The sequence below is a fragment of the Arvicola amphibius genome, chromosome 4 (genome assembly GCF_903992535.2).
Source record: "Arvicola amphibius chromosome 4, mArvAmp1.2, whole genome shotgun sequence".
Taxonomy (NCBI): Eukaryota; Metazoa; Chordata; class Mammalia; order Rodentia; family Cricetidae; genus Arvicola; species Arvicola amphibius.
In genome coordinates this window covers 48,793,869-48,936,556 of record NC_052050.1, presented here as the reverse complement: position 1 = coordinate 48,936,556, position 142,688 = coordinate 48,793,869, and the positions used below count along the sequence as shown (strand labels likewise).

General features: G+C 49.9%; 3 protein-coding genes and 1 non-coding gene across 4 annotated transcripts; 2 read left to right on the top strand and 2 right to left on the bottom strand.

Annotated features, from left to right (window-relative positions):
• The first annotated feature begins 16,903 nt into the window (after positions 1–16,903).
• Positions 16,904–17,028, top strand: LOC119813868. Its single transcript, XR_005285311.1, has one exon. It is a non-coding gene; the product is annotated as a U6atac minor spliceosomal RNA (small nuclear RNA).
• A 12,508-nt stretch (positions 17,029–29,536) lies between these two features.
• Aipl1 (aryl hydrocarbon receptor interacting protein like 1) lies at positions 29,537–39,073 on the bottom strand. The gene is made up of 6 exons (XM_038328581.1): positions 38,978–39,073; positions 38,219–38,398; positions 31,864–32,052; positions 30,871–31,047; positions 30,649–30,790; positions 29,537–29,739 (listed from the first exon to the last, which is right to left on the bottom strand). The coding sequence occupies exons 1-6, from the start codon at positions 39,071–39,073 to the stop codon at positions 29,537–29,539; spliced, it is 987 nt and encodes a 328-aa protein (XP_038184509.1).
• Positions 39,074–44,720: 5,647 nt separating this feature from the next.
• On the top strand, positions 44,721–48,786 carry Pimreg (PICALM interacting mitotic regulator). The gene is made up of 5 exons (XM_038328946.1): positions 44,721–45,002; positions 46,614–46,891; positions 47,315–47,410; positions 47,977–48,030; positions 48,346–48,786. Exons 1-4 carry the CDS (start codon positions 44,733–44,735, stop codon positions 48,008–48,010), a joined length of 678 nt encoding a protein of 225 aa, XP_038184874.1. The 5' UTR covers positions 44,721–44,732; the 3' UTR covers positions 48,011–48,030; positions 48,346–48,786.
• A 4,305-nt stretch (positions 48,787–53,091) lies between these two features.
• On the bottom strand, positions 53,092–120,484 carry Pitpnm3 (PITPNM family member 3). The gene is made up of 20 exons (XM_042054879.1): positions 120,406–120,484; positions 119,766–119,861; positions 111,926–112,033; positions 94,297–94,344; positions 76,542–76,618; positions 75,955–76,190; positions 72,962–73,151; positions 72,445–72,567; positions 71,899–72,080; positions 68,472–68,644; positions 66,760–66,930; positions 65,326–65,520; positions 64,388–64,536; positions 62,825–62,941; positions 61,066–61,182; positions 60,625–60,773; positions 60,263–60,412; positions 58,361–58,544; positions 53,912–54,040; positions 53,092–53,397 (listed from the first exon to the last, which is right to left on the bottom strand). The coding sequence occupies exons 1-20, from the start codon at positions 120,482–120,484 to the stop codon at positions 53,092–53,094; spliced, it is 2,979 nt and encodes a 992-aa protein (XP_041910813.1).
• Between the last annotated feature and the right edge of the window lie 22,204 nt (positions 120,485–142,688).

The window sequence follows — 142,688 nt, the reverse complement described above, 5'->3', positions numbered from 1 at the left end:
GTTCTCACCTGGCCATGGTGGCAGCTGAGAGCAGGCCTCTGTGTCCCAGCTGCTACCCTCCCCAGGCCAGCTTCTGACTGCTCCTGAACCACTGGGAGGCTACAGTGAGCTTCTCCTCTAGCGGGTAACTCAGTCCTTGCTGTCAGGGCCTCCCTAACCTCACCGACTCCTCCGACTTTCCCCACCTCAGCCAAACCCTCTTATTCCTCAGATTGTGTTTGTGTGGGGCCGTGACGACTCCGCATTCACCCACAGCTGTGCATCTCTGGAAGGAAATCAATACATAATTAGGTGTTCCGTCTGTTGCACCGCTCAGAGCCAAGCAGATCAGGAATTAGCAAGAGCGGCAAGTGATCAGAGTGGTCAGGGCCGGCCCAGCAGGTGCACTCCAACTTAAGGGAGGAAGCTGGGGACAAGGGCCAACTGCAGGTCGCCTCTGTCTCAACTGCACTTCACACAGCCCTGTCCTCAAATGAGTTCAGACCGTGCCGCTGGCTGTCTGGCCTCCCCTCACCAGAATTCACAGATGAAGCTGAAGCGGCCTCCCTCCTCACCTGCCTCCAGGCTCCAATCTCTACCAAACTCAGACGCCCCTCACCCAAATCATCTTCCCAAAGTGCTAATCGGATTGTGTCACCACCCACTGAGGTCATTCCCATTGGCAGCTTGAGGCTTGAAGCGCCTTGCATGAAGTCACAAAGGCCCAGATTTGACGTGTCTGGGCCAGTAAGATGCTTGTCTGGTCAGTGGACCCTCTGTGAAGTGGAAAACATAAGAATCCTGACTTCCAACACTGTGAGGCTTCTGGGAGATAACGTGGACCAAGCACTTCCTCCCAGGCTGGCGCACTGCAGGCACGGTGTAGCCAGCAGTTACCTCTTCAGCTTTCGCCACTGTCACTCTTAGCAGCTCCCGAAGCCAGCGCCTCCTCCTTCTCCACGGACCTCCTTCACGCATTTTCCAGAACAGCACTTAGAATGCGGGGACCCTCCAGCATCTTCTCCCCACCTGCAGAGGCTCCAAGGTTTATGGACCCAGAACCAGGATGCAAGACACATCTTGGGGTGGGGGAGCCGTTTCACTTTGGGGACATGATGATGGAAGGTGCATGGGAGCACGTGTAGACAGAGGTGGCTGCCGCTAGCTCATGGCTCAGATGATGCAAAGCTCCATCCAAGTCTGGCGTTTGGCCCGAGCCTGGAACTCGGTCCATGTCTGAGAAGTATCATTAGCAGAATCACAACCTGCAACCAGAATCACAGCCCATGCTGGGGCCAGTGTAACTCTTGACCCAAGAATAGGGAACAGTGATTCCTGACATTAGGCTTCTTGGGTTCTGATATTGGTCTTCTTTGGTTGAAAGACTTCTGTGAACACAGGCCCTGGCCAAGGCTCTGTGGACTTGCAGTGATAGCTGGGCTACAGCTAAAATGCAATGTTTCCCTGAATGACATCACTGCATCTTCTAGCCCCCGTGCAACAGGAATGCAATTTTAAAAGCAGATGGCTGATAACTGGTCATGTGTCTCTCACAAAGAACGTGTATTCATTCTGTCACTGCCAAAAAGAGAAAAGGCACCCTCAATAGATTTCCGTTCTCTTTGGTCAAGATGGACGGAAGGAACACAAAAGTCTTCCCTTGAGTATGTCCAATGAAGCAGGGGTTGGGGCCCTCTGAATGGAATATCCCACCCAAGTGAGAAGGGGAGCCCCACATGGCTCAGTTGGTAAAGCAGTTGGACCCTGAGTTTAACCCAAGACCCATATTTAAGAAGCCAGGCATAGTGGCATGCTCCTGTAATCCCAGCACAAGTGGGATGACTAGCAGGCAGATCTCTTGGACTTTCAGGCCAGCCAGCCCCGCCTCTTGGTGAGCTCTAGACCAATGAGAGACCTGTTTTTAAAAAAGTGAATAGTTCCTGGGTAATGACACTGGACGTTGTCCTTTGACCTACATGTGTACATGTACACACATGCATACATGAACACACACAGAGACAAGGGGTTACTATCTATAACTGGAGGAATATCCAGATTGTATGATTCTCAGGAATACCAGAATACAGTTGAACATAAACCACAGAGTAGAGGAAAAAAGCCTGCGAGGTAGCCAGGAGGTAGTGGCGCACGCCTTTAATCCCAGCACTCAGGAGGCAGAGGCAGGCGGATCTCTGAGTTCGAGGCCAGCCTGGTCTACAAGAGCTAGTTCCAGGACAGGCTCTAGAAACTACAGGGAAACCCTGTCTCGAAAAACCAAAAAAAAAAAAAAAAAAAAAAGCCTGCGAGGTGACCCAAAGGGATTCACAAGTGTGGTCAGCATTATCTTCCTCTTGAGATGAGATGTTGAGATGGAAGGACTAAAGACCAGGCAGGAGCAGATTACTGCACCACTACCCACCTCCACGCAAGCAACTCCAGATTCTACCCAGTCCCACTTAGCCCGATGTCCCCTTTCCCCCGAGGGTGTCTAGACATCCCCAGCATATCCATTTTGCTTTTTTGTTTTGTTTTGCTTTGTTTTTGACAGGGTTTCACTGCGTAGAGCGATCTGCCCTGGAACTCACTTTGTAGACCAGGCTGGCCACAAATTCCCAGAGATCTTCTGCCTCTGTCTCTGGAGTGCTAGCATTAAACATGTGCACCACCATGCCAAACTTTTTATCCACTTCTCTCTTCCAGACTTTGATATCTCCAGCACCCTGTAGGCTGAGTCTCTATTTCATCTGCAGATTACTTTTACAAAGATGGTTCCAGAAGGCAAATTTTTCCACAGCATTAAAAAATAATTTATAGAAATAATGTTCCTTTAATAAAAGCCACACAGAATTATACAATTTTTATAGTGCATGACAGAATAAGAAAGGTCCAAGCTCTTGTAGAGAAAAACGAAGGTCTCCAGCTGCAGTGTTCTTTGAGTGCAGCTACCTCCTCGGGCTAGTATAATGTACCCATTGGAAGGCCGACCACTCATCCTGCTGCCCAAACCTCATCCAAAGACAGTTCCTCTCAGCCTGGCTCTTAGTATGGGAGCAGGAAGAACGAACTCACTCTGGCTGCATCTTCTGTTTCTGCTTTTTTAAAATATATAATTAAACAGTTAGTGGCTAAATTGCATTGTAATTGATTGCAAAATTGCTTTTTTAATGAGATTTAGACACTAGAAAATAGCTTCCCCCCCCCCCTTCACTGTGCCCAAAGTGAACTTGGTCATTTTAACAACAAACTGTCTCCCTGGTTGTCTTCTAGACCCATATAACTCTGAGGTTAGTAGAGAGGAGGGGGCTCGGCTGCCTCCGGAAGAGAGGGTCAGGGCCAGGAGTCCCTCCCCTACCCCAGCAGGTTTGGCACCTTTGAGATACCTTCTTCCCAAAACTCTCAGAGCAACCCATCCCACCCCACCCCAAGTTCCCTGAACTGTCAGAATGAGGGGCAGTCCCCAAATCATACCATCAGGGCTTTCGTTTCCCAGCTCTGGTTGCTGAAGTGTCTCCTCTACCTCAGTTCATCTTGCCCTGTGCCTGTCCACCTCAGGGAGACATGAGGCACTAGGCACACATGTAACCCACCATGAGCGTGTGTGGCAGACTAACACCCTCACACACGGCTGTAGAATCTCAGGCTTTCCGGAATCTCATGCAGAAATTCTCACATGCAGTTGCTGAAAACATACATGCTCCTTATGTGCTCCTGATTTTCCAGAGCTGAGACTCTGAAGGTTTTAACAGTTCCCAGAGTTATAACAATTCCACTATGCACCTAGCCAGGCATTGATTTGTCAATGTTCTACAGAATCCTTGGAATCTGGGGGCATTGAGAAGGGGCTGACAAAGGGAAAGGGTAGACAAAACTTCCAAACCACACACACACACACACACACACACACACACACATACACACACGGTTCTCTCTGTTTAAAAATTGGGCTTCCACTCAAGAGATTGTGGGAAAGGTTCTAGTGGGGTGAGGATGTGACTTGATGATTGAACACTTAGATAACAAAAAGGGTTTTGGCTAGAAGATCGAATACTTAGCATAAGGGGTGTGGCTTACAATAGAGTACTTAGCTAGCATGTGGGACACCCTAAGTTTGACCCTCCAGAACTACCCAAAAAAAGGCAAGATCCTTATAAACATAGCCCAGGAGAAGCTCTGGTGTCTGTGTTTTGCCACGGATGCTCAGATGGTCAGGAGGCAGGGACAGCAGAGCAAAGGTTGAGCAGAAGAGTAGCAGTGGGTTCAGCCCCATCCGGGCCCTGGAGGAACTGAGCTCTGCAGTGTGGATGACAGCCAGAGTCAGCCCCACCAAGATATAAAACAGGGTATCTTAGATCCCAGCTGTAGCCCTGCTGTGTGGGGGCAGCACAGCTGCCAGGCAAGATGGCTACTTTTGGCAAGGGAGGACCCTCAGGCCAGAAGTTTCCTGTAAATGACCAGACATTTCCAGGCTGTGCTGTGTGGACCACACAGCCCCCGCTTCAGTGATTCACTATTGTTCTGCAAATTTAGCTACAGAAAAGACAGAGATAAGTGGAAGTCGCTGTGCCCTAGCAATTCTTTATTTACCAGAATGCTGTTTATGTATATAAAGAACATCTAGACACAGTGGTCCTCTCCTGGGGGCCCAGCATTCAGAAGGGAAATATGGGAGAATAGCTTGAACACAGGAGTTAAAGACTAACCTATTTAAATACCCCACTTAAAAAAAATAAAAAAGCAAGCTGAGCATGGTAGGGGTACACCTTACACCTTTAATCCCAGCATGCCAGAGACAGACACAGGTGGACCTCTGTGAGTTCAAGGCCAGCCTGGGTTACATAGTGAATTCCAGGCTGATTATAGATACATAGTGAGACTTAGCTGATGGAGGAGGAGGGGGAAAGGGAGTGGGCGTGGGGAGGAAGAAGGGAGATGTGGAAGAGGAAGGGAGGATGAGAGGATGGGAGGGAGGGAGGAAAGGAGGGAGGGAGGGAGGAAAGGAGTAGGAGGCCCTTCTTTTCTACGCAAGAACAGGTACAGTAGGCGCAGTTCGGTTTTGGGGTTGCTTTCGTCCTACTTCGGGCGTGCTAGAGATGGGCGAAAGGAAGAAAAGAAAAACAAACAAAAACCCAGGCTGCTCTAAAGGAGGAAAGTATAGAACAGTCAGAGAGGGCAGACTTTTGGCCATCAAAGGAAGATGTTTACTCTGCCAGTGAGGGCTCTGAGGCAGTGAGGCATCAACTGGTCTGTACCTGGAAGGGATATCCCCCTGGATTTTGCTAGGATCTGATTCACTCTATGTGATATTCAAATATCAAGAGAGGATTGAAACTTTGGTCCATCAGGTAGACTCCAGATCTGCCTGGGGAACTCTAGTCCCCTTGAGAGCTGAGAGACCTAACTCTAAGACCTGTGGCAACAGCCACAGGGTAATTGCATGTGATTCTTCTTTTCTTGCCGGGTATGTCTGTGGTCATAAACTCAGATGAGCTCATAACCCCTCATAGATGACACAAGGTAGACCAGGCTAGTCCTCCGTGCCACTGCTTCCATGTGGCTGGGACCACGATGCCTGACAGAGATGATGAAATGACTTTGGATTCACGGTTTCAAAGTTCATCCTGAAGGCAAAAGCATGGTGAAATTAGTGGCGGAGGGCGGGGGCTGTGCAGTCTAGTTCTGTCAGCTTGACGTAAGCACAAGCTACATCCGTCTGGGAAGGAGGAACTTCACTTGAGAAAATACCCCCACTAGCTTGGCCTGTGGGCAAGCCTATGCTGCATTTTCTTAATTGATGATTGATGTGGGTGGGCCCAGCTCACTGACAGGATGCCACCCCTAGGCAGAGGTCCTGGGCAAGTTTGTAAACAGTGTCCCTCCATGGCCTTTGCATCAGTCCCTGCCTCCAGGTTCCTTCCTGGAGTTCCTGCCTTGACTTTACTGGATGACGGACTATGAGCTGGAGGATGTAATAAACCCTTTCCTTCCCAAGCTACTTTTGGTCATTTTTTTTAAAATGAAATACAGAGTAGACATCCTAGCTAAGCTGGGGACAGAGACTCCTCACATATAAGCCAGGAAGCAGAGCATGCAGAGGGCACCAGAGGCGAATGTGGTCTCCAAAGACCTGTCCCTAGAGGTCTGCTTCCACCAGGTAGCCCCTCACATCCCAAAGATTCCACAACAGCGACACCATCAGGGGAACTAGTGCCTGCACATGTGAGCCTGTGGGGACCCTTCACATTCAAACCAAGGCACTAGCTCTTTTCATACTGCGGAACCAGACTGCAGACCTGAGAGGTGAAGTGACCCCTCAAGACCATACAACCAGAAGATGCTTGGACCAGACCTAGAGATCGGAGCTCATTTTGATATCAGGAAGAGTTCGGCTTTCTCCCAGCCTGTGGTTCTAACTTGAGGACATTGCAGTCATTCGGTATGCATCTACTGATATTTAGCGCACGTTGGGCCAGCTTGTATCTTCTCTAAAGAAACATGATATGAGGTGTGTATGTATTGCAAATAAAAAAGTAGCTTCAATTTTTCAAGGTTTATGAAATGAAGCAGCCTGAGGCATGTCTTGCAATGAGGTCAGATTTACACAAAACAAGCTGCCGGAGCCAGGCGATGCTCTCTTATCCCCTGACCTCTGGCAAGTCCCTTCCTCACCCAACAGTTTATTCTCAGCTGTTACACACCAGAGTGGGATCAATGCTCACTGGAGTCTCTCTCTACTCGAAGAAAAATGCTTTAATCAATTAGGTCTGGGCATTAGGCCAACATTTTCACATTCTCACCATAAACCATTCTGTAAGCTGAAAGAGGAGACAGAGGTATTTGGGGTTCGCTGAAGGGAGGCTGAGGTGATCTCCCTTTAGGCCATGGAGCCTCTAGATTTCAAGGCCAGCAGGAGGCAAATGATGGGCAGGCCACTTCTTTAACTTTTCAGGTAGCCAAAAGCCCCCTCAAACACATAGATACACACACATACACACACACACACACACACATTTCTCAGATCTACAGTCTAGGGACTACTGATCCCAACCCACCATTTCCCAAGGGCACTGGCCCTTGACAGCATCTCTCTTCCTTATCTTCAGGAAGAGATCACAACTGAGATGATGAGCAGCTAATACAACTTCCATGAGCAGCTGGGGAGATGACTTCATGGGTGAAGCACAAGTATGAAGACCTGGGTTTGAATCCCCAGAATCCACATCAACTCTGGGAGTGGTAGGTCACATCTATAATCCCAGCACTCCTACAATGAGATGGGAGTGGAGACAGTTGTACCCTCAGAAGCTGGAGGACCAGCTAGCCTGGAACACGCAGCAGGGAAGAGCAAAAGAGAAACCCGGTCTCAAACAAGATAGAAAGCAAAGACCCAGACCCGAGGTTATCCTCCAGCCTCCACACATGTGCTGTGGCAAACATGCACCTGTAGCTTTTGAAAAATAAGAAATAAAAATCTTGACTTCTGCACGCCCCTCATTACTATTCAGAACGAACCAGGGAATTCCATCAAATGCTTGCTTCCCCGCACATGCTCTGAAATTCCCACAAGCCCCAATTCTGACCTACTTTCTCCCCGCCCCCCTTCAGCCTGGTGACTCCATCATGCACTCACATGGGTATGTGCACCCACAAACACACAAAGTAAATAAATAAATAAATAAATAAGATAAAAATGAAAAACTGTGAGCTGGAGGAGCCAGAGCAACCCCATGCATATCCATCACTCCTTGAAGGACGCTCAGCAGCCAGTCCCTCACCAGCACTGGGTCCCCAGCTCACCCAGCATCCATCCTGCCTGGTGATGCTCTGAGTTGGAATGAAAGCAGGTCAGAAATGGGGCTGGTGGGAATTTCAGAGCATGTGCGGGGAAGCAAGCATTTGATGGAACTTCCTGGTTCGTTCTGAATAGTAATGAGTGGCATGCAGAAGTCAAGATTTTATTTCTTGTTTTTCAAAAGCCACATTGATGGGAGCAGGCTCACAATACAAACAGTGGTGATTGCAATCACTTGCTGTTCCCATGGCAACAGACAAGATTAAAAGGGCAAACAACGGAGCTGGAACTCTCTTCAGATTAAACTCTCCCAATTTTAATTGCCAGGCAGCACACTGACACATGAAATCCCAGACTCTGTTTAACAAAATCAAAACCTCCCCTTCACTACCGACGGGACTAATTCAGACTGACCAGCCTAGTCCTCACTCTCCCCATTCAGGACTTGAAGCATCACAAAAAGTCAAACCTGGAAGCCCTCTGTCCCTGGAGCATTCATTGCCTGCAGCAGAGATTACCCCAAGCTGCATCCATTGCTAGTCTCCATTCAGAACCTCCCGCTCTCACAGACACCAGCACTAAGCACAAATCTTGTGCATCCTGTTTTGCAGGGCTGCAGCTTGGAGAGAGGAGAGAGGAGAGTTAAAGTCGTGCTAGAAGAACCGAATATGACACTCAGTACCATCCCTTCTGTTCCCAGAACCCAGGTACCTTGCCAGCCCTCTGCCCCTGGAGGGAAGGATGGACAAGCGTGGAGATGGTTGGCTTACAGGAGTGGCAGAAGAATAGGCGGGCTGGGGACCCCTAGGCAGTTGACACCTGGTCCTGACCAAAATGTGCTCTGCTATTCCTGTCCCTCCATCCCTCCCCAGAGAAGCTGCAGTTCTGAGTGAGGGCTCAGCTCTACCTCGGGGCCACACAGCAGGGTGGCGTTGCTGCTGTAGTATTCTTGGGTTTTCTTCATTCCAGGGGAACCTGCTTTCCCTGGCTCGAGCTTCTTCCTCCCCTGAGTGGTGAGCTTCTGCCTCACGCAGCTGCTCCGAGTTTGATCAGCCTGGTTCAAAGCTACGTGCGGAAGCCTAGGGAGGAGCAGCCCTTCAGAAAAGCAGCACTGAAATAAAATAACAAAGAATTCACTGGGAAATAATGATTGGCCAAGCCACGCGGGGCATCTGGTCTCCAGCCCCAGAAAAACAAACTATCTCGAACCCACGCAGCTAGACATTAGTGGTCCCACAACTTCTTACTGGGCACCTACTGTACTCAAAAGAAAACTGCTACATCATTCAGTGCAGGGGCATGCAGCCAGGTGCTGCCGCCAGCAACCGCAGAGCAAGATACAGAGCAGCACACGATGCTAGACCACTGGTGCTGAGACAAAATCCTGGAATGTGCAGGAAAGGAGCCTTCCCATCACCCGCTCAGAGCCGCAACTCAGTGCCCACAGTCGCTGCGAGTGCGGGATGATTCCTACAGCCTGGAGAAAACAGTGAAAGATGAAACACACCCCATGCCTCCCCCGGATTCCCTGATGGGGCAAGAGGAAGGGGAATAAAGCACAGAAACTGATCTTGGGAATAATGCCTGGGTTGAGATGGGAGGAAGGAGTTAGGAGAGAGAGTTACTGAGGCTGAGGGAGTCTCCCTTGAAAACAAATGACCCAAGCCAGGCAAGGCAACCAGTTGGAGTAGACTAAAATACTGCCCTGTAAGAAAGCTCTGACTCCTTACCCCTGTGGGCTACGTGGCCTATGCATCCCGGCTCACAGGCTTGGTTAGTTGGCCGGACCCTGGGAGAAGGTGAGGAACTTAGACTTGACGAAGAGTGCATTATTGGAGATAGGATGGTGTGTGTGTCAATCACACAGCCACAGCAATGCTTGGCATGCTGTTCAGCTAAATGCACACAGAGATGATGCTTCTTCCATGGCCTGAAATCTCCACTGTGCCCACAGTGAAGCAATTAAATTGGAATTAATGTTTGAGTATCTGTTTATAGAGCTGCTTCAGGTTTAAACACACCTTTTCTTTTATTACAGGCTAATTGCCAGGTAGGATACTTTAGAAAGAAATACAGGCTTTTTTTCCTGCAGTTCTGCATTTTTTCAAGAACAAACGCTTCTTTTGACTCTCTGACTCTCTCTCTCTCTCTCTCTCTCTCTCTCTCTCTCTTTCTCTGTGTGTGTGTGTGAGAGAGAGAGAGAGGAGAGAGAGAGAGAGAGAGAGAGAGAGAGAGAGAGAGAGAGAGAGAGCATTTGTGCACACGAATTTGCGGTCAGCTATGGGTGTTTCCCTCTATTGGTTCCCATTTGAAGAAGGGTCTCTCGCTGAACCTGGAACTTAATGCAGTTAGACGGGCTGGTCAAAAACCCTCAGCAATCCTCCTGTCTCCACCTGCCCAACACTGGGGTTACAGACACATGCTGTCACTCATGGCTGATAAGTGGGTTCCGAGGCTTGAACTTAGGTCCTCATGCTTACACAGAGAGTACTTTACCTGCTGAGCCATTCCCTAAGCCCCTAAATCTATAAACAGTTTTAATAAACAAACGTTGTAACTACCTCATACAAAAGTGGTGTTATGACTCAGATCCTCATTCAGACTAGGAGCCCTGTGTGGCTTCAGGTTCAAGCATCCTAAAGCGTGCATTGCAGGAGACACAGACCTGTGATCTCCCGAGCTGTAATGAATACCAGGTAGCCAGATTCCTTCCCCCTGTTCCCAGCCTCACACCTCTCTAAATGGTTTGTGCTACACTTAGTCATTTTAGTTTTTCTTCACACAAAACACACAAATCTACATTCCTTCCCGAGTGGATTTTCAACATAGCTGCGGCAAACTGAGAGGGGGAAAGAAAAGAAACACTGTTAGCGGATGTTCCCTCGCAGTGAGACTGAAGCCAAAATTGAAAATCAAGGAGTGATCTTTGTGTACCTTTCAAATGGATGTGTTTTTAAATTGACAGTATGAAAAATAAAATCAGTTTGAGCAATACAGTGCAAAGGGGGAACAGGCTGGGGCGTCGTTATAAATCTAATTAATGCTTCCTCCCCCTCTATTCAGATTTACTTACAGAACAACCCTGGTTTTAATGGGAAGATGCCCTTGCTTCTTCTCTAGATTCTCTTCCTGCTGAGCCATCCCTCCAGCCCCCAAAGCTACAACCAGTCTTAATAAACAAACTTTAAAACTACCCAAGGCGAAAATGCTGTTGTGGCTCTGACCTTCACTTAAACAGGGGACTGCCATTACTGCTGTGGAATTTTGCTCACCTTGGGGTGGACCGCAAGGCCCTGGAGAGCACGAACTCAGAGGGGCCAAGACAGGGTCACTGTCTCTTGCTACTAAGCAGAGCTGCTGACCCAACTCAGCAGAATTCCCTGAGAAACACAATGGCTGTTCTTCTGTTTCTCTATTTCAAACGTCCTGAGTGCTCCAAAGACAAATGGGAATTAAGGTTTTACGCTATCGAGGTTCCCTGAAAGAACATGGGGGGTGGACAGTGCCACAGTAGCTGGTCTTCTGTGGCTAGTGTAATTCTCCATAACCAGTGGCTTAAAACAAGACATATTTATAATCTTACAGTTGTAGGGGTCAGAAGTCCAAGATGGGACCCACTGGGCTGGACTGGCAGATCTGGGTTCCTGCTGGTAGCCGGGTGTGCCCGAGTGAGTGCACTCTACCCTTGGTTGAGCAGCATCTGGAGCCTGGCTACACCCCTTCTCCATCTTCAAAGCCAAGTCCTTCCATGCCACCCTGTGACCATCTCTCCCTTCCCTCTTCCATTTTAAAGACTCTCCATGCATATAGGGTGCAGACAGAAGACTCAGGGTAATATTCCTATTTTTAAATCAGTTCATTAGCAACCCAATACCCTTTTTTATGAATATTCATTTCACAGGTATTAGGATGTGAACAATGGCTGGGTCTTATTTGTGCTCATCTTAGAGAGTGCCTTAGTTAGGGTTTCTATTGCTGCAAAGAGACACCATGGCCACGACAACCCTTATAAAGGAAAACATTTAATTGGGGCTGGCTTACAGTTCAGAGGTTTAGTCCATTGTCATGATGGTGGGAAGCATGGTAGCGCACAGACAGACTTGGTGCTAGAGAAGGAGCCAAGATGTTCTATATGTGGATCGGCAGGCAGCAGGAAGAGAGAGTGACACTGGCTTGGCTTGAACATTTGAAACCTCAAACCCTACCTCCAGTGACACACTTCCTCCAACAAAACCACAGCCCTCGAAGGGGGAGGAGGAGGGGAGGAGATGGAAATTTTTAAATATAAAAAAATAAACCATGGGAAAAAAAAAAACCACAGCCCTCTAACAAGGCCACACCTCCTAATAGTGTCCCTCCCTGTGAGCCTAAGGGGGCCATTTTCATTCAAAGCACCATAGTGAGCTTCACTATTCCTAAATTTTGGGGTCTGAACCCCCAAAGAAGTGGCCGAGCCAGATACTAAGAGAGGAGGGTTTCCAGCAGCAGATACTAGAGGTGCTTCTAGTATGGAGGGCATGACGAAGGGACTAACCACTGCACGAGGAGAGGAGCATCTCAGAAAGTCAGCCCAGGGCAAGCAAGGCAGCTCAGTGGGTTAAAGCACTGGCCAACCCTGTCTGACAACTCAGAACCCACAGAAAATGTAAGCATGGGAGCACACGTTGTAACCTCTCCATTCATATGGTACAATGGGAAGTAGAAATAGGAGAATCACCCAGAAGCTCACGGGTGAGCAGCTGTTTCACAGTCAGTAGGTCCCTTTCATCAATGACTAGTGATCAGATCACTTGGGTGTGCTCTGCCCCATCCTTTTGTCCTTCCCCCATTCCCCTGCCTCCCTTTCCTCCCCAACAACCAAATTTACCGCTCAAAGTAGCTAGCTTCCCTAAGAGCTACCCTTCCCCCACGGACAGGTATGCTCACACCCAGCCTCTGCTTCCCCCGTTCCCATGCTTATCAGCATCTGTCTTCAAAATGCTCTGTCATTCCGACATTGCTACAGATCACTCGCACGCCCTGTCCAGGGGACTCTGATGGCCGTTGCAGTCCCTGGCTTCTTTATGAGTTCTGATTTTGGTTTTGCCATGTCTCCCAGGCTGACTTCAAGCTTCCAGTCACCTTAGCCTTATCCTCTGATGGCTGAGAAACCTGGCTGGCTGTCTCACTAACTTTTCCATATGTTTGGCTTCATATAAAGCCACCTTCCCCTCCAAGTGGGATGTTCACCCGGGCTGATGGCCTGTACAACGGGACCAGCTCCCCCCTGGGACCAAGAGACAGTCCCACTCCTTCTTACCTGGTACACTGAAGGCCTCAGCACCTAGACCATAGCAGGCTCTAAATATTACATTACATAGGGGCTGCATACATAATTCAGGGGGTACAGAGCTTACCAAACATGCAAAAAGCCCTGGGCTCAATTCTGCACTGCATTTGACTACGTAGCACATTTGAGGCCAGTGTGAGCTACACAAACCAGGTGCTTAAAAAAAAAAGACCCAACAATGCATCCTTCCATAAATCCAGCCCTCCCCATTGTGGCTTGTCTCTGGAGCCCCACTGAGATCCCTTTGGGAGAATATGCTGCTAGTGAGAAATCGAGAAATCACTACACTCTGGGGAAGAGGACAGGTCCATCAAGTCCTCTAGGCCCAAGCTTTTCTTCTGAAAGCCTCACAATGTGGGAGGAGGTTGGAAAATCTCAAACTCTGGGACAAATAGCCGAGAAGCCTATTTAACATATCAAAGCAGACCTGGCTGCCAGGTTCTCCCAGCATCCCTCAGTTCCTACCTGTTAGAGGAGGGCTGCTGTACTCAGCCCTCTACTCCCTCCCTCTCCAGCCCTGGGGCTGGGCTTCCCTTCCCCCAGAGGCTCTTCCCTAATCCTCACATTTTGGTTACCAGCCCTCTTGAATGCTGCACCTGGTTACCCTCTCTCCCGTCTCCCTTTCCCTCCCCTTCTCCCCACGCAGCCCAGCTCAGTCAAGGTCATGTCCACTCTGGGCTCTCCCAGATGTCCCTGTCTCTGCCTATGCTCTCCCTTTTATCTGCAATAAACTTTCTCTTCCACTATACCTAGGAGCAGTCATGTCCTTCCCTTCTTATATCTTTTATTCAGTCAGAGGTCACTGTGGAAAAGGGGGCTTAAAGCATCAGGACACACTCTTGGCCCCCAAAGAGGTATCACATGAACCTGGAAAGGCCCCTCCCCACAAGGACTCAGTCTCCAGCCCATTTGGCTCTGTGGTTTTCCTCATAGAGTGGGTATAAGTTTGTCATGAGAAACCTCATCTCACCACAGACCCTGATGCCCTGATGAAAGATCCAGGAGAGTGTCCTGAGTCCTCCTCACACTGGAGGAGGACCTGGTTTCCAACTTCATCCATCGTGTTCCCTTCTGAGGACTAATAAAGAGAAGGCCTCCCAGCCCTGGGTCCCAACGAGTGAGTTTGGATGTTATAAACCGTGTTGAGATGGTGGCACTCCACCCTCTGACTCAGTCCCTCCACCAGTTAAGTCTGCATCTAATTTTAACCCAAATTACTCAAGAACATCACATCCTTCTATGATGGGGACTCCTGCTTCCCTCCAGGCCCCAGTTATTTTGGTGTGAATTCACATGAGGAAGCGTAGTTGACGTGGTGGCGGGTGTGGAGTCTGCAGGACTCTGATTCCAACTGCACAGAGTTGTGAGGTGTTTGTCTGACTCTGAGGGGGCCCCCTTGCATCTGTACAAACTCACTGCGCCTGAAGTGGTTGGATGCACCCCTTCAGAATCCAGGCAGTGACACTGAATGGCAATATGATAGCCCTCAGAGGCAGGACCCTCCACAGGTAAGAGGATCCTGACAGTGGGACTCTCCAGGCTGGAATCAGATGTCCCTATAGAAGAGCTTGACAAGAAATCATCCCTTTAGTCCCTGTATGAGGACAGTGTTCCCTCTGGAGGACACAATGCTCAAGCCACTATTTTCAAAGAGGAGACAGGATCCTCACTAGACAGCCAATGCTCTGACTTTAGACCTTCCAGCCTCCAGAATGGAGAAAGAAAATTTTCCACCCCTTCATAAGTCACCCAGTCTGCAGTATTTATTATAGCAGCATAGACAGATGTGCTGGCTAGTTTCGTGTCAACTTAACGCAGGCTAGACTCATCTGAGAGGTGGGAACCTCGACTGAGAAAATGCCTCCATAAGATCCAGCTGCAGGCAAGCCTGGAGGGCGTTTTCTTAATTAGTGATTGATGGAGAAGGTCCAGTCCATTGTGGGTGGTGCCATTCCTGGGCTGGTGGTCCTGGGTGCTGTAAGAAAGAAAGTTGAGCAAGCCATGAAGCGCAAGACAGTAAGCAGCACCCTTCCATGACCTCTGCATCAGCTCCTGCCTCCAGGTTCCTGCCCTGTGTGAGTTGTTGCCCTTGTTGCTTGAGATGATGAAGTGTTATACGGAACTGTGAGTGAAATAAACCCTCTCCCCCTGCATTGCTTTTGTTCATGGTGTTTCAGCACAGCAATAGAAACCCTAACTAAGAAAACATGCTGAAATCACCAGGATGTCCTCAAATAAAAGACGTGAAGGGGATCAGAACTGCTGGGACAAGGGCATCACTGCCTTACACCTAATCATGTGACTGCATGTCACCTTTCAGTCCTGGTTCCCTGTGCACCAGGAACCCCATCTCCACAGGCTGCCTCTTCTGTGAGCAGAGAGGAAGGAGAAGCTCAAGGGTTCTCTGGGCCAAGGCTGGAAGTGGTCTGGACTCCTCCACCCTGTTCCATCAGCTGGGATGAAGGCCACGAAGGTAGAAGCACAGGGCAGATGCCAGGGGTCAGGGGAACAGCCAGGGCAGATGCCAGGGGTCAGGGGAACAGCCTTGGGAAAGCCATCCACTCAGCTTGCCATGGGTTTCTCCCCTTCAGAGTCCTAGGTTCCCAATTTGCTTTTGACTCTCCCAGAATCCCAAGTTCATCTACTCGTCCTTGATAATGGAGGGCTCTCACCAAGGGAAGAAAATGCCTTTGCAACACAGACTACGGATTCCCTACCTTCCCGTACCATCTACCTCATAGTCAGACTCAGTTTCCCTCTGAGGGCAAGGCTGGGTGGGATGGAAGAAGCAACTGTAGGGACCGCTGCAGCTTCAATGGATTTGAGGGAAAATCCTCGCGGCTGCCGCCACCCTCCTCCACCAAGCCTCCTACTGTTGCAGGGCAAAATGATGTCTTTCATGATCTTCCCTCTGAACTTGGGCCATTTGCACATCCCAGGACAGCAGCCTGGGAGCTCGTGTGAAGTCAGGAAGGGTCAGCCAGAGCTACGACTTCCCAGAAGCTCTCCCGAAACAGTGGCATTCCTCAGAGACAGATGTGAAGTTACTAACGGGATGAATACCAAGCTAGGAGTCCAAGTCGCTTGTCACGCTTTCAGTTCCCCAAAGCGGATCCTTAAAAGAAGCTGCGCAAGAGCTGAAGACTCTGTGGCGGCCCCTGGGAATATTCATCCCCGAAACGGGACAATAATGAAAAGCTGCACACTGACAGAGGAGGCAGCAGCGGCTTCTGGGGCCACCATGTGACAGAGTTGGCAGGGGCTTCCGAGGCCATGACGCCAGATGCCCCTCTCTCTGGAGCTGGCAGAGCAGGGAAGCTGCGATATTCACTCTCACTTGAGTCTAGGGAACCTGAGAAGACAGAAGACTAGGGATGGAGGGGTGAGCTCACAGGTGAGCCCAGGTGTTGTGCATAAAAGTCACTGTAACAAGCCGAGTGGTGGTGGCGCACGCCTTTAATCCCAGCACTCGGGAGGCAGAGATAGGTGGATCTCTGTGAGTTTGAGGTCAGCCTGGTCTACAGAATGAGCTCCAGGACAGGCTCCAAAGCTACAGAGAAACCCTGTCTTGAAAAACAAAACAAACCAAAAAAAAAAACAACAAAAACCCCCCAAAAGGTCACTGTAACAGAAGCAGATGCTGCGTACCACAATGGTCAGCCTATCAAGGTGGACCCCCATGTACAGATGAAGAAACAGAAGCTCAGAGACGCCAAACAAATTGTATAAAATCACACAGCTGATTGTAATGTAAATTTGTGTAACCATTATGGAAGTCAATATGGAAGTTTCGGGGGGACTAATGTGTGTTGTTTGAAAGGAGAGAAGATCAGCACGCCCCTTGACAAGGATGGAAGATGCCCTTGGCCTGGTAATATGCATATGGTTAAGGCCTTGCCAACTGCTCCGCGCCAGGTAACCATTGTCCTTTGGAAGGAGAGAAGCAACTCCTGCAAGTTGTCCTGACCTCCATCCACATGCACTGTGGCAAATCCCCTCTCCCATGATTTTTTTTTAAAAAAAATAGAACTACCGTATGGCCCAGCTATGCCACTGGGTAAACGCATACCACAACACACCATTCGTGTTCAGTGCTGCTCTGTTCAAAACATGGAACCGGTTAGGGTTAGGGTTAGGGTTAGGGAAAAAAAAAAAAAAACATGGAACCGACCCAGATGTGCCCCTGCAGATGACTGGGGAAAGATAAGGTGGCCTGTGCACATGGTGGAATTTTATTCAGCTGCTAAGAAAAATGAAATCATGACATTTTCAAGAAAATGGATGGAACTAGAGATCATTATTTAAGCAAAAGAAGTCAGACAAACATCACCTGTTATGTCCTTTTATCTGCAAAATCTAGATTTAAGATTATGTGTGTGTGGTTGTGTATGTGTGTGGCTGTGTATGTGTGTGTGGTTGTGTATGTGTGTTTCTATGTGTGTGTATGTATTGTGTGTGTGTGTGGTTGTGTATGTGAACCATGCAGCTAGGAGATGCTCAGACCTGGTTAGAAGCCCCGTTTTGTTTGACTATCCCTTGGTCTTAGCCTCCATCCTATCCCGGTCCCAGATGTGGAGACAGGACACGAATCTCTGAGAGGGTCTCTGAGGGAACCCCTGCCTGTCATTATCACTAGTCAGTGTAACACAGACTGGCAACAGTGACCCTGTGTCAGAGGAAAGGGACGAGACAGCCATGGAAACAAAAGAGGAACCAGTACTCAGAGTTTTGTCTTTTGTTTGTTTGTTTGTTTTGTTTTTTAAGTCACCACACAGAGGGGAAATGTTTGGGAGGGGAATCAATCCCACAGGTCAAGCTGTGAGAGGCCGGAGCACCAGGAATGGCAGCCAGGTCTGGAGCCAGAGAACCCATCTGCTGTAAACCCTAGCTCTGGACATGTTACCCTCAAATTCTCTAACCATAAGGTGGGAGATACGTTGTTAAAAAAATGTTTAAGCCGGGCTGTGGTGGTGCACACCTTTAATCCCAGCACTCGGGAGGCAGAGGCAGGCAGATCTCTGTGAGTTCGAGACCAGCCTGGTCTACAAGAACTAGTTCCAGGACAGGCTCCAAAGCTACAGAGGAACCCTGTCTCAAAAAACAAAATAAATAAATAAATAAATAAAATAAAAAAATAAAAAAATGCTTAAAAGATTAAATCAACTGAGCAGTGACAATCCAGGCTTTGTAGAGGTCCAAAACTCCAACACGCAATAGTGCCCTCTGCGGGCAATTTGAAGAATGTCAGGGGCGGGGCTCAGCAAAAAGTTAATCTCTGAAACACAATCATCCCATCAGCAAACAAGCTGACGAAAAGAATACCTCTTCCTCAAAAAGGAGACCTGAGCGACCCATAACTACTGAAAATGTGTTTAGCGTCCTCGGCCATTAGGAAAATAATAACTAAAACTGCCTTGAGAATCCTTCTTGCCCCAGACAGGATGACTGTCAACAAGAAATCAATGATGACAAAAGCTGGAAAGGATGAGGAGAAAGGGGAGCCCTTACTCACTGTTGGTGGGAATTTAAGCCTGTGCCCACACTACAGAAATCAGCATCAAGGTCCATAAAATCAATCTAGAAGGAAAACTTTCATAAGACTTGTAGTAAGGAGCAGCAGGCCACGTTCCCACCGTCCTGCTCCCGGCCGCCTGGCTCCCACACAGCTAGCTTAAAACCCGAAATAACAACACACAAACTGTATTCATTTAAACACTGCCTAGCCCATTAGTTCCAGCCTCTTACTCACATCTTGATTAACCCATATCTAATAATCTGTGTAGCACCACAAAGTGGTGCCTTACCAGGAAGATTCTAGCGTATGTCCATCTTGGGCCGGAGCTTCATCACGTCTGTCTCAGAGAGAAGAGGCATGGCATCTGCCCCAGCGAGGCGAGGCATGGCGATTGCCCGAGGCATCTGCCTCACTTCCCTCTTCCCAGCATTCTGTTCTGTCTACTCCACCCACCTAAGGGCTGGCCAATCAAATGAGCCAGGCAGCTTCTTTTATTAACCAATGAAATCAACTCAAACAGAAGACCCTCCCACATCAAAGACTCAGCTCTGGCACTCCTGGCCATATTCCCAAGGACTCTAAGTAACACACCACAGAGATGCTTGCCTATCCTTAGTCATTGCTGCACTGTTCATAATAACTAGAAAACGGAGCCAGCCTATACGTTCATCAAGTATAGATAAAGACAGTGCTTAAGATAGGTAGACGCATAGATGATGATCGATAGATGATAGATAGATAGGTAGATAGATAGATAGATAGATAGATAGATAGATAGATAGATGATAGATAGATAGATAAAGAAATTTTATTAAATCATGACATTTTCAGGAAAGTAGATGAATCCATAAATCATTATATTAAGCAAAATAAGACTGACTTAGAAAGACGAAGCAGCACACACTCTCCCTCACACGCAGAACTTGGAATAAATGTGCATGTATGTGATTGACATGAAAGTAGAAAGGGAGCCATGAGAGGGAAGAAAGAGATCACAAGAGAGGGTACTAGAACACATGGGGCGTGAAGGAAGAAAATGGAGGGGGGGCGTGGGACACATGTGAGAATGTGGCATAAGGAAACCCATGCTAACTCAAAAAAATAATTAAAAACTAAAATTCAGAAGAAGATACGCTCGAGTGGCGAGGGCGGGATGCGAGAGGTCACAGGAAACAGGTGAGCACGCTGAGACTAACAACAGCCGGGGGCCATTGACAACCCAGGAAGGAGGGGAGAGACGTTTCCCAGACAACATCTGTGCACCGCAGCACGTGGTAAAGAGACTTACTATTGCCACTAAGTCAGGAATCTTAAGATGGAGGATTTGGCCCTGGATTCTCCAGATAGACCAGAGTCGTGCTAAGTGTCCCTCCAAGACAGGGACACGGAGAGAAGAGAAAGATGGGTGGTAACGAAAACGAAGGTTGGAGGTGACCGTGAGCCAAGGAATTAGGGTGACCTATAGGAGTCAGGAAGTTTCCCTATGAGCCTCCGAGGGAACGAGGTCCTGCCCAGCCTTCAGCAGCTGCCCACAAAACCCCTTTGCAGACTTCTGAACTCAAGACAGCTCATTAGTAAAGCCAACAACAGAGTGTTGGTGCCTTGTTACAGCAGCGGTGAGAAGCCACCCCAGCTCCAGCTGCACGAATAGGGCCTTGCAGGTGCAAGCAAGGGATTGCCCTCCCCTGCCAGAAAGCATGCTGACCTTAGCTTCCCCACTAGGGCACAGGTTGGAGAAACGAACTGGAAGCCAGGGAGAGGCGTGAAGTATGCGCATGGCAGAGCCAGTTCAGAAAGAGCAGAGGGTTGATTAAGAGGCAGGCAGGGGCAGTCAGCACGTGGGTAACTGGGCCAGACTCTGTAGACTCGGGCGTTCCATTAGAGTGCAGGACTAGGAGCTGTGATGAATACCTTGAGGCTCAGGAGTTCAAGTCCAGCCTCTGCTACACAACGGGAAATGAGACTGACTCAGAGAGACACATGACAGAGAAGCAGGAAGCCTGTGCTCCTGTTGAGAGGTTAGACTCAGCTTCGCCTTCAAGACAGAACCCCAGGAAGCCTTGACAGCATTCGTCTGTCTAAAACACCAAGAACTAAAATCCCTCCAAATAGTTAGGGTGGCCAGCCCAGAGGACACTGCCCTCATTCTACCTTAACCAGGAACTCCTAACCCCAGGCCCACGATGATTGGCTGGAGAGAAAGGCACGGGGTCCCAGCATCAGCTAGCTGTCACGTCCAGTTTGGGATCGGCCTCCTGGTGCTGTCTAGAGTCAAAGCTGGACTTCTTCAGGCCCTGCCCTTCAAAACTAAAATCCATGGGCCAACTGAGCGGATTCTGACCTAACCAGTATGGGAACTGGGCAAATGAGACTGAGAAGCCTTCTTCAATCTCTCTCCTGCCATCTACTGGAAACTGGCAAGCACTGCACATAACTAAGGTAGATGCAAGGAGGTTAAGGGTAGGGAGGCTGGAATTCTGCAGGATACGGTATCCACAACCACAATAGCTCTTTCCTAACCTCTCTACCATCTTAGCTGCACCCACAGCACCAGTGTCTTCCAGAGGTCCCTCCTCTTCTCCAACTCTGTTTCTTGCCTAAACTACTGCAGGACTCTCCAAGCTGGCATCCCGTTTCAATACAACCTCCAACTTGCCACAGGAAGATCTTTCTAGAAAGCTAATTTGATCCTGCCCCCTTCCTGTGGGTGCTCCTTAGAGACACCTCACTAGCTTTCAAGATTCTTGAATATGTCTGATCCCCTCTTTCCCTAGGCTTTTTTCCTAAGATATCCTGATCTATATAGGTTCCCCCAATCCTCACCAAACAGCCCATAGACCGGTCTCATGTCCAATCTTATCTGCCCCGTCCTGTACCAGGCAGAATAAAAAGCAGTGCCTAGTCTGGTGACAATAATGCCCTCCCGAGTGAGGGGCTGAGAATGCCATGAAAAGGAAGTGTGGAGACAGAGATATCGCTACAACCCAAGGCAACTGGGGAGAGGAAGCAAACAATGGCTGTCTGGAGACAGGCTGGGACAGATAAGCCTCAGAAGGAACCACCCACTGACATCTTGATATGTAGCATCTGCCCTCCAGAACTGACAGGTGACATTCTTGTATTAAGTTAAGTGGGTCTTCAGCACTTTGGTGGCCATTATCCCTGGCATGCACGTGAGGACATGTGGGATGGTTGGGCATTTGAATCAGCCAACTGAGTGCAGCAGGTTGTCTTCCTCCTGCGAGAGGGTCACAGCCAATCAGCCGAAGGTCTACCTAGACCAAGAAAGCTCACTTTCCCCCTTGCAGAAGGTCCTCCTGCCTGGCTGCCTCGGGTGTAGAGCACAGAACTTACATATCAGCCATCCTGGCTACCAGAAATGTAAACTTGGAACAGACCTACACAATTGGCTCTCCTGAGCCCCAAGTTTGCCCACTTCATCAAGAAGAGGGCCCTGGAACATCACCAAGACAACTCTCTCTTCTTTGGTGACAAAAAAAAAATGGGGAGAGGATACACTCAACATAGACGGTCAGAAAAAGAGGCATAGCCACAGCCTCCGCCTCAGGCTGTCTGCAAGCTAGCCTATGATAACCCATGGTAAAGGACACCTCCAACCCTACAGCTCAGAACCCAGCTTAACACAGATCAAAGCACAGTAAGCAGGGCTCCTGGCTGTCTGATCCTGGTACCTGCATCCTCCTGAGGATGGAGAGACATTTAAGTCCACACCATTTTTTTTCCTAATGAACATGAACACATCTGTGAAGAGCAACATCTCACAGGCAGGCTGAGCAGATGCAGAAAATGTATTTACAGACATCTGCGGCTAGAGGGTGCTAGCAGGTTACTTCCACCACCAAGTGTTGGGTATCTCAATTACCCAAACCTCTGCCTTCCCTCCCTAGAGGCTGGACAGAGTCTGCATGCCTCTTCAGTTACACGAGAAGAAGCTGACAGGTCTGGGGTCATAACTCCAGCCAGGTAGAAGCTGTGTCTCCTTTCCCTTCCCAAGGGAGGCTGGTAACTGGGGAGCTGACTGCCAAGCAACCTGTCCTGGAAGGTTACAACCCAGAGGCTCGTAAGAAATGAGAAGAAGGGGATGGAGAGGCTCAGCAGTTAGGTGCGCTGACTGCTCTTGTAGAGGATATAAGTTCAGTTCCCAGTACCCACATGGCAACTGACAACCATCTGTAACTCCAGTTCCAGGTGACCCAATGCTTTCTTCTGGCCTCTGTGAGTACCAGGCACAAATATGGTACACAGACACATACAAAGGCACAAATGCACAAATATGGTACATAGACATATACATAGGCAAGCATCTATATGTTGTAAGAGGCTGCTTGTTTGTTCCCAGCTGCTCAGCAGCTCCGAAATAATCACACAGAAACCATATTATTTGCAGTACTGTTTGGCCAATAGCTTAAGTGTGTTTCTGGTTAACTTATATCTTAAATTAACCCATTTCCATTAATATGTGTATCGCCACAAGGTTATGGCTTACCCAGTAAGGTTACAGCATCTGTCTCTGGCGGGGCTACATGGCTTCTCACTGACTCCACCTTCTTCCTCCCAGCATTCAGTTTAGTTTTCCATGCCTAGCTCTACTCTGCCCTATCACAGGCCAAACCAGTTTCTTTATTCATTAACCAATAAAAGCAACACATAGACAGAAGGACTTCCCACACCATCTATACACATAAAATAAAAGTATTTTTAAAAAAAAAAAGAAAAAGAAATGAGAGGAAAGGAGAGAATAGGGGTGATGGTTTTAAGAGAAGAAGAAATTAAGACAAAATAAAGTTTAAAAGGGGAGCTTGAGAGATAGCTCAGCAGTCAGGATCATATACTGCTCTTCTTGGGGACCCAAGTTTGGTCCCCAGAACCCATGTCAAGAAGCTCGCAATTGCCTGTAACTCCAACTCCAGGGGGTCTGATGCCTCTGGCCTTAAGAGTACCTGCACTCATGTGCACATACCCCCATGTAGACAACACATAATTAAAAGTAAAATAATTTTTAAAAAGAAAGAGAAAGTTCAGGCCAGCAAGATGGCTCGGTATGAAAAGGCCCCTGACACCAACCCTGACAACCTGAGTTCGATTCTCCAGGCCCCACATGGTAGAAGGAGAGAACCAACTCCCACGAGTTGTCCTCTGACCTCCACACATAGTATCACAGGCATACACAAATAACAACAACAACAATAATAATAATAATAATAGGAGAACGTTCTCTGATGAGACCACAGTGGGGGTGGGGTGAGGGCTGCAAGAGAGAGAAGATGGCAAGGCTATGGCCAACAGTGGAACGGTCACCTAGTGTGCCCAAGGGCCTGGATTTCATCCCCAATACTGCTAGAACAAAACAAGGACAACATTCACAGCCTAAATAAAATGTTGTCATCAGAAAAAAAAATGTTTAAAAGAAAGAGAGAGGGAAAGGGGGGAGGGAGAAATGAAGGGAGGAAGGGAGACAGAGAGAGAGAGACAGAGAGAGAAAGAAAGCTAGCTCACAGGTGGGTTGACAGAGTGACAGTGCCAGACCAGAAGCCTGTAAATGCCCCAGGCTGTCCTGCTGGACTTTCTGCTTCCACCTGAACCTTGACTCCTGTTGCCTGGCTTCCATATGCCTCTCTGCACAGCACGATGTCGCACTAGTAAGTTTCTAAGAATCTTTGGAGTAGGCAGCAGCGTGGACATGAGTTTTTCAAGGGAGCTCATGGCTCTCACCAGGAGGAGATATTTCAGTCACCTCTGTCCTGAAGAAGCCCTGCCAGAGGGGTCACCAGCTTCGACACTGTGAGGAAACACAAGCACGCAGGCTCATCCTCAGATGATGTTTTTATTGGTGGTGAGAGGGAAGGTGAGATCCCTTGTTCATCATAGTCTCTCACTTATGAGAACAACGGAGGGAATGGAACAGACAAAATTAGGCCAGGAGCTGTGCAGGCTCAGGGCATGGGAAGCAAGTGTGAGGGCTTGCCTTCAAGGATGAGGTGGGAGGGGGAAAGCAGAACTCCAAATGGCCCCTCTGCCAAGCAGGATGATGCCGCCACTCACAGACCAGTGGATCAAGGTGAAGTTCAACATGGCACCTCCAGCTATAAAGCCTGGCAAGTCCAGGGAGGGAGAGTCCAGATGCTGGCTGTCAGAGAAAGTAATGCTGGACACCAGCCTCCTGAAGACTGTCATGAGCTGGGTGATGCCAGGATTCTCTGACTTAGTACTGGAAGGATCTAGTGCTCAGAGGAAAGTCCAAGCATGCCACATGTGCTCTGTGTGTGTGTGCATGCATACACATGTGTGCACAAGTGTGTGTGTGTGTGTGTGTGTGTGTGTGTGATGGCTTCCCCCAAGTTGTATGGGACCAATGCCATCTTGAATCAGAATTGTGACCTTCACAAGATTGGAATTGCAAACAAGCACTAGGCATGAACACGTCCAGTTGCCAAGTCCCACCTGCAATGACATGGACCCTGAGACTGTGCTCTTGGCAAACAGTTCTTCACTTGAAGCTATCAGATGATGTCAACTAAGTGAAGTCCTTGTGAGGGCTGATGTGGGACAATGGTCTTACACCTTCTAAAGTTTTGTAAGTTGTACTGTTTTAATAAAATGCTGATTGGCCAGTAGCCAGGCAGGAAGTATAGGCAGGGTGACCAAAAGAGGAGAATTCTGGGAAGACAAAAGGCTCAGTCTGCAGTCATCACCCAGACACAGAGGAAGCAAGATGAGAATGCTTCGCTGATAAAAGGTCCCAAGCCACGTGGCTAACACAGACAAGAATTATGGGCTAATGTAAGTTGTAAGAGTTAATAAGAAGCCTGAATTAATAGGCCAATTAGTTTATGATTAACATAGACCTCCTTGTGTTTCTTTGGGACTGATCAGCTGTGGGACCAGGTGGGACAGAAACCTCAGTCAACAGGGTGAGGATAGGATAAGACAGGAAAATGTCACCTCCGGTCCCCTTTGTGACTTCTGGGGCTGAACTCCAACCCTGGCTCTGCCCTGCCTGGCTATGCCACCTGAGTGTGTTGCTGGCTCACTCCCAGCCCTGCCACTGCCTCCAGCCCAAGGGACAGTGACAGAAGATGGTGGCCATTTGAAGGACATGTGAGTGCCCAATGGAAGGAAAGAAGAAAAGTTGGTGGAAACACAGAATGGTGAACACCAGGAGCCTGGAGAGGGGGATCCATGACCACATGAAAGCCTGCAGGGCATGTTACTGCCATTCTAGGGACATCAAGAGCTAAGGCCAGCAGCCCTTGGGAACACAGGTCAAATATCACAACAGCTGCCCAGCTATGCCCAGCAAGGAGGAACTTGGAGGAACAAGTGTCCACAAATCTCTCTTCCACCTGAGGTTCCTGGGACGACCTGTTGACCAAATCAAGTGGAGAACAAGGTGAAGGAGCCATGGTGGCTACATCTACAGGACACAGCATGGCAGATAGTGACAATGGGGACTAACTGACTGTGGTGAGATGAGGGAAGTCCCCCAGTGATGCCCTCGACCCCATCTCCAGGGCCCACATATGGCTTGCATGGTACCACAAAGACTGTGCAGGTATGGTCAAGGCAAGAGTCCCAAGGTGGAATCCCAAGGTGGAAACAGTCTTCTGAGCTATCCACGTAGACCCAGAATCATCCCAAGGGTTCCATAAAAGGGAGACAGGAAGGTCAAAGGCACAGAAATGGTGACACACTAGGGGGATACAGAGACAAGAAGATGCTCCCCTACTGACTTGGAAGGATGGAGGGGGCCAGGAGCTGAGGAACACGAAGTCTCTAGAAGCTAGAAAATGCAAGACAGATTCTCCCAGGAGAGTCTGGAGAGAGGACCACAGGCTGGCCCATACCAGAAGATCGGCCCTCAGACCCAGAAGGGGTGCTGTGTCAATTTCAGCCACTGTTTGTAGTACCCTGCTGTAGGAGCCATAGGGCTAACACACCTGCAAAGGATGGGAGACACACACATGGTTCCCAGGATTGCTCTCTGGTACCTGGATCTAGGTCTACTCCAGTTCAGACACAGTTCAAACAGCGGCTCACACCTGGCCCAAACGCCTTGTCTAACCTGTACTGACTCTAAGAGGGAGGGAGCGTGGCTGAGGAACCCACACAGGCCCTGTCTCGGCCTCTCTAACTGCTTCCATGCAAAGGCTACTAGAAGGCAGGCTTGCTTCATTATGTGAGCTTTATGTTTTTCTCCTTTTCTTTTTCATGCATCATTCCCAGCATGGATCAGCTGCTGAGCTGCCCAGAGTAACCACAAAATCCCAGCCAAAAGTCTGAAGCCTGAGTGCTCATCTAGGATCCACCTTCCGTTTGATTCTGGCCACTCTCTGAGCCTCGGGTTCCCAGACTGTACAAAGAGTCCCTCGTCTCCCAGTGATCTCGTTCTAAGTGTCTCCTTGGCTGTGACCACTCTGCAGGCATTAGGGGTGGTCAAGGGAGGTGGGGAATGGCAGCAGACCTCCAGGGACTTCAGGCTGCTTGTTGTCTGCTGCCCCCTGCTGGCTAGATTCTGGGAAAGTAGTCCTCTGAAGGCTACCTGTGAGATATGCCCTTCCCTCAAATCCCTCAGCCAGGACATCATAGGAGATTGCTTCCAGAGCACAGAAGGAAACCCAGGCATGCACCAGAGCCCTGGATGGATAGTTGGCTGCATCTCTGCCACTTTCGCATCACACCCTCTTCACGAGTGAGCTAGATATAAGGTACAGTGGCTTCTGAACAGGACTTCCATGCCCCTTTGGGTACCAGAAGCAATAGGACTCTCTCTCCAGTGTGCCTCCTACCATAGTTCACAGGCGTCCTGAGCCACAGCTTTCTTGCCTCTTGGCCTTGCAAATTTCCTAGGGCATCAGAGGAGACAATCCCCACCTAGAAGGGCCCGACAGGACCAATCAGGGCCCATAGATGCCTTGAGGTGTTAGTCATGTGGGGGAGGCTGTGGGCTGTATATTGACAAGTAAGGTGAGTTCCTCTCTAACTGCAGAAGGAAAGGCAATGGAGGGGACACCGCACACAGAAGGGATAGCATGCCCAGCAATCCCTGCACTTGGAAGCAGGAGGATTGCAAAGTTCCAGACCAGCCTGAGCTGCACAGTGAGACCCTGTCTCAAAGACAACACCGGGAAGCCCGAAGAAGGGCTAGAAGAAAGGGGGAATAAAAGAAAGGAGAGAAAGGGGGAGAAATGTGAGCGGAGGGGAGGAATGAGAAGTCTGGGCTGTCATTCCTGGCCCTTCAATAAGGCTCCTTGCCAGAGTCCTCCTCTGCTCCGAGCCACACAGGTGCTTTGGTGTGTGCACCAGGGTCCCCTGGGCAGCACTGCTGGATTAGACGGTGAAGGTCCTTTTGTCCTCCCTCCCTGCTCCACAACTCAGGACTCCGTGGCCTCAGCAGGTCACGATGTCCCTTCTTTTGTCCTCTCCTGCCTCCTGCTCCCTCCTCACCATGGACACAGGTGGTCTAGTAGACTCAGACCCGACTTAATTAAAAATGAGCCACCTTTTCTCCTAGGCTAGGAGGGCTAACACGGAAACCCCTGGATGCCAGGAGCGTCCTTGTTCTGGTGACCTGGGGACTAAAGAATCAGGAGAGCTGCAGCGATGGCCCAGCAGGGAACGCATAGCACAGCCACCATCATGTCAAAGTTGTTTATTGATTTTCAGATTTTCCAGTCAACCTGAGTACAGACTTCATTTGTTTGCTAAGCTCGGGGTGGATGTTAACTGCAGGCAATGATGGAAAAGGAAGTCACCCCACCCTTGCGGAGAGAGTAGAGCAGTGGATGCTGGCACTATCCGTCTTCCAGGAGTCCCCAGAGACACCAAGGTCAGTCAGTGACAGTCTGAGGGGTTCTATGTCTAGTGACTATAAAGTAATTAAAAAAAGAACCAAGAGAATCAGAGACCCAAAATACAGCTACCCAAACTCAGGAAAAGGTGGGGGGAGCCCTTTTTGTAATCAGCACTGATACAAGATACAGCAAGAGGCTGCAGTGGGCACTAACATGGGGACAGGGTGGGAGGAACTACTAGAAAAATAAAACCGGACATAACGGAAATCGACAAAAACTACTTTTGCTTGAAAACACCATAATGAAAACCAGTTCTGTGGGTGCTGATTAAAAACATTTTTTTTCCTATTGGGACTGGAGAGAAGGCCCAGCAGTTAAGAGCACTCACTGCTCTTCCAGAGGACCTGAGTTTGGTTCCCAGCTCACAACCACCTGTAACTCTAGCTTTATAGAATTGCAAGCCCTCTTCTGGCCTCCTTGGATACCCGTGTGCATGTGGTATATACACACAGAGACACATATATACATACAAATTAAAATTAATAAATTGTTTTTAAATATTTTAATTTAAAGTAAGGTTGATTACTGCACCTGAGCTAAGGAATGGGAGCTAGCCTATTCCATTCGTTAATTTGGGGTTTTTTTTCGGGGTGGGGAGGCGCTTTCAGTTTTCATGGGCACCTATGACTTTGAACCCACACAATACATGCATTTATGTGTGTATCTATTTATCTATACTAGAGATCAAACTCAAGGCTCCAGAATTGCTAAACAAGCTCACTACCACTGTGCTATATCCACAGCCCTCAGGAATTAGTCATAATATAATTTAAGATGAGTATATGCTAAAAAGCAGCAACATCGAAGTCCTTGTTAATTGAACCAGGGATGCTCTGGTTATGCTTGCTGAATGTGGCCCACAGGCTGTGCGACCAACCGCAGAGGAGTCACTGACAGTCTCATGGCAACCAAGTACACTGGGGCACCCTGCAGAGCAAGTGGGGCAGTGTGAGCTCAGTGCCCAGTCCACTACCCTAGTCCTCAGTCCAGCGTTTTAGACAGCAGCTCCTACCCAGGCCAGCCCCACCCCCGACCCCTAGCCCAGCCCGTGCCTAGCCCAGCATATTTCGGCAGCGCTGCCGCTCCTCCTCCTGCTTGTCTGACAGACGACTCTCCAGCTGCCTCAGTTCCCTGAGCACCGCCTTGCGCATGGAAGGCTCCAGCTCCAGTACTTTCTCGAGGTCCGCCTTGGCCTCCTCAGCGTTCCACACCTCTGCATGAGCGCGTGCGCGCACATAGTAGGCCTTCACGATCCCTGTGGAGAGGAGCGAGCTGCACCCAACCAACCAGCCCCAGAGAGCCCTGGCCACAGACCTCCTGACCTCGATTTCTTCCAAGTGCTGTTACCAATTTCACTGTCAGAATTTTTGTATTGTTACCTCCGAGGACCCAAGCTTTGTCACCATCGGACCCTGTTATTGTGCCTGACCAGTCGGGGTGACAGTGAGGCTCAGTGCAATAATAAAGGTGGAGTACTTAGCGCCTGCAGCAAATGTTGTGCTATCCTGCTTAGCGTTAGTTGTCAAACTCCTTCTCAAATACTACCGAAGTCAATTTCATATTTTTCTTTCAATGTCGATTCCATATTTTTCTCTCGATTGCTGGCCTCCTTTCAAAGCCTGGTTACTACTCCCAAACTAATGGAATAGCAGCCACATGCACATTTGAAAAGCATAAAAATAAATAAGATTTTAAAAACCACCTCCCTAAACCCAATGGTGGTGCACGCCTGTAAAACCCAGAGCTCTAAAGGCTAAGGCAGGAGGATCACAAGTTCCCAGTGAGCCTGGGCTGGATGGCCAGCCTCAGTTTGAAACAATCAGCTCCCACAATAAATATCACCCACCCAGAAGCACCGACAATGCAGTTGCAGGCTTGGGGAAGTCAACAAGGTGAAGACAAGCTTCCGTGCCTCACACCGCGGGAAAGGGCCACGTGAGGCCAGTGCCAGTGACCGTGACCTGGCTGCCTGTATCTCCCGCACCCCCACCTCCATCTCCACCACCCCTACTCCTCTACCCTCACCCCCCACTCCTCCACCCTCACTCCTACTCCCCCACTCCCACCCTCCTCTACCCTCACCCCCCACTCCTCCACCCTCACTCCTACTCCCTCACTCCCACTGCTCCCCCACCCCCACCCCCTCACCCCTGCGGGGTTGCACCTGGGTGATGGCGTAGGATGTCGCTGGTATGCTCTAACACCTCGTAGTACTCCTCCTTCTTCAGCAGGCACTGGCAGTAGTTGAGGATCAGGGTGTTGATCATCTTCTCCAACTTCAGCCACTCCACCTCCCAGGGCTTCTCCTGCGAGGCAGAAGCTCAGCCACCAGCTAGGGGCTGGGTAAGGCTCATTCCAGCCCACCCAGCCGGCAGTCGCTCCCAACCTTAGTCTGAAGATTCCTCAGGCACACGATGGCCTCCTGGTACTTGGTGGCAGCCTGATCGTAGCGCCCCAGCTTGTAGAGCCTGTTGCCTTCCCCGTGCAGGAGAGGCACAGCCTGCATCCTTTCTTCATTGTTCAGATTCCACGTCTCCCTCTGGTACTCGCTCGGGGCCTCCACCTAGCCCAGGAGCTACACGTTAGCCAGGACAGGACCAGCAAGATGACCCCAGCATCCTTCTGAAGTGGTTTGTCGTGTCCCACAGTGAGGCACCACACCAAGAGTCGGGTGTGCTGGTCAAGACTTTGAGAACAGAGCAAGGAGGCAACAAGATCCAGCCCTGCCCTAAGCAAGTCAGTGCCTTTGGGGAAATTATGAAAAGGCTCCTTTCTTAAGGAAAGTTTACTTCCAATAGTTGGAAGATTGTCATGAGTGCTCGCTGTGTTAGAACAAGACACTTTTATTGCCATCTGGAGAGAATTTGTCATCATAATAACACAAACGTGTAATGTCTACAAAGAGCGCTTTTGAAGGGATGTTCCTGCACAGTGCACAAACCACACAACTGTTCTTTTTTAGTTTTCCTTACCCATACAGCCTTCAGGTTGAGCTTCAGCCTTGGTCATAAGCTGAGTCCTGACCTGGCTTCGACTTTGAGCCTGGCTCTTCTAGCCCCATGCAGGCTCTCTTATTATGCCAGACCCAAGTCCAAACCCACAAGTTACAGGAGCCAAGAGGCTGCAACTCTAAATCTTGCAGAAATGGAAGCAGATGACCAAATAAATAAAGAGGATTCAAAAATGAAATTAAATCCCAATTTTCAAACACTGCTTCCAAACGAGCGTTTTCCTTTGGAGGGGGTTTGTAACTTTCAATTCTGCTGGGGTCCCTGACCAGCTTCTTGTTTTCTAGAGAAGCAAGTGAAGTGGGCGTGGGGTCAGGAGGCCGCAGGATCCCTCCCGACCTGGGCCAGCCCCTCCCACACCTGGCTCCCACCTGCAGCAGCTCAATCAGGAAGATGAGCGGCTGCGGCTCTTTCTGCAGTTCATCCAGGTCCTCGTAGCCCAGAGTATGGTATGCGAACATGTTGGCCAACCCGCAAGTATGCACATGCCAGCTGGTGGGGTCCTTGCCCTCTGCCACCTGCCGTAGACTGCGAGACAACATAGGGTAGACTCCCGTGTGCTGTAGGAGAGATGAAGGAGCTTTGTCTCAGCTGCCTGTTCAGAGCTAGCCAGACCACACCCAGCCCGGCTGCACCCTTCTCAACAGTACTGCCAGCCCAGGACACCCACCAGAACAACTGTATTTCACAGTGTGCCCAACCGCTCTAAACCTGTTGGCACCTCTAATCCTTATGACCACTCAGCAAAAGAGTCACTGTGAATATCCCTGTGCTCCAGCTGAAGAAAAGAAGCCCAGAGGGGTTAGACCTCAAAGCTACACAGTCAGGCATGACACAGACAGGATTTGAACCTGCCTCTCCAAGCTGTGCCTTTAGCCACATGTTGCTCCTTTATAGCCCTGTGGTCAGCATAATACATTTCTTCCCCCAAGGAACCCTTGAGCCCCACAAACCCAGGGCTTCCAGGATGTAGCAATGAAGGGAGCGGAGTCTCAAATCTGAGAGAGCCATTGAATGTGCCAGTGCAAATGTATGTCTGGTCTGATCCAGCTGCATCCAGAGTTGGCCCTTGGGGTTCAGCAAGGCCTGCTCCATACTAGGCCTCAACTCTTTGGTAGAGCCTCAGAGCCCAACTCCACAGAGGTCAAGTTCAGATCTCTACAAAGCCATTCCTGTCCCTCCGCTGGTGGAAAGGACAGATGCTGAAGGCTGAAAGTCATTCTCCCCACCCCCACTGGCCTGGATTAGCCCAAATGCCCTGGGCTGACTTCTGAGAGGCACAGCCAGATGGCAGCCGTCTGAAGGATTAAGGCTAGAATAAGGGAGGAGGCATCCTCCTCCCACCAGCTTGCTTTGGGGAGGAGTCCATTGGGGCCATTTAAGCAGGACCTCAGACAAAGGCTGCATCCTACTAGATACCTGCCAACCTGGCAGGTCTGGTGCCCCAGCCCATGCCCGGGGTTATGGAGTGACATCGTCCGGGGTTATGGAGGAGTGACATCAGGAGCAAGATAGAACCTAGAAGAAGGAGCCAAGTTTGGGGACATTTTCCTAGCACCAACTTTGTGAAAGGGAGGGATCCTGGAGCCCTCCTACCAGGTTACAGGCTACAGGGACAGTCATTGTCACCCATGGGCTCTAGACATTTGAGAACTCAACCAATCAGGAAGCCCATCATCATGGTTCCCTCTTGGCTCTGGGGTCAGAGCCTGGCTCAGGCCAAGGCCCTGTCTGGACCGGAGGCTGCCACCTGCAGTATTACAGACATCCACTGACTCTCAATGTGTTGGGCTTGGTTGGGGCGAGGGCGTCTAGTTTTTAAATTTATTGCCGGTGTTTAAGCACAAAGTATTAACAGACTATTGCAGACCCGTGATGGAATCCAGAGCCCAAGTATCCTGCTGCTGCTGCTAGCCCATTCCCTCCGTGAACTTGAAACAGCTGCCCCTACCCACTGGGCAACTGGGGACCCAGATCCTGTGGAATCAGAATTTATTTCTCTGGCCTCACAAAACTGAGCACCAAGAACAAGTCCTAGGTGGAGACAGGCCCTTGGAGGCAGACAGAGGGCCAGGAACTCTCACCCACCCTGCCCCTCTGTACTGGGGGAGAGAAGGAAGGGGAGAGAGGGAGGCAGCCCCTGTTCCTGCAAAGATATAACTCCAAGCTGACCAAACAAGGACAGTCCAGGCAGAGTGCAGGACAGGGAGTGACACCCAACAACTACTTAGTCAGGTCTTCTTGGGCCTGCCCTACTGGTGACTGAATCTATCTAGAGCTCTGGTTCCTAAGTAGAGGCTGCCCACAGAGAAGGGGCTGACTAAACGTAGTTACATATACTCTTTCTAGGGCAGGTATTTTAGTTAGGTTTCTATTGCTATGATAAAACACCATGACCAAAAGCAACCTGAGGCAGACAGGATTTATTTCAGCTTACAGGTCCACCTCCCAATCCATCATCAAAGGCAGAGACCTGGAGGCAGGAGCTGATGCAGAAGCCATGGGAGGGGTGCCGCTTACTGGTTTGCTCCTCATGGCCTCCTCAGCCTGCTTTCTTACAGACTCAGGACCACCAGCCACCGTGGTCTGGGTCCTTCCACAGCCATCACCCGTCATGGACATGCCCCGCCCCCACAGGCTTGCTCACAGGGCAATCTCGCGGGAGCATTTTCACAATTGAGATTCCCTTTTCTAACATGACTCCAGCTTGTCGTGTTGACGTAAAACCAGTCCGCACTCCATGTGAACTCTTACTCATCCTTCAAGACTCAGCTCAATGTCACCTTCTTGAAGAAGCTCCCCCTCCAGACTCTAAAGCAGTTAGCTTTCCCCTTTGTGGCCCTGGAGCACTCTTCCCTTGTTCTCCATGCCATGCCCTGGCTGCCTGGCACCCTATAAAGGGCTGAGTCTCTGCTCCTCCTGAATTCAGTTCCTCCAGGGTTGGAGACCACCTGTATCATTCCTAACACAGAAAACGTGCCAAACAGATGCCCATCAAAGGTTTGGTGATATGAGGAAGAGAGAGGAAGAAGGAAGAAGAATAGGAGGATAGGAGGAGATAAGGTAAGATATACATATGCTATAGATGTGGTGCTGAAAACTGGGTTATGGGTACCAGGGAGATGGTACATTGGGGAAAGTGCTTGTATGGGTGTGAGGACCTAAGTTCAGATGTCTGGAATCCACATAAAGCAGGTGTGGTGGGTGGCGCATCTACAGTCCTGGTGACATAAAGCAGGTGTGGTAGGTGGTGCATCTACAGTCCTGGTGACATAAAGCAGGTGTGGTGGGTGGTGCATCTATAATCCTGGTGACATAAAGCAGGTGTGGTAGGTGGTGCATCTACAGTCCTGGTGACATAAAGCAGGTGTGATAGGTGATATGTCTACAGTCCTGGTGACATAAGGCAGGTGTGGTAGGTGGTGCATCTACAGTCCTGGTGACATAAGGCAGGTCTGGTGGGAGGTGCATCTACAGTCCTGGTGGTCCTCCAGGCAGATGAGAAACAGAGACAGAAGAATCCCTGGAAGTTCGCAGGCCAGTTAGCCTGGTATACTCAACAGTGAGCAACAAGAAACTCTTTGTCTCAAATGAAGAGGAAGGTGAGGGTGACCATCTAGGACTGATCACGGTCTCTGACCTCTACACATGCAAAGACACACATACAGAAACAAAAACAAAAAGGCTGATTGTTAATGATCTTTGATTGAACTGAAACCTGGGTAGGAGAACTGGTGGTGGATGGATGCATGCACGCATGGTTGGGCAGACGGTTGAGTAGATGGATAAATTCATGGAGATCTGCGAGGATTAATGATGAAAGACTGGATTGTGACCGAGCACTGGCTGAAGAGAAGTGGAATAAACCAGTGCCCTGGTTGGCGGGTGCGTGAACGGCCATATGGAGGGATAGAGTGTGGCTGTATAGGCCAACAGGTTACTCACATCCACGTTCACAAAAAGCCACGAGCAGTGGGAAAACCAACAGTCAGTACGCTCTAAAACTTACCAACCTATGAGCTGGACATCATATGACTGCTGAGGTGGCCAAAAGACCACAGAGTCCCCGGGAACAGCTCCTGGAGTGAGCAGCAGCTTGTGGCTTTGCACAACAAATCAATCAACGAATCAAGATTGTATTGACAGTCTTCTGTGCATGCAGCCCACCATGTTAGCAAATATGCACCCTGAGGAGGTGAGGAGGCTCTTGCTGATGACAAAGGCTTGTAGATATAAAGCCTAAAGTAGATGCTTAGGGGTCTTACAAGTTCAGGGATGCCTCATTGAGAGCAAAGGCAGAGGGGGTGGTTCTAAACTCACATCACAGAATAAACCAACTGAATGAAGTCCTGAACTGACAGAAATACATTGTTTAAGTTAAAGGAAATTAAGCTTAAAATAATAACAAGACTAGCCGGGCGGTGGTGGCTCACGCCTTTAATCCCAGCACTCAGGAGGCAGAGGCAGGCAGATCTCTGAGTTTGAGGCCAGCCTGATCTACAAGAGCTAGTTCCAGGACAGGCTCTAGAAACTACAGGGAAACCCTGTCTCGAAAAACCAAAAATAAATAAATAAATAAATAAATAAATACAAACAAGACTGTTGCAAAGAAGAGATGCTGGGCTTCAGTATGCTGAGGACCACAGGGAAGTCAGGTATTGCATGGCATCCCCTAGTGATAGACGGTGGTACTGCCGTCTGGCTCTGTTAAAAGGTGCATGTACTCAACAAAAAAAGCTAAGGATCCCACTTGGATTTTGCCCCTCAGCTTTTTTGAACCAGAGCAGATTACTTCCTCTCTCAGAATTACATTCAGAGTAAGGCTCCTCAGTAAAACAGAGGAGTTAATCTAAACTCCTTCTCGCTCTAAATAATAGCTTCTACCTTTTAATCGCCTTATGCACACCATGACTTCCGCTCATTTATATCATATCCTGAGATTCCCAAAAAAGCCCCGAAACGCCATTTGTTCATTTACAGATGAGGAGACAGAGTGGCAAGAGGAGAAAAATCTCCCCAGGTCACTCCACACTAATAAAACACGTCTCAAATGCAATCTGTCTCTCTACCAAACTGCTCTTTCAAAAAGGTCATTAGCTCCCCATGAAATAAAGAGTATCTAACCACCATCCACTGTGAAGATCCAGGGGGAGCCTTGTGATAGACAGCTCAGCTTGTCAACGCCTGAACTCACCCATCAATCTCAATCTTGCCTGTGATAGGCAGGTACAGTGCGGCCCTCAGTGAGACATTCACAGAGCTCTCTGTGACTTAAAACAAAGACTGGGGTGGGAAGTATTTGCCTGCCCTGCTCAAATCCCCAATCCCTAGTACTATGTAAACCAGATGTGGTGGTACACACCTGAAATCCTCACACCTGGGTCGTAGAGGCAAGAGGATCAAAAGTTCAAGGTCATCCTCAGCTACAGAGGGATTTTGAAGCTAGCCTGGGCTACATGAAACCCTGGACAAAAACAAATCAGTGAGAAGGAAAGAAAGAAGAAGAAAGAATGAAAGACTTTTCAAGTTTTTAGACAAAAAGCTCATTTGTCAGAAATACAAGAAATAAAGGAATATAGCAGACAATTACATTCAGAAGCAACCAGCAGAATCCAAATGTGCTTATCTCTAGGACTGCTAACTCCGTGACCCGAAAGGACCAGGAGACCCAGGGAGACAGAAACAGAGCCTGACACACTGGTTCTGTTTGGATCCTGCCTGCACACACAAATGCCACTCATTTCTAAAGAATAAATGAGCGAGCTGGAGGGATAACTCAACAGGTAAGAGCATTTGCTGTTCTTTCAGAGGAATAGAGCACAGTTCCCAGTACCCATGCCAGGCAGCTCACAACCATCCACAACTCCAGCTCCGGAGGATCCAACACCCTCTTCTGTACCCCGTGGACACCTGCACTCACGTGAACGGATCCACATAGATACACAGGTGCATAGACACACTTAAAAATAACAATTAAATCTTGTAAAGGGACTAAATGAGATGGTCAGAGAATCCTGTGTCAGGCAATTAGAGAGCGTGCAGGGGGTGTTTGGGTTCTCTGGAGATTTAATAACGGTGCTATGGCTGTGTTTTTCAAATGTCCAGTAGCTTCAGAGTCACTAAACCTAGTGTTCCCAGATGAATGGCCACAATGTCTGGAATCTGCCCATGCGGTGTGGGATGAGGAAGGGAAGTGCCCTGGAGGCAAGAGGCCTCAAGCAGGGTGGTGGGCTGATTGTGCCAGCCTAGGGGGTAGGCGCTTGATAGGTTTCTCCTGACTTTTGCAAGTTCGCAAGTTTTTCTAAGAAGTGCCTGTCTCTCCAAATCACAGAACAAGATGTCGTAAAGATGACTTATGAGTGACATAAATATGAACTGAGTCATAGAACTGGAAGGAATAGGGGGAGGGCAAAAAGAGCCCAGTGACCACAGACTCCAAGTCTTGCTTTACTGAGCAGAAAGAAAAGGGCGGGGGGAGACCCTCTCCTACCTCTCCTACCCTGTGGCCCTCTCCTGCCACATGGTCCCAAAGCCCCCCAGCCAACCATACATTCTATGTCACTTTAAGGCCTGCTTTGCCTGAAGAGTACCACGTTTGTAATGGCAGAGAATGGGGATTCAGGCTACAATCCAGAGGCTTGTTTTGCCCTAACTTTCCTGAACCTTGACACTTCTGGAAAGAGTGTAGGGGGACCAAATGGGGAGAGAGCCATGCGGCCTACTTACGATGGTGTCACACCAGAACTCGGCCACTTCCCCGAGCCGCATGGACGTCAGCAGCGTCTCCCACACCTCCAGCTTGAACATGTTGCCGAGGATGATGCTCATGGGCTGGCCCACCTGCCTGCTGTCATCTATCACGGTGTGCTCCTCGTCACACTTCATGGTTCGGAAATGAAATGTCACCTAGTACCCAGAACAGAGGGGTCTGGTGTAGACATACCTCCCGAATTCCAGCGGCAGCCACCCAACCACCACAGATTCCTAGGGCTCTCCTTAGAGTCAGCTCATCCACGCCTGATAAGCTAAGATACGTCAGACACACCCTGTAAGTGCCCACAAGGAACCCATTCCTTTTCAGCATAGCCTGTGCCCGTCTCTCACGACCAAGAGTCAAGAATCCTTCTCCAATAAGCTCAAATATCCAGGATTGTGTCCATTCACCCTGGGAGACCCACCAAACACAAGGGGACAAACGCCACAACTCCTGAGATTCCTTCCTATTCACTTGACATTTGGAACTCTGGAAAATCCCCCAACCCCAACCCCTTAGTCCACACTAAAGCTACCCCAAAAACTACCCCCCAAAAAATAGCCTGTTTATAAACTCCAAAGCAGGGCAGCCTAGGTGCATAGGGCGGGCAATTCCAGAAAAGGCCTGCCTGGCTGGATTACGGCTGAACCGAAAGCTATTTGCAATGCCCAGGGCACAGCCGGAACTCAGAAAGGGACCATGGGGGCCCCAGCTGGGGGAAGGATACTCACCCGGGAGCCAGAGATGAAGTTAGGGAGTTCTCCCACTCCCCCGTGCAGAATGGTCTTCTTAACACCCTCCACATTGAGGAGTAGAGAGACATCCATGCTGCAGGTATGGGAGAGGTCTGTGCTGACTTAGATAATCCTACCAAAGCAGGGACAGTCATGTGACTGACACTCAGTTAGAGACCTGTGCAGGCCTAGATAATCCCCCCACAGGAAAGGACAGTTAAGTAGTTGACACCTGGAGCATTGCCTGGCAGGGAGGGGAGAAGGAAGGTAGGACATCTGGCCACTACAAACTCCTGTCTGACACCCACAGACTTTGCTTTCTTTCAACCTCAGCAAAAGAGGTCAGCTGATGTTTCTGTGAGGAGGGAGTGGAGAAGGAAGGCAGCAGGAGAGGCATGGGACTACCCAAGGGGAAGAGGAGTGGAGGCCCAAAGCCACCACCATCCATCCCTCCTGTGCCTGCAGTGCCAACCTTCCCAGTCTCTGTCTCTTAGCACTTCCATTTTCCTCCTGGGAGCTGGGAGAAGTGACCAGAGGGCAGCTGCCGGGTTCTGACTTTGGGGGAACTAAGAGAGGTTGGAACAGTTCTGGGAGAACCTGATGCACTCCTAGAACAAAGCTTCTGCCTCCATTCTCAGGTCTGGCTAGACCTCAGTCCTGGGTCCTGCAAGACATTTAGGAACCTCCCCCCCCCCCCCCCCCGCACCCCCTTGGGAGACTAGAAGAAAAAAAATGTAATGTGAAGACTTAGTGTTTGGCGCCACCTTGTGGCCACCTTAAATTCTCATGCTTCTCTCCAGAATCTTGAGGCTAATAATGGACTCAGAGCACCCCAAAATCAGTCTCTTCTGGACGTTGACTCGTGACCAAGAGGCAAAACACTGACCTTGCAAAGGGGAGACATTATAACTTGTATAAAAGTCAACCAGAGATTCCTACATCAGAGGAAGGCCTTACATGTCTCCAATCCACCATTCCTCAATTCCCTTCTCTATCTAGTAAGGCCTGGGTCCTCGGGTTCCCTATATTCAGCACCCTCAAAAGTCTTGATTACCATAAAGAGTCCTTGCCTTAAGGACAAACCTAGGCAAACTGATCAGACACAGAGGATGAACCTAGAATTCTAGAAAGCCCTCTCTGAGTGCCAGGTCCCCAACTCAGGACTTGTTTCCATCCCAGTCTTGGGGAGCAGGTAACACTGAAGGGATAGAGGCCTTTTCCTCCTGCCCACCATCTTTCTCCAGCCGTATGGCAGCCTAGAGGGGCATTTGTGTTGAGGAGGTAGAATGAACAGACAGGGACATCACTGCCATGACCATGGGGTGAGGGTGGAGAACCTGGGCCATGACCATGTGGTGGGGGGAGGAAAACTTAGGCTATGTTCATGGGGTGGGTTAGGGGAGAACCTAGGCTATGACCATGGGTGGGGTGGGGGAGGAGAACCAAGGCCAGGGTCCAGCACTGACCCTAAGCTCCCTGAGGTGCTCTCCCCTGCCGTGGAGGATGGCCTTGTGAGTTACTAAATGATGACTCTCTTTATAACACAGTTTCTCTTTGGGGCATTTCTCCCTCCTGATCAGATGCACAATGGGAGAGAAGGACCCAGGCGTGCTCCTTTCACACTTGACACTTTGCTACTGTTTCCATTTGGTGCTTTGCAGAGAGACAAAAAGCCCACAGCAAAGGGAAGGGGCAAAGGGATTTCAGGGACCAGGTTTCACTGCTGGGGAAGGGGAGATCCATTGCCTGTTCAGGCCACAGACTCCAATCTTTTCAAAGCCCTCATTGGACCACAGTTCTAGTCACCTGCTCCTCTCTTCAAAGCCAGCTGACTTCCCACCCCGGATCTATTCTAAGCTCCTGCCCTAACCCGGGTCTCTGCTCTTGGCCCCCGACCCTGGCCATGCCCTCTGCTTCTCTCAGCCTTAGTAAAGTCAGTCCTGGAATGTGGCAAGGTTCTTGGCATCACCCTCCACCCAGTGCCTCAGCTAGAATGTCACATATTTGGAAAAGCCACCCACCCTCCCTGTGTCCTTTTCTCTTCCCATGGCATCATAACTGCTGGATGTCAGTTTTCTTCTATGAGATGTGATCATTCCAGGGGTGGGAATAGTGAGTGAAAGCTTTGTGGCTGGAGAGGAAGCCGGGGGAGAGGGAGCTGCTGGAGCACCCTTCCCTACCTCCCTCCTCCAGAGGCTAAGCCCCACTTGTGGTCCTCGCTGCATTGTCCTCCTCCAGTGGAGCAGAAGACCCTGCACCCACCACTCTTCAAAGAGATACGCCTGTGCGGAGCCCCCCTACAGCCACTCCCCATGCAAGGCTGAAGGGAGCCGCTTCCCATTCAGAAGAAAATACTTCTTCTGCCTTCTTTCGTTGCCATGGAGACTTCCCTTCATTAACCTGATCTGCCAGTTATGTCTCTGAGTGGCGAAAGGGGAGAGAGCAGCAAGCAGAGAGAATACTCTCTACACACATACATGCATGCATGCACACACTCCAGATGCTTAGCAAGGATGTGTGACCCGAAGAGAGGAACACGGAGCTCAGAGTCAAGAGACCTAGGGTCTCTCCTGTCTGAATCTCCAGTTTCGTCATCGGTAATGGGAATAAAAATAGAGCCGACTTCCCAGAGCTGCAGTGAGAAGGAAGAACGTCGATGCACTCGGCTGAGTGTCCGACACGTGATAAGGGCTCAGAAAATATAAGCTATTATTATGAATGCCTTGGCACGCCAGGCACTGCAGCAGGCACTGAGGAGATGGATGTGGCAAAACGCTCTTTGAGAGATCTGTTCCCAGTGTTTCATCTTCATTGAGACGTCCCCTCGCTTCGACCCCTGTCTTCACAGGAACCACTCTCTTTCCCTCCGTCTGATTCACTGGGTGTATTTCCTGATTGTGGTCACAAATGCAAGAGACACAAGCAGTCTGAGATTCCTGGTAAATAGTCCCAAGGAGGAGAGGCTGGCGGACAAAGACAACAGTCTCTTGAGGGCAGCGGCTTGCAAACCACAGCCTGCACCCATTGCTCACCAGCCTCAATAAAGCCTCTCAGCACATCATGCAGTCACAAGCCATTCTCTGAAGACTTTATTTGGGGTTGCATGTGTGTGTGTGTGTGTGTGTGTGTGTGTGTGTGTGTGTGGTGTGTCAGGTTCCTTACAGAGAGTGGCCTTGAACATGATATGCCATGTGCAAAAAACACAAACAGACACTCACAAAGACACGCCTACAATCAGACAGATGCAAGCATACTCTCTGCCTGGCCAGCTCATGCCCTGGGTCTCAGGTTTGGAGAACATGCAGTTCTCTGTCTCGTTGTTGGAGTTGATCTGGAGATGCTCATCTCTCCAGGCACACTAAACTTGAGTCTCGTGGAAATGAGAAATGGACATTTTCTGGCTCCTTTTAGCACAGAGTTTAATAAATCACAAGTTCCCACTTGTAAGATTAGAGAGACCATGGGGGCGGGGTAGATCTGGAAAGCCAGGGGGGCTCCAACTTGGGTTTGTTCCCTTTAAGTAACCAGCAGGAAGTGATAGGACCCAGGAGATTGCTGGCTTCAAGAGTCAGGGGAGAGATCCAGGCTGGGGAAGGAGGTGTGAGGGCTGAGAAGCATCAGTGAGGGAGCCAACCCTGGTCCACAGAAACTCTGTTCTTGTATGGATAGTGTCTGGATCCTTCACCCTGCTGCACATTCACACTGAGTGAAATGTGGCCAGCCTAAACTCTGCACCTCAGCTACCTCATAGAGTTGTGTGGCATTGGGTGTAAATGGGTTCGTGAATACACAGGGGCCGTTCTTGAAAGTGCTGTATACAAATCAGTCATTATCACAGGGAGGGTTGGGAGGTGAACACAGATTCTCAGGGACAGGGTCAGACAATCTGGACACCAGGAAGAGGCCTGAAGAGTCTCTAGGAGTCCTACCCCAGGCTTAGGCAAGGGACAGGAAGAGAGAGGAGCGATAATACTTCTTGGAGAGGAAGGTAAGTGGGCCCCATTGTGCTGGCACACCCAAGACCCTTGGTTTCAATATTGGGGAGACTGAGCCAGGAAGGAAGAAAAAAAGAAGGGAGGGAGGGAAGGAGGGAAGAAGGGAGGGAAGAAAGATAGAAAGAAAGAAAGAAAGAAAGAAAGAAAGAAAGAAAGAAAGAAAGAAAGAAAGGAAGGAAGGAAGGAAGGAAGGAAGAGGGTAAGAGGGATGGCTCAGTCCTTAAAATCGCTACTGTTCTTGCAGAAAGACCTGAGTTTGCTTGTAAGCACCCGCATGGGGTGCCTCACCATCTCCAACCGCAGCTCCAGAGGATCTGACTTCTTCTTCTGCCTCACACCCCCACCCCAACCCTGCAAGCATTCACAAACACAAATCCACACAGAGATGCATAATTAAAAACAAAAATAAAATCTTAAAAATGAAAAAAAATGTCAAGACCGCAAAAATAAAAGCAGGTACATAGGAAAAAGCAAACCATGCTGTTTTGGGTGATGGTGGTGATGGTGGTGGTGATGGTGGTGGTGGTGGTTAGCATGCTGGAAGACTAAGGAGAAAATGGCTGGGGCAAGACCAGGCAGAGAAACTGACCTAACAGATAGAGAGGGGGATCTAGAGTCTGTCCCCTCCTCTGAGATGTGCTTTTGTGGGCGCCAGCCGGGTGGTGAGTTTGAGGAACTGACAGGGGCAGGGCGGTCTCTCAGGAAGGAAGAGGATCTGGCGGGGAATTTGAAACAAAACTTCCCAAGGAACGCAGCGCTCAGCAGTTCTGTCCAGCCTAACGCTCTGACAAAACTACTGGATGCGAGAGAGAAGTTAGGTGGGGTAAAGGGTTGGAAGGGGTGCCCTGGGTGGCCGTGTCCCGCGAACCCGCATCATCCCGCAGAGAAGCCTGACCGCAGGCTCTGGGGAGGGTCTGGGCGTGAGATGGACGAGGCGAGGCCACGCCAAACCCTGCAGCCAGGAGGTGACAGCAGTCAGACCGAGACCGCTGGGCCTGCTGGACCCTTTGTAGCGACCCAGGCCGGGGTCCCGAGCGATGTATGGGCGTGGCCCGGCCAATCCCAAAGCACGATTTATGGTCGCGAGAGAAACAGACCAATCAGAATCCGGGACGGTGGCGGTGGAAGGCTGATAGGGCCAATGAGCTGCGAGTACCCGGCCGGGGTGGGGCCGCGCGGAGTTTCAAATCGACTGCAGTGGGCGAGGAGCGGGTGATGGTCTTCGGGTCCGGGTATCAGGCAAGGAGGTGAGTGCGGGGACATAAAGGGCTTGGGGAGGGGGTCTCACGGCCAGCTCCTAGAAGGGAGCGGGCCAGGGGCTTTTGATAGGACCTTCAACGCAAAGGGGGTATCTGGAGACTTAAAGCACCCCATCGGATCCGAGGCCTTGGAGGGGTGGCCAGGGTCTGCTCCGCAGAGGAGCGCGAGCGCGAATTTATGAAAGAGTCGTTTGCTGATGGTGCCCTGCATAAGCGCCGAGGCTCGGTGACCTCTGTGGCTCTCCGTTGAGCCTCCGTGAAGGAGGCTGGGATGGAAAGACAATTTGCCCCCTTGCAGTCGAGGCAGCTGCTGGCAGTGATGCCATGGTCATCTTTCTGGTATCCACAAATTGCGCAAGAAGTTTACCCCAAGAGGTTCCATTTCATCTCTTTCCCAGTTCCCACGGTTTCTGATGCCTGGAAATATGACCAAAGAGTACTTTGATGACCTTTTGACCTCCCCAGGTTCTAGCGGGCAGAGGAGACTGGACCAAGCACATGGCGTCCCAGTGGCAGGGCATGACGGCCTCCATGCGCAGACGATCGCTCCTAAAGGAGGAACATCTAAAGAAGGGGGTGACCCGGTCTGCTGAGGGCCATCTGGGCTCCCTGTGCAGACAGTTTCAAAGGAGGCTGCCACTGAGAGCCGTCAGCCTCAACCTGGGGACTGGCCCCTCCTGGAAACGCCTGGAAACCCCAGAGCCAGAGCAGCGGGGTCTTCAGGGTGCAGCTCGCTCGGCCAAATGCGCCTTGGGTGCTATGTCCCAGGTAACAATGACACCACTAACTGTCTGTTTACAGAAGTGTCCTGGGTATTAAAAATTCCTATCCTCTGGGAGGCTCCAAGAATAGAGTAGGTGGGGTCTTGGAGTTTGATTAGGTCCTTGGAAATTTCCCCTGCAGCTCCCCCGCTCCTCACCCCGCCCCCCCCCCCATCGTCCTGGCACATACTTTTCCCAACAAATCAGTGGGTGAGAAAGGTCATGGAAGAAATTGATGCTCTCCATGTAAGGTAACCTGCTGTGCCCTATGATAGGAAATTGCAAGAAATGGCTAACTATAAAGAGATATCAATCTCAAGCTTAGTGGATAAAGCCTCCCTAGATCACTCTTCCAAGATAACTCAGGAAAGGGGAGGCACAGGACCAGCAGGATGGTGTGAGTCCAGCCTGGATGCTGAAGGGGCCTTGGTGTGAGGACTAAGTCACAGTGAAGGGGGAGATGCTATGTGCGGACCCCCATCTACATCTCCCAGTCAGACTACTTATTATGCCTTGGCTGTCAGCTACTTGGTAGGAAAAGGCAGAGGAGCCTGGCTTGCAGAAGGATGCAACTTCTCGAGCAGTTCAGAAGGCAGGTTTGAGGGGTGGTGTTCGGGAGCAGTGTGCCCAGGAGCCTTCCAGGCAGGTGTCTTTTTTAAAATATCTATTTAAATGTTTTTATTTATGGGAGGAGCATCCACATTGTGGTATTCATCTGGAGGTCAGAGAACAATGTGCAGGAGTGGGCTCTCTCCCTTCCGCTGTGTGGATTCTGGAGATCAAATGGTGGCAAGAACCTCTACCTGCTGAGCTATCTCATTAACCCCAGGTCTCTAAACCTAGAGCTGGAGACGAGGGCAGGTGGCCCCTGGGAAGAATGGAAGCTATAAAAATGAGCAGACCTCCAGGGAGAGAAGGGGTGGGCATCTTTCTGGGCATTTTGATGGCATGGGGAGAGAACAGAGGCTCCTGGCAACTCTCCAGAGAGGCCTCCTGGCCAGAGTCTGGCTCTGACTTGGAAGAGCCCTAAGATTGCTTTCAACAGCTATAGCTCAGAACGATGAAATGTGACATCTTGTCTAAGGTCACCCAACTCATCAAACTTATCTCGGGCCTTGCTCCAGCTTCTGGGCTCTGGTTTGCCAAGACAAAGGCAATCTAAGCAGAACCGTTTGATCCAACCACGTGTAAAAGATCCAAGGGTTGGGACTTCGTGCTATGGAGTGTAGAGAGCCATAGAAGAGGTTAGAGCAACTAAGTGTTGTGATCACAGCTATCTGATATGTCATTGAAGGGTCTGTGTGGACTAAGATGGAAGAGGGGGGAGAAGGAATAAGACCAGAGTGGATGGCAAGTGAGCCAGTATTCAGGACACTGAACCTCCCTCACTTTCTAGGTTAGTCTCTGCCTGGGGGGCTTAGTTGTGGTGTGATCTTGCTGCTACCTGCCATGTCCCTGTTCTGGGTCTCTGGGAAGATCTTGCAGGAGAGTACCATCTCACGGGGAATCATACTATCACTCTTGAGACTAATAGCAGACTGTGTATGTGGGATAGCTGAAGGCTGGCAGCCCACCTTGGTCCTGTCTGTGCTCACCTTCCCACATGAACCCATCACAGAGAATCCAGGAGTCCTGCCAAAGCGGCACCAAGTGGCTGATGGGAACACAGGTGAAAGTGAGGAGAAAGCGAGAAGCCCAGAAGGACCGTGGGTCCCCACCACCCAGTCTGAGCCAGAAGAACACTCGGCTATGCAGGGCCAACCGGGATGCCAGAGTTGGGGGAAATCCTCGCCTCTCTGGCCAGATGGGTTCACACGGCCATCGACGCCAGAGGCTAAGGAGAGAAGCTGCCCTCCGGAGCCCCTGCTCCTCCACAGAACCTCTCTGCTCTCCCAGGCAAGTAGTCTCTGAGCCCAACATGATTTCCTTTCCTGTCCCACAAGTCTCCTCAGGACTACCTGGGCCGAGGACACCCTCCCTGATTTGTCACATCCTTTTTCTGGCCCAGGTCTGCCGCAGAGCTAGTGAGGACCTGAAAGGGGAAAAATCTCTCAAGTCCTCTCTCCCTACCTGTAAAAGGGTTAGGAGATGAGTCCCACTCCATTCTAGGTGGGGGACATCTAGAAGCCTGGGGCCCAGGTTTGAGGGCAACAGCAGCCCTCATCTGACTGTAAAATCATTCCCCATGGCTCAGTCTCACAAGCTTGCATGTCGCACGCCACAGCGAGGCTCTAGTGAGGCTTTCCCAGTCAGCCAGGGTTGTCTGGACCCTGCTCAGGGCTCTCGCTAACCCCTGCTGTGGCATCTCCTTGTGTTCAGTGAGTCTGACAGTGACCCAGAGCCTGTGGGAGCTGGAATCCAGCATCTTCAGAAGTTGTCCCAAAAGCTGGACAAAGCCATCAAGGCTGAAGAGAGGTGAGCTGCATCCTGGGGTCAGGGTGAAATGGCATGGGCCCCTTGAACCATACTGTATTTCTAGGAACAGTGCTGGTTCCAACACCAACCTGCCACATGACCAAGACCAGTCCCTGTCCCTCTATGCTTCAGTCTCTTGGGATGATGGTGAAGGATGCACTATGAGCCCTTCAGGCCTTGAACTCACCTTTGCCCATCACCTTGAATTTCATGTGTGGCTGGGTACCTGCTTCTTGAGAGGCCTTTCCTTCCTCCAGTACCTTTTATGGCTCCTCTATACCCTGTCTACCCATGTATTTGGCAAAAGCAACATGGTTGCTGTGGAGTTCCTGGTCTATCTGCTCAGGATTCCAGCCATGGAGGCATTGCCTTTGTTCTGGATCTGCCCTAACTTGGAAACCATTTTCCCATTTGTATAATGGCCACAAAGGATTCTTAGGCCATATGTCCCCTGTGGCCATGTTCCTACCATGTTTCCAGGTTCTGGTCTTGTCTAGTCTGGGCTGGGATGCCTTCGGAACACAAAGCATCCAGTTCATCAATCCCACCCCCTTCTCTATTCCTAGTGGTGACATGACTGTCTCCCTTATTTGTGAATGAGGACAACAAACATCCTACAGGTAATATCCCCTCCCTCTTTCTCAGCCTCCTCCTTTCTCACCACCTCCTTCATTACATGTAAATGTGCAGCAGTGCTAAAGAAGTGAATGGATTGAGAAAACCACAGTGTGGGTGGGTAAAGAGCAGAGCAGAAAGTATCTGGATCTTCTTCCCTCAGCCAAAGCTGCTCCCCTTACTGATCACATCAGAACCCTGTGACTTCAAAGGATTGAAAGCTGCCTTCCAATCTTTTGGATCTGGAGAAGAGGGCTATAGATTCCTACATCCCCTGCCTTGAGAATAGGGAGAAGCACAATGGAAGCTCTGTCTTACAGGAAACAGGCCCTGTCCAGCCATCAAGCCACCAGAATGTCTGTGCCACCCACCCCATGAACTTCCAGGAAGAGGTGAAGTTGGGCTCATCAGCATCCCCAGACCACTGCTAACAAGGACTCGACTAACATGGGATCCAGAATCCTTCTATTTCAACCATATCTGGGCCCATTGGTAACCACTGGCCACAGCCTGAGTGATACAGGAAGACCTTGAAGAGGTGGTGAGAACTGCCCATGCTCTCCTGGGGACTCATAGGCAACCTGCTCTCCAGCCTCACAGTGGCCCATACATATTAGGAACGTACCTGAAGACACTAGGCTGTTCTGAGCCTTGTAACTAGGACCAAGCAGGAGTCATCCCATGAAACCGTCCACTTTATTCCTAGTGCAAAGATTCTTGTGGACCCACTTTTATCCCTGCTCCCACAGGGCTCCACGGGAAGAAAGGAGATATTGGTAAACTGTGCAAGCCTGAACTCTTGGGACCTACCTATCAGCTCAGTGTGGAGCACCGTGGGCGTGCTGGGAGGGGGACACTGGTCGAGACCAGTTTCTGCTCTTTGTAAATTATTTAAGAAATCTGCTGTCTTTTAAATAGAAAGACTCCAGTGTGTCAGTTTTCCACATCACATTGCTTTTTCATATTAAAAACTTGTTTTTGACAGTTGGCATTTTTGTTACATACGCGCTCTGACACCAGACTGAGTGCACAGCCATAGGTCTGGAGCTCAGCTCCGTGTCTCCCATCCCCTCTGCTCCTGTTCTTCTCGCCTAGAGAACCAGAGTGCAGGAAAATGGCTCAGTGGTTAAGAGCACTGGCTGCTCTTCCAGAGGACCCAGGTTCAATTCCCAGCAAGAACATGGCAGCTCACAACTGTGTGTAACTCCAGTTCCAGGGGACCCGACACCCATGACAAAACACAATGCACATAAAAATAGATAAAGGAAAAGCTTTCTCATCAAAGCACATCTTAAAGGCAAATAAGGTTTTTATTTAAGTGACAACATTTCAGTTAAAAACAGCTCACATCAAAATCAAGACCAATTGTAAAAATCTTTTTTAATTCCATAATGCTGTTTTTGTCTTGTTAGAAATTGGATATTTTACATCTTCTCTTCTAACGGATTTTGTACAAGGCAGCCATGAGTACTGTAATAAGCCTTTTCTATCGCAGAACCAGCCATCACAGCGAGTACTGGAAGTTACACACACAGGGACAGGCAGACCACAGACAAGGTCAGACTGGCTGCCACCACTGAGTAAACAAAGAGAAAGGGACAGTGGGCCTAGGTCTGAGGGGGCATGTCCCATGCTGCCACTGTGCCTACTGTTCCTTGGTGTCCCCTACCTCTTCTGCACCACCACAGGGTGGAGTCAAATTCTGATTTTTTTTTTCCCAACCTCCCTGTTAGTTTACCAGCAAGATCAGGGCTTTGCTACTTGTACTAAATGCTTAACTTGGGTGTATAAGAAATTCCTCCCTAGCCCAGAAGGGAAAGAAAAGGGATTTTTTTTTTTTTTTTAATTTTCAGAGCACTTGGAATGGAACCCCGGGGATTCCTCTGGAAAGTGGTTGTTTAAGGCGGGGTCAACTGCAAGGCTCCTACAGTCAGGGTGCCCCTCCCAGATGGGGCTTCACCTGAGCTGAGTGGAGAGTATGCCTGCAAGAGTGGCACCTCCTCCAGACCTGGGCCCATCGGTCTGGCGGGGTCCATTCCCCAATTAAAGAGAGGTGCCATGTTTTGTCTGCAGGATACTTCCGGGGCACAGCTCTGGGCTGCAGAGTGCCCAAAGTACAGTTTTAAAACCATTAGATACAGCTTTCCCTTCTTCAGAGAACCACCCCAATCTCAGGAATACTGGGGTTCAGATACATTTGATGTAGCCCAGCACCCAGGCGGGAAGGCTGTTCATCTGAATGCATGAAAATAATTTATTTTCTTTAAAAAATATCTTGTGATGCTTCAGGGAGGGGTCAGTCTTTAGGGGTGAGGGGCATGAGGCTGAAAGAGCAGACTCCAGCAACCCACAACAGGATGAGGGATAAAGGAAGGTGTCAGGCATCCCTCAGCCAGGTCAGGACAGCCACCACATGGGAAAAACAAACATGCCACTCAGATACAGGAACTTTGGTCAAGCAGGAACATGTTTCAGCAGCTGGAGAGCAGGCGCACCAGGAGCTAGAGGTCTCTAGAAAACAGCTGGATGGGGCGTCACAGAACTACTGGAGGAGGCAACGGCACTCTCCTCTGGAGAGCACTAGGTATCAGTTCCTCTGACCTAACTAGACACAGCACTAGCAGAAAGCGCACACAGGGTACAGTTGCCAGGAAGCCAAGACTGAGCTGTTCTCTAAACAGAGCAGTGAGTGCGTATTTCACACGGGCACCACGGCTCCTAGGGTGGTATTCACAACACCTGTACACCAGCTGCATCCCACAAAAGGGATCACCCTAGCCCCAATGTGAGGCTCTAGAAAAAAAGGGGTGGGGCCTCTGGCTGGCTCTGACCCACAGAGCCTGGTCACTGGCTCCAGTCTCCCTGGGGGTCCCCCACTCACACAAACACTCAGCCTGGGGTTCTCAGAAAAGGGAGAGGTGTTTATCATTTGAGAGTTAGACTCGGTGGCTCCTGCTGGGAGGAGAATCAGTTGGGTCTATCCAAGTTCAAATCACAGTATTTAGGGGAAAGGACTGCAGTTAGGGTGGTTATACCATATGAGTTGTTGCCAAAAGACAGGCAAGAATGGTGGAGGAAGGTGGTGTGGGGCAGAGGGGGCAGGTATAACTTCTAAGAGAAATGGGGGACAGGTATAAACTTCTGAGAGAAATGGGGGGCAGGTATAACTTCTAAGAGAAATGGGGGACAGGTATAAACTTCTGAGAGAAATGGGGGGCAGGTATAACTTCTAAGAGAAATGGGGGGCAGGTATAACTTCTAAGAGAAATGGGGGACAGGTATAACTTCTAAGAGGCAGGATAGAAAGAGGAAGCTGAATCTGGTCCCATACCTCCTTGCCCTCTCTGCAGCCCCCAGCAGTGATGGGCATGGTTTGCCAACTGCAGTGCTGATACCGCTGAAAGAGCTGGCAGATAGGATGGGATGGGTAGAGGGAACGGGAGCTGGCAGACTGGAGAAGATATTTGAGTGGGAAAAGCCGGGTGGGTACTGGGAACCCACACCCTCTCCAGCCCAAGTGAGGCACCCAGTTTGCTGAGCAACTCACAACCTAGTGCCAGTCACCCCCATCAGCAGCCACCACAGGCTGCATGGGAGCTGCAAGAGGTAGACATTGAACAGAAGCGACACGAAGCTGACAGGAGCCTGCTGTGTATGCAGATATTTGGCTCTGGCCTCTGTGGCGGCCCAGGGGGTTCTAAGACACCCAGGCAGCCATACAACAGGTGTCAGCCTGGGCTAGGGAGCAAAGGGGAGATTTGCCAAGACCAGGGACTTGGCAGCAAAGAAACACCCCCTGCCACCACCACCGTAAGGGGTCTGACTACCCTAGAGGAGATTCTAGGCTCAAACTAAACTGGGTTGCCAGGGAGGGGAAGAGAATACAACAGCTTGAGTCAATATTCCATGAACCTCCAGAACCCAAGATCTCAGTTCTGTGCATTCCAGGAAACCTAAAGAGAAAAAGCCAGTCCGAGCAGAGCTATGGAAGGGGCCACCATGTTGTCCCCTTTGTTGGCGAAAGGAAGCACTTTCTGTTTCCCTCGGTGTACACAAACAAGCTTATTTCTCCACAAAGTTGTGGCTTCCTTCCTCTGAGGTGCTGAGCTCCCTTTCAGTCCCACCTAGAATCTCTATCCCAGGGTGAGAAGGGCTGGAATGAGGGGGAGGCCCACTGGGCATTCTGTGATGCCCCAGAGAGCACAAATGTTGGACAGCCTCGGAATCAAACCCAGGACCCATCTCAGCCAAGAGGCCCCTTCTAGTTATAGAAAAAGGCAGGGCCCAAAGAGGATATGCTACAGAGTGTAGCCAGACCAATTCGGGGCAGAGCCCATGGCTGCAGCCTCCCAGGGAAGTGCACAAGGCAAGACTCAAGGAAGAGGAACATCTGTCTTCAAGGGCCACAGGAGAACAAGAAGGGGAGCAAAGGACAGCTGCAAGACAGACAGTCAGCACCAGACCCGGTCCCCAGTGGTTGTGGATCGACTCCACATACACAGATTGGACCCAGAGAATGTCCTCTCCCATAAAGTGATCTCTCTGTGTCATAAGACAGCCAGCCCCAAAGTGGTGCCCCGGATGTCACAAGGAGGGCAGGCACAAATGCCACTCACTCTTCTACATACCGTCAAGTTGTCGCACCTGCAAGCGGCCAGAGGTAAACACCTGTCTGGCAGTCTACCTAGCGCTGGGGGCTTCTCTAGTTTGAGCCTGCCTGCGCAGCTACAGAAACCTCAGGACTCGAAAAGATGGTCAACTTTACCCAAACACTGGGCACAGGCAGGCTTGGCCCAAGGGTCACACTCACACATCACCCGACTCCGGCTTGTGAGCACAGGCACGGGGAAGCGGCGGTGGCTGCACTGAGACACCCCGATTTCACCCCATTGCAGCCCAGAAAGCTCCCCAGTGTCAGGGCAAGGTCCCTCCCTGATCTGGTCGGACACTGCTGGACAGACACGGGAGGGAAAAAGCAGGAAAACGCCTGTATCAGGGAGAAGGCAACCCTTCCCTTCCCTGCAGGCCGCCTAACTGTCCCCACTGTTCTGAGCACCGCCCACCCTTCAGGGCACCGACTCGAACTTGGGGGGCCCACGCGCCCAACTGAGCGCAGGCAGCGGCCGCTCATGGTCCTTGTCTGACTCGGGCTGGCTCTGTGCCCGCTCGGGCTTGGGGTTGGGGGCGGGTGGGTCCGGCTGCTGCACTGACATGGTCCTGCGCAGGTGGTTGCGCTTGCGCAGAAACTCCGGCTGCGCGTGCAACCCGAAGCTGCCCTTGCGCAGGATCATCCGCGAGTTGTTCTTCTTGGGGCGCGAGCGGTGGCTGGCCTCCAGTGCCGCCAGGTGTGCGGCATAGCCTTCACTCAGGAACTGTGGAGGGGACAAGCATCAGGCTAGGATTTGACCGTGTCCCCCAACATCGCCACTTCCCTTGGGCATCCTCCAAGGGAGTCTGCAGCTTCTCCAGGACCCCAAAAGCGGTAGCAGGGAGGTTCATTACAGTTATAGGGTTCCCGCAGGCCACTGAGCACCTCTGTCTGCACCCCTACACTCTGACTCAACCCCGGGGTTCTTTCTGGCTGTCCGTCATCCACTCCACCCTTTCCCGGAGGCCAGCTTTACCCTGGAGTCTAGGCTTGCAGCGCATCTCCTCATCACTCATTCATTCAGAGTGGCCCTTGTTTTGTAATAAACAGTCATTGCCATTTCCCCTTCCCCTAGATGCCATTACACCCGTCTCCACTTGGATTCTCCCCTGCGTCCAGCAGGGGGCCTGGCCCAAGGCATTGCTCAATAGGGATAAATGAATGAGCAAATGAAGGGATGAGCAAGTAACTGAATGATTAGGTGCTGTCCTGGATTCCCTTCCCTGGCTTCCACACACCTGGCACTGCGTTTGGTACTTCTTGGTGGGCCGGCCCACAATGAAGATCTGGGATGCAGGGAGGCCCAGCACACTGTAGACCGAGATATCTTTCGTGGAGCCGTAGGCTGCAGTGATTTTGATGAAGCACTGAAACACAAAGCAAGCTGGTGAAGAGGGAAGAAGGCCTAGGGAGACCCTGCTGGGGAGCCCTTCATCTGCCCTCAGACACCAAGTCTGAGTCCACCTTTACTAGGAGCCATCCCCACATGACTGCCCCTCCTTGCCCGGTTCTTCACACTAGATCTGAGGTGGGGCACTATGGCTCTATCAGGGAATGGAAATACATTACCTGCTGACACTACTGCCCAGTCCCAACCCCCTTCCACCCCCACACACCTACCCACACACCCCACACACCTCCCACAGTGGGACCAAGTGCCCCTTTGTGGATAAGGAAGTTATGCATTATGGACCCTAAACTAGGGGCAAGCTCTAGGCTAGCCATGTGACCCCTACCTCCTGATAGTTGGTCTGTTGAGCTCCCCAAAAATCCACACCCAATTTAGAGATTTACCCTCCTCATCTAGGGATGCTTCCTTCAGCCAATTGCCTTGATCTCCCACCTACCCAGCTGGTGACGCTCACTACACTACACCCTCACTGTGTGTCTCCTGCCAGCATCGCCCTCTGCCCTACCATGTTCACTGGGGATGTGCTGACTAGTTTTACAGCAACTAGACACAAGCTAGAGTTATCTGAAAAGAAGAACCTCAGTTGAGAAAATGCCTCCATAAGATCTGGCTGCAGGGAAATCTTTATTTATTTATTTAAAATTTCCATTTATTTAAAATTTCCACCTTCTCCCATCCTCCCATTTCCCTCCCACTCTCTCCTTCCCCTTCCCCCTCCCCCTCGCTCTCCAGTCCTAAGAGAAGTCAGGGTGCAGGGCAATTTTTAAAATAGTGATTGATGGGGGAGGGCCAGCCCATTGTGAGTAGCGACATCCCTAGCCTGGTGGTCGTGGGTTCCATAAGAGAAGAGGCTGGGCAAGCCATTAAGCAGCACTCCTCTATGGCCTTTGCATCCATTTCTGCCTCCAGGTCCCTTCCCTGTTTGAATTCCTATCCTGACTTCCTTCAGTGGTGAATTACAATATGGAAGTGTAAGCAGGATAAACCCTTTCCTCCTCAACTTGCTTTTGGTCACGGTGCTTCATCACAGCAATAGCAACCCCAACTAGGACAGGGGACTTAAGTCTGAGCTACAGTTTCTCTCCTTTCAATGCACTGTCATCACTAGGATGATACCGCCAACTATGGTTCAAATATGAGGTGAGCCCTACAGGCACGTGTGCAGTAATCCTGGTCTCCAGCTCGTGATGCCATTGAGAAGTAACTAGTTAATGTGTACTGATTTCATTAACGGGGTTGAGCCATTGACAAGTTCACAGATGAATGGACTTAGGTAAAGTTAGAGGACACTTTCTGCTGGCTTGCTCTGCTTCCTGGCCACCATGAGGCAAGCAGCTTTCTTCTGCCACCCGCTCCCACCAGTATATTTTACTTCCACCTCAGGCCTACAGCAATGGAGCTAGCAGACCACAGACGGACACCTCTGAAACCATGAGCAAAAAAAAAAAAAAAAAAAAAACTTTCCTCCCTCAGGTCAATTTCTCAGGTTTCTGTCTCAAGACAGAAAGGTGATGAACACACTGTCCACATGGAGAGCCTGTTGCCACCCACCCTTACAACCTGCTCCAGGTTGAGACCCGCCTTCCCTCTGGACCCCACCTTTCTATCCCCTTGGCTTTCAGAGGTGTCCTTTTCTTACCAAGGCCATCCACTGGTCAGGCTTCAGCTAGCAGACAGCTGTCACTGTCCCACTTCCACGAGAAAGGGTCTGTTGCTTGAAACCCTCCCTGCCCTGGCCTCTTCCTCCCCAACTGTTCTCCCTGTTCTCAGCTGGCTTTCACCCTGCTCCTAGAAACACAGCACAACTTCACCTAGCTCCATCCATCCCTGGGTGGTGCCTGCCCTGCCCCCATGCAGCTCCACTGACTCATATCCAGGGCTCCAGTCTCTGCCTACAGCCCAGGCTACTGCCCTGATCCATGCACTGGGATTCACATGGCTCATGATCCATGGCCCTTTCAGTGTGCACACCTGACCTCATCTTCGCCCTGCCTGATCCTTCTCCTGAATCCCTTCCCATTTCATCCGTTTATTCATTTATGTATTCATGCAACTAGAACTTGCTGAGCACCTACTGTGTGTCACCACTGCCCCAGATCCTGGAGACACATCTTGAACAACACAAATAAGCGCCCAATGCCACCTTGATCTCTCTTGGTCATGCAATAGGACAACTGAGAGTACCTTGCCCATGAATCAACCATTCCCAAGTCCTGGCAATGCCAACTGCTCAATCTTCTGGCTGTGCATGCCTTTCTCTTCATAGCATAGCTACTGTCTGACTGTCTGGATTCTACTCTTCTTGCTGGGGTAACAGCCTCCTAACTACCCTCCCTTCTTCACTTTGCCACTGTGTTTTCCGGTGAGTTCCCAGATGGATCTTCCTACAGCCCAAACTAGATGCTGCCACTGCCCTATTCCAAACTCCCCCATTGCTCCACACTGCCTGCAGCAGAGAGCCCAAGATCTTGATCTGGTTTCTAGGGTTTCTAAACCTAGCAAGTTTGGGTCCCTAGTGAGCTCTAGGATCTCATTTCCCATCTGTTCTTGATCTGACCCTGTCTGCATTACCCCCACCCTGTATTGCTTCAGTTCTGAGAACAGCCTAGGCTATTTCTCACCCCTGCACCTTTGCATCTGGCGAAAGTTGTCAAAATCATAATGGAATCACTTGGGTCAACACCATCAAAAACACAAAATCAAGAGTTTATAAAGGAGGTATTCACACTTGTGATGGCCTGATAATCTCTCTCTCTCTCTCTCTCTCTCTCTCTCTCTCTCTCTCTCTCTCTCTCTCTCTTATACACACACATACACACACACACACACACACATACACACACACACACACACACACACACAGAAAATCTACCAGGACCGCAACCTTACACAAAAACGCAATGTCCAGATATGGTGACACACACCCTTAATCCCAGCACTTGGGAGGAAGAGGCAGATGAATGTCAGTGAGTTTGAGGCCAGCCGGGGTTGCACAGGGTTACCTGATCTAAAAGATAAAATTAAGTTTTAAGAGGTCACAGCAATCTCACACAAGCATGACTTCTCCAAGAACATTTGCTCGGCAACTGTCTGCACGCTCAGACTGAGGTCGTCATTGTTATTATTACAGCTGAACAGTTATTGTCTTAGGACACATTTTGTCGTCCTCCTCCATCATTACCTTTTCAAACCCCCCCTTGCCTCAACCTCTTCGAGAGGTTCCATAAACCAGCATGGCACATGCATCCTCCCACAGAGCTAGTCTCAAATAAAGCTTGAGCTCACGTCTGTCTTTGTATTTCCCCAGGCCCAGCAAATGGCGTTTCATTGTCTACCTGACAACTCACACTCCTAGATCAAGACTAAGCCCGGAAGTTATTACCTACTAGAAGTCACTCAGCTTTCCCGGGCAAACCTAGGTCCTTTCTCCTCTGTTTGCCAATATTGCCCTTTTTCTGCCACACACCACTAATTGTCAATTTGCATGCCTTTCTTTCTCTAGATCAGCGATTGGCAGACTTTTTCTTTGAAAAGCCAAACAGTAAATATTTTAGGCTTTGAGCTCTGCCACAGCAGCTCGACTCGGCTCTTTCACTGCATCGTAAAGGCAGCCACAGACAATACATAAACAGATGAGCTTGGCTGTGTGCCAATAAAACTTTATTTATGGACACTGAAATTTGAACTCGTATAATTTTCATTTGTCTACTCCTGCTTTTCATCTGCAAGTCAGTCTCTGTATCTCTCCTCTCTCTCTCTCTCTCTGCTGCCTGAGCAGAAACTCAGAGTTTCTGAACCTAGGAATTTGCCTTTTTTTAAGGATTCCTAAGTGCAGCTGGAGAATCACAGCTCTAGGCGACAGATTCAGGAAATCGGGCTAGAAACGCCAGCACCCAGCAACTAGAAACACAACAAAGCCTGAACTGTCTCAATAGGCACTGAGATATCTACTGAAGGAATAACCAGATGTAGAGACAAGGATTTAGATCTTGGAGTCAGGAGAAGATAAAGTGTGAATATCTGTCAATGAAGATAACACCTGCCTCTTAGCTCTATTAAGATGGTCCCGTGAGAGGAACACACTCTGCCAACAAAAATACGTGCCTCCCCTCCCTTCACCAGCAGAGGATCCAGATGCCCAACCCCTTGGGCCTGAAAAGGGAAGGAGCTTGCAGAGGGTCCAGAATTAACTCCTCTCTGGCTAATAAAGGCCAGCCAGCTGCCTTGGGGCGCTCGCGTGGGTGTGGCCGCAGTCCCTCCCCGGTTCCACACTCACCTCCTGCATGAGGTTGCGAAGGAAGATGGCCTTCTGCCTCAGCGGGTCGTGCACCAATCCATCCGAGAAGAAGATCATGCCCTGTGGGAAGTTGTGCTGGGACAGCCACGACACTACCCGCTGCTTCTGCATGTCCGGCCGCCCCGTGATGTAAAGGATCATGTAGCCCAGGTCCTGCCAGTGCCTGGTGAGATGGCATTGCTGGGTCCAGCTCGGCCCCTGCAGGCCGCCCACTGCCCAAATACCTGTCCTGGCTGCTGCTGCCCTCTGGAGAAGCGATAGGTAGTGGTAAGAGGACTCTCAAGTCCTCCCTCCCGCTCCAGGTGGGTGAATAGTGGTACATTTCTTCCAGATGGCCTATGAGAACTGGCCCTACCTGGTTCCTCACCTTTACCTCTCCTACTTTGGCCTTCTCCACTAACAAGAAAGCTTGCAGTACTCCCAGGCCAGAGGCCTTGTGCCCACCTTCAGTGACTGGTCCTTAGTTCCACCCCATCTTTCCCATAAGCCACTACAAAAGTCGTTGGTGACCACTTTCCCTCTTGTTCTCCCACTCAGATCTGACCTTGTGTAACTTTGAACTAGTCTCTCTCTCTCGTGTGTGTGTGTGTGTTTACTTTCCCCATCTGTAAGACAGGGTTAATCATCCAAACACCTCATGGGGTTATTCCAAGGATAAAGGCATTAATCCCAAACCCGACTGGCATAGTCTACCTGGCAAAGTTGGTTTCATTATCATCCTTGACTGTTTCCTGGCAATTTCTGTAAACCACAAACCCAAAGCTATTGCTCCTTTTCCTGAAACCACCCCTGGGTCCCATATTTAAATACTTCCCTCTACTCTTGGACTGCACTCTGATGAGTAGAACCTCCCTATCCACACAGGGCTGCTCTGCCTGTACAAACCCTGTGCTCTTGGCTCAGGACCCTCCCCTAGACAGCCTGCCTATCTACATCTTCATCCTTCAGGATCCCTCTTCCAGGAAATTCTCACTTCCCAGGTAGAATCAGTTCTTTACTGTTTTCCATGGATGGCCCAAGGTACAGATGAGCCCAGATCTGGGTAGGTATTTTTGTGGCACTAGCCATCCACCTGCTGCCATAGATTGGGCTTTCTAAATCCAGGCAATAACCTGACCACCTGGGAAGATGTGAAAATGTGCAGTGTAGGTGTTACAAGGATGCTGGGGGCTCCCAGAACGACCTCCAGAGAGGCAGAGTCTGTGTCAGACTCATAGAAAGCAGCTGACAGCCAGCAAGGTGTGGCAGCACCGTGGTGAAGGAGGGTAGAGCCACAGAGGGAGAGAGCGCAGCCCCCATGGGATCCTTTCAGTGGGCTATGCAGGACCTCCCCAACAGGGCCAGAAAGCAGCCGGAGACAGCTGTCTTTCCAGAGCCTCAAAGTCAGCCCAGCTTCTCTCCCTGAGCAAGGCAGGGCAATCCCTACCCCAGCTGCCCCAAACTCCAGGTGTCCCCATTTCTGTCCATTCTTGGGGTCTGAGCTTCTATCGTCACCAATGACTATTTCTCATCCCTGGTTTATTTTCCTCCGCTGGTCTCAGATTCCCCCACCAGCAGCAATCTTTACAGCAGAGCCCAAACCAGAGCCTGGAGTCTGGAGCTGACCTCAGGGAAAAGATGAAAGGATGCCCAGGAGAAGAGACGAGGAGGGAGGGACAAATGAATGAGCTAAAGTCTACAAAAGGGACTGATCTCCCCAGAGACTCCCAGTGAATAGCTACAGGAGGTAAAGCCAGAACTTGGCAGTGCCTAGGCCCCGAGACCTACAGAAGTCCTAGAGAAAGCTGGTTTGGGGATGAAGGGGACAACTAATTAGCACTTCCTCCAATCTGCTGGCTCCTGCCCTGGGGAAGCACCTTCCTTAGGGGAGGTGACACTCACCGAACAACATCCACTGCACCTGGCCGGACCTTAGGGTCGCTTCCCATGATAGACACGCTGGCCGCAAAGGATCCATCAATACTGAACACAACACACTCCATGCCTCGGGGCAGCACTGTGAGGTAGCTCATGGCACAGGTCTGGTCACCCCTGAAAGGTATCAGCCTGAGGTCAGCCTACAGCTGAAATCAATCAGTCTGAGGCCAGGTTCCTGGTGGTGCCTCCTGATACCATGGCTAGTAGCCACTTCCCTTTTCCTGTCTCCATGTAAACAGAAATAAACTCTGTCTTCCAGCCAAGCTTGGATGGAAGAGCCACCCCAAAAGTCCATCATGAGATCCTCACACACACCCTGGTCCTACCTGACCACCATCTTTACAGGGTAGACACCAACCCCCAGGCGCCGGGGCCGCGGCACATTGTATGTGATCCTGCCACTGTTGTTGGTGATCTCTGTGTCCAGGTGGACCCAGCGGCCTGATGATGGCTCTGTCATCACTAGGATGTCCACCTGCAGGCAGTGAAGGAAGCGAGGGACTTGCTAAAGGCTCAAGGACTCCTGGGCACAGGTTCCTGCCTGCCGTATCCTAGAGGTTCCTATAACCCTCCCTCCATGTGGCGGCCACACTGGCTTCCCCACCTCCTTGGAGATACCAAGTTCCCCTTATCCTTCGTTGGTCTGCCAGGCCGGGAAAGGGCTCCCTGCTTTGTGTTCCAACATCGTTCTTCTATTTCCCTTTCTGTCCATGATACTATGAGCCATGTGATACAGGTGAGCCAAGGAGATGCTCAACCCTTGGTACCTTCTCTCCAGTCAGAGCCACCATGTCAAGAGGACCATACATGAAGCGCCCCACCAGGACCTGGGGGCCATCTTCAGCAGCAATTACATCATTGGCACGGTGGTTCGCAGTGACATTCTGCAAGGACAGAAAGAAACGGCCCGGCTCAGCCTTTGCAGACAAAGCTCACTCTTGCTTTATATCATGAAAGCCTTGAAAGGGTGACTTCTGGGCTATGGCCCAGCTGAGTCAGGCATCCATGAGCTGCCTGCACTAGGATTCCAGAAGCAGACTGAGCTACCAAAACTGCTTCTTCAGCTGCCCACCGAGGCGAACCCCATGCTCTTGAGTCTGCACACCTCCTGAGGTGACAACTGGCCTTTACAACCTGTCGTTCATTTTTAGGTTCCTGGGCTGGAAACTACCCAGTCACCTTTGGGTCTTTCTTCTGCATAAAGAGCCATCTACCATGTCTACAATGGGGTAGCCACTGTGGAAAGCAGCACAGTGGTTCCTCAGGAGATTAAGTGTAGAATTACCACTCCTCATCTATATCCCCCAAAATAAAAATATATGTCCACAAACTGCATATATATACATATATATGTATTTATGTATGTATGTATATATATATGCATTTATGTATGTATGTGTATATATGCCCACAAACTGCGTAGATGAGTATGTAAAGCAGTACTATTCAAAATAGCCAACAGGTAAAAACAACCCAAATGCCTATCAGCTGACAACTGGATAGACAGAATACATGGGTACAGTAGAATAGAATCCAGTCAGGAAAAGGAGATGAGATGCTATGCATGGCACAACATGGGTGAACCTTGGAAACATGCTAAGTGAAAGAAGGAAGATATAAACACACATGTGACTTCAGATACACGAAATGTCGAAAACAGGCGAAACTACAGAGACCAACACTAGATGACTGACTGCTTGGCTACTCTGGGAGGAGCCCAGGGCAGCAGGAAGGGGAAAAGAGCTGCAGAGAAAGGGGTTTCCTTTATGAGGTGACAAAAAAGTTCTAAAACTGCCTGTGGTTGGGTTGGCATGCAGCTGTGAATATATTATTTAGCACTGGATTGTGTGACAGGTGAATTACATCCACCTATGTGGTGTGTAATTTTGCGTATGTCCATGCACAAAAACATTGATTCACGAAGCATTAGTCACTCTGCCTTCCAGGACTGTTTTTAGGATCCACGCTTGACGTTCTTTGCTCACCAGAGCAGCGCTGTTTTTCATACTCTGGAATGATGTGCAGCTCCAAGACAGAGTAGGCGGTGATGGCAGTTGACCGAGAGAATGCATGAATGAATGCCTCCCAAACTCCTCTCTATCCCCCAGTACCCTACAGAGGAGCCCCATCTTTAGAGAAGCCTAGTGTGGTCTGCCCTGGCAATCCTAGCCACCTTCAACCTGACGTGTAGGGACATCCTGTTGCGGCAAGGATGGCCCCCATCCCTACAACGGCTGAGAAACCTGGGGCACAGGCAAGATGATCTATGTCAAATCCATGTCTCCAGGAGCCTGGCATGGAGGAATCATTCCACAACCACCCTGCTTTTACCATCCCCAGAGCCCTGGACTTCCAGGTGGAGCCCGACTGTGGGAGATGAACTCACAGCTGCTCCCTCTTACAAGCACTCAGGCCAACAGCAATGGAGAAGGGCTCTACCAGGAAGCCAGAGTTCTTATCTGGTATACGGCTGCCCAGACTCTCGAGGTCACCCGTCCAACAAACACAACTGCAGCAAGCTCTTACCCGCAACTTGACCTGGGTCCGCTTGCGCAGCCACTTCTCCCGGGGGTTAGTGGGGCTCAGAGCCGTGGGGTCCAGGCCAGTGCTCTCCTTCACACTTGCACTCTCATAACGCATCACCTAGCCACAAGCGAGGCGGGGCTTGGGAGCATGTTCTCAACCTTCTGCCTCCCGGGACAGTAGCCAGCCAAGCCCTACTTCTGGCCACCCAATGACATCGCCTGGACCCTGCTGGGGCCCTGGGAGTTGTCTCCATCCCTACCTGTCTGGACAGCTGGAACCAGAGAAATGTCTCCTTGGTAGCTGTGTTTTGGGGGCAGCCTCTGACATTCATGTCTGAATCTTGGAGCTTCCTAACTAGCATTCATTTGTTCTCTGCCTCCCCTCCTCTATTGCGGGTGACCTTTGCCTAAGGCCAGCTGGAGCCCTGACTCAGCCCTGTTTCTTCCTCGAGGCCTTTGCTTCAGCAGCGCTCCCTTCTCTGATCTAGATCTTTTCAGCTGGGCCATTCTCTTTAACATCCCAAAATGCCTACTACTGGTCATCTCATCTGAGCATGTCCTCTCACTGGAGACCCTCATGCCTTGTCCATAGCACCAAGTCTCCACGAGACTCCGTCACTCCATCATCTACCTCCTCTCCTCTGCCCTGTCCCCAGAACTCCACTGAAGCCACTTCGCTATGTCCTTGGAACTTCCACCACACCTGCCTACTTGTTACAGGTTCTCCTCCAACCTATGGGGATCCCCTCCTCCACCCTTTCAGATGGGTCATCCTTGTGTCCCTGGGGAGCTCTAAACTGGTCTTTAAACTGCTTTCTGTGGTGACACCGTTGGTGTCATGATGAATTTTCACCTGTTCATTTCCAGTCTTGATAATTTCTCCAAGCTCCAAACTCACTACCCCCAGCACCTACCATGAGTCTCGCCCCTCAGAAGCACAGCCTTGATTACCCCAGCCCAGCCCTGCTCTGCCAAAGTTCCATGGTTATTTGATGGGAAGACAGGACTACTTATCTGGCTCCTTCCTTCAGCTCAAAATGGTCACTAGAATCCACGTGTCATGACCCCTTGGCACCTAGTTCAAGCTTTCATGTCCTGGTGGGGTTCTGATGCTATCTCTGCTTCCCAAGGACTCTGAGCCTCCTCCCTTGGATCCCCTAACAATAGCCCCAAAGCTTCCTTCTCAGAGCAAGAGTCAGCTGATAGAAAGCTTGTTCTTGCTCACATCCCCGCCATACCCAGGTAAAACCACACCAGACCTTTAGAACTGCCTCCAACTCTATGCCTTCCTACCTCCAAGTTCTGACCTTCCTGCCATTCCTTTTTAAAGACAAAGACACTGAGACCCACAGAGCCCAGCATGCATTTCTCCAGCCTCCATGTTGACACATCACTTAATTACCTAGAGAGTTGGCGTTCTTCTCTGACCTGTCACTTTTGCTTCAATGTCCCAGTGCTTTCTCAACACTGTCAGATAGAGGCCAGCTGCTCCACGGGACCCCGGGACCCTGGGATTCCCCCCAAAGAGGCCAACAGGCTGGGCCCAGTAAGGGAGCCACAGTACCTGTCTTAGGATGAAGGCAACCACATCGGTAGACTCCCAGTAGCTGGCGTGGAAGAGGTGGGGTAGGGCCACAGTGGGGAAGGCGGTGAGGACATCAGGGCAGTACAGGGCATAGTCAATCCTCTTGGTTCCCCACCACTTGGCTGTGACTGTGGGGCCAAGAAGGAGATGAGGACAGAATGGCCAAAAGCCAGCAGGCACAGGCTCAGTGGAGATGTGCCAACAAGCTTGGGGCCACAGCACCTGCCCTGAATGAGCTGGGGAGGGGAGTCCTGCCCTTTCACCAGCCCTTCTAATCACCCTCCACTAAGACGAGGGCTCCCAGCTGGTCACAAGGAGAAGGACCAGGCCCTCAGAGACGGCCATAGTTGAACCCCCGGTGCAGCTCCATAGTAAGCTCCCAGGGGCTCTCTCCAAGGTGAGGAATCAGTCTGTGCCTGCAGAGGTCAGGGCACAATGCACGATCAAGAGATCAGAGAGGCATGAATAGGGTCAAAGGTCAAGGCTATGTTTGAGCTCAAAATTCAGTGGACCTTGGTCAGAGGTCAAAGCTCCGTTCAAAGATCAGAACTCTGACTCAAAGGTTGGAAATGAGGCTTAGCTGTCAGTGTTGGGCTAGCATGTGGCTTGGGCTTAACACACAGCGCTGAGTGTGGGGATGGAGGGAAGCATCGCCCTACCTGGTACATTTGGGGCTCTAACCTAGGTCAGAGCTTAGTCTAGGGAAGCAGTGATGACTCAGTGGGAAACCAAATCAGTCCTCCCTCCACCACTTCACATGCCACCGTCCCCAACCCTTTTCCCAAAGACAGGAGTGTCCCATGACTTCTTCCACAGCTCCTCCCAGCACAAAATACCACCCACAGAAGCGCTACTGCAGACCCACCACCACCCAGGTCCCTCAAATGCAGTCTGGGCCCCAAAAGGACCTCACTCACTGCGGGAGGCTCCCATAGGTGCCAGGCTGTCCGAGGACTCTGAACTGTCGCTATGGGAGCTGCCTTCGCTTAGCCTCCGTCCTGGTCGCTGGAATCTTGGGGCCTGAGGGGGCGAGGCAGAGGCATCCAGAAGCGGGGGGCTTCCCCGGGAGCTGCCCTCCAGGAATAGGGGACTGTGGGTGTGCAGGGCATCAGCTGGAGGGGGAATTGCAAGGTCAGGGTGAACATCGAGTCTCCAACAGAGTGGCTTACTTAGTGCCAGCCCTATGCTGGGCAAGAGACTAGAAATACAAAGCAGCTGGCCCAGGTCTAACAGAACACCAGCACCCCCTGCTCCCCCCACACACCATCATAGTACATTAACAGTCTCACCTTTTATTAAACTGGGAGTAATATAGACATGAATGAGGATCGCAACATCACCCTATCTCCCCAAAGCTGCAGGGAAACCTGGGAGCTGGGCCCTAAGGCCAAGTTGAGGTCATGATGTGAAGTCTATCAATGTCCTCTCTCATCAAATTCCTTCCCTGACCCACAGAGGCATATGGCTGAGGTGAAAGTAGATGAAAATGACTCCAGCCTACAAGCTGGGGTCATGGGGGAAGAGACCCCTGAGGTTGGAGGATCCCCTTTTCAGAGGGAATATTTAAGGTAGCAGAAGAGAACTTTGGAGCCTTGCTTCGTCATGGAAGTGCTAGACAAATATATCCCTTTGAGATGAAGAACAGGAAGGGTAAGTTTTAACCCTGAAGTGAGTCCCAGGAATAGCATTCCCTCATCTCTGGCTCAGACCTTTGAAAAGGATTAGGCTGGAGTTCCTCAATGGCGATAGGGAGCTATGGAGCCAAGACTCTGATTGACAAGTGCCTGACTGTTCATTCCAGGTCTGCCTTTGGCCACATCCTCAGTCACACACATACTCCCTTTGAACCTAGAAGCCCCTGGTCCTTCTCTAAACCCTCCTGCCCTGCTCTTATTGCCCCTCCAATGCCTCTCTACCTCTCCAAACACACCTCTTCTCTAGGCCCTGGCCAAAGGCTACCTCTTCCATGAAGCCTACCAGGATGACACACTTCCTGATGTATCTTTGCAGGGTACATGGTGGGCACTGGGAATGTGCCTTTAACTTGCTCTTCAGAGTCAACAACCCCACCATTATCCCATCCTTAGCCACTGAAGCTCAAATAGGAGCCTGGCAGGGTGTGGGGTGAGAAGAGCCCTGGCACCACGATGCCTGGCACAGAGCAGGTCTTTGGCATAAGCAGCTACTCTAGAGCATTGAAGCCAGCTGGCTTCCTGCCCACTCCTCTAACAGCACAGCCCTGCTCCCATGAGCCACCCGACAGCTGACAACTTGAGAGGCTGAACCAGAAAGAACATTCCCAGAACCCACCAGTCTCCAACTCAGCACGGTGTCACAGCCCCAGGACCTACCGAGCAGGAGAGACTGTCCGTCACCCAGGGGGAACCTCTGGTAGCGAGGCACGCTGACGGGAGGCACCAGGTGGAACTTGGGCTCCAGCAGTGGCTCAAGCCGTGAGGCAGAGGGATCCGCACAGTGGAAGAAGCTGTAGACCTGGCTACACGCAGGCCGCATCTGGAAACCTGGGTGAGTGGGAGAAGACACATGCAGAAGCCCTTTCTAAAGGCTCCAAAGGGCTCCCTGGAGTGCGGCCTTGAGTAGCCTTATCTCCTGTTCAAGAACCTCCCCTGGGTCCTTGCTACCAATCTTAGTTAGGGTTTCTATTGCTGTGATCAAACACCGTGACTAGAATCAACTCGGGGAGGAAAGGGTTTAGTTCATCTTACAACTCTCAGGTCACACTCCATCACTGGGGGAAGTCAGGGCAGGAACTCAAGGCAGGAACCTGGAGGCAGGAACTGAAGCAAAAGCCATGGAGGAGCGCTGCTTACTGACTTACTCAGCTTGCTTTTATATCTACCCCAGGACCACCCACCCAGGGGCAGGACCACCCGCAGTGATCTGGGCCCTTCCACATCAATCATCAGTTATAAAAACGCCCCCACAGTCCTGCCTACAGGCCAATCTTCTTGAGATACCCTCTCAGTTGTGGTTCCCTCGGTTCCCTCCTCTCAGATGAATCTGGCCTAGGTCAGTTTCACAGAAAACTAGCCATCACACTACTCAGAAAGAAAACACCCAGTTTGGCATTGAAGGCCTTGTCAATCTGCTCCCCCCTAAGGGCACCTTTGTAGGTACCCAATACTGCCACCCTGGTAAGCTTGCTGCTTTCCCTCCTCTGTGCTCAAACAGTCGATTCTTCAGAATCCCAGGCCTTTCTTTTACTATTGTAACATTTCCTTTTAGTATTTACTGTATTCACACTGAAGTACTTCTTCCCCTCTCACCACCACTCAGTCACTACCCCCATATATTAAGTCAATCCAAGGCCCCTGATCGGGTGCTCTCAGCATTAGGCGGAGCAGGTGAAGCACTTCCACCACTGGCCAGCAGGTGTCGCCATAGAGGTCCTTGACTCCCACCTGTCCTGGGTCAAGGGCTTGAGTCGGGGCTGCATTTAAGGGACCCTAAGGCTCCTCTGCAACACTGAGTGCCTCGCCTCAGTTCAGCCCCTCACTTCAGAGCCTCAGCAGAGAGCAATGAATAACAGCCTGCACTTCTGCCTTCAGTCTCTCCTAAGGCCCAGGCTGGTCAAATGGCATCATAAGTCTGCCTTGTATGTGCTGGCAAGAGCTTTAGGCTTCAGATGCTCTGTGGGCAAAGGCACCAGTGCCAGTTTGGGTAGAAAGGTTCTGAGACCTAACTGACTGCAGGAAGTTTGCTGGGGACGGGGGGGGAGGGGGAGGGAGGGAAGGGGAAGGGAGGGAGGGAGGGAGGGAGGCAGGGAGAGGGGGGGGAGGGAGGGAGGATTTGCTGTGATAAGGAGAATGCTTGTGGCCCATGTTCTCGCAGGACATGACAGAGAGCCAAGCAATCTAGGGGCACATGAAAGGGACAAAGATGTCCATCAAGCTGCCTCACCTTGGCCCCACCCGGGGAAGCCGCCCGGCCTCTCCCTCAGCTTCTATCCTTTCTCTCCACCTACCCTGCCGCCATCACTCTGTCCACCCTCCCACTCCACCAGTTTGAGCCCCTGAGCCATTGACCTAATAACCATACCCACCATCTATCCCAGGCAGCACTGTCCTCCGCATGGCCAGGACCAAGCCCAGGGGTGAGCCAAAGAGGAAGAAGTCAGACACGTCAAAGTCAAAGCGACCCAGGCTGACCTCAGAGAGCTGGGGCGTGCCAGCTGCAGGAACCTCGGCCTCATCCTTCAGCACACTGGAGTGGATGCTGCCAGAGTGAGGAATGGCAGATCAGAGGAGGGCCAGGACCGTGGGAGTGTCCACTCTGCAGCACAGTTGCATTCTGAGGGCAGAGTGCCTAACCCTCTGTGGCTGGAAGGGGACTCAGAACCAGAGATCACTGTTGACATCATCCACACAGGCTGGAGACGCTCAGCATTAGCCACGCAGGCCTAGCCAACATTTGGCTGGAGCCGAGTTGAGCAAACGTTTTCTGCACAGGGCCAGGTGGCGAGTCTGAAAGACTCTGTGGGCCACCTGCTCCTACCGCCTGGATTTATTCTGCCATGTCAGACAGCCACAGGCCATGTTTAAGCAATCTGTGTAGCTGGGATCTGCCACAACTTTTCTTATGAAAGCTGGCTGAGCACCTGAGAGCACGACAGGCTGAAGCTTCCATGGTGTTTGTTGACAGCCACCCTGAAAGCCCCTGCACTTGCCACAGGAGGAGCCCATCCTGGCCAGCACAGGGACCTGGTTGCTGCCGGCACTGCCAGCACCAGGGCTTTCACCATAACTCGAGTTCCAGGCCACAGGCAGACACAGGTGCAAACAATCTGGCCACCCCACTCCCCTGGACAGGTGCCAGAGAGCAGGAGCCCATGTTCTCATCCCAAGAGCCCGTCTAGGTTGTGTTTAGCCACAGATGCTGAACATAAACAGAAGCCAAAGCTGCCTCTCTGGCCTTCCAACAAGCACCAGGGACAGTACAGGGGTTAAAACATGGCAGGGGAATGACATGATGTATCAGCCAACTTCTGAAAGCCAACCCATCTAAAACACTCAAGCTGGAGAAAAACCTTTCAAAGAAACAATTAAAATGCTACAGGCAAGAGGTCCACCCTCAGGAGTGAGCCAGCAGGCAAACAGGGCACCCAGTCTTCTGCCTTCTGCTCTCTCCGTCAATGATGATGAAGCTTAACTATGTATATTTCATGTACAGCCTGGTCCCTAAACACGTGCCAACTACTTAGTTACCAGAGAAACAGCCATCTGTTCCTGCACTACAACCCAACAACCTGGCTGTGTTGGGCTTGCTACTGGAAGTGGCCGATGTCTGGCACTCTTCTGATTTGGGCTTTCCTGGAGGCTGTTTCAAGGATGAACCAGAAATGTTGAGAAATGCAACCCTCTTTTGCACATGACCGTGAGGCTGATCTGACAGAGGAGCCTTAGCAGTCACAGCTTAGCCCCACAGAACCTGCGGCCTCCTATTCTGCCTCCTATTCCACCTCCTGGGATCCCCGTGCAGGAAGTACAGAAGTCCCCACTCAGCCACAGGAACATAGCCCAAGACCTCAGTGGCAAAGTGCCAAACCCTTTGCATGTGGTGCTTTTTCCTATACTTAAAGCACCCTGGATAAAGTTTAATTTACACAATAGACAATTAAGAGAGGAATTAATAATAAAATGTAAAATTACAGCAATACACATAATAAAAGTTATATGTGTCTCTTGAAAAATGCTGTACTTCCACATTTCCCCTTAGACACCCAGCAGCTTCTCTTTGTCATATCTGAATTACCAGCATCATCGTTTACTCTTACGCTTTGGAACCATTGCAAAGTAAAGCAAGGGCATACATATGACCACAAGCACTGTGGTACCATGACAGTGGATCTAACACCTGAGACTGCCCAAGTGATCAACAGGTAAGTAGCACAGAGAGAGAGGATACGCAGGACGAAGGAGTGACTCCAAGTAGGACAGCATGAGACGTCACCATGCTGCTCTGTAGAGTGTACAACTTACAATTTAGAACTGATTTACTTCTGGAATTTTCTAGTTCATATTTTCAAACAACCATGGTTGGTCTTTACTGTAAGTCTAGCACATACATTAATGATTATGCACAAAAATCTCCAGCCTAGGAGCTAAGGAGATGGTTCAATGGTCAAGAGCATTGCGCTCTTGCAGAGAACTGGATCCCAGCAGCCACCATCAGGTAGCTCACAACCACCTGTAACTCCAGTTCCAGGGGATCCAGTGCTGTCTTCCAGCCTCTGCAGGTATTTGCACAATCATATGCAGGCACACACACATAAGACAAACTAAAGTAATCTTCCTTAAAATATGACCAGTCCAGTTCTTTTTATAAGTGCAAAGAACTGGAAAAACACAAAATATTCAGTTAGTGGGATTGAGGAAGTAGTTATTCACCCAAATTTATATTGCATTAACAATCTTTACCAGCTGGGCTGTGGTGGCACATGCCTTTAATCCCAGCACTCGGGAGGCAGAGGCGGCAGATCTCTGTGAGTTTGAGGCCAGCCTGATCTACAAAGTGAGTTCCAGGACAGCCAGAGTAGTTACACAGAGAAAGCCTTGAGAGAGAGAGAGAGAGAGAGAGAGAGAGAGAGAGAGAGAGAGAGGAAAAAGAAAAAAGAATCTTTACCAAGAGAGAGAAAGAGAGAGTGAGAACGAGAGAGAGAAGAAGAAAGAAGAAAAAGAAGCTTTACCAAGTATTTTTAATCATATGAGGGAAAGGTCACAGTATACGAGGCTGGATCCTTTGTTTTTAAGTAAAACTACACATGAGTTATGTAAAAAATAACCACTCTTTTGATGATCCATGATACTTATCACTTAGGGAGCCAGTGAAAGAAAGTGGAGAGGAGAGGAAAGGGGAGAACTGGAAAGAAACGGAGAGGAAAAGTGCCCCGCCCTGTGCCTATTTGGTCCGTGTTCAATGCTCAATTCTCTCAACCTGAATCAGTGATCAGATGGTTCCTTTAGCTGCTCACCAACCATTACTTCTAGAAGGTGAAAGAGTAGTTTATGAGGTTTGTCATGACATGGATGTGAGGAAGGACGAGCAGAATGCTGGCCCTGGATCTTTGGGACCTAGCGGAGTAACACTCCCTCCTCTAAGAACAAATAGGAACCCCTGGGGTACCCCACCCAGTATACCCCTATCTGTGACCTCTCTAGATTCTCTAAGCTATACCAAGGAGCAGCTGGGCAACCCTATCCTTTCACAGAAGAGGAAACGGAAGCCCAGAGAGGCGGGACGGATCATGTCCAGTATCTGCAGGTTTGAACAGAGTGGAGACAAACAGGAAATTCTGTGGTGCGGATGCAGAGCCAATGGCAAGTGATGGCAAAATTCCCACTATCCATGGGCCCCTGGGGGGGAGGGGGTCTGGGATGGCTGCCTGGCCACAGGCCCCCTTGGTGACTCTGACCAAGGCCCTTACACTCATGGATACTGTTAGCTGTGAAGGCAGCGGCTGGGAAGGTTACCTTGAGAGGAAAGCGTGATGCTGGGTGATGGCCTCACAGTCATAGGTGGAGGAGTCGCTCTGTTTCCGTGGCAATGGCCTTTTGGGCTCCTCATCCTCCACTCCACTGGATACATCGATGTTACTCTTGCTGAGACGCTTGCTGCTGGCCAGATCACAGTCCTCCTCCACCACAGGGGTGTCCTTGAGCAGAAAGCATAACGATCAAAGGGGCCCTGGGGCCCTGCCTCCTCCCCTGGGCATAAATGAACCCCATCTTCCCATGTGGAAACTATGCTTCCAAAAGGCTCATTGTAATGAGGGGTGGACGTGTAAGCACAGACCATCTCTTATAACCACCTAGAGAGACAAATACTAGTAGACCTCCCCTGGACCTGTTTATTGGTCTGCGCTAAACATGTTCTTGCTATTTCCATACAATATTATAGACACCACAATACCAACATGAAAACCCAGCACTGCATTCCCTGGGGGAGCCACCTGCTCCTCTGCTCCTATGAGAGACACCCAGGGACACGCCCTCTCCCATCCCCCAGCCTGACCACACCTGGGTACTGCTGATGCTCCCCTTCCGGCTGCTGCTGCCAGGACTGTCCCCTGAGGGCCCCGCACTGTAGCAGATGGCATCGAAAGCCAGGAGGCCGCCCACACAGTCCCCGATGAGACACACCTGCAGAGGCACAGTTGGGCTGCAGGCTTGCCTGCCACAACCCTCTCACCCCGAATCCAGTCAGAGCAGGGTATGTTCCCATGAGAGAATAAGGAATTTGTCCTAAGGAGTTGCTTAGAACCCAAATGGAAGGTAGGCTCATCTTGATAATCTATTTCCTTTGGGGTCAGCCTGAGGTGAGTGTCAGGCCACGATTAGGAGTCAGGCTAGCTAAGGGTCATCGTGGACTCCAAATGAGGACAGTTTTTCTGTCTGTAAAAGGAGAATACCAAACCCATCAAAAGGCTCCTCCAATCTCAGAGGCTACCATTCTAGCCTGCCTTGATCCTGCAGCAGACCCCAGCCCCTCTTTTAGGCAGCAGCTGACACAGAGTGGGAGAAAGCAGGTTCTTACCTGCCCACTGAAGCCAATCCCATCAGAGGACTTGAGAAACTCTCCATAGATGTGGTTGGCTCGCTCAATGACAGTGGCAACAGCATTCTGGTACTGTGGAGAGGAGATGGCCAGCAGGGGAAGGGCAGCCAGGGGAACGTGGTCCTGGCTGGCGCTGAGACAGCCCTCGTCGTGGCTATAGGGGTTCAGGCTGCAGACACGGGGACCCAAAGTCAGCCTAGCCAGGACCAAGAAGTGGGTGACATGGGACTGTGGGCTCTTTGGAAGAACATACATGCTGCCTGGGCACTAGGTCCAGTTGCAGAAAAATTTTAAGGAGGGGACAGGGGGAAAGGATGAGGATTCAAGGCTGTGCTGACTCCATACATGCCAGCCCATGCCAGTCTTGCTGTGTGGCACAGCCATGCTGTTTGGCAAGAACCTAAAAACACCCCAATTCTGAAAGAATCTAGAGAATCAGCCAACACAGAACAGTGTGGGAAAGCGGTATCATGGTAGACCTCCTGGAGGAGGAAGGGGCTGAATTAAACTCTCAAGAAAGGCTTTGGAGGAACCTGAGGAGGAACCAGTGAGGGCACATTAGTTGTGGAGCTGGGACAATGGCTCTAGTGTGAAGGGGATGGGACAATAGCTGCCTGGATGACAGTATGTTCTATATCCAAGGGACAGATCTTGTGCTTCAAGTTTCGCAGATAGGGCTGGGCGCCTTTCCTACAGAACTCCACTCCCAGAGGCCACTGCATCCCTCCATCTCCCTATTAGGAAGTCCCTCCCTCTCTGGGCAGCTCAGACCCACCAGTCTTCCCATCCTTACCTGGATTGCCTCTGTCCCCCAGCACACCCAACCCTGATGATCTGTTGGCCTTGGCTTTTTAGAACAGACACAAGAGGAGTCTGAGAACTTCCTACCCAGGGCCAACAGCCTGTCCTTACCCCCACATGCCTAGCTCCAGAGTGCCCAAAGCCTAGGGCAGATGGGGCTAAGAACCAGCAGGATCTAGGGTAGGGGACAGGACTCAGGCACCCTCAGCAGGTGGCAGGGTCCTAGCAGTGTGCAAAGCAGGCCCCACCAACCATTTCTCATCTCCAACTAACGCAAATTAGAGGAAACAGGCCTCGATTGCAGCCGGAGAGATTTTAATTAGCCAAGAAGGAGCTCCCTCCCAGCAGTGATTACCGGTGATTAATGGCCCTAGCAAGAGCTGCCTGGGGGAGAGGTAAGCTCCCTCCTGCTCTCCCCACAAATGGCCTGGACATCCGTCTTTCTGGAGATAAGGATGGCCCAGCTCAGGAGGTCAGCCATCCTGGGGGCGAGTTTTGAGATGGATTGTGGACCAGCAAGATTAACTCTGGGACTTCTGTGAATGTGAGGGACCAGAGTCTGGCCACCCACTCAGCTGCTCCTAAATCCCACAACACAAGAGCGCAGCAAGCCCTTGTCTAGGAAGCAGATTCCAAGGCTCCGCCCACTCAGCTGCTCCATGGGCGCCTGCACATCTTGCGTGTGACATGCGTCACATCAGATACGGGGGCAATTGGCATGGATCACCCCAGATACTGGGGCAATTGGCTAAGCTAAGAAGCAATAGACCTAACCTGCTTCCTGACTTGTATATCTAATGGAGAGCCACCCGAGGGCACCTGCAGCCTCTGAGCACCAGTCAGGAAGTGAGCAGGATGGGGAATGGTCCAGCCCCTGCTAGATCCTGAGCTACTAGAAGGGAAAGACAGGGCTCTGGGGGCCCATCCCACACTGGAGCCCCTGGGCTCAAAACCCCTGGGCTCAGAGCCCCATCTGACTGAAACTAAGCCCATTGCTCCCCTTCTCTTGGGACTCTGAGTATGTTCCACACAAGGAAGAAAGCCTGGAGGAGGGACTTGAAGAAGGGGCTTTCCAAGGTCATGTGAGGGGCGGTGAGGCAGGGGTGCCAACAGCTCCCTTTTTACCCCGTCTAGGAAAGTCTGGTCTCCCTGCTTCAGTCTCAATAATTTGCTCAGTGTCTAGACCATGGGGGTTCTACGGGTGCACAAAGACTATTTTGCAGACTATAGGAAAGAAAGCAGGTGTCCAACCGGCTCCAGGCACCAACCTTCAGCTACTTCAACAGCAACACGCAGGGCTCTAGAGCACTGGGGCCCTCAAGTCCTAGCATGGTGGGTGGAATTTCCCCATAGGACCCAGGTCTCTGAGTCTGCCCCTCACTGGTACCTGGGTCCACAATGGGAGGGACGTGCCGGCACTTGTAAGAAGTAGTCTAGTGTTCAGCCTGTGCTTCTGACATACCGTCCTTTCCCTCCCTCCGCCTACAAGTTGGTCTCTGCTGTGAGCTAGGACAGGACCCCATCATCTCACTCTCTCTCAGGAAACAAGCTGAGCATGCCCCTGGCCCTAGGAGGATGCTAGTGTGGCAGCCAGAGGCAGATCAGCATTATGTGGACACTTGCCGTGTGTCCCACCTACACACTAGCCTCAGCATCTTACAGGAGAGGGACTTAAGGGAGGAAGAGGTGGCACAATTCCCCAAGGTCACACATCCAAGATTCAAGTCCAGGCCCCAGAGAGGACATGCACTTAGCCACGCTATGACATTAAAGTCAACTCTCTTCTGGGAAGTCTTCCCTGACTGGGTATTTAGTTGTATCTCGGGCTACCTTCATTACAGTACCTATCCCTATAGTGCTGGTCTCTGGAGGGAGGCTGCCTTGGTGTGACTCCTGGCTCCATTCTTGGATAGCTGGGGGAAATGAATAAACTTCTTGGGGCCTGTTTCTTCTTTCATTCAAACTGAGGCACAGGAAGTGAATATGGGCTAGCATGGGGAAGCTGGCACTCCCAGGTCTCTGATGGAGGACTCTTAATGACCATATCCCACTAATGATGCTCTCAGCAATTCTGATTTGACACCAGACAGGCCTCCCAAGGCAGGGGTATCCTCTCCACTTACACCTCCCACTCCAAACCCAGACCGTACAAACAAGGCGAAATGACTCACTTAGAGACAAGTGAGAAAGCCTCTGAGCAGATGGCAGGACACGGGACAAATTTGATGAGGATGTGACCCAGGGCAGCAGGGAAGTGGGCACGCGTGACCTTCTCCAGCACAGAACTGAAGGTGTGAATGTCGGCCGCCTTGCAGGAAGGGTCACCAGAACCGGTGTCTAGGATGTTGCCCCCGTGCAGCACCAGCAGGAGGACATGCGTCTTGCAGGAACGCTGTGAGCAGCCTTCCTGAGAAGGACATGACAGGGATAGAGACAGGGAGGCAGCAGAACCCCAGAATGCACAAAGACAGAGACACGGGAACTATGACTGACACCCCACGACCCCTGTGGGACTCTGGTGCCTCCAGAAGGCTACCAGGAGGGCCAGACCAGACCCTCGATGAACAGAACAATGGGATGAGTCTTCAGTGACTCTTCTTGTGCCGAGAAGAGCCTGAAGCCCGGAGAACAGGGAGGTACCCAGGGATCATAGAGCAAAGAAGAACTGGATGGAGGCTTGGCAGCCTGTCTACCCTCCTAGGCTTCTTCCTAAGATGCTGGCTACAGATGGACCGGATGCCTCCAAAACCCAGCACACCTCGCCATCTTCGTGGATCTCAATGCTTCCTTGAGCTGGGAACCTTTGTCTTCTTAGGGACACCCGATACAGTTCTCCTGCAGAGAGGACAGAAAGAATGCAGCAGGCGCCCATCGCACTGATGCCCCATAGGTGTAGCAGAGGCCCTGCTTTATTGGGAAGCTGGAGTTACAACTAGGGAGGGTCACCCAGTCCGGACCCTGTTTCAGGAGTATACACACACAAAACAGCCTTGCCCTTCTGGGGAATGGAAGGCCAGCCATCACAAATAAGACAGGATGTCCTAAGAAAGAGCTGCCCTTCTTATTTCACCAGTAATGGCAGCTGTGCTAGAGACCTATGACATCCAGGAACTTGATGCAAATGCCCCTTGAGAACAGCTGGGGAGCTGCTGTGTTTCAGGACTAAATGTGACCAGGCTAAGAGACGCCTATGTCTCCCAGGTGTGCCTGTGAGGGGCTTCCAGGAGGGTTGTGCTCTAACCACAGAAGCTGAGTTGAGAAGATTCTGCCCTTGGGGTAAGCAGGTGCCATCCCTTCTGTGGAGGAACAAAACAAAAGGGTTGGGAGGGGCACAGTGTCAGCCTTGGAATATGGTGTTTCTGGGTCTCCACCTTTTGGCTGGAGATGGGGACTTACATGCCTGGCTGCCCTGGATCTCGGGCCATTGGGCTTGGACAGCAATGATATCACTATATTTCACGGGCTTTGGATGGAGGGCAGAGACAGGACTTCTCAGCTTTAACTGTTGTACAAGCACAGCGCTCATTAGACAAATTCCATTTTTATTTTTGTTTTTCTTCTTTTGGAGGGATTGTTGCTGATTTTTCTTTTATTACATTATTTATGTATTTTGTTTGTATAAGCATGCAGAGGACAGCATCCAGCAATCAGTTCTCTCGTTTGATCACGTGGATCCCAGGGACTGATCTCAGGCTATCAATCAGGTTTAGTGGTAAGTTCCTTTACCTGCTGAACCATTTTACCAGCCTGTTTCTGTTGCTGTTGCTTGGGGGTTTTTTTATGACTATGAATGTTTTGCCTTAATGTATATCTGTATAACACATGTGTCCCTGTTGTCCACAAAGTTGAGAGGAGCATAGGATATCAGATTCCCTGGGACTAGAGTTGCAAAGGGCCAAGAGCCACCATGTAGGTGCTGATAATTGCCAGATCGTCTGCAAGAACAGATGCTCTTAACCGCCGTGTCAACTCTCTAGTCTCAGCATGATTTTTAATAAAAAAAATAGTATTTTTTTAAAATATCTCCTTGGGACTAGGAGTGTAAGAGCATACTTGCCTATCATGCACAAGGTCCTGGCTTCCATTTCCACCACAATAAATAAAATAATCAAACCTGGCTGAAGTTCTTAGTGAGATAGCAAAACTTTGAACTACAGGATTATGGTCCAGAGGGAGGTGACCACTCAGAAAGGGAAGTTCCATTGTCTGGCATGACACTTGGCATCCAGCAGGCACTTTGGAGTCACTCAGAAGTGCTTTCCTCACTCCCGCTAGCTGCCTAAGCCAACACCTCCCCTGGGAAGGGCTTCTCAGGCTCCTGGGCTCCCACTGCTCGAATACAGAGGTCTCTAGCCAAGGACAGAATCTGCCACTTGTTTAGGTAAATAAAGTTTTCTTGGCACACAGACATTTCATCCATTTATGCATCATCTATGGCTGCCTTCACACCACAGGCCTGACTTCAGTGGTGACAACAAACTCACAGCCCTCAAACCATAAGATACTTATCTGGATCTTTCCAGAATAATGTGCCAATGCTTGATCTAAGCCCCGTGCTCTGCATTAGGTCAGACTGAATCAGACTCTCATATGGAAAGAGATCTCAGATACCCCACAGCCTCCCTTTACATAAACAATGTCTGCTGCCCAAGAGTCCTTGCTTCACCTAGCCCACCGTGCCTCCTCTCCCTTCCCCAGGAGATGGATACTATTGCCTGTGTTCCGACAAAACCACAGCTGGACTCTGAACCACTTGCTTGCCTCTGTTGATGGGGAACTCACCTTCTTGCTCAGAAGTCCATTCTAGATGAGGATAATCCTCCCCAAGGTCCCTCTCACCCCTGCAGGGTTAGTGGAGGTCCTTTCCATGACTTTATAGTCAGCCTAGGACTGACTACATTCCCCATTCCCCAGCCTGGTCCAGTGAGAACTATCTGCAAAGAATTCTACACAAGGAGTTGTTCTCAGCTGGGAAGAGCAGTTCTGAACTATCCAGTTCCTAAAACACAACCCTGGGCTAAAGGCAACTGCTTTGTGAGCTCTGAGCTACTTCTGTGGGGATTAAAATAGTTTCCTGGGTGATAGGACAGGTTGGCTCTTCTAAGGAAGAGGCTAAGACAAATGTTCCTGAGGCCCGGCTCTGCCTGCCACGTTTTCTAATTCTCCTGTCTGTTTTCATCAGTTTATATAGCAGGAGCAAGTGACTCTCTCTCTCTCTCTCTCTCTCTCTCTCTCTCTCTCTCTCTCTCTCTCTCTCTCTCTCTCTCTCTCTCTCTCTCTGTGTGTGTGTGTGTGTGTATGTGTGTGTGTGTGCGCACGCGTGCACGCGTGCGTGTATGTGCAGAAGTGCCATAGCCTGCATGTGGCAGTCAGAAGACAGCCTCAGGCACTGGTCCTCATCTCTCACCTTGTTGAGAAATGGTCACGTGCAAGCTTCTGAGAATTCTATAGTCTTGATTTCCCATCTTGCAGTAAGAACACTGGAATTACAGACACAGAGTCTGTGTCCAGCTCTATGTGACTTCTGGGGATTCAAACTCGGGCACTCACACTTGCGTGGCACGTGCCTTACTCACTCCTGCTTCTTGTTTTTGTTTTGTGTTTTTATTGAGACAAGGTTTCCCTAAATAGCCTAGGCTGGCATGGAACTCACCATCCTCCTCTCCCCTGTATCCGGGGTATTGAGATTGGAAGCCAGTGCTGCCCTTCCCCTAGTCCTCTGTTCTTCTTCTAACTACAAAAGACCTGACCCTGAGTCTGAATAGAAGCCTAAATTCTGCATTCAGGACAGGACGGCCATAAAGATAAGAGGAATGAGCCCACTTTAATGAGCCCTTATTAAGGGCTGGCATGGGTCAACTCACCCATCACCCCATCTGCCTTCTCAGTTTAGGTGACCCTTGTTCTTAGCCCCATTTTACAGATGAGTAAATTTTAAAATGTGTAGTTCACATGCATCTCACCCAGGTCATTTGGGACAGCCATAGAATAAAAAAGGCCAAGGACTCCCCGCTAGAGGGCCCCACCTCCATAGAAGAGGGCAATCAGCCAGACGTGCCCCGTCCTTCCAAGCGGCTAGGGGCAGGCTGTCCCTCCCTGCAGAGGCAAAAATCAGAGGATCTCTAATGAATAGAGTCCGGGTGTGCTGCCCAAGTCTTCTTTCTAAACTTTGTCACCAGGGGAAGAGTGTCTGGGAAAGAAGCCAATGCCAACACAAAGTAAAAAGTCGTCTTGTGTGTGTGGCCTCTTGAGCACGTATGCTCCTCTGGAGCAGGCTCATGGAGGAGCCCAGAGTGTGTGTCTGCAGAGCCAAGGCTAATAGTAGGGGTGGGACAGAGGTAGACGGGACATCTCTACCTCTGAGACCATCGTCTCCAAAACCCTAGACTTTGAAACCAAAAGGCCTGAGTTCAAGACATGACTCTTAGCAACTGTGTGACCTGAGCCTGTTTCCTCATCTGGAGTGCAGGAATGCCACAGTGATACTATAACTCCCTATGGAGCGACAGCGGAGATAAGTGAGCTCCTATGGGTGATGGCTTTTGAACAAGGCATAGACTATGACACCTGTGAAATGTGTTAGCTGCTATTGTTATTCGTATCATCCAGGGTGCAGGGGGCGGGGCATGGCTGACAAGATGGGGTAGAGGCTGATAAGGACATTACTGCCTCCACACTCCCTGTCCTGCCGCCAAGTCCCTCCCTGAGCCCTGGCAGGCTCACCGACCTCACTGGGCTGGGTGCCTGCTTGCAGTGTGATTACAGGATTAAATGCTGTGATTGCTACAAATTACCATTGCGAGGCTATAAATAACTTGCAGGGAAGACATGAGGGTCCTGCTGTCTTCCGGGCACCATGCCCTCGGTTAAGTAGGGGCTGAATCCTGCATCTTCACTGGTGACACAGACCTAGGAGCTCCCACAGTCTCCATCTGCCTGGTGTCAGCTCCCTGGGGACCACACAATACCCATGGAATTGGTGGATGCACAAGGCATCTTGACCACAGATGATGCTGAAACTGGATAGAAGTATCTGCAGCATCGCTTCTCCCTGCCTCACTCCCCAGCAGAAAGGAAGCATCTCATTCTTTTTGCAGTTTGGGAATAGAACCTTGCTTCCTTGGAGACACAGAGGTATAGATGTTGTGCTGTTTGACAGAGAGGCCAGGAGACCTTGCCTGGTGGATGCAGACACTGGTCCCTTGAGCACTTCCTGCCAGGACCAGAGTCATCCACAGGCTAGCAGAGGCTTCTGTGAACAAGCAGGAGAGTGACCTAAAGACTGCTCTGTCTGCCTGTCTGTATGTATGTATGTATGTATGTACCCTTCCCATAAGGCTTTGAATTGTTGTTATTGTTGCTGTCACTGCTGTTTCAAAACTAGATCTTACAATGTACCTTAGGCTGGCTTCCAATCCTTGGCAATCCTCCTGCCTCAGCCTTCTGCATACTGAGATTATAGGCAGGTACCCCCACACTCAGCAAAGGCTAGTTCTTTTATGAACCTCACACAACAATCAAGATCGCTGGGTTTGATTCTCCCACAAGACAGAACTCTTCTGTTCCACTTCACTTTCGTTTATGCCAGGCTGTGTGCCTATGAGCCTTTCTTCCCTTTGCAAACTAGAAAACGCATGTGTGTTCTGCAACACCCTACTCAGTAGCCACTCCTTCTGGAAAGTCTGCTCAGATCTACCTAGACCAGGATGTTACCTCACGTGCTGAATGGGGTGTGACCTGCTATTATAAGGTTGCTTTATTTCCCTTCAAACAAGGAGCCTCATAAAGGCAGAAATTATCAGCTTTCAGGGTCTGGCCCTTTCATAAAAACTGCTCAGAAGTGATGATCCCAGGTGCTCACGGTTACACAGCCTCTCCAAACTGCTCGGGCCCCAGAGACTCCAGGTTCAGGGAACAACCCCTCTTCCTCGGTGAGGCAGAATTCCCTGAGCAAGTCCTGGGAGGAGCTAGGATCTAAGGTGCTCTGGGAATGCTAGCTGCTCCTGACCTGCCCATTGTTCCACACCTGGAGGATTCACCAGGTTTTCTGGTGCTGAGAGGCCAGCAAAGGATTCTGGGTGGTGGAAAGCCACCTGCAAGGGGCCCCAGGACTTGGTCATCAAGCCACCTGTTTCTCTCCACCACCTGTTCATCTCTATTTGCATGACCCTGTTCAGGCTGGGTCCCTACTGGGCTCACTTAGGGTAGGTAAACTGGTTTTGTGACAGTGTTTTATGACAGGTTTTGAGGCAGGCCAGCTACTACAGTGCCTGCTCCCAGCACCCTGCCAGCCCCAGCCCTGGGATTGGTGACCCACCCAGCTCACCATGCTTCTTTCTGCCGGCTAAAGAACAGAGGCTATTTTTGCTTAATCACAGCCTTGGGAAAGCACAAATCCTGATCATCCCTTCTAATTACCATGCACCATACTGCTCCAGAGACAAAAGCCAAGGTCAGCACCCACGTGCTTGGTTCCCTAAGCAAAACATCACCCTAGCCTGGCAGAAGAGCCCAACTGCCCCCAGTCACTTGCCACCCATTGCCAGGACCTAGCAGGAGCAACTGCTCACTACTCGGTTTCGTTCTCCAGCCTCCAGTCCCCTGGCAGTGGCTGTCACCTCTACCAGCAACCCATGAAGTGAACTGAGTGGAGCTGGCCCAGCCTAGGACCATGTAGCCTTGTCCTGAAAGAGACCTAAATGTATGCAAGACAGAATACGCAGATAGGCGGAAGCATTGCTTTGCAGCACCTGGTGACTTTGCCCTCTTGCTCCATACTAGAGTTTGAATGTCCCACTGGTGCCCATGTGTGGAAGGCTTGGTCCCCAAACTGCAGTTCTATTGGAAAATGAGGCCTGGTGTGAGGAAGGGGTGTAGACTTGAAGTGTCTCTAGGGCTCCCAGGCCCTTCCTTTCTCTCCTTTTGCTTCCTGGCAAGCAGGAGGTGAACAACTTCCTCCCCTACATGTTCTCAGCAAGGTATACTGTGCCACCCAGACTCCAAGCAACCATTGACTGACACCCTTGAAACTCTGAGCCAAAATAATAGGTGGGGGGATTGATCTTCAATAGCAGAATTCAGACAGGATGGCAAGAAGCAGGGAAAAAAAACAAAAACAAAACAACAAAAAAAAAACCCCAAAAAAAACAAAAAACAAAAAAACCCGCCTTTTCCAGAAAGTTCCTGGGCTCTTATTAAACCGAGAAATTTCCTATCCAATGAACCTTTCCCCGAGGGCTACTTGAAAGATGAAAGGGAGCCAGCTGAATCCCATTGAGTGTTCAGTCTATTTCTCTTTAAAGCTAATTGTATTGAGTGTTGGAGGGGAGCAGAAAGTTGACCAACTTGGGCCTACTTCCTGACTCTAGTCCAGCCTTGCTGCTAGGCAGTCCCAGAAGGCTCCTCGGGCTGGACTTGAAAGCTCCTGGCTTAAATCATCAATCAGGCACCAGGTCACCCTCCCCTGAAGGTGCCCTAGCACCCAGCCTTGGGAAACAACCTTCTAGGCAGGTGGAAGGGGTGGGACAGGGCTCTTGAGCCTTGTAGTCCAAGGAAATCATCGAAATGTCATTTTTTGTCCCACTGGGACCAAGGTCGGTCTCCCCTATTCTCCACCTGTCTTTATGTCCTACTATTTCTTTAGTTGGCTCATGTTTATTTTAGTCTCAAAGTATTTATGAAGATGTACATTAAGTGGGCTCTATAAGCATGTGTTGTCATATTTACACTAAGAACAATTACAAGCTGGTCACAAACTTACAACTTGTATTTGGTTTTAACACATAACTCAGTATTTATTTCTGATTTCTGCTCTGCTGGTTATCTATTACCCAACTCGGGTCAGAGCTGAAAACACCCAGAAAATCCAGCACCAGGCTACAAGGATCTCAAGCTTGGAAGATCACATGAACAAAGTCAAGTCATATGACCAAGTCAGAGTCACATGCCTAAAACTTATCTAGATCATATGACCAAATCTACTTAACATGATCCAGAGCTGCAAAATGAGATTGCCCAAACCAGGATTACAGTTCAAAGTGAGGACTTCAGACCACTTTGAGGGCATACCCGGAGCCTGATAATTTGGCAGGAACACTGTAGAAAGTTTAGGGCCAGCCTGGAGAAGAGTCAACCAAGTGAACCTGCAGATCCACCCTGCATGCCCAGGCTGCAGATCCAGGCTGCAAATCCACACTGCATGCCCAGGCTGCAGATCCACACTGTATGCCCAGGCTGCGGATCCACACTGTATGCCCAGGCTGCAGATCCACACTAAAGATCCACTCTGAAGATTCACTCTGAAAATCCAAGCTGATTCCCACAGTAGATTCACAACACTAACTAATGCTGCAGATACACACCGCAGAGCCACGCCATGGATTCCCCACCATAGACCTACTGACTCTGTGGATACATGCTGAAGATCCACACCACAGGTCCATACTACAGATCACTTAGTAGATACATACTGTGGTTGCACACCACAGCTTCACAGTGAAGACCCACACCACAGATCTACACTGCAGACCCAGTTAGAGATGCATGCTGAGCCATGCTTGAACCTAGGAAGTAGAGCACAGGACAACAACGTGTCATGGTTGAGCATACTTTGGAAGCATTTACAGCTGTCTACAGTGGCCTGTTCTGGCCTGCAGGCAGGGAATTCTCTTTTACTGATGTCATGCAAGCAAGCTATGCAATATACACTTGGCAGGGATGCTGGGATAGAATTTCCACCCAGGGTTAGTGGGATCTAGAAACTGAGATTCCCTCAGGTGCCTTCTTAACCCTCTCAAGGTCAAAATCCAATCATATTCACCTGGCTCTGCCTAGCTAACAGGCAGAGGTGTGTATGCAGTAAACCAGTGTCTTTAAAGAGGTACTAGCCAAATGAAAGCTTGCCTCATGGCCCTTGACACTTGACCCTTGTTAGGGTCTGGGCCTTAGCCCTTACCTATTCAGAACATACTGTTGGGCACCCTAAATGAGCATGGGAACGTCTTGGAGAAGTAACTCAGCTAAGGGAACCCATTTCAGGGCTAGAAAGCCACCATCTTGAATCAGGCCAGGTGAGTTTGCCGGGAGGGTGTGACATCCCCAAGCCTGGTGTCCCCACTGAGCCCTCTGTACTGGACACAGGTCCCTTCATCTGGGTCTCCAGTGTGCAGTCCTCATCCCATGTCTCAGGCAGTCTTCACGTTCCCCTGAGAAGCCAGGATAGCCTAAACATCTCACAGAGACTCACCAAGACTCAGAAGGACTAAGGGACTCTTCTCTGCATGGAAGTGGACGGTCTCAGTGTAGAACATCCCTCGTGGGCCTAAGTTTCTGAACAACCGGTCCCGAGCTGGTGGTATTGTTCTGGGGAGGTTGTGGACATGACATCTAGGTGGCAGACAGCGAGCGGGCTCTAAAGAGCAAGCCTTTGAAGGCTATAGCCACCCCTGTTCCCTGTTCCATCAAGGCACAAATGAACCACTCCACCACAGGCTTCATGCCCAGGTCTTCACCACATGAAGAACTTAAGCTCTGAGTCAAAAGAACCCCAACCTTTCTCCTTTAAGTTCCTAACAGGTATTTTTGTCACAGTGTGGGAAAAGCTAACTGATAACACCTGAGAGGATCTGAACTCAGGTCACGGGTCAGACTTCTTACTTCCTAAGTCAGGGAGTTGAGGAGGAAAGGGGTGATCTCTTCAGTCCCCAGATGCCTCCTGCACCACAGCTCTGACCCCTCACAAGAGCCAAGGCTAGGAGGGAAAGCAGGCAGGCCCTTAAAAATGGGGCACAGGAGCTTGATGGGACAGTGGGGCCTGACTCTGTTAGGATTTCCTGTCTAGTCAGGCCCGGGCTTGCCTGCCTGGAAGTACACACTCTCACAATGGAACATAGCAGCCTCATCCAGCGTGACTTCCCCCCTCGCCCCCCACTCCCTGACTTAAGCACCCCTTGCAAACACAGTGGCTCCCAGCCAAGGGACAGGAAATAACTCTCACACAACAAAAGGTGCTGAGAACCCTAAAGTTTACTGAAATAACCCACAATTCCTTGCCTTTGTTTTGCAGATCAGCCACTGTCAACACCCTGTAAGAAAACAGGTTATCTGAGAATAAAAATCAATACAGCGTCTCTGGAGGGCCATCTGGCAATGCCATTCAAAACACAAAACGCCTCCGATGACCCAGCAATGCCAAGTCCATGTGATGAACATGTTACATGTACCCCCATTAACCACTGCTATGTTGTTTACAATACTGAATGATGAGAGGCAACCTATAAGGGACAAGCTAAATAAAATGCTTCACAGAGATCCAGCACACACTCAAGGCCAAGATCAATGAACCTGAACATTGTAGCTGTTCTGAGAGAGGAGAACCGTGGTATATTATCCACAGAAGGCAAGGAGGGAAACGGAGCACACAGCGCACTCCCATCTGTGTGGGGTACATATAAAAATATATATGGAAGTGAATATTTATGGATATGTTCATGTTTTCAGAGTCTGGAGTGGGACATGAGATACTTGTCATCCTCTCCACTTCTGGGAAGAAGGGCTGGGTGAGCTGAGCTGGGTGCAGAGAGGGAGAGAAGGAGGTGCATGCGTCATCCTTCATGCCTTTTGAGCTTTTACCTTGTTCACGCACGGCCTACTCAAAAAAACAGATCAAAACTAAGAATATTTTCAAAGTGCATGTAACAAGGTGATTTTTTTTTTCCCTTTCTGAGATTTGACTTTATATTTTCTGCTTGTTCCAACTCCTTTGCCTCGAGGTTTGTGGCAAAGCTCCCCAGCTCTTGTTTTCTCTTTGTTACCAGGAAGAGCGGATTTGAAGACACAAGAGATTCCTTCAAGTTAAAAATAAAAGGTTCCTGCTTCACCACCCCAGTTGAGGGGAGGACGAAGACCTGGGTTGGGCCCTTCACAGTCCCGTGAGGGAGAGGAGCTCAAAGACCTGGTTACCTGGAGACCCAGGAATCCACCAGGAGCTACAGATGAAGACAAATAGGTGACCAGGGACTGGGTTTAAAGTCCCTGTACCCTCCAATGTGGGCACAGGGATTCTGCCCATGTGTGCACAGGGGTGCAGACATCAACCAATGTTGGGGAAGATGCAGGGTCTCAGGGAAATTAGGAAAGGAGATGCCTGTGCACTCACCAGAGGGATCCTTCATCTGCTCAACCGGGTGGGACCCAAGGCCAAAGCCACACTGGCTTTCTGAGAAACAGAGGACAGTGCAGTTCCTTGACATCAAGTCCGTGGTCTACACTGAGTGGCCTCCAGTGCCTGCCCCCATTCCCACCGGCCACACATCCTAAGCCCTGCCCCTAAAGTGGGGGCTCCATGGCCTCTGGTAAGGTTGAGCCATAGGAAGAGCTATAGGAGAACTGAGAAGAGCCATGCTCCCTCTGTCAGGCACTCTCCAGGAAGCTGCCCCCATGAATGCCAACTGAGTCATCCGTGAATCGCATCCCTCTGCAAGGCTCTCCTCCTGCCATGTGGTTTATGAGCCTTCCCTCTACCGGGCCTCTGCCTGAGATCCAGGCTACAGCCTAGGGCTGTGAATCACCATACCCTCTAGTCTCACCTTTCCCCTTGCTCCACACCTCTTTAGCAACCATAGTCTGCCTTGCCCCCCCTCCCCCCCCCCCCCCCCCCCCGCCCACGCCACCACTCTGCCTACCTCTACCTCTGGTCCCTCATTCTTTCCAAACTCAGCCACTTCTGCCTTTCAGACAGTTGGCAAACACCCCCTCTTCCCTCTCACCACAGGGCTCTGGACCTCTACTTCTTATGTCTGGACTTTTGAATACTGTTCATGTGTCCCCATTTCTTACAGAAGCATCCATGTTCCTTTCTCCTAGAGAGGGGGTCTACCTTTCCACCCACAAAGCAACATGGATCTCTTTCCTGGGACAACAAGTATTTACAATTGTCTTTAACTTTTGTATTTTATGAGTGTAGGTATTCTGCCTGCATGTGTGTCTGTGTACCACTGCATGTACGCCTGGTACCCATGGAGGCCAGAAGAGGATGTTGGATCCCCGGGAACTGAAGTTAAAAATGGTTGTTAAGCTTCTATGTGGGTGCTGGGAATTGAACCTGGGTCCTCTGGAAGAACAGCCAGTCCTCTTAACTGCTAAGTCAACTATCTAGCTCAGAAATCCTTACCACTGTGTGTGTGCATGCACGAGTGCGTGTGTGTGTGCGTGCGCATGTGTGTGCATGTGTGTGTGTGTGAGTGTGTGTGTGCATTGCACGAGCATGGACAAGCAGGCAAATACCAGTACTCATGTGCCATGGCACACATGTGGAGAACAGAAGACAACTTGTGGGAACTGATTCCCTTCTATCATGCTGGTTCCAGGGAAAACTTAGATTGTCAGCCTTGGCAGCAAGCACCGTTATCTGCTGAGCCATCTATCTCTTCAGCCCACAATTATAGCTTTATAGTTATTTGAGGACTCTTCCTCCAGCTCCCAGGCTATAAAACCTTTAAAAGATAGACTGTGTTCATTTGGCTGTGCTCTGTTTTATCCCCAGAGACTATCATGGCCCTGGCTAATAAAGGTGTTCATTAAATATTTTTTTCAACAAACAAGCGAATGGACTAATGATTTGTTCTCATTCTGCACCACAAGCATCAGAACTGTACACAACCCCAACACAAGAGATTCTGTGCAGAGAGGCTTACATCTGTGCACACCGCACACACTAGTCCCAGGTAAATGAACACACCACATATTAGTGCACAACCACAGGTGAGGGGACACTCCATTCGTGCACGCGCACAAAGGAAGGAAGCGTGCCAGGCCCAAACATACGCACACATGCAAGAAAAAGTGCTCCCAAGGCGGACGTCTGCCACCCTGAGCTCATTAAAGCTGGCTAAATATAGCCTGTCTGCAGCTGTGCTCAGCAAGCTGCCCACACAGGCCAGGAAAAGATACCAGTTACCAGGCGGAGGAGGGGAGGCCAGCTGTGGGCAAGGGGCTCGGTACACCGTGCCTGGGGGTCATCCCAGGTGGACTATGATCTGAGGGTTTGTAGGGAAGGAGACTGTCCTCTGGTTTTTGAGCCTAGACAATGGGGTATGACATCAGCCTTGTCCAGTGGGGAGGGTGATGCCGAGATGCCCTCATCATCTCCATCTGAGCTGAGGACCCATCCTCAGACTAGAGCTAGGGGCTGGAATCTGGACTCAGCTCCTAGATACATCTGCCTCTAACAGAGAGGCTGGGATAAGGATGAAGATGCAGAGTCAGCCTGGGACCAGAAAACTGGAGCCTAGTATTGGCCACTGCCAGGTTCTGGTCTGGGAACTAGAGGGAATTAGATTCCCATTGAGCACCCCACTCTGATCTACAAACATGGCTGTGGTTAGCTGCCCACACCTGGGACAGATGTAGCTGATGCCGGCACTGGCCCTTGGGAAAGCTAGTTGATAGCCAGCATGTCTCAGTTCTTGTTGTATGCCATGTGGGCCAGGCCTGACCCTGAGGGCCACAGGAGGTGAACTTTTTCCATGAAGAGGGAGCTTCAGGCGTCCTTCCATGTCCCTGACCTATATGCACAGTCTGGATGACGAGTGGTAATGAAGTTGGTCCTTCAGAAAGTCCCTGTGTGACAGAATGGACGGAGTCCTTCCCCGGGGAACCTGGGGCAACTGGGAAGAAAAACGCTTCAAGACAGGAGAAACCTTAGATCCACATTGGTCAGGCTTGGTCAAGTTCTGTGGTTGGTGGAGTGGAGAGAGCAGAATGATTGCTTTGCTTAGAAGCCATCTGCTCCTGGCCATCTTTGTTTTCACACTGTGATCCTGAAATCATGGTTTCAGTCCTTCCAAGCTCCAGGTCTAATGGGTATCAGAGGGGAAAGCCTGGGCCGTTCCCAACACACCTAGCACCTACTGAGCCAGAGTGACAGGGGAGGCCTGTGGGGAGTAGGTCTCATATCCGCCCCATGACACCTGTGTAGGATGTGAGGAGAGGCAGCAGACTTACATCCCCGTAGACAATGCAGGAAGCTCACAAGGACAGAACAGCTCCCTCCACAGAGCATGCCATCCAGTGTCTGCAGTCATGAAGCGGGAAATGAGGGGGTCCCCTGGGACCTGTGTCTTTCCTGCCATCTGCTGTCCCTCCACTGGGATGCCGGGGTGAGCTGGATCTCAGACCTACCCACTATTCTACGAGAAGTGTGTGTGCACAGATGGTTTCTAGAAAGGACACAGAAGATTGACATCCAAACGACAAGGAAACACTGATGGAAGGGGAAGGTGGGTGGAGTCAGGGAGTGCTGGGCAGTGAGCAAGTGAGGCAAGCAGGTCTAGAAAGTCCAGATTTCCTGCAAAGACCTCCCTGCCACTCGTAAGGACAAGAATGGCGGACACTGGAGGCATGGAGGTCAGTGTAAGAAGCCAGGGCAGGTTAGCAAGAGAAGCATGGGATTCCTATAAATTAGGGATGGTAGCTAAGAAAAGGAGGTGAGCCTGAGTTCTTTCTGCTGGAGGCAGTGTGCTGTCCTGGGGGCCCATTTGTCAAGGTGGCTGTGAAGATGGTGGGGGTGCTGTCTAGAAGGAGCCCAGGTTTGAAATTCGGATTTGTGGAAAATGAGGCTTTTCTCTCTGAAGGGAAGAACAGAGCAGTGAGCTTCAGTCTCTTGGGACCCACATCCACATGAGGGCTCACTCAGGCACAAGGGAAGCATCTGAAAATGTCCCTGTGATCAGTGAGCAGTGACAGGCAGAAATGCAAAGAGACATGGACAAAGGAAACCAGGAGACAAAGAGGCAACAGCAGAGACACCTAGAATAACAGACCCAGAGGGACTCCATCCATCAACCAACAGAACAGAGGACTGGGCCCCAGTCCTGGCCATGACTGCAAGGCAAGCTGGGAGAAATGGCCCAGGCCCCCTGCTCCCCAGGCCAAACCTAAGCGCTCCCCCATTTCGTCCCACCCCACCTGGTTCTAAATAACACAAGTGGTCATGGACTTCCAGGCCGTCTGTCCAAATGCAAACAAATACAGGACCGTGAGAAAACTACCAAGGAGCAGGGAGTCCAAGGAGCACACAAGTCCCAGAGCTGCTAACCAGAGGTCCTGGCAACCTCCCACCAGTTAGTTAGCTTTTTATCAGTGTGACCAAATGTCACAGAGAAACACTGGGAAGGCTCCAGGGTTTACTGGGACTTGGGTATGTCTGTGATGTACCGAGGCAGACCATCAGGGCAGAAAGACATGAAGATGCAAAACTGCTCACCTCAAGGTGGCCAGGAAGCAGAGGGAGGGGCACAGTAAAGAGCTAGGGACAAGACATAACCTCCAAGACTATGACTCCAGTAATTTCTGTCATCTCCCAGTAACAACATCAAATTATAAACCCATCACTTCTCAGTGACTAGACCCTCCAGCCGAACACCAACGGTCAGAGGGGGTGGCACTTCATATCTGAACCGTAACAAAGGAGAAACGCTATTTACATCACGGGAAAGCCAGGTGGCCATAGGATGAGCTCCACAAGATACACCTTCACATATGGCCCAGGAGTTCTGGCTGTGAGGGCTTATGGAAATCCAAGGTATAATTGAGGACGGTAAAGACCCTTCCTGTGCATCTGCTCCACAGACCCTGATACCCTCGGCTGACCTGGAAAGCAGAGAGTTCAGCCATCTTCCCACATATAATGAGGCTCAGAGATGCTAAGTCACTTTCCCAAAGAGCCACAGTAACTGGATAGAGCTTTAAACACCAGCCATCACAGCGTCAGTCCCAGGTGGCAGGGCTCCTCGCCCAGAGGACTATCTTATTTTCAGAGTGTTCAAACACGCAGTGAGAAAAGTCAATTGAGGTAAAATGTACAGATGTGCACTGCCAGTGGAAAAGCACATTCCCAACACGAACCCTGACACAGCTTTCCAAATGCAGGTCACAAACTTTTATTTTGCCTATTTCAGATTTGAAATAAACAAACACATTACCATCAATTACCACCATCACTTCATAAAAGAAAAATGATTTTAATGCCTGAAATTATAGGCAGGACATAATTGTAGAGTTATGTGGAAAGCGTTGGTCTCAGCTAAAGACTTTCGCCTTCACAGCAAAGCACGTTATAGAGTAAGTTTCCTCCCAACCGAACACACTGGGCTCAGACTTGGGTAGTGCCAGCCAGGGAAGCCTTCAAGACAAAGACGGGATGGCTCTAAAATTCTTTTGCACATCAGCTGCTATTCTTTCCCTCATAAAAATATCCTCAAGGAGCAGGAGACAATGACAGCTCTCAGCAATATAATTTTGACCAAAATCTATAATCATGAAATAAAAAAGACTTTGCTACTACCGAAATGCAATTTTTTCCCCAGGGAGTCACAGGAGATATGAGGCATCCTGTCAATTCAATTGTGTATGTGGGAACACGTGGAAGGGAGCTGTGACTGGCCTCCTGGTGACAAAGCCTGTTGCAGGTGGCTGGCTTTCACCTCCGAGTCACTACTAAAGAGACAGAGGCAGCAAGTCACGATGGTACAGGACTGAACTCCCCGCACTTGGGAGGCTGAGGCAGGAAGACTTGCCGAAAGTCTGAGGCCAGCTTGGGCTATATAGTGAGACTCTTCTCTAAAATAAATATGAAATAAACAAGAAGGAAGCCCGGCATAGATGATCTGGGCTTTTCCTTCCTCGTGTATTTATATATATATATATATTTTACTTCTTGATGGTTCAACATGTTGGGGACTTCCTGGTCAAATGAGACACCAGTAATCCTACATGGGCTAATTCTGACAGAAACAAACTTGCCCATGAATACAGCCTTTCAAAGCCAGCCAACCACACCTCAATCCACACCCAGCCTATTGTAGCTAACACTCACCCACCACTCCTGAGGCAATCAGGGCCAGGTGCCAGGTAACTAGGGACCAAACTAGTTAAAATCCCCAGTCATTATTCAAACCAGGAGTCCCAAGCTGTTGCCCTGCCCTTCTCCTCCAAAGAACATCCATCCACCTGCCCAACATACACACACAAGCTGCTGCCAGGGCCAGAGCCAGTGCCCACCCAACACACGCACACAAGCTACAGCCAGGGTCAGGGCTTCCCTCTCTCCTATTGTAGTGTCTCAGCTCTTGCAAATTCTGTAATCATTTCTTTTCATTGGTGGCTTTAGCCTCTGTGTCACCATTGTCACCTCCATGAAATAAGGCAAAATTTTAACCGCCCCTTTCCTGGCACCCTGTCCTTTCTCTTTGCCTTCATGCTGGAGGTTGGAGCCTGAGGGCCGCTCCTGACAGAGGCACGTGACCATCAGCCCTCTGTCCTTATCTTTGTGTTCTGAGACACCAGGGACCAGGGAAGCTGTGCTGGAGGCCAGCGTAGCCGTTTGGGCTGGACCGTGAATCGTGGATGCTGATATTGACATACCCTCTACAGAAGATCAGCTGAGGAGGGGAGGGCTTAAAGGAAGGCCTCAAACTGGGGCCTGGGGAGTTAGGAAGAAAAATGGGTTGAAACCTCCCCGAAGCTATAGCCACAAGCAGAACAGCAGGCAGGAAAATGAGGGGAGTTCTGAGCCCTCGCCCCAAACCCAGCCTCATGTGGAAGTCAATATTGCCCATAGTGAAGACAAGATCTGCCACGGGTGCTGCCCACCAAATCCACCTGGTGTGTCGGTGGGACATGTGACCAGTGTGCTGGCGTGACTTTAGCACACCCAATCCCTTAGCCATCTTCCTAAGAAAACAGGCAAAAAGAATCAAGACAGGCTGTTGTCACACATACACACACACACACACACACACACACACACACACACACACGGACAGGAAACCCCAGAGCTCAGTCCCAGGACTCCTGACTGAAGAGTTCGCCATCCTATGGAGGGGTTTGAAGGAGCAGCATGTCCAGGGCCAGCGAGATGACTCACTGATAGAAGCATTTGCTGTGCAGCCTGAACCTGAGTTTGATCCCCAGAACCCATGACGGAAGGAGAGAACCAAGTCCAGAAAGATGGCCTCTGACCTCACATGTTCCAACACTCACACACACAATGACAATATCTAGAAAGCAGAATGTGTTTAAAAGGGACCATCCTCTGGAGCCCAGCCTTGAATAACTTCACTCACTCTGACCTTGGTCACCACAAGGAAGTTGGCATCCAAACGTTGATGTCCACAAAGGCTCAAGAAGGCTGTCTCCCCAGTCTCTCCTGCTCTCCATCCCCGAGAAGAGGACAGTCACCAAACTTTCCGTGATCCCCTATCAGGGTCATCAGCCTCATGTCCTAGCTCTAGTTCTGACACCAGAACTGCCCAGCATGGATGGTTTAGAAACCCCAGGGTCTCAGGAGAGCTACCTAAACTCAGACCAAGTGGCCCTAGGCTCTCTACTCTTGCCCAGGAGCCAAATGGGAGAGGTCCTTGCACCCTTGGAGCTTTCAGCCTGAGAGGGGACTGGGCCCAGGGACACCCCTCTTCGAATGGAAGGAAAGGCTCTGGGGACCAGGTGTAACTCACGCTGCTTCTCCTGCAAGATGCTGGATGTGCACGCTGTGGCCCCTTCTCCTGTGGAAACAAGAAGGACATGAGCAGCGGGGTCCCTGCTCTGAGGCCCCAATGCTGCACTCCCCAGAGGAACTGCTGACGGTTACCCTCCAGAGCCAGGGTGGCAGAGGCATCACTCACCCTGTACCCCACCCACATCAAAGTCAGCCCTTGGCCTTTGTGTGTAACCCAGCCCTGAGTCCCCACGTGACATCATGCTGAGTGTGGATGGCTCCTTGGTGATGTCCTTGACCTTAGCTTTCCCAGGGTTATCTTTGCTGGCTCCTCCCTTCCCCTACTTTATGAAGCAGTCACTGACAGATGCTGCCCCCCCCCCATCACCCTGTCCTGTGAGGGTCTGAGCTGGGTACTGCATTCAAGCAGCAGTAGTTAAACCTCTCCCAAGCCCAGACCTCTGTCCTCAGCTTCTGATTTGTGCATCCTGCTGCCTCTGGCTTCTGTGGAGACTTCCCAGACACCTCACATTCTCCATGGCTAAGGACTTCCTAAACAACTCTGAGTTGCTTGAGAAAAAAAAATGTCTGAAAAAAAACCTGGTTCTCTAACGGAAGGGCTCAGGACACTTCAGGACGTCACCTCGAGGATCTCCTAGACCATGTGAGGCTGCCCTGTCCCTTTCCTCAGGACTCCAGTGTCATCCAGGAAATACCCGTCTTCCCAGCCAGACCTCCAGGGTCCACTGTGACTCCTTTCTACAATGGAGGGTCCTGCTGGTACCTTGCTCAGAGTGGCTTTGTGCGGTGAGTAATTAGAGCTCTTAGAACACAGCAGGAAGCTAAGGCTTGCTTCACTAGGACTGCCCTTTTCTGTTGCTGTTGTTTGTTTCTGAGACAGGGTCTCACTGTAGATTGACAGCCCTATCTGGCCTGGAACTCTGTGGCCCAGGTTGGCCTCGAACTCAGAGATCTGTCTGCTCTTATCCTCGCTCACGATGAGATCAAAAGTACGCTGCACCACGCCCAGCTCGCCCTCATTGTTCTGTTTTCTGATTTACGTGTGACAACTGGCTCAAGACGTCATCATTTGCCCTCATCACAACACAAGGTGGAGCCAGATGGACAGAGCCAACGGCTAATGTGTGCATGGCTCAGAGCGTTTCCCAGGCCCAGCAGCAGGACAGTCTGTGTCCAAGACAGTCCCGTTGGGAAAGAGAGGATGGGGCCTTCATGGAGTGGCCCCCACCCAGCATGATGGAGTGGCCACAAACTGTATCCCAGGAATGAGAGTAACCTGGATGCAGACGGAAACCAGGGAAGACCCAGCATCAGATAGCAATGACAGGTGTCACTCTTAGGTATCCTCTGAGGCCACAGAGCATAGGTGCATCTGGACAAAGTCACTTTCCCTAACACAGAAATGAGGTCACACATTCTCTGTTTCCCACTTACAGTGCCAAGTGCTGTGGGCAATACTGAGACGAAGAGCAAAGTGCGTACAAGACAAGAAGACCTCTGCATGGAGCATGGTGCTGAGAATGCAGTCAGCCATGATGGATGGGGGACGGGGGCGGGGGGGGGGGGAGAAGCCTGCAGCAGAGCCATGATTTGAGCTTCCGAGAAGAAGGCAGGGTGTTACAAATGGTCAGCAAACACCATGCTCAAGGCATGCCAAGTCCAGGAGAGGCAGGATGCGGGGGTGGGTGACCCTGGGCAGGAAGCCCATTTACATGAATATAATAAGCAAGAAAGCCAAGCTCTGGTGCAGCAACGATTTACAATAGCTCCCAAAGCTCTTGCCGCTTCGATTGGACCCAGAAACAGCTACATAATTAGCTGGGTTCTAGGCAAAAGGAACAGCAATGTCTCTACCAAGATAGCAGGAAGAGCAGCAAAGGTGCCGACTTTGTTCTGAAGACTCACAGCCTGGGTCTGCCGAATACCAGTATATGCTCCTGTGTACTCAGAGTTCCTTGTCAGAACGGCAGTGACTCTCAGTGGCCTGGAACCCCCACTTCCTGACATAGAATACACACACTGGGAGCCCACCATCTCCCAAGCCCTCCATTGCCAGCCTCTGCCAGCCACTGTGCATAATGGCCAGCTGGGGAGTGGAGTGATACACCTGGCCTCCTGTGTACCTCTTGTCCCCACCTAGGGTGAGCTGTTCGCACCCTCTAGCAAGGGAACACTTGCTTCCTGTGTTCCTGATAGGATGGGTAATAGTTTGATCCCTCCGAGTTACACTCAGAATACACTGTGACACCGCCAGCCTAGGGAGACATAGCAGGTTGAAGCACCTGTCCTTTACCCTGCTTGAGCCCAGGTTCCTGTTGGAGGGAGGGAAAAGGTGGGACAGCCAGATGGAACTGAGAAAGGCCAAGCACGCATCTTGGGAGGTCTCGAGGTGCTGCAGCACAGGGTCACATGCAACAAAGCCTCAGCCTGGGGCACATGACCCGCAGACTTCACTCACAAACCACAAAATCAGAGATAAAATAATTCAAAACTGGGAACAGTAAAGCCCAAACCAAGGGCTTTTTGGAGCACTGGTTACATCCCTGACTATAATAAGCAATGCCCTGGCATTTCTTATGCACCAACCAGCAAAGGGAGACCGTTCTGGTTCACCATCTCTGGGTCCTCCCCGCAGGCAACAGAAGTTCCACACCTAGACCCTTTATGAGCTGCTCGTCCCATTTGGTGTTCTCCTGACCACAAAGCAAGGACAGCTTTGAACTGTGGCAGGATTTTCACCAGCAAGATTATCTGATGGAGAAGTGGCCAAAGGGCCTGAGGGTCTGCTGGAGAAGCTGAGATGTAGAGAGTGGGGGAAGCCAGGAGGCCCGTGAATTTGAGATAATGGCACATAGGATGCTGATAGATTTGGAGAAGGGAGTGTTAGGAAGGAGATCAGAGACAAGCCCAGAGATCTCACAGCTATCCAGGAGCATGGCTACTGCTGTGTACACTCAGCAGGCTATTCCTAGGAGTGCAGGTATTTTACATCCTGCCCCGTGCTTTCCACACCTGAAATAGCTCTGCCTTCCACCTATGCAAAACAGGTGCCCTTCACAGATAGAAAGATGGAGACTCAGTGGGCTCCATCATTTGGCCATGATGAGGACGTCTTCCCATTACCCTGCCTCTGCCTCTTGTAATCTCTAGGCTGTGGCCTCTTGGGAGGGCTCAGGTGGTGAGGGGAAGATCTTTGAGGCAGAGAGGCTGAGGGTGGTTGGGAAGAGAGCAGAGAGGGGACTCTTAGCAAGGGGTGTTGAGGCTGGCCAGTGTTTCCTGCAGACATAGTTCGCCTACAGTGATGCTGGAGCCAGGTGCCCCGCGAGACTGATGAGGACACTGAGGTCATGAGTCTGCTTTTTGCTGTTGCCATCTTCTGTTCTCTCTATCAGTTTTGTTCTTTGATTTATTACAGACATGTACAACGCATTCTGATTATTCTTGCCACCTAGCCTACCTGGTCTCCCTCCAACCCCTATAAACCTTTTGTTTTTTTTTCAGAGAGGGTCTCATTATGTTGCCCAGGCTGGCCTGGAATTCCAGTCTTCCTGTCTCAGCCACACCACCAGTGTGCTAGGATTACAGAACTGTCACCATGGTGGGCCTACTATCCACACTATAAATGATGTATATGGGGTAGGGAACGGGAGGGGGCAGCAACAGCAGCAGGCTGGCCTTGCCTGCTCCGCCTAGACTGGCTTTATCTCCCCTCAGAGCCACCACCAGCGACAGAGGAATTATGTAAGCTGTGAAACCCGGTTTCCTGGTTAGCAGGCTCCCAGGACGTGGGCCATTAACCAAATGTGCAGCTGGCTCTGCGTTACCTAAATGAGACCCCACTTGGCCTGGAACTTTCCAGGGCCCCTGGGCCCAACCACTTTGTCTCTGCTTAAGCTTGCTTTGATCACAGAAGCTGCCAGAAGCACTCATAAGCCGGATAGTTAGGCAAGAGGGCTGGGGGTTGATGGCTGGGGTTGGAGATTAAAGGCTCAGGTCTGGGGGTGGAGGTTGGGGACTTAGGGCTAGGGTTGGAAGTTGGGGTCTCATGGCTAGGGTTGGAGGCTGAGGATTGGGCTGGGAGCTAGGGCCACTGCTGTTTCAGGCTGTAGTCCCATAAATCTTGCCTTTCTCAAGTTCATACATTCTGGGGGATTTGGTCACAGCATCTCCCCAGAGAAGACACTTCCTACCGTGCTAATGACTCTTAGCTAATCACCAAGTGATCTCTTTCCTCTTCCCACCCATCTTCCAGAAAACCACCAGCTCCCTCCCAGGACACAAAATATGCAAACCACATAACCACGAACCAGTCTCTTTCAATAAACATACAGAACAAGAGAAACCATTCTCTGCATCCAAAGGGAGGTTGTGTGACTCCTTGGGAGGGTTTCAGACCCTGAAGAAAAGTCTGGGAATTCTCTATCTGTTCTTCCAGGACACGAGATGCTAAAGCCCCTATGTGCCTGATATGCTTCTGTTCCTGGGCCTTGGAAGGCCTAACAGGTTCAGCCCAGCTGTTAGGTCAGTTCAAGAAGGAGGCTGGCCAGGAAAGACCTACCTGCCCCTCCTAAACAGGCCACTCCCCAAACGCTGAGTACTGCTCAGCTGCAGGTAGTAGTTCATTACCTCCAATCCCCAACCCTCAGTGACTAAGCTGCTTTTCAGAATGAGCTCTGCCAAAATTAGCTCAACGCTACCCTGCTTAATCCATTTCACAGACCCAGGGCCATTCCCAAGGAAGCCCCTATTCCTCAGCCTCCATGCAGGACCTTCAGCTTCAGTTTTCTTTCCCCTGCTCCCTCCACAAGACTCTCCCACCCCTTTCTATTCCTCATCTAATGCCTAATACCCCAACTTCAGTGAGAATGAACTTTGTAGACCAGGCATGGTGGCACACACCTGAACCTAGGCATGCAAGAAACCCAGGAAGGAGGGTCTCCAGCTCACAGGTAGGCTGAACTACTTAGTGAGACCCTAACCTCTGCTCGCCACCCCCCAAAGAAATAGGAAAGGAAATAAGCTGAGCTTCATGTACTTCCCAAACCTCCCTGCCTCTCAGACCTTCCTTCTCACTTTTATACTTGCTCCCTCTGTCTGTTGTGTCCTCCTTGGTCTATCCGGGGCCCCAGCACAGTTTCCTTAGCCCCTGGAGTCTCAGCTCTGGCTCTATGTCCTCTTAGCTCCCTCTTTATTTCTCCCCTATCTTGTTAGAGCAACTGATTAAGTGAACTGTAACAGCTCAAGTGGGCTGGAGGATGGGCAATCAATCAAACCCAAGGCCCTTCCCAAATTATCTACACTGACTAGCACAGGTTCTGACACAAAGTGACATGTGAGTGAATGATGGGATGTGTGGATGCACCAGGACACCCGAATGGCTGCTTTGGGGTCAAGATGGACTTAAATGCCAGGCTGTGGAAAGAAAGTGCAAACCCAGAAGACACAACTGTGCTCAGATAGGCAAGTGAGAGGCAGATGAGCTGTGCTGGGCAGGACAGACAGGGCAAGGATGGGATCACAGGGGAGCTTCCTGCAGCCCAGGGTAGTAAGAACTAGAGATGGAGCAGGGAAGGATGAAGGTGGAGCTGCTCCGAGTGGATCTGAGCGAGCATCGACAAGCTTACCCCTAGCCCTCTCCACTAAACTAGAAACACAGAGTGATTGGAGGGGGAGCGGAGGAATGCCGAGACCATCAGAGGTGATGTTGGTATCTCGGGCCTCAGCAATAGTTTGATGCCCTATTTTTAAATGTCCTTCATGGTAGCTGCTCAAGGATGCTAAATTCCTTGTAGTAACAGAGAACTCACTAGCCCTGGGAAATGACGACTGTGGGGAACAAGGATGGCCGTGCAGGCCAGGATGCGAGCTTTATGCTCCATTCTGCAGGTAGCAATGACTCAGTTCCCACTACCACAGCAGCCAATGTTACTGCTCTCCTATTTTAGGAACATCACAGAAGTGGAGAAGGAAGACAGTAAATTGATTGCATGACCCAGACTTTTTCCTCTGCCCCGAATCTCTACAAAGAACATAAATTACTTCCATCTGAATCTCCAGCAGCCAAGGAAAATAAGAAGAAATGTCTTCTGAAAACCAAAACCGTGCTTAAGCACGCCCCCTCCCCACCAAAAAGAAAGAAGGCAGAGAGTACTGAAGGACAGAGCTGGAGATGGCTACAGAGTTGGCAGGAGCCAGGGCAAAAGGGAAGATTAAATCACCTTATTCCAAACCGTTAAGGATTTCAAGATGGCGATAGCAGAGCAGGACATGGACTCTGGACCCCTCTCCGTGTGGAGCCTTGTGTGACTACAAAGGCCAAGTGCCCAGAAAGCCAGCTCAGTCCAGAGGAGGGCCTAAGCTCAGCTCTGCAGGGTGAGGTCTGGCGCATGTGGAGGAAGCTCAGAGAACAAAGCGGGCTTAGGGGGAAGCACCAGAGGCTCCGAATTCTGCAAGAAGTTGGCATTCATCCACAGTGGATGAGGCAGTGAAATGAGCCTTCCCCGACCCCTGTGTGTGCCAAGCAAAGACACCTGTCCCTATGTGTGAGAAAAAGCGGACATCTGAGGAAGAGGACACCTTGAGAAGATGAAAATATGCAAAAAGAATAAATCAGGAGCTGTTCTACTCACCCCATAGTGTTTCCTAGCCCTCTCTAGTGATCATATGGCGACAGGTTGTGCTAAATAGACAGTTCCCATCACTCAGAGCTCCGCTAACAGGCAGCTACCAAAGTGGAACACAATGCCAAATGCTGCTAAACATGAAAGGAAAGCCAACGCTGTGCAAGAAAGATACCAAACTCAATGGCTGAAGCTAGGCCAGTGGAGGGAAATGGAGCTGTGCATCCCCAGAACCAGTCCGGCATCATAATCTTTAATCACTCTTTAAGTTAACATGCAACAGAGTCCCTTAGAGGGCTAGTTAAACAGCTCCTAAGCGCCTCTAGAATTGGGCTGGTTCTGTACGATCGGGTGGGAATCCCGCCCTCGCATTTCTGACAAGTCCCCGAGTGATGCTAATGCTATTGGCCCAACTCTTTGGGAACCACGTGTCTAGATGCAGGGACGGAATCTAAAGTTGCAGGTGAACAGCTAGGGAGCAGAGCTAAAGAGTGCAGAGATGGGGACAGAGAAATTTATCAGGGATACATAACGTTGACTGCTTCTTTGCCATCAGTGATGATGCGATCGTTTAGGAATAAAAAGAGCCCTGACCATAGATGATGGCTCTATAGGGATAGCTCATAGTATATATGACTCTGGAAGATATGAACCCTGAGTATAAGAGGTTAACAACATAGAAGAACCTGTCAAGCACCTCAAAAAGTTAGTCAATGTATAAAAGTCAACTATACCAAAGAGACAGAATAAAGCAGGAAAAACACACAAGCATCTCAATAGATGAGTATAAACAGGCATTTGAAAAGACCCAAGACCTTCAACTAAATAATAATCCCCAACAAGTTAGAAATATGAGGGAATAGATGAGGGACACATTCAAAAACCCCAAAAGAGATGGCTTGGCATTTAAGAGCAGTTGCTGCTTTTGCAGATGATCTGTGTTCATTCTCAACATCCACGAAGAGGCTCAAAACCAATTCTAACTCCAGTTCCAGGTGATCTAGCCCCTTCTTCTGACCTCTGCTAGCACCAGGCATGAAGGTGGCACAAAGACATACATGCTGCAAACCATCTATTTACACATAAATAAATACATTGCTGCAGTGAATGTGTGTAATGGTAAGAGACTGAAAACATCCCCAAGCAATCAGAAATGAGACAAGATTCTGCTCTTTCCACTTCTATACAATGTTATTCTCGAGGGCATGATCAGGGAAATTAGACTAGGAGAAATAAAATGTAACCAGACTAGAAAGAAAGAAGCAAAACTTCCTCTATTTGGAGGTGATGTGACCTTATATATAGGAAATCCTAAGGATCCCTTTGCTCTTATACACACACACACACACACAATCTATCAGGTTTTCAGGATGCATGATCAACAAAGAGGGTCAGTTGCATTGCCACAGATTTGTAATAAACAGTGTCAAAATGGAATTAAGGAACAATTCCAGTTACAAGAAAAGAAAATATTGAGGAGTGAATTTAATAAAACAAGTGCTCAGACTTGTTCATTGAAAACTATAAAACATCGTTGAAAGAAATTAGAGAAGAGGAGCTGGAGAGATGGCTCAGGAGGTAAGAGCACCTGCTGTGCAAGCAGAAGGACCAGAGTTCAAATCCCAGCACACACGTAGAAGTAGAGTGTAGTGGCATGTGCTGCAGGAGGCAGAGATAGGATGATGTTGCTATTGCTAGCAACCAGCCTAGCTCTGGGTTCAGTAAAGACCCTGACTCAAGAGAATAGAAGAGAATAATAGAGCAGGACCCCGGACATCCTCTACTAGCCTCTGTGCACATACATGGGCACACACCACACTCACATACACGTACGCACATGCACAGACACATTAGTTTTAAAGAAATAAACAAAGAAGACCTAGGTAAATGTAAAGACACTCCATATTGATGTGTTAGGACTGATAATGCCATCAAAGTAAGACTCCAGGCTGATCTCCAGAGTCAACCAGTCCCAGCTGGTCCCTTTGCAGAAATGAGCAATCTGACCCTAAAATCATATAAAAATCCAGAACAGTCAGAGAAATTTTGCAGAAGAAAAACAATTTTTTTGCTGTCCTACCTCTGGTTTTATTGTAAATAGACAGAACGCCCTGGCACATAATATAAGCTCAGTAAGATGGAACATCTAGAAATAAATCCATATGCCTCTGACCAGCTGACTTTGACAAAGTTACCCAAGCAAGACAATAAGGACAAAAATCTTTTCAACACATGGTTCTGGGACAACTGATTACCTTTATGCAAAAGAGTATAGCTGAGGGGCTGGAGAGACGGCACAAGGTCAAGAGAGCTTGCTGCTCTTGTAGAGGACCTGCTTGAGACCACCTGCAATTTCACCTCCAGGGAATATGATGCCTCTAGCCTCCTTCACACAGAGACGTGCACAGATACACATAAGACTTTAAAAATGAAAAGCAGTTAAGAATAAAGTTGAATCCCTATCTCATATAATACACAAAACAAACTCTGAGAGCATTAATTTTTTAAAACCCTAAGTATAAGAGCTGGAACTATAAAATTCTAAAAGCATATAAATCGTCAGGCTCTTGGGTTAGGTAATAGTTTCTTGGCTATGGGACCAAAAGCACAGACAATGAAAGTGGATTATTCGAACTTCAAGAAAATTTTAAATCTTTGTGTCTCAAAAAAAAAAATAAAATACTGTTAAGGAAATGAAACGACCACCGATAAGATGGGGAGAACATTTGTAAGTCATGCGTCTGGCCAGGTGCCAGTGCTGGGGCGCATCTAGAGCTTTCACGGCTCAACAGAATAAAGACAACTAGCGGGCAAAGGATTTGAGTGGAAAGTTCTCCAAAAGGAAAGCAAACGGCCAATAATCGCATGAAAGATGCTAACATAACTAGCCATTAGGGAAATGAAAATCCAAAGCACTCACTAGGAGGCAATAACCTAAAAGGCAGCGGATGTGAGCATGGAGCATCAGTGAGGATCTGGAAATCCAGGCCCCTTTCATGTCACCAGAGGGAATGTGAAATGGAGCCTGCTTTGGAAGATTCTGCGAGTTCTTCAAAAAGTTAAACCAAATTCCCATATTGTACAAAAATTCTAACTCTTAGGTATGTATCAAGAGAGTTGATTGCATGTGTACACACATACATGTGGGTACACACACACACACACACACACACACACACACACACACGCATGCACAGACACATCAGTTATTCACAATAGTCAAAAAGTAGAAACGTGTGGTGTGTCTGCACCATGAAGTAACATGGAACGTAGGATACGATGGAGCACTGATATGTGCTCCAATAGAGAAGAGGCTCAGACAGTGATAACAAAGGAGAGAACTCAGACTCAAAGGGCCACGTCTGCTGGATTCCATCGACAAGGGTCGGGGTGATCCTCGAGCGGAAAGGGGTTTCTTTTGCTGGGGACAAAGAATGTTCTGGAAGTAGGTAACAGTGATGGCTATGCGCAGACATACAAAAACCACGGGACGAACACTTTGAAAGAGTGAATTCTATGGCACGTGAATTATACCTTGGCTTAAAAATAGAATTTGGCAAGAGGTATTTCACTTGGACAGCTTTCGCAGCAGCTGCACGTTCCTGAGCTAATGGAATCAGAAAGCCACTGCCCTGTGCGGTGATCTCGCTCTCGAGCCGTGGCTAATTAATCACACCTCAAGTGTGTGGTCTGTTCTCGCCCATCTCCAATCAACAGGAAGCTCTGAGATTTAACAGAGCAAAAGGGAACTTCAGAAAACACAGAATGAACCTGTGGTCTCAATGACGCAATGCCGGGTTAGGTGAAAACCAAAACCGGATGGGAGCGTAAGAAAGTGGGAAGATGACTGCTGAAATGAAACCAGCTCCACAGATGCCGCCAGAAAGCGCTGAGGAAGAGAAAATGGACTAGCTGCTGATTAGAGCTAAGGAAAACTACCCAGAACCCAAACAATAATACAGACAAGTTAGTCAGATATTAATGGCATACCCCTTTAATCCCAGCACTTGGGAGGCAGGCATGCATACCTGTGAGTCCGAGGCCAGCCTGTTCTATATAAGGAGTTCCAGGGCAACCAGAGCTACATAGTGAGATTCTATCTTAAAAATAAATAAAAATTAAAAAAAAATAAATTTTAAAAAAGGTGGGGTGTGGGGATAAGGACAAGTTCGAAATTGAAATGCGACGGCAAAGATTCTTGCATCCGTCCAGCGTAAGCATTGGAAGGACCAACAGGAAAAATGGACTTGAATTGAAGGGACAATGAAAAGGAAACTTCCCAGCAATGATGAGAACATCCAGGTGCCAGCGCACAAACAATGCCAGTGAATTCCACTCAGGAAGTGTGAGCAGAATGCAAAGAGGAGAACACTGTAGCATTTACAGCTCCGGGGACAGAAACCCCAGGCTCTCCACCCAGGAATGAAGATTGCATTTACCTCCGGCTGCTCGCCAGAGATGCCGCATGCAAGAAAGCCACTGGCAAAGATCTGGATGTAACTGGCATTGCATTCAAAGGCAAAACAAAGGCGTGTTTAAAACACCCGGACTTGTTGAACAGGCCAGATGGTTCAGGGGGTATAGACCCTTGTCACCAAGCCTGACCCGTGTTTGAGCCCCAGAACCCATATGGGAGAAGAAAAGACCAGACTTTCAGAAACTGTCTCCTGGTCGACACACAGGCACACATGCAAATAAATGTTTAAACACGCCAGTTTTTAGAAATACAGGAAAAGGATGTGTAAAAAAAAATTGGGTTATGCCAATCAAAGGCATTAAAAAACTGAAAGGAGAAAGGTTGATATATTTGACCTAATAGAGAAAATAGAACCTACAAGCAGAGGAAATTTATTTTTAAAAACATCATGGAAGCCTTATGTAGTGAACACATCTTTAATCCAGTACTAGGGAAGCAGAGGTAGACGGGTCTCTGGTCTCTGTGAGATCAGCCTGGTCTACAGAGCAAGTTCCAGGAAGCCTGAGCTACAGAGAAACCCTGTCTCAAAAAACAAAAACAACACAAAAACTGTAAGGAATGTTCAGAAAGGGAGAAAACATACAATAAACAAGAAAGGGTCTTGAAGAAATAATACTTAAAAATCAAACATTTTAGCCACAAGGTACTGAAAATTGCAAATTGACAATAAAAAATAATCCATTCACCAAGATTTTTATAAATGGCTCTGAGTATTCATTAGATCAAGAAGAAAATGGAGGTTTTGAACTCCTTGGGCATGACTGAGTGAGAAGACTCCTTATTCAGACCTGTGAGATGGACCAGTGGGCAGGATGCAAGTTTTGTGGTGAGCGAAATTTGTACAATGGAGGAGTCTCCTTTAAGGAAAAAAAATCATCAAAAGATATTTGCAAAATTAATCTCCCACTGAAAATGTAACCCCCGCCCCAACGCCTCAGAAAGGACTCATGTCTTCTGTTCTCTCTAAACTGCATCACATGGAGAGTAGGAGGGGAAGTCATGAAATAAAAGCAATATCAATTTATATAAATTAAATAGAAAAAACAGAGTTGGCAATAGAGCTAATTAAAAATAAAACTAAGAACCATACCTTTTTTTTGCAAAATTGGTAGATTTTTGACAAAAAAAAAGATTGAGAATAATGGGGAAGAATGGATACTAACAGTTTGGGAAACTAGAAAAGATAATTTTTTAGAAAGTTTTCTTTTTTTCAACCTGATGGTAGGCATTTCTGAAACCATAAGGTAAGGACTGTCCTTTCTTGTAAAGTGGGTGACATCACCACAATCAGAATCAAACAAAAGCCTGCCATGATTTTATCTGCTAGGTACTAGCCTAGGGATGCAAACACCTCAGGTACCTGTTGTACAAATATGTGATATTTTTATTGTGAGTTGTGATTTTGGCACTAAAACTGGATCGCTGGGGCTGGAGAGATGGCTCAGTGATTGAGAGCACTTGCTGCTTTTCCAGGGGACCCAAGTTCAGTTCCCAGCACCCACATGGCAGTTTACAGTCACCTGGAACTCCAGTTCCAAGAAATCAGATGTCCTCTGCTGGCCTCCATAGGCACTTGCATGCATGTGGTGCAGATAAATTCATGTATATAGACACATATACACATAAATAAAAGTAAATAAATTGCTTCCTTAAGTGGGTTGCCCTGTTATAGAGATTGGAGTAAATATGGACGCAAAATTCTAAGATAGCTATATGATGCAATTTAAAAAGAAAAATAAGTAGTATAAATATTGGCAAGAATATAACTGCTAAGATTTTTAGATGATATGCCACATTGAAAAACCCAAAAGACTCAGCTGACAAACTGTTAATGCTGGTACAAGATTTCGAAGAAGCAAAATTTCAAATATGCAGCTGTGATGGCTCATTTTGATTGTCACTTTTATCATACCACGAGATCAGACCCTCAGCACTCACATAAATGTGGGTGGGTGTGGCAGTCTGCCTGTGATATCAGCCCCTAGCAAGCTAGTCAGTCAGATGAGCCAGATGAGTAAACTCCAAGAAACCCTGCCTCAATACACAAGGTAGAAAATGATTGAGAAAGGCACCTAATGCCAAACTCTGGTCTCACACACATGTGTGGCATGCACACGTATAAACATGCAGACACACATACCACATACATAGACACCTGTTAGAAAAAGGAAAAAGGATAAAGCAGGGCTCAAGGCATGTTTCTGTCTCTGTTTCTTGACCTAGGAAGGTGTGGTCCCTTCTCAGACCGGATAGATTGTATCCAGAGACAAAATAACCTTTTCTCCTCTAAGGTGGTTTCTGTCAGGTCTTGGGTCCCGATCATGAGAAAAGTAACTCACTCAATAACAGAAAATAAGTTACATCCAGAACATGTAAGCACATATAAGCAAAAGACAAATATTCCAATAGAGGATGGGGTAAAAAATGTGTTTAAGAAAGTCAGATACTGTGGAGGCAGAGGCAGGCAGATCTCTGTGAGTTCAAGGTCAACCTGGTCTACATAGTGAGTTCCGGGACAGCCAGATGCTGTTTCAACATACACACTCATAATAACAATAACAACAACAATAATAATAATAAATTAAGAAGAGGAGAGAGAGAGAGTGAGAGAGAGAGAGAGAGAGAGAGAGAGAGAGAGAGAGTTCAACAGCTGAGAGTGCACACTGCTCTTGCAGAGAACCTGAATTTGGTTTCCAGAATCCATGTCAGGAAGCTCACAACCACCTATGGCTCCAATTCCAGGAGACTTGATGCCCTCATCTGGTTGCTGTGGGCACCTGCATTCATGTGCATCTAACCACACACAGACATACACAGGTATATATAACTTTAAAAAATGAAATAAGCCTTTAAGCATTTTTCTCATAATGAAAAATATCTGTCACTACAGAATGTCTATGTAAATGATGGTGCATCTATTGTACAATACTGCAGGCAAAAAGAATGGGATGAATCTGTTTGCCATAGAAAAGGCTCTTCAAGGCTACTGCTAAGTTGAAAAAAAACAGGTGATTTGCAACACTAATATCTAATTTGAGTCACTGAACTATGCAGGTTGGAGAGCTGTACAAGAAGGTCTATGGTGGAAAGGTCTAGGAAGGAAGATTTTGGCTTTGTTTTTATTGTTTGATTTTCTTCCAACAAGAACATAGTCAAGAAAGAAGGTGGGTATTTGTACGCTAGTGCTCACAGCCACATTAATCACAATAAGTAGAAACCTGAATGTCCATCAACAGATGAATGGATTAACACAATGGGTATATACAATGGAAAATTATTCAGTCACAAAATGGAGTAAAGTCCTGATTTATACTGCAACATGGATGAATCTCAAAAGTATTATGCTAATAAAAAGCCAGCCACAAAAGGACAAACACCATGTGATCTTACTTCTGAGGGGCCTGGAGAAGAGACGGGAAGCAGCCTGCTATTTGTCAGGGGCTGAGGGGTGAGGATTGGTGCTCAATACAGCATGTCAGTCTGGAATGGTAACAAAGTTCTAATGATGCATGAGGACAGCCAGACAGCAACGTGACGTCATGCTGCTGAACCAGACACTGAACATATTTTAAAAAATATGCTATGTAGATTTTACAACAATAAAAAATGCTAATTAAAATAGAACAAGTAATGATCAAATAATAACTAAAGTGCACAGGGCTCACACCTAAGGATCTCTTTTTAGTGAAATATACATCACTCCAAATGTGAATCTGTAGCCTGGTCTACAATAAAGAGTGATGACAGGCAAAGGACAGAAACAGAGCCAGAAGAGCCCTGGAGAGGAAGATAACATCTGCACAGAGCAGACCCAGACCCGGGATCCTGGAATCCCATGGATGGAGGCTCCCAGGCTAAGGGTTGAGTACAAGCTGCCAACTCGAGATTTGATCCCAGTCTGTGGATGGTGAGAGCTAAAGTGGATCCCTGAAGGAATGTGATATCCATAAAAGAATACTTATACATATGCACACATACCCCAATATACACATACATACAAACACATATACACACAAATACACATATACACATATACACATAATACACACATATATATGTAATATACACACAAACACAAATATATACAAACAAACACATACATATATGCAAATACACACAACATAAACATACACACAAACACATATATGTACATATAAATGCATACATACATACATACACAAAAATTCACACACACAGAGAGTCAGATACCATTCCTTTGAGACAGCAACCAAAAAAAAACATTCACAGACAGTGAGAAAGAAAAAGTCACACATGAGTAATTAACACCCTAAGTCTGTGCCACTTATGGGTGTGGGGTCTAAATTTATACCACCCATGGGGAATAGAAACCATGAACTGTAGGTTTAGTATAAAAATATTCAAGGTGAGTGAAATCTCCCAGTTCAGAGAAAGAAAAACAAGAGAAACTAGACTTGGGAGGCAGAGGCAGAAGGATCTTTGTGAGTTTGAGACAACCTGGTCTACAGAGTGAGCCCATGAAAGCAAGGAACACATAGAGAGACGCTGTCTAAAAATAGAGAGGGGGGGGGGAGGGAGGGAGGGAGGGAGGGAGGGAGGGAGGGAGGGAGGGAGGGAGGGAGGGAGAGAGAGAGAGAGGGAGAGAGAGAGAGAGAGAGAGAGAGAGAGAGAGAGAGAGAGAGACCAGTCTCTCTGGGGACATGTGCGTTGTCTGGAACATGAAGAAACTCACAGAACAGACAACTGGGTGACCAAGAGATCAAGATGTGGTCACAATTTAAAAAGAAAAGAAGTATAACCCAGGAGCACATGCACAGAGGTACACTCTCCCCAGAGCCAGCACCCTCAAAGTCTGGACGTAAGGATGGCCCAGAAGTGTCTGTGTGTCATAATAGAAATGGTGGTGGACAGAAAAGATGGAAAGCAAAAGATAATTCAAGGGGCAGTGGAGGGTCAGCAGCATTCAGAAGTTGTGAATACAATGGCGTCTTTTAGTCATGCAGACAGGGTGTTACCAGCAAACAGGAGTCTGGAGCTCCTAAGAGCTCCTATTTGGAGGTAAGGAGATCAGCCAGGCACTACCATGAAGGAGTCCCCTGGATGAGATGTGAATGGAAGGGCAGAAAGCTTGAAGCAGGCAGGTGCATATTGATGAAGTGTAAGAATGTTCACTCATCATTATAATGACCTGATTGCATTACTGAAAGCATGATCTCATAATTCGCACACCTGTACCCCCACACTGCAGCTGAAGAAAACAAGACTTTGAGAGCTCCTGAGATGTGGCAGGATGGAGGCTCCTGTCCAGACCTTCTACTTCAGAGGCTCTGCCTGACCCATGAACCTTCCTTCTGCTTTCTTTCCCCTTCCACTCCCCCCACCCCCACCACACCACCCTCACCGTTTGCACTGCCTCTCCCTCACCCCTGCTGAGCTCACACTGAGTCTGAGTCACATGAGCCTTAGCAGACAAGTGGGGGTGGAAGCGAGGAGGGAAGGCCAACTGAACGGTGACTACAGACCTGGGTTTGTCTTTTTGTGGCTACTAAGTCTGGCTGGAGAGTGGGATCCAGAATAGGGGAATCATTCTGGAGTCCTTCTGAGCTCCTAGGGTGAAGCAAAGAGCAGACTGAGGACCCAGTCTGAGGACAAATACATGGCTGGGTACTGTCACCCACAACAGTAGAACCAAATCTTTAAATGGTCCCTAGATTACTGTCACATTCAAAAAAGGATCCAGTCTTCATCTGGCCCCTAAGGCCAAGTTAGAGACAGTGTCCCAGCCTAGAAGGACCTTAAATAAGACCCGGACCCAGCTTCTCGTAGCTTCTTTATTCTTAAAATGAAAACAATAACTTGAGCCTATCTGTCTCTCAAGATAGGTACTTCTGCATGGAACAAGCTCTGATCCAAAAGAGAAGGGATTTGGGATAAGAAAAGGTGTGAATCCTGGGGCAAGATGGCCGTTTTCTTGGGCTGGGCTAACACCACCTTCTCTGGACAACTCCTGATTAGGTTGGCTGTGGCTACTTAGCCACTCTGGCTTGCCCAGACTAAAACCATCGAGTGTTTTGTTTGGCCAAGAAAGGATTGGAAAAAAATGAAATGAATGTTAGGGATTGAATGTGTCTGTTCCCAAAGGTTCACACACTGGGAGCTTAGTTCCCAGTGTAATAGCATGGAGACTATGGAGTATCTTAAAGATGGAGCCTGCTAGGAAGTGATTGGGCTGTGACTCCCTTGGGAAGGGACTCATGCAGGTCTTGTGAGCAGGTTAGTTCCTGGAAGTCTATCTATCTATCTAAATGATTTTAGTCCCATAAACCTCTAACAGTTTGACCTAGATAGCCCTTGATTACCATGGTTCCTGAGTGCTACTCTGAGGACAGAAGAGGTGTCCTATTGAAGTACCCTAAGGTTGTTTTGCCCCAGTTGGCCCCCACATACAGTCCCTCAAAGAGTCTTATAGGTCCCAGGTACAAGGGGCAGCCTCCACCCCCACCCTGTAACACACACATGCACAGCCAGTCTTGGGAGAGGCAGAGACTCACCTTGATGCTCTTCCAGCTTCCCCATGGTCTCAATCTGCTCCACCAGGTCATTGGAACTCCACTGGCTCATTCCAATAAGGATGGCACTCTTACCTTCAGCCACCTCCTCTGAGGGAAGGGGAGAGATGGATGTTAGCAAACGGGGACAGGTATGGGTGGCCCTAACCAGAGCTGGTATCTAAGGGGGTATTCATTTCACCCACAAGTTGAAAAAGATTTAAAACGCTTTTGGCTTTTTTTTTCAGTGCTAAAGATGGGACCCAAGACCTTGCACATGGCAGACAAGAGCTCTACCACTGAGCTTCATCATCCTCCCAAGACTTCAACTACTGAAAGTATCTTCACTCACAGGACTAACTATTGAGGAATTTGTCATTGCAACCATGACGCTGTGACTCAGCAGGGCCCATGTGCTATAGCAGAAGAAAGTGGCAATGAGACAGTTATCCACTCCTAGCACTGAGAATAGCATTTCTTGGAAATAAAAGACCAAAAACTCATGATTTGCCCATGGTTTTCCTCTAGAAATGTGACTGGACTTCTATGAACCTCCATTTTTCCCAACAGTAAAATAAACAGGCAATGTCCACCTCACATGGTTCTGGGGAGGATCAGATGAGGTGAATGATTTCAGAGCCTTGGTGCACAGAGGGGGCCCAGAGATAAGAGCCATTGTGCTCCCGTCTCCTCCTGACAAGTCGCTCACCAGCAAGGCTTGGGCTAGTTGGATCGGGAGTGGTGCTGGAGTAACTCTAAGGTAAGGGGAGGGAAAGCCTTCTGGTTCTAAGGTATAGGAACTGCACGGAGACCTTAGCTTCCATCTCAACTACAGGAACCTTCTAATGTCTCCATTCCTGCTCAACTTCCCCTAGCCCTGTCTCTGTCCTTAATGATTACTCTGGGAAGAAGCAGTGGGCTTCTATCCCCCATCCACACCATACACAAGCCTCTGGGTCCCCCACCACACCTGTGACACAATCCCTGCTGGTGAGAAGGAATGTTTCTATAAGAGCACACCAGTGGGAACAGACACACTTCTTACTGTCACCGCCCACCCCAAGATGAGCCCTCATGGTGAAGAGCTTTGTGGATTCCTTCACATCACATCAAGCAAGGGTGTTGAGGAGAATCCCCGATTCAGGGTAATAAAGAATAAAGGCTGATAGCTGCCTTTCTGGCAGAGGGTTTCTCCAGCAACCAATATGGTGGACCAAAAGTTTGGGGAGCTGTCCAGCGTTCTGACTCACACTAGCGCTCAGGAATCCAGATCTCATATCTGAAAATGCCTCCTGCCTTATTGTGTTATTTATTTGATTGCTTTAACAATCATTATGAAACTTTTACTAGTGATATTGGTATACATATTTACAAATATTAATTCATAAGGTTGACATGGTGGTGCATGCCTGCAATTCTAGCATTCAGGAGGTGAAGGCAGGAGATCAGAGAGGGTATTTCTTTGCCCATTCCAACAACTGTCCTTCAGCAAAAAGACCCCTAAGCACATACTGTGTGACTTCTGTCCCACAGGAAGTCAGTGATGTGAAGGACACCACCATAAAGAACTCTGGGAAGACCAGAGAGTGGGGTGCCAGGTAGGTGCTCAGTACATGCTGGTGAGTGCTTCCTACAATGCAGGAGATTCTATCCCAGAGGTGTATGTGAGGCTGCCAGAGCCCTTAGGGTCTGCCAGGGCTCCATAGCTCTGAGCATGCAGACTTCAGTGAAACAGAGCTCTTCCTCTTGGTCTCTCTCCCTGTGTGGCTCAACTCCCTTCGCCTTTGGTCTGTTGTCTGGTTTTCCATCAAACACCTCTTCCCCTCACAAACTCAGCATGATCCCTCCTGCCTGATTCCAGTCCCTGCCCCCGCCCCCCGAAGATGGGTTCTCAGGGGTTTTCTTCCCATGAGCCTGTACTTCTTAGGGTCCTTGAACTTGCCTCTGTGTCTCTCAGACTCCCTGTGTTCTCTCAGGATGCCCTCACTGTCTCTCCCTTGTCCTACCATACCCTCTCCTCTGCTCTCCTCCCCTCCCTCTGGGTCTCTCCTTTTCTCGGAGTGGAAGAGCCTCCTTAATCTCTCTTATGTCTTTGGAGTTCCTTTTCTTCTGCAGGATCTTGTCTCCTGCTTAGGGTCCTCACTCCATTTGGGAGGCTTTCCTGCCCTTTTGCCCCCTCCTCTTTCTGATCACTGGCTGTCTTATGCATCCACATCCCCCACCCCCCTCAGTTCTGCACTTGTGCGCTCTCTCTCTCTCTCTCTCTCTCTCTCTCTCTCCCCCCCCCCCGTGTGTGTGTGTATGTGTGTATGTGTGTGTATGTGTGTATGTGTGTCCTCTCTCCCTTCTGCTTCCTTTCTCGAATCTCCCCTGGGTTGCTCCCTCTCCCTGTCTCTCTGCCCTATTCTCCCGTTCTCCCTCTCCACTTGCTCACCCTTCCAAAATGCTTTGTCTCTTGCCTCTCCCTCCCCCTGGAATTCTTGCCTGTCCCCTGCTCTCCACATTCAGCCTTCAGATCTTCACTCTGGAAGCAATGGGCTTTGCCCCCTACAAGGCCCAGAACACACACACTCCCACATGGAGAGGGGCAGAGGGGTTAGAGAATGCACAGCATGCAAAATGGCTCCTTTCAGAGTGTTTCCTATCAGAAAGGCCCAACCCTAGCCTCCCTCCACTTTCTCTCCTGGTAGAGTAGCCTTCCCACGGTACACAGGACCCCAGAGGAAACATCTGAATGACTGCCCTGGGAATTGAGTATATGTTCTTTTGCATGCTAGTTCCCATACCCAGGTAGCCCCTGGTGCAGACACTGTGGTGGCATCTCCAGTCCCTCCCCATGCTGAGCCTCACTCACTTGGAGTACAACTCTGACCTTACCCCCAGCATGACTCTGCCCCTGGCTATGCCCCTGACAAAGCCTGGGAGCACCTTGTAAGCCCAGCCTCCAGAGCAAGCTAGCAGGAAGCCTTTCTTCCTTCCAAGGGCTCAGGCACTGTCCTTGGTCTCCAGCTCATGGAGCAGAGGACTTGTCACCTTCTCTAGTTGGTTGTCCAATAGCAACTATATCAGGCCCACAAAAACAGTCTTTCTAAGGACCTTAGTGCTTGTCGCTTGCTCCTCACCTTCACCCTGCCCTAACACAGACCTCTACTCATTCTCCCTCACCTTGATGATGGTCCCTACCTACCCCACCCCCAGAAATTTAAGGACAGTATCATGACACTCTCTCCCTCCCCCCACCCTAACAAGGGATGAGAGCAGGGCCTTAGAGACCCCTGTGGTTTGCATCTACAAGAGTTCCTCTGCCTAGCAACCACCACTCTACTCCCTATGGCCTCTTTCCTCTTCATCCATGGACTAAATGGCTACATTCCTATTGTCTACATTTCTAGAGGAAAAAGGGGGGATGAGACATGCCTGAGCTCAGAGAGCTGCCAGTCAGTGGTCCTCAGATCCCAGGTTTTCTTCTCTGTCTTTTCTCAGCTTGGAGTCTCTGCAAGTCTATGATCTCACAGCAGAAGCCCAACCAAGGAGGGAAGACCTAGCCTAAGTTCCCCACCAGCTATGAGACCTGCCCTTGCCTTAGAGTCTTCTGTAAAATGGGGCTATTAATCCCAGCACCATCTTCTCCTAGCTGCTATGGAAAGCAAAGGACTACAACCATGAATGGACTATGCTGCCCAGCATCCAGGTCTACACACTCCAGCCTTAAGTGAAGCAGAGACAGGGGGACTAGCCTAATCCTGAGTACCAAGAAAAAGGGAACAGAGATGGATAAAGGACAGAAGGCTGGCGCCCTGTGAGGGGGAGGGTGTCCCTTTGCTTTGTTCTTGGTTAGACTTCCCAGCGCCAGTGTACCTAAATATAATCAGGCTCCAGATCCCTCATTTCCCCAGCCACTGGCCCTGTAAAGGCCAAGTCCAGTTTGTTCATGTATATTCATCAAAGGAGGGGTGGACACTTAGACGCCAGAGAGGAGACCCGAAAGGAACAGGTACTTCTCAGCTCAATGAGGGAATGCGCCTAGACATCGTGGGCCACGAGAATAGCAATTCCTAACAGTTTTTATTTTGATCTTGATGCCTTTCAACTTTCATTAGTTTTTATTGTGCAAATTTAAATCTTCTAATAAAAATTTGGGAGAAATGAATGGATGAATGAAATGAAACAGCCAATGTGATGTTTTGACCACTGTAGGTACTACAAGGCAGTAATTGTGATCTCATCACCCTCCTTCCCACCCTGAGAAACCATTGATCTGCTCCTGTCCCTGCAGGCTGCTTGGCATTTTCTAGAGTTTTGCTGTCAGGGCAGTCACACAGTGTTCTTCTGCAGTTGGACTTGTTTTCTGTCAGGGTGACTTATTCCGATGTCGTCCCCACTGCCACCTGCCTCAGTTCGTTCCTTCCGTCTAGACCAGACTCTGTTTCACCATTCGCTCAATGGTTTTCATCTGGGACGTTTTCATTTGGGACTAGAATAAATTAGGCTGGCATAACATTCCCCTTAATTTGAGTAAACACCTAGAAGTAGAAGGGCAACAGGACAGGATGAAGCCCAGGCCCATGTGCATGCTGGGAAATTCCACATTGATCTACAGCCCCCACCCCTCTTTAATAGCTGCCATCAATTTTTTTTCCATTTCCCCTGAGAACAGTTTGAAAGGACCAGTTATTCCACATTTTGTTGAGGTTTTTTTTTTTTTGTTTTTTTGTTGTTGTTGTTGTTTGGGGTTTTTGTTTGCTTATTTGCTTGTTTTTCAAGACAGGGTTTCTCTATGTCCTGGCTGCTCCGGAACTCACTGAGATCCACCTGCCTCGGCCTCCTAAGTGCTGGGATTAAAGGCATATGCCATCACCGCCTGACCTCAGCCAGTTATTCTGATAGAACATTCTAACAGGTACATAGTGATATCATTACAATTTAAACAATTCATTATATTTACATTTGTTTATTTTGAGTGCATATGGAGAGGTAGTCTTGTGCCACAGAACACATGTGGAGGTCAGAGGGCAACTCTCAGGAGATGGTTCTCTGCTTCCACTACCTTAGTTCCCGGGATCGAACTCAGGTCATGAAGCTTGGCAACAAGCACCTTTACCTACTGAGCCATTTCACCAGCCCATCTTTACAGGTTGCTTTGTTTGGTTTTGTTTTGTTTTAAATGTGTGAGTGTACACATACATGTATGTACACATGCATGTGAACACCAGGAGACAAACTCAGTATCATTTTCAGGAACACAATCCACTTCCTTGAGAGAGTCTCTCACTGGGAACTCATCAGTTAGACCAGACTGACTGGTATTGTGTTGGCCTCCGCAGTTCTGGGATTACATCAATGCCTGGTGTCTTCGTGTAAGTGGATTGCTGGGGATTGAACTCAGGTACCTGTGCTAGCAAGGCAAACACTTTACCAGCTGAGCCGCTGAGCCACCCTTCCAGTCCTCTCTGCTGTTTTGACTTGCCTTTCCTTGAGGACTGATGGTGTTGAGCAACTGTTCATGTGTTTGTTTGCCATTCAAACACTCTCTGCAGTGAAGTGCCTATTGCTTTGTGTTCTTCTTAGAGCAATTCTCAATGTGTTTTATTTGTCTGAGCACTGTCTTCTCCCTTTCCACCTGTTATCTAAGCAGTAGCTCCATGAGGACTGGAATGGGGTCTGTCTTCTCTACACTGAGGGTGGGGCCTAACGCTGATTGAGCATATACTCAATAAACACCCATGAAAGAAGGGACTAAATGAGGTACCCTCTGCTCTGTTACAATCTGTAGCTCTAAATAAATCCCCTGCCTCTGTTTCTCACCTTGTAAAATGGGATGGGACTGCGAAGAAGGCTAAGCTGGTAAAATGCTTGCTGCGTGAGTGACTTGGTTTGATCCCCAACACTCATGGAAGAGGCTGGGTAATTATGATCTCAGAGCTGGAAGATGGAGACAAGTGGGTCTCTGGAACTCTTTGACTAGCCTACCTAGTCTGATTGGTGTTCTTGGGCCACTGAAAGGTGGATGGCATCTAAAGAATGACACTCAAGGTTGACTTCTATTATCTACACACAAACACATACACACCTAAACATATCACATGCACAAACACATTGCACACAAATACACACATAAAAGACCTTGAGGGGCATCCCAGATCTTATATGATCTGAGTTTGAGGCCACCTGCTGAGGGAGAGCCTGGAATCCTGGGAAACAGAAAGAAGGAGATGACAAGACAGAGGGAAGGAAGAACAGAGGTGTGCTGTGGCCGCAGGCGAGCACATGGGAAGGCCAGGTTCTCTGAAACTGAGGAGGGGAAAGCAGACACGGCTGGAGGCAGCTGAGAGAGACAGTGGTCCAGGGATGGGGGCAGGTAGGACCTCCAGCTGTTCGCAGGGAAGATGGGTCAGCAGCCCCAAGACAGATATGACCTGGTGCCCCCCACAGATGGTTGCCTCCTGCAGCATGCCATCATAGCAGCTAGGGACACACAGCCCTGATGAACTGCAGAAATATTGAAATGAAACTCTTCCGCGTATCAAAATATTGAAGCTGTGTTGTCATACTGTGGGCTAGTTGCTATGGAGAAACGCAGCCCTGGCAGCCACTCCAATCAGACACCAAGGGAAATGAGCCCCCAACGGGCTGTTTTAGGGATAGCATTGGGGAGCGGTTTCTCTGCCCAGAGCCAGGGATGGGGAAGCCTTAAGTGGGGACAGACCCCGCATCCAACCAGACGTCCCTGGAAATCCTCTGAACCCCAATATTTGGGAAATGTTTTCAGATTGGGGATATACAGAGCTGGGTGGGAAACTGAGACCCCCAAGAAGGGAAAAGACTTAACTGAAGCCAAAGTCAGGATCATTTTCAGACCAGTCCCCACTGTCCTGTTCTAGGTCTAGATGACATCTACCATCTGTCTGTCTTCAAGATCACGTTTACCAGGCATTTCAAACTAGTCCCATTCCAAATAAGTAAACACCCAGGATGGGACGAACAAAGCTAGAAGGCACCGGGACCCTCCAGCCGGGATCAGACTCGCAGGGTTTTTTTTTTTTTTCCACCACTTGGTACGCAGGCTGGCTCAGCGTGGCTACCTTCTCTTCTCTCCTAATTCCAGAATGACACACCTCCCACCCCAGCATCTGCCTGGTACAACCACACCTTGGTGCCTGTGCTCTCTCTACTTGAAATGCCACTCTTGGGGTCCCTCTGGGTGCCATTTGGGTGCCCACTATCTGTCACAGCTCCCCTGAGCATCACTGGTGGCTCTGCCTGTCTTGGAAGCGACATGGATACTGTGGGCATCCCAGACCATTCTCATCGCTCACTCCTTCTCCCCTGCATACCACCTCCAACCACCTCCAACCACCTCCGTTCAGGGGCCCAAATATTCTTCAGTCGTTCCTAATTTAGAGACGCCACACCTGCTGTCACATCTGTCTGGAAGCCTCTTTCGTCTCCTCACCTGACAAGCTCCTACTTCCTGGCTCTGCAGAAAGGATATCCCGCCCACACCAAAGCCGGTGCCCTGGCTGAATTCTCCCTCATGTCAGCTGGTAGGTTTTACCTGATGACCTCACTCCCACCAAGGCCCTTCGTATCATCTTGTGATGCTTGCCTCGCCAGCTAGCTCATACAGTTATGAGGACGGCAAGCAAAACCACAGTATCCCATGGTGTCCCAGTCACCTCGCACATATTAGGAGATTTAAAAACATTTCTAATCCCACCAATTGTCTAAGCACGGGGTGCGAAACTACAAGCGTGGGTGGAGAAGGCTCTCGGCCTCAGCAGGGATCCGCTTTTTAGGACATCTCAAAAGGTTGCCCGACTGGTGGTGTGGAGATGGAACTCACCTCTAGCATCAAAGAATTCATCATCTGAACTCTCCACCGAATCACTGAGGACATTCCGAAGGTGCCAGGGGGCACCGCCACCCGGGGAAGGGCCACCTACCGAAGAGAGCATATATGTTAGTCAAGACTAATAGAGTATCCCAATACAGAGGGGCCAGTTCGAGACCCCGCGGACAAAAATCAACCTCATCCTCCATGTCTGTAGCCTCAGACCACACTAATCCTTCTCACCAAGGTGTTTTCATTTAAGTTCAAAAATTCTCTCTGAGGAAGCTCCACAGGGAATGAGTTGGGAGTGGCCCAGAGACTTAACCAAGGAGAGTGTATTGGTCAGCATTAGTTGAGCTTTGGTAATAAAATATCTCAGCTGTTTATAGCAACAGTGATTTCACTTCCACTTACAAGGGTCAGATAAGGCCCTTTTCATCATGCTCGCTCCAAGGAGCCACCACCTTATGATGTCACCATCTCAGAATGAGATGTCAAGGTCCGGCGAAGCAAGGAAACGCAGGAAATCATGCCCAGATTTAAAACACTTCTGCCCAGGAGTGGCATGCTCCGTTCCCATTTCATTGGTCAAAGCCCCATGGGAAGACCAGGCATCCTGTTGACCACCAACGACGTCAGCCACACACAGTACATGCAGGCCAGGACAGGGCTCCACACCACACATCCAAGTGAAGAGGGGCATGACTGAGGATGTGTCCTGTCTCTGCCATTAGCAATCTGAAAAGCCATTCCCTTTCCATCCCAGCCTCAGTTTCCCTCCTCTCCCCTGCAGACAATCGATCTCCAGCTGAATGGATAAGAAATTATGTATTCCATGCCTGCATTTCAGGAGGGCTCAAAATTGGCAGCAGCCACTATTAGTCTCCTCCAAGGGCAGCATGCAGCAGGGCTAAGGGCCCTCCAGAGCAAGGACGAAACATGGGTACTGAGAGTGGTCCCTACACCAAACTCTGCCCCCATCTTACTTCCTGCCCTGGGGCCAAAGGGAGGTAGGGCAAGAACACAGCAGGCACCTACCCCCCCTCTCTAACCTTCCCTATTCAGCACTCTGGGGTTCACATGGGACCAGCATGCACACAAAGCCCTCGGCACACACACTCCAAAGTGTGCGAGATGCAAGAGATTGCAGGTAGATTGCAATCTGGTTTTAGAATGAAAACCATGGAAGTGGTAGAAGAAAATCAACCTGGTAATTTTCCTGGGGACGTTCCCAAAGACAGAGGTGTAAACTGCTCATAGTATTTCGGTGATACCTATACTGCAAGAGGAAACCCCAGCATTCATCAGCAGGAGATGAGCTACACACATCCATATACAGCCATATGAGATGCCCAGCAGCTTTTGAAAGGATGAGGTAGGGCATTAGGCGCTGACATGGAAAGATGCCCGTGGCGTGTGGTTAGGAGAAATACACAAGAGAGTTCCAGAATATTCTTCTGACCTCGTTTTTAAAAATGACATACACCTGAATACTGAGGGATATGTGTGGCATGGGGGCAAAGGGCTCAGGCCTGGGTTCAAGCTCAGGTCTTGCCTCTTAGAAGCTGTGTGATGTCAAGTGAGTTGCCTCTCCTCTCTGTGCACTGGCTTCCTCATCTATACTGCGGGGCTCGTCCATGCCAGCCTTAGGAGCGTATTGCAAAGATTAAACAAAATGCATGAAAAGCTTAGCATCATGTCTTTGCAAAGATCAAGTGTTTGGAACAGTAATTATTACATAAATATGCTTCCAGAGGTGTTAAAATGTTTGGGAGGACACATGCCAAGATGCCATTTATAAACATTTATCTCTATGGAGTGGTATTTGATAAGAGAAGGCAGAGGAAACTCAGCTTTCACACTGCGTGCGTAATCTTATATGATTACCAAGATTTTGGTCTTCTTTTGCCAGTTCTAAGAGGCACCTTCCCCACACAAGCATCTTTGGAACTGCGTGGTGACTTAGGTGATGGTACATCATGAGCTAAGTAGCATCATTCATTCCTTCTCCTCGCTGATATGTAGAATAAGGCTGTATCCTGCAGTCTGGGCACGTTCAACAAAAAACATTAAATCATCATGCATATGGGGTACGTCTTCCCTGAGCCAGAGGCTTTAGCCATTAGACTGTCACTTCCTGTCCCCACAGAGACTGGGGGGCCAGTAATACCAACAATGCTTCTGCCTCAGCTTCCCCATCTGTATGATGAGAAACATGATTGAGGCCCCGCTATGGGGGAATAAAATGTGATTCTGAATCTAGAGAGTCCATCTGGCACATAGTTGGTACCGAGAACCGTGAGAGGTGGACTCTACTGCCCAACCTCAGGTGGGGAGCACAGTCTGTGGAGAACCCACTACATCCCAGCTCACCCCACCCCACCAGCCTGCAGGATGCTGGCACTACTCCCCACCCTGTGCGTGAACAGTTTCTGGAGAGGCCAACCCTCCTGCCCTGCCCAGAACAAACTCCCAGACACATACCCAGGTTATGTTCTATGGTTTGCAGCCAAGAGAGAGAACATTCTGAAACACAAAAGGGCAGAGGTCACAGGAAGCACCAATGTGGAATTCCCCTCTAGATGCGAAGTCATTTCTGGCCCCACGTTTTCTATGGAGCCCCTTGAAACTTCAGAAGGACAGGGGCACTCAGTTTCCCACGCTTAGGCCCTGGCTTTGCCATAAGGAGGTCTGATCATAGATGTCACTTGCTACCATGAATATGAGACTATTTTCTAAATGGATGTGAAAGTTTGGGGCTAGTACAATAAGACAAGAGAAAAAAGGAAAATATAAATTGAGAAACCAGAAACAAACTTGTGTTTATTCTGAGACCACATGATCATCTACACAAAAAGCCCAAAACTCTACAGAGCGAACCCACTGGAACTAATGCTTGAGCATAGCATGACTGGCAGGAACAGAGATGAATATGCAAGAATTCACTGCATTCCTGCGCACCAATAACGAACAGCTGGAATTTGATTTATGCCTCAATAGTTTTTGTGATATGGTATTGTCTTTTTGTTCTCAAATATATGTAGAGATTTTTGTGACTCCAAGACACAACCAATGGGACTAGGCAGACGCATCGGAAGTGAAAACACACACTGCTCTTGCAAAGGGCTCAACTTTCATTCCCACATCAGGAGGCTCTCAGCTGCCTGGTCTCCAGCTCAGGAGGAAGCTGAGTCTTTTACTTCCTCAGAGGGCACTGACTCACACCCCAACACACACACACACACACACACACACACCACACACACACACACACACACACATAAAAATAAACCTGAAAAAAATTAAGAATGTAAAAACAGTGGCCAGACAATGGTAGTACATGTCTTTAGTCCCACCACTCTGGAGGCAGAAATAGATGGATCTCTGAGTTTGAGGCCAGCCTGGTCTACAAAGCAAATTCCAGGACACCCAGGACTGTTACACAGAGAAACCCTGTCTTGAAAAACAAAGAAAAAAAAAGAAAAGTGTTGTCATCCTTGTCTATTCAACTGCTGCACTTGGGACAGTGAACAGTGGACGCTTATGAAGTGATGGAGCCGTCAGGAGAGTTGCTAGAGTCTCTCAGTTCCTGAGTGTGAATAGCCAGAGATGAGTGATAGGCATCTGCACATGGAGATGCTCATACACAGGCCATATGCACGAGTGCAAAGGCATGGGCATTCCTACCAACCGCCTGCTTCCAGTGAGTGCCACAGCCTAAGAAAAACAGAAGAGGGTTCATCATCCTCCCGTGGCCCCCAGGACCAGTCATATCATCTGAGGTCACTACAACATTCTGAGGGTCCCCAGAGAGCACTGGGGCAGAAGCAGAGAGGCTCTGGCAGGGGGAGCAAGTTCTCCCAGCTGAAGCAGCAATGAAGAGGCTGGTGGGCCTCAAAGGAAGACCCCATCCCACAGGTACTGCAAGGAGGGCTAGAGACACTGTGGTGAATAAAAGGGACAGGGTGGAGCTGCTGCCACGCTCACAGTCTAAGAGGCTGACGAAGGCCACCTGGATCACCTAAAGAACAAAAACCACCCCAGTGGGAAAAGGTACTACAAATGTGTACTGGTCCCTTGCAACCACAAGTGTTTCTAACAGTGTTATCACTACCTGATAAAGACAGGCGCATGCATGGGTCTGTAACCTGGCCTTGCTCATGAGAAGCACTGGATGGCACATGCTAGTTTTATGTGTGAACCAACCTGGCAGCTCCCTTCGTCTGCAGCTCACAGCAACTCTCCTCTCTGATGATGCCTTTACCTTCCTCTGTGTTCAAATCCTATCTTTGAGTTTATTTTCAATTAAGCATTCTGACTTATTCATTTTTGCTTTCTTTTTTGTTATTGTTTGTTTGTTGGTTGGTTGGTTGGTTGTTTGGTTGTTTGGTTGGTTGGTTGTTTGGTTGGTTGGTTGGTTGGTTGGTTGGTTGGTTGTTTGGTTGGTTGGTTGGTTGGTTGGTTGGTTGGTTGGTTGTTTGGTTGGTTGGTTGGTTGGTTGGTTGGTTGGTTGGTTGGTTGGTTGGTTAGTTTGATTTTTTGAGACATGGTTCCTTTGTATAGCCTTGGCTGTCCTGGAACTAGCTCTGTAGATCAGGCTGGCCCTGAACCCACAGAGATCTGCTTGCTTCTGCCTTCCAAGTGCTGGTATTCAAGGCTTGCACCACCACCGCCGGGTACCCTCCTTGATTTCAAACTACATACCCGCATTCTTTTCAATGTGTGCTGTAAGTTCGTTTAAAGAAGACACTAGGCCTCTCTCACTGGTTAGAGTCTACCAAAAACAACCTCTGTAAAACTGACAGGGGACCCCACCTATATACTGTACTGGCTGGTTTGGGGTGTCAACTTGATACAAGCTAGAGTCATCAGAGAGGAAGGAGCCTCAGCTGAGGAAATGCCTCCATGAGATCCAGCTCTAAGGCATTTTCTCAATTAGTGATCAATGGGGGAAGGTCTGGCCCATGGTGGGTGGTGCCACTCCTTGGCTGGTGGTCTTGGGTTCAATAAGAAAACAGGCTGAGCAAGCCAGGGGAAACAAGCCAGTAAGCAGCACCCTTCCATGACCTCTGCGTCACCTCCTGTTTCCAAGTCCCTCCCCTGTTCCTATCCTGACTTCCTTTGGTGATAAACGGCAATATGGAAGTGTAAGCTGAAGTAACACTTTCTTCCACAACTTGCTTTTTGTTCATGTTATTTCATCACAGCAATAGAAATCTTAAAGAAGATAAATACCTAATATAAAAAAGAACTTGTAGCCAAATATAATTGCAAACCTTTAATCCCAGTACTCAGTAAGCAGAGGCAGACAGATCTCTGTCAGATCTGGGCCAGCTGGGTATTCATAGTGAGTTCCAGACCAGCCAGAGTTATATAGTGAGGTCTTATCTCTAAAATAATAATAATAAAAAGAGAACGGTCATGTTAAGAAGTAGCTGTCACCGAGCGGTGGGGCACAAGCCTTTAATCCCAGCACTCATGAGGCAGAGGCAGGCGGATTTCTGTGAGTTTGAGGCCAGCCTGGTCTACAAGAGCTAGCTCCAGGACAGGCTCTAAAGCTACAGAGAAACCCTGCCTCAAAAAAAAAAAAAAAAAAAAAAAAAAAAACAGAAACAAAAAAGAAGCTGTCAAAAACCAGCAAGATGGTTCAGCAGGTAAGGGTGATTGCCATCAAGCCTGAAGACCTGCATTTAATCCTGGACCCCACACAGTCCAAGAGAATCAACTCCCTGAAAGTTGTAGCAAATGCATGCCTATAGACATACATTTCCATGCATGTATACACACACACATAGATAGATAGATAGATAGATAGATAGATAGATAGATAGATAGATAGATAGATAGATAGATAGATTCTGTGGGCAGACTCTCCTATAGGTTGGCAGACCCTTCTGTATGCTGATTTTAGCAATGGCAAAGATCATATTTCAAAGAAAGAAAAGAGCACAGGAGGCTGCTAAGGGGAAAGCTGTTTGGAAAAGAAATCAGGCAAGCTGAGAACTGAATGATGAAAAAGACCAGACTCACAAAGCGAGTGTGTGAGTGTGCGTGTGCGTGCGCGTGCGTGTGTGCCTTGAGGGGTGTGAGCTCCCAATCCTCCACTCTATCTTCCTAGGATTGTTCCCGTGTTACAGGCAATCAGTTGCCAGGCACGGGTAAAAGTTCTGCACAGAACTCGGAGTGTGGGCTTTTGAGTGACATGATTTTGCATTCACTCACTTCTCTATGATTCAAAGAAAATTAACCTCTCAGAGCCTCAGTTTTTCTCATCTCTAAAATGGGCATCATGAGTCTTACTTCATTGTTATAAGATTTCAGTTTAAGATCAGGCACCAGAGTTTGCCTGGAGGGAGCCTTTGTTAGCCAAAGAACCAAGGCTCAAGGCAGGGAAAGAATACCCAGGAAACTCTGAGCTGCTGCCAGGGGGCTCCTTCAGGCTTATGTCTTTCAAGGCTCAGTTTGTATCTGCCTCAGGACCACAATTACCTAAAACCTAAAATCAGCATCAAGAAGAGGCTACCTAAGTCCTCCTGCTGCTCCGAAGTCCTAAGCTGGGCCTGCCCGGGGGTAGGGGGGGTGCATTAGAGCCATCCCCAGTCTGCCTCCAGACCCATCAACCCCTACCTCAGGCCCAGTGTGGTTTCTAAGAACTAGTGACAGACCTAGGTTTCTCTTACACGAGTAAGGCCAGACACCAGCGCAGATCACTGGCCCCATCTCAGGTCCCACGTCTATAATAGACCAAAAGGCAGACACAACCCGACAGGAGCCTTCTGCTCTGTCCTGAGGACCTCAGTCAGCCCTGCCTGAAGGCAGAGTGCCCTCTTTAAGAAGACACTGCCCTGTACTGAGGAGCTCTGGCTAGAAGGGAAGCCACGCCACAGGAAGGAGGCAGAAGTATAAGCCAATGCTTCCTGGGCCAAACCTTAGACCAGATGGTGCCTGGAGTGGGGGGGTGGGGTGAACACAGAGAGGAACTGGAACCATCCTGGCTCTTTGGAGTGCTGGCTCAAGACACAGGCCTGCTCTGTCTTGCAGAGGGGAAGGAGCTTGGTCCTTGGGCCAGATTCCATATAAAAGGTCTCTGTCCAGGCAGGGTCACACAGGGATGACCACACCCCAAGAAGAAACCTAGTGATCTTTCTTGAGGAGAGATCCAAGCTGAGCCTCAAAGGAAGAAGCGAGCAGGGCTGATGAGACAGAGGCAGAATAGGCCAGGGAAAAGCAAGGCCACAGTGGCAGCCAGTTCCAGGCAAAGGGGATATAGAACTTCCCACCCCCCAGTTGGCAACTCAGTATGTCAGAGTAAGGGAAAGATCATGGACATTTGCTGGGAGCCATGACTCTGGGATATCCAAATAGCACACATGATTCCTAGATCCCAGGATGAAGCGAGCACCTCTGAGCATGACCTGGGTTGCACAGCGCTGGGCTTGTCCATACCCACACTTGCCTGCCTGGCAGTGACTGTCGCCCCACTGCACTTGAAACTGTCCTGGTGGCACTGATACGGTGTGTCAGCAGAGAAGGTGACAGGGAAGTGAGGTTACAGTCTTTAGACACCCACCCCTACCCACTACCATGCACACACAGACAAGTGGGCTCTACAAACCAGGTCTAAGGGTTAGGGCTCTAGACCAGGTCTAAGTCCTGGCCATCAGTGTGACTGAAATGATCAGGTCTGGGAGCACACACACTCTTAGAAACACATCCTTGATCCTCACGATAGCGCTGGGGTCTCAGGGTCAGGAGGCAGCATGTGGAGACTGGCATTTTACGGTGCCTGAGCAAGGTTCCGCAGACAGACAAGGTGACTGATCCCAAGGAAGCTGCCTCCTTACCGCTGCCTCTGATGTCATCTCCTCCTCCTCCCCTACTTCTTTCCTTTCTCCTATACCTTCCTCCTTCCTCCAGGGAACCTACCCACTCCCACTGGCCTCGTTCCCAGCTTTGATATTTACCAATGACTTTGTGCCTCAGTTTCTCTTCTGTAAAACAGGGATAATGGTCACACTTACATCACAAGTAATGAAGAGGGTAAATGAATGAGTCTTTGAGAAAGGTTCAGCATAGGACCCAGCCTCCATTGCCACCATTGCAGGGCTTGTTAAGAGGCTGCCAAGATGACTCAGTGGGGAAAGGCTCTTACTGTGCAAGCCCGATGACCCTTGTTTGATCCCCAGAACCTACATAGCAGAATGAGAGAACCAGTTCCTGCAAGTCGACCTCCAATCTCCAAACATGTCTGTCAAACACACGCAAGCATGCACGCACGCACACACACACACACACACACACACACACACACACACACAAAGTAGAAGAAAATAAGTAAAGGAATGTGCTAAATGGAATAAGAATCCGTAATTATCCAAGGGCTATTCTTTGCTTATTTCTTAAGCGGAAATTTCTAAGAGCAGGCCACTCTCCTGGGGCTCCTGGAATGGGAGCTGTTCCTCTCCTCTCCTCCCCTCATTCCACTTTCTCTCAGCCTATCCTCCCACCATCTGGCCCTAGCCACACTAGCCACTGAGAACTTTCTACGCTTCCCCCTCTTCCTCCAGACCTTCAGTGGGGACTCCATTCTCCACCTGATCTCTACCAGAAGAAGGGGAGGCACTTCCCTGCTCCCAGGCCAGACTAGTGCCAAATTACTCACCAGTGTCCCACCAGAGTCAATGTCGGCATTCCTGCCATCCTACCCCTCTGGATCACAATGGGCTTCCCTGGAGGAGATGCCTGGCAGGAGCCCTTCCCAGGCCCATAGCCTCTCCCTGCACAGAACTATGCGGTAAAAGTTCTCTTGGGGCTCAGCGTGCAACAGCACAGGAAGGACCTCAGAAGGTTGCTCTCTGGGGAGTATACCCTAAGGTGTGCCCTCAGGCCCCCTTTGTAGGTCAGGGTAAAATGGGGACCAGACAATCCAGGACCAACTAACTCCTGCTTGGCCTTCAAGGGGCTGTGCGGCCACCCTGGGAGGGATGAGAGGCCAGGAGAAGCTGCTTCCAGAAAAAGGCATTATTGAAGGAAACCAGTGCTGGTCGGGGGTTGGTTGCTATAGAAACAGTCCTAACTATCTCCTAAAATGCTACATGTGGCACCGATGAGCTGTGTGCTGATCTCTTTCAGGGGACTCTCAGGAACCCCAAAGGGGCTGTCTGATATGGTACCCATCTTTAGGAGCCAGCATCCTGAAGGACCCTGAAGGAGAGATCCAGTCCGTGGGGAGCACACCCAAGGGCTGGCACTGAGCCTTCAAAATGCAGAATCATCCCAAAAACAACTGGATTCCTTAAACCGACCATGGCCTAAACCTTGACCTGAACCATATCCTAAACCTTAGGTTCAGCCATTAGCACAGACCAGCCTCAAACTCAAACCTGAGTCTGACCACAAGCCTACCCTTAATCCAGTCACATGACAAGTGGTAAGTATAGGCACAGGAGGAATCCAGCCATGGTACACAGTCTGGACCCAGGGCCACATCAAATAATTTGCAAGCATAGCTAACCTATGGCCTACAGGCCACATGTGACTAGGGGGCACTATGATTAGGGCCTAACACAAAACTGTAAATGTATTTAACTTATTAGGAGACTTTTATTTTATAATTCCATTGCACAGATCTCAAGCATTAACTTTGTAGGTGACAACACCAAGCCACAACGTCATAAGGCTGTTTGTGCCTAAAGAGTGTTTTCGTAGGCCGGGTATGGTGGTACACACCTTTAATCCTAGCACTTAGGAAGCAGAGGCAGGTGGATCTCTGAGGCCAGCCTGATCTACAAAGCAAGTTCCAGGATATACAGAGAAATTTTGTCTTGAAAAGCCAAAAAAAAAAAAAAAAAAAAAAAAGAAAGAAAAAGAAAAGAAAAGAAAAAGAAAAATGTTTTGCAGCACACTCTAGACATTGCTACACTGCATTTTATACACTGCAGGGGTTTCTGAGACCTGTTGCCTTCCAAAGTGCAGGGATGTCCCTGCAGAGAGGAGTTTAGGGGGAAAGGGAGGGTGGGTACAAGGCAAAAACTAGAACCTCAGTCTCTGTGCCTGGCCCAGTTGGCCAAACCAGTTGCTTTGGGAAAGATGTGCATTTGAAGACCTGCTGGTATCTTATAAATATGCCATTTAAATACCCCTTAATTACCTTATTTACGAGATAATGAGTGATTAATAGCTTTGGCTATCTATTGTACTTCCATTTGCTCTGCCAATTAGGCTCCCAACAGTTCTGAATTCTTTGGAACAATTTCCCCCAAGGCCCAGCTGTCCCCCCTATGTCCTACCAGGCTCTTGCTCCATAAGGCAGAAGCAGTCACCTCTCTACCCGATAGGAATCTCTCCATAGCACCTACCACTGTGCCACATGTGGGAGGACAAAGGGGAAGTCAGGGGTGTTGAGAAGATGACATTCTCCCTAATCATCCCAGGACCCTTTGGTAGGGACTTGATATCTATGCATTAAACCAGTGGATTAGGAACCAGATCATGGCTGGAGACTTCTCGGAGGATGCTGTACATTCTCGCAGGAACAGCCACCCCAATGAGATAGCTGGCTTTTGGTAAGGGCATCAAAGGCTGCCATCAGCAATGGCCAGTGTGACCCCATATGAACACCCCATTCCACCTGCAACTCCCAGACTGTAAGGATGGGCTTCAAGGTGATCTCTGCCCTCAGGCCCCTCCATTTGGTGCCAAATCACAGTGCCAGCAATAGCCAGTGAACCAGCGGAGCCCCAGAGGCGGGCCGGATAATTCTGTCTTTCACTGCCCCAAATTATACTACACAAGAAGGAAACAAAACACAGCAAAGGATAAACACATTCCCCATACCAGGCCCTAACAGGAGGCTCAAAATAGCTATGCTGCCAGGGGTGACTCCAGAACCGCTCAGCTCAGACCAGGCTCATAAAGGGAAGCACAGCAGAGCGGAAGGGAGTTCTGATCCAGGAGGATGGCACTTGGGACCAATCTGGAACAATCCAGGAAAGGTCAAATGTGTGACCAATGTATGCATGAAGACAGGCTCCTGGAGCATGCTCAGAGCCTTCCAGCTGCCAGCCCACCTTGAGCTCATGGTCACAAAGTCTTTAGACCTAAGTCTGTCCCTAAGGAGGGCAGGAGGGCAATGACGTACTCTGCAAATACCCAGAGCTGAACAAACACAGCGTCAGCAACAGCCGGCTCAGAAGAGGCCTCTCCAGCCACCAGAACTCAGCGCCTCAGCGCCCCTCCCAGACGGAGCCCAGTGCATTTCTATTTCTGCCTTCAACCCTTGTTTGGCATCCCCAGCCAACAGACGGGCTACTTCTCCTCCCTCCAGAATAATGGGTCACGGGGAGGTGGCACACCTCCTCACTGACCTTGCCTGCCCTGACACACCTAGTCACAGCTTGACGCCAGGAGACCCCCATCAGCCTGGCACACCTAGAGGTTGCATGGGCCAACCTCTCAAGTGCACCCATACTGTGAACCACTCCAGCCTCAGACGGCCCCACCATGCCACCAAACACAGCTCCTCAGCCCCAAACTGAAAGCCGATTGTTACACTGGCTCAAAGCCTGGCCCCATCTGGGGTATGCCAGAGGAAGCAGGTCAGCTGACTAGGTCCTCCTGCAGGGACCCAGCTCTTACCCAGAGTCAAGACAAGCAGGAGAACCCTGTCATACCCACATGCATAACCCAGTTGGGGGCTGTGGCCACACAGCTGTACAGGCCTCCGCAGGCACACGTGGGACCTTGGAGGTGGCATTTACCTCCGGAGTGACTCACTAAGGCTCCCATTCCTTGAGAAAGGGGGTGCAATTTAGCATTTTCTTTCTCTTTAGAAAACAAGAATTTTAAAAGAGCGAGTAGAGAGATTTGAGGGAGTGGGTGGGGAGCTCAGATCTCATTTGATTTCCAAACTTATTTGCTATGCATTCTCTCCTACCCCTCCCACCTCCAAACCTCTCCCGAGGGGAGTTCTGGTCACCCTCTTCCATGAGGCTCGGTGACAAACTAGAGTCAAAGACCCCTAGAAGGCTTAGGCTGAGAAAACCCTTGACTCTCCAGAGATTCTCAACCCTCAACTCCCCCAATCCCATCTACATGAGGTGAGGCCCTTTCCTGGAGCAGTAAACACAGATAGAGCCCAGGACAAGGGTGGAGAGAAAAGAAAGAGCACAGCGACAGCTAAGTAGAACTTCCAGCCCCTCCTGAACCCACGCTCTTCTTCCTCATTCTTTTTTACAGATGCAAAAGCTGAGGCTCAAAGGGAGCTCTTCAAGGTCAGCCCCATGCCAGGTTAGACAATACAATGTTGGAGGCAAGAATGAAAAAGCCCTACTTGCTAGTTTCAGCCTGCCTCCAAGTCTGCTGGTGAGTCTAGAACCAGACGCTCAGTCTCTCTGAGGTTCAGTTTCCCCACCTACAAGATAGGAACAACATTGTGATTGTATGTGCGCCCATTCATACCCCTTCTCGCCCCCCACCCCACCTCTGCTATCTGACCATCAGACGGGAAATAATGCTAAGGGCTTCCCAAAAGAGCCAGATGCAAACCCCTGGTCTGTCTTCCTTTCTGCAAACCTGGCATCTCAGAGCACCCCTGGGAAGTGGCTGGTTCTTTCTCAGAAACCTCTGGAGTTCACATTCCTGCCCTTGATTCAGGGAGGGACCCTTTGCCTCTCTGGACTCTGCTTCCCATCATTTTATGCATGAGTGTTTGGCGTGTGTGTGTGTGTGTGTGTGTGTGTGTGTGTGTGCTTGGTACCCACAGGGGTTAGAAGAGGGCATCAGATCCTCTAGAACTGGAGTTATAGATGGTGGTTATTCTGGGAGTTGAACTTGGGCCCATTTCAAGAGCAACAAGTGCTCTTAGCCACCAAGCCATCTCTTTTACACCCCACTCCCCTCATGAATTTTTAACAGGTGAACTAGAAGTCTCCAGACTTCTGACTAGGAACTATCACAGTTTGCCAGCTGCAGACAGGGCTCCAGAGAGCAATAGGGAGCACATCTAACTATCTTTAGTATGTCTTCCAATGTTATACCCCCAAACAGACCAAGGAACAGGGACTTCTAATGGGAGTAAGGAGCTCCAGGCCCAGGGTCACATGCTAACAGTTTCTGTTTGGGTGGTACCATCTTTGCTCATATAATAACACCATACCAGGATTAAGAGGTTGTAAAGGATCTCAAACTACAGCCTATGTGTCAGCCGCTGTGAAAAGTGATTTCACAGAGACTATGTTTTCACACAAAAACCTAAGCATTCTACCTGACTGCAGCAAGCCAAAGAAGGCTTCCTGGAGGCAGCATCTGAGGAAGTCCTATAGTCCGACGGCAGGCCCCTTGCAGAAGTGATAACCTTCCCAAGATACATAGGGATATTATCCTGGTGCCCTAGGTCTGGAAGTTTCTCAGATGTGACTCAGTTCTTCTGCCACCTTCCCAAAGTGCAAGACCAGACCTTGGTCCCTTCCCCAAACTTCGGGTTGTTTTCTCTCCTGGTCTGCTTCCCTTGTCCCTTTCAGAGATGTGAGAACACACACCCATCTCCTAGAGCACTCGGGTCTGTTGTTACATTTTCCTGTGACCTTGAGCACACACCTAGGCCTCCACAACCCCTTCTCAATCAGGGCTTTGAACCTGAGTATCTGCAAGCACCTCCCCCCAAGCCTCTATGTATCTGACTGGTATTTTAGTGCCATTGATGACTAGTCTTGCTGTCCTCCCTCAGCCAGCTCCTTCTCTTAAGAGCAGAGGCCAACACCTGGAAATGGCATAAACTGCTTCGTCTAGCCTGGAATGCCTGCCCAGCCCTGTGGCATGGGCTCTGGGCTCTCCAAACATTCCTGTCCTTCTCCTAGAGCTTCATAAACTCTATTGGCTACCTGATATGCTCCGTCTGGCCTAAGGACCCATGTCTCCAATTTGCACTAGCCTGGGGACAGACCAAGCCTGTTGGTGCACTAGGATAAGTGGGGGGGAGGGGGGAGAATAGCAAGGTTCACAGGAAGGGAGAAGCAGGACTGCAGCCAGAAGGCAGAGCAAGCCCTTCCCAACAGAGGCAGCTCCCATGCTGGCAGCACTCCAGCCTCCAGAACCCTCACAGTATGCCAGAGGGATTTGTCCAAACACACTAGGCTTACCATCTCGCTGCTGGTCCCCATGCTCTCTGGAGTTCCTGCCAACCTCTGCACCAAGGCTTTAGAAACCCAGCACCGCAATCAGCTGGGTTTCTCTGTAGCAGCCCCTGTACACTTGCTCTTTCCCCCTTATCCAGCCTCCCAGCCTTTGCTGAAGCTTCTGCAGAACCAAGAAGCCTGGCCCTTGCTACCATCCTGTTCAAATTCTGCTGGTCTTGAAGAGCCCACTAGAGAATCCAGTCTTCACTGCTCCAACCTGCGGCCTCTTCTGGCCCATGGGTGGCTCTGTACAGAGAACTCTCATTTCCTTTATAGCCTTCCAGTTCTCTCCTCCTCCCCACCCTACCACTGGTTTTCATCCAGTCTTTCTTTTGTCCATGGAACAAGACCAAGGAGTGTTCTTCCTTTCCAAGTATTGGGGTTGGCCAACGAAAGTAATTCCTATGTGGCCGAGGTTGCCTGGAGGTTGAAAACTGGTAATAATCAAGTTGGATCCGCTCTGCAAATTAATCTCATCCTTTCTGGGATCGGCTCTCTTGTACCTGAATTCTCCTAGCTACACGAAAGTCCTTGAACTGTTTTCCTTCCACTCCGGGCACAGCAGGCACAGCCATGGCTGGCTGCTCAGCTCAGGCTATACACTGTACAACTCAAGCACTGCTGTTTACCATGGTGTGATGACCTGGAATCAGGTACCACAACAGCCTCAGGACCCAAATCCTGCCTTCCCTTGGTGACTGAGCCAGTTTTCAGAGGAAATCCCACGCAAATTGGGAAGCAGAACTTCTCTCTTGGGCAAGATGTCCTACAACCTCTACACAAGACCTACAACCTCCTTGTATTCCAGCCTCTCCCCTCCAAGCGAAGGCCTGATCCTTCTGCCTTTTGGTCTGCAGGTGGTAAGAAACTACCACCTTCCCCTCTTGTGTATCTCTTCCTTGGTCCTCCGTTTCCTTAGCTATGAACAGAAGGACTTGGCTCTAGAGTCTGCCTATATCGTTCAACATAAATGGGGTTGGTTCCCTCTCTGCTGTGTATTTTTAAGTCACTGGGTTTAGGCAGCTAAAGAAGAGAAGGGATGTTCGCAAGCTGCCAAAGTTGCCCTAAAGAGCTGTGAAGGGAAGAGTAGTCAGATCTTGCCAGAGGTTATCTGCAGAGCTCCTTGGGGTGGCAGCTGAGTAAGGGATAGAAGCACCAGGCAGCAGGGTCACAGAGGAGGGAAGTCTGATTTGCCCTAAGGGAAAGGACTGAGTGTGAAATCACGAAGTTGTAAAGCAGTTCCAGGCAGCAGTGCTGGGAGGATTTCTTCACCTTTCACAGGGGACTCATCCTCATGGACCTCAGCCAGGGACCAAAGGACCTACAAGCCACTGCAGAGGACCTGGGGCTGCCCCTCTCCCAGAATGGGAAGGGGAGTGGAAAGATTCATTAGCATCCAAATAACTTGGTCTGACATCCAGGCTCTGCCCAGACACCTCAGCCCCCCAGCCACCTCGAGGGAGCTATTTGCTTCTGAAGGATTTAAAAAGGGGAGTGCCACCCTACCTCTCAGGATCATGGGGCAGTAAAGGACTTTGGCACATTACTTGGTGCACAGTACAAAAAGGGATTGCTCTAACTGCTCTTGCTACAGTGGCGCCCTGGCAAGAGACCTGGATCCAGGCGTCCAGACCTCTGCACACACATGAGCACATGCAAAGTGGGCAACAGGCAGAAACACGTGCCCTCCCTTTGTGAAGAGCAGAGGTAGGGAGGGACCAAGGCAAGGGAAAGAAGGGAGCAGAGCCTTTTCCAGCCTCCTGGTGTCATCTCACTGTGCCTCTCTCAGGAGGGCAGGGGAGGGAAGTGGGAAAGGGGGTGTTTAGATGCATTTGGTTCTTGCTGCCTCACACAACCAGCTTCTCCCTGACAAGATTTCATTGTAATAGCAGGGAGTATAGTCTCAGGCACCTGAGTCACAAGGCCAGTACAAGCCCAAGAACTGGGACCTGTCCCTGGGTCACAGGCTGCTCAGTGGCACTCACGTCCAGTCCAGAGTGTGGACAGATGGCCATGTTCATTCGGTCTTTACCATGCCTTATGGGTGGAGAAGTGGCGTTCACATCAGGCCCCACAGGGATGGCATGGCACCTGCCAACGTCACAGGCTGGGTGTGAGTTCATGGTAGATTCTCACACGCCAGCTCCCAAGCTCAGGACTGCTGAGACCAGCCTTGCCTGCGTGTGACAAGCCCTATGAACACAGGCTTTCTTCAACTTGGCCTCCCAGGGTACGATAGGGGTCCAGGGTGCAGACTGGGAAATAGGGGGCTGAATCTGATCCTCTCCAGGTCCCAGCCAACTCAGGGCCTGGCACCAGAGCAGATGCTGGTGAATGAACCCCTGGCTGGATGAATGAAGGAATGACTAACACCCACTCCTTAAGATCCTCGGGCTATAGCACAGAGCTTGTGAGAGAGCAGAGCCCATGGGACCCCAGCAGATGCCCCGCCTGCTTAACCTGGCACCTAGGCTCTATCACCAGGTCGGGTGGGGGGCGGGGCGGCTCCCCAGCTGTGGAGTACTCCTCCTGCGGTCCGACCAGGAATCCGGGTCTCCTGACCCAGCTGGCAGCGGGGGTGGGGGATTGTCGCATTCAGGATACACAGTGGCAGGACAAGGGGGCGCGTCCTGGTTTGCGTAGCTGGGCGTGGGATGGATCGGCGGCCACGGGACATCCCCTTTGGGTCCTGGTGCCGGGGTCTACTCCCGGGCCTCTCGGAGGGCAGCGACAGCTCCCAACTGCCGGACTGGACAGGGGAGGCGCAGACCTGACCCTCTGCTGCAGGGCGAGCATGATGCCGTGTCCCGCGAGGTGACCCGAGGCGCGGGAAGGACGCGGGGAGCGCGGAGCCCCTTATGAAAGCCCGGGGGTCCGGCCAGGTCGCCACGGTCCCTGTGCCTTCGCCCACCTGGCGAGGGGCTCACCTGGGCCGGGATCCCTCCCGCCACCCGCCGAGCGCCCCGCGCCGCGCTCACCTGCGCCGCCCGCCTTGGCCATGTCCCAGGCGGCGGGCTCCGCTGCGCTGCCGGCGCTGCTCGCTCCCGGCCGGGCCCCGGCACCTCCGGCCGGAGCGGACTCTCCGCGCGCGCCGCGCCCCGCGCCCCCGCCCCGCTTGCTCGGCCGCCGCCACCGCAGCCGCCGCCTCGCCGCTCCCTCCCGCTCCCTTAAAGGCGCCGAGCGGCGGCCGCGCCGCCCCCCCCCCTCCGCGCCGCCGGGGAGGGACTGACGACGGAAGGCGCCCGACACCGCCCCCGCGGGCCCGCACTCCCGCCCAAGCCGCGCGGCCACCGCAGCGCGGGGAGGCGCAGCCCACGGGCCGGGGCCACCGAGACCCAGAGGCGAGCCGCCGACGTAGGCAGACTAGGGTTCACAGCTCAGAGACGCCAAAAACTGGACAGGGATGGAGACAAGGTCTGCAAGCCTGGGGCGCAGTGACCCTGAGACACTGAGCCAGAAAGAGACACTCCTACGGCAAAAACACCCTTGGGAAAGAGAAATTCAAGGAAATCAGAGCTGGCTAGGGCCAGTGAGAAGGACAGGGCGAGAGCAAGAGAAACCAAGACTCAAGAGACGGAAAAACCTAGAACGAACGAAGTCTTACACAGATGAGAGACTGTGGGGACTTCTCCATCAGCTCCTGGCTCCAGGGATTCACGGTGCTAGGATCTTCTTCAGTGCAGAAGAAAGGGTTTTGTCCTTTTAGACTAAAGGACCCATTAAACTTGCAAATCCCACCTGCCATCCAGGCTAAGCAGGTTGGGGGGGTGGGGCTGGCAGGAAGCAGTATTCCTTAACACTTTTCTCATGGAAGTGCAGGCATTCTAGTTAACAGGTCTCCTGAAACATTTAAATAGTGGTTTCTGCCCAATGCAGTCAAAGGGCCCACAGGAGATGGCCAGACATTTAAGATGGAGTCAGAAGGTAGTGTCCAGGAGAGAATAGTCCTCTCCCTAGCTCAGTTCTAGGCCACCTCTGTGAGCCTAGTGCCTAGCCAGCCTTCTGCCTAGCTCCCTGCTGTTGGATAGGGCGAGAGATAGGATCTTCAGAAGCCTGCTGGGCCTCTCCTGAACCCTACTTTTCTCCCATAGTCTGCAGTCAAGCACCCACCCTGTGCACCAGATAGTTCCACCCGTGAGCCAGCCAGGACTTCAGTGTCATATCCAATGTCCCGTGGAAACAGAGCACCCAAGAGGCCTCCATGAACCTTTAGCCCATCATGCACACAGCCACTCCTGTTAATCAGGAGTGGCCTTTCAGTTCCCTCTTGATTCTAAACGAAGGCAGTGAACTCAGTACCTCAGGCAAGAGCCTTTCCAAAACTTTTGCACGGATCTAGCCGTAAAACGTTCTTCACCTGAGTAGAAGTCTGAATCCTGCACCACCTACCCATGGTCTCTCTGCCTTCTGATGCCTCATCTACCAAACCAGGGCTTCCCTAGGATCCTCTCTGCCACTATGCTTTGACAAGGACCATTCTAGATTTAGCTATGAAAGTCTCACCTCTCAAGAAACCCTTTAGTCCCAAGGACTCCAGACTCAGAGAACAACACAGACTCCTGTCGACATGGAAGTTCAGAAGCCCTAAAGTCATGAATTCAGAGCTTCTCACCAGCTCAATAGCTCTGCTATTGGCTACCAGAGAGAGGGTGTGGATACCCCCAACCCATCCCTCACCCTGGACTGCTCCCCCATACTGGAACTGCAGTGGATGTTACTGAACGAGCAGTCTGTGTATGGCTTTCCGTATGGACTTTTGTTAAGTCCCAGCATACCCTCGGAGGGGTATTGTGTTATCCCCAGTTTACACCGAGGAAACAGGCTAAGAAACTTCAGGGCTCCGCAACTCGTGGCCTGTGATCTATCCCTCTGGGTCTCCTTGTCCTCAGACTCCCCTTCGACTGTGGGAGTTTCAGAGGCCTAGCAGCTTGTACAATGTCTCAATTTGGCCACTTGGTCTGTGGGTCCATGAGTGGTGACAGTAGACACCCCTGACTACAGAAGGCATAATAAACCAGTCACAGAAGGGGCACAGCTGGGCTGAAGCACAACCCCAAGTCTTGGCTCACACCAGGGACAGTAACCACAAGTCAACGGCAGCCCTGTTTCCTGGCACAGCTGGGTGTGTGTGTGTGTGTGTGTGTGTGTGTGTGTGCATGCATACACACACGTTTGTGCACAAGTGCATGTGCACAAGCATATACATGAGTACACATGTATATGGATACCTGTGTGCACGTTCATATACACAGAGACCCAGAAAAACACATGTGCTTACTAGTGATATTTCACAGGAGCCCCCAAGACCCTCTTCTCTGTGAGTCTGGCCATCCCAAGCCCTAGACTACTGACCTTGGGGCAGGGGTGGATCACACAGCTGAGGTGCCAAGCAGATGGGTACTTGCAAAGTCATCTCACAAGTCTACAGCTCCCCCATTCCATTCCTCATATGGAATGACAATGGACCAGATTGGCCAGGTGAGAAAGCAGACTTCCTGACTCCCTTTAAGGCTTCTCTGCAACCCCAGCCAGCAAGAAGCTTCCTGAGGGGTGGGTGTGGAGCCCAGCAAGGGCTTGCACAGCCAGGCCTCTCAGGCAGCTTCTGTGAGCAGACCTGGAGTGGCTGCCAAGACAGTTTCTCAGCCCTGCCTTCAGACAGAGCAAACACATCGGAACTCAAGGCCATTAGATTAACTGGTGGGAGTTAACTTCCTGCATCAGAAGAATTGTCCTTAATTGAAGAAAGGAATAACTAGCAATTTGCAGCAGCTGACCTCTCTGCCTGGCAGAGGGAGGAGCCTGAGCCAGTGGTGTCTCCTAGGCCTTTAGCTCCTAGTGGGAGAGTGACTGCGTCTGGGCTTCCTCCTCTGAGGTCACAGTGCTTTTGCCATCATGGTGGCCAGTCGCTCTCCAGTCCCGGAAATATTAAAATCTGGAGAAGTGGAGAAAGGAAACGGCCCAGCCCACACTCAGGCACAGACATGGTCCAATGGCAGAGTTCCAGGCAAATGGGCAGGGGGAGTCTGGTGGCAGGATGATTCCCCATCAAGTCAGACTGCAGGCCTGAATATCAGTCCTGGAGAAATGATATTCAAGGCTTTGGAATGATAAGCAAGAACTGGGAGCCAATGTGACTACAAGGAAAGTCAAGCTGGGTCCAGCTCATTTTCTTTCTGGACTTGACTGTAAAGGCTGGTAGAGTTGGGCATTAGCACACCATCTGGGCTTGGGTACAGCTCTGCTCAACTCTCCGCTGGCAGCTCCATGAACAACACTGAGCCATGGCAGGATGATGACCTGATCACATGACATGCTTCTGTCACTCTGGGACGGGCTCCAGTGGAGGGTGGCCTTGGAGCCCATCATGCCAGTTAGCAGAAGTATACTCAACCAAGAGGCAGAGAGCCATCTGGCAGGTGCGCAGCGACTCACAGTGGTCTTCACAGCTGGGGCTCTGAGCCACAGTTAAGAGGATGAGCTAAACAGGAACAAACAAGCACATCTAGGCCTGGTATCCTTTCTCTAAGTATTTCCCAAGCTCCTGCCTTGTGTTCTCACTTCCAGGCTTGCACAGCCCCACTCACTTCTCCTTGTGCTGCCTTGTCAATAGAACATCATTATCCTTGGACCACTGGCAGCTCCTTTCCTTCCATTCCTTCCAGGGAGGTCTTCGGGCTGGCTTTTGGTCCTTGTCAGCCCCTCCTTACTAGTTCTTTCCAAGTTCCTCAATTGCCACCCATGCCTGTGGGGACCACCTCCAATCACAGAACCGCCCCAGACTGAGTTGCTCCTTGAGACTCCTAGAACAACTCTGAGAGTAGCTTCCTGTTCTCCAGCTCACGTTCTCACTCCAGGCTGCCCTAGTTCTGCCTAGAGCTCAGGACAAGTGTAGTGCGTCTCATCCTTGAGCCTTTTCTTCTCCTTCCTGGCAGCTAGAACTTATTTACTGTGTGTGTCCACCTTCATCCCAGGAAGGGTAGAACCACACCTGTCCTGATTTCCATGGTGGGGGCCATCTCCCTAGTTATGTGGGCACCCGTGGCCTTACTCTCAAGGCACATGCTAAAAGGAAGGCCGGTGGCACCCAGGGGCTCTTAAAAAAGATTTTATTAATGTCAACCCCAAGATTCCAGGGTGTGAGGATCAAAGAGAAGATGGGCCCCTACCACATAGATAAGGCCAAAAGCGCTTTCTCACGAGTGGGTTTCTTCACGCTGCTCTCACTAGAGTGAGCTGTAGACACTAGAAGCAACATGTGCACGTTGTTCCTCAGTGTGTTCAAAAGGTGGTGGGGTGGCAACAACCTGCTGAGTCTGCGGAACTGGCCAAACTGGGTATCAGCCTGAGAGTTTAAGGATAGCTGGAAGGAAGGAGGAAAGAAAGAAGAAAAGAAGAAAGGAGGAAGGGAGGAAAGGGGGAAAGGAAGAAAGGAAGCCCCATTGAGCTAAACATCATCAGTGGGGTAGAGAGATGGTTCAGCAGTTAGAAGCACCTGCTACTCTTCCAGAGCAGCGCCCACACAGTGGCTCACAAACTATAATTCCAGTTCCAGGAAACCTGACATCCTCTTCTGAGCAACACACACACGGTGCATGTACATACATGTAGACAAAAACGCCTTAGACACGTAACATAAAATAAACAGATGTAAAACACTTCAAATATTTTATTTTTATTGTGGCATATGCCACACACACCACGGTGAGCCATTCTCTCCTTCTGCCTTCATGTGGGGTCCGAGGACCAAACTCAGGTCATCTGGCTTACACAGCCAGCATCCAGAACCGGTGAACCATCTTCACCTGCCGCGTTTTCAGAAACCGTGATTTGTACCACCTCTGTGGACCTCCATCTTACAGAGTGGGTGGTGCCGGCAGAGAAGATTTTGGAGAGCAGGTGTCAAGAGGTGATGAGTACGTTTTTCAAGAAAAGAGGGTGTTGGTGGGGGGAGTCAGGAAAGGCAGCAGTTCTAAGCTGAAGGACGGAAGGGAGACAGCTTACTTCATACCAGTCCAGCGGCTCTACCAGGACCCCTCTTCCCTGCCCATGGAAAGGACACCCACAGTTTTACCACCTTGGGTTCTTCTGCTGGTGGGCCTGTGTTTTGCATTTATTTAAGGTCCAGACAGTTAGAATTGGCCCCAGGCAAGTCCTGTTATTTTCAAATTATACCTGGTATTGGGTAAAAGTCTAAAACCCGTAGCAGCACCGGCTTTTGACTCTGCACTCCTGGGAAGTGCCTGGCAGCATGGAGAGCCAGAACCAGCACTTCCAGGTGCTCTGACATCACAGTTCTCCCACCCCTACCCGGTCACATACCACACACACCTACCACACCCACCCACACAGCCCCCCCCATTTATTTATTATGAATTCCAGAGTGCAGAAACTCAAATACAGTTGTAGATGATAAGGTAGTGGAGAAACAATACATAAATGGAGGGGGGAGAGGAGTGATTACTAATATAGCTCTATCGGCCAGGGCAGAATTCACTATCAGATTATGTAAATAGATTGTGCAACAGATGGGCTTTATCAGCTTGTATTATGCCATCTACACATATTATGGCTCTCGTCCACCTGCCTCTGATAAAGCTTGCTCTCTGGCTCTGCTGCTCTGGAATCCTTCACTGTTTCCAGCTCTGACTATTCTTGTCCAAGACGGGGCACACGGAGTGGAGGAACCCAGGAGATCATGGAGGCTCAAAGAACTGTTAGTCATTTTGTTTCTACCCAAGATGAGTGTAGTTGAGTAGAACAG

What these genes read in the sequence shown, in the direction of transcription:
- Aipl1 (XM_038328581.1), bottom strand. Translation starts at nt 39,073, where the DNA reads ATGGATGTCTCTCTACTCCTCAATGTGGAGGGTGTTAAGAAGACCATT. An exon ending in ACTTCATCTCTGGCTCCCGG is followed by an intron (nt 38,399 to 38,977) that starts GTGAGTATCCTT and finishes TCTGGGTACTAG; the next exon opens with GTGACATTTCATTTCCGAAC. An exon ending in TGAGGAATCTTCAGACTAAG is followed by an intron (nt 30,791 to 30,870) that starts GTTGGGAGCGAC and finishes TCTGCCTCGCAG; the next exon opens with GAGAAGCCCTGGGAGGTGGA.
- Pimreg (XM_038328946.1), top strand. Translation starts at nt 44,733, where the DNA reads ATGGCGTCCCAGTGGCAGGGCATGACGGCCTCCATGCGCAGACGATCG. An exon ending in GAACCTCTCTGCTCTCCCAG is followed by an intron (nt 46,892 to 47,314) that starts GCAAGTAGTCTC and finishes CCTTGTGTTCAG; the next exon opens with TGAGTCTGACAGTGACCCAG. An exon ending in GCCATCAAGGCTGAAGAGAG is followed by an intron (nt 47,411 to 47,976) that starts GTGAGCTGCATC and finishes CTCTATTCCTAG; the next exon opens with TGGTGACATGACTGTCTCCC.
- Pitpnm3 (XM_042054879.1), bottom strand. Translation starts at nt 120,484, where the DNA reads ATGGCAGAGACAGGACACATCCTCAGTCATGCCCCTCTTCACTTGGAT. An exon ending in GGATTGGCTTCAGTGGGCAG is followed by an intron (nt 72,568 to 72,961) that starts GTAAGAACCTGC and finishes GTGCCTCTGCAG; the next exon opens with GTGTGTCTCATCGGGGACTG. An exon ending in CATCACGCTTTCCTCTCAAG is followed by an intron (nt 68,645 to 71,898) that starts GTAACCTTCCCA and finishes TCACTCTGGCAG; the next exon opens with CATCCACTCCAGTGTGCTGA.